Source organism: Bufo gargarizans, chromosome 2, assembly GCF_014858855.1.
Source record: "Bufo gargarizans isolate SCDJY-AF-19 chromosome 2, ASM1485885v1, whole genome shotgun sequence".
NCBI lineage: Eukaryota > Metazoa > Chordata > Amphibia > Anura > Bufonidae > Bufo > Bufo gargarizans.
This window is the reverse complement of record NC_058081.1, coordinates 261,130,315-261,274,493: the sequence shown is the minus strand read 5'-3', so window position 1 is coordinate 261,274,493 and position 144,179 is coordinate 261,130,315. Positions and strand designations below refer to the sequence as shown.

Here is a 144,179-nt window from a genome sequence, read left to right as displayed (position 1 = left end):
TGTGAAAGAGGCCTTAGATGTGCAGATAATCATGCAGATCATCACTAACAAGTGTTCATAGGAACACTAGTTAGTGTAATACTGCCGCTGAATACCCAATGAACTAGCAAACGCTTATTCATTGGACAATCAGAATCTTTCAGCAGGTTTAAAAATCGTTCTCTAGCAGTAGATTGTGTTATTTAATCACAATATGCTGCTGGCAAATTATAATTCAGTATGGGGACAAGTGATGGCATCAGCGATCATTCCTCCCCATACTGTGGAGGAGATCGCTGCATGTAATAGCAGCTGTCTCCTCCACTAATGAGCACACGATTGCTGGGAAGGAACGCTTCCTTCCTGACAATCGCCTGCTTCATCTGTGCGTTTAATACAGGGGTGCACAACCTGCGGCCCGGGGGCCACATGAGGCCCTTGATACCATTCTGTGTGGTCCCCAACCATCTGATAACAGACATGTATGTCTATGTCTTGTGGCTGCTCACATGTATCTTTTACATATTCTTACATTAGATGGGAGCCCTGGAAGTATAACCAGGCATCTATGGTATATACTGTATGTCCAATATGCCATAAATACAGTGTTTCAGTTGTTAATAGCCCTTTAAATGTTATTTTCGGCCCTTATCATTGGTTCAGTCTGGCAATGTGGCCCCCCCAACCAGAAAATGCTGTGCACCCCTGGTCTAATATAAGCTTTATGCCTAATAATTGTATTTTAATGACTGTAGATGACTTTGTAGAGATTGCTTGTCACCCACAAGGAAGAAGAAAACTGTCTCTCTAGTGCCAGCTATAGGTAGCAACCAGGGGCGTAGCTAAAGGCTCATGGGCCCTGGTGCAAGAGTTCAGCTTGGGCCCCCGTCCCTCAGTGCTTTGTGGCCAGGGGCAGGGAAGCACATAGCCTTCAGGCTGCCTGAGGCAAAAATGTAAATGCTCCCCCATTCCAAATTCTTGTTAGGTCCCTCCAGCATGCACTTTCTGTAATACCGGTAACTTCTTATGTGGCATAAGGGTCTTTGGGCCCCCTCAGGCTCCTGGGCTCGGTAGCGACTGCTACCTCTGCACCCCCTATAGCTACGCCTCTGGTAGCAACCCTGTGAGCCACTGTCAGACCCATTATAGAGCCTTGATACAGGACTAGGTATAGCAGTCAATCCTGAGACACTCATCTGTAGACGGCACTGATTCAGAATTGCAGCTCCTCGTCAGTTTAGACTAGGGCTCAGTTTTTTATCCTTCTGGAAAAGAGCTGTTTTGCATACTTTCCCCAGTGAGGATTGCCTGTAATACTCTCTATAGCAGCAAAAAAATCCAGTGATGTCTACAGATGTCTACAGAGAGGTGTCTGTTGTTTTCCTGATGTACCTAGTCATATCTAAAGTTTCCATAATGGGTTGGACAATAATTTACAGGGTAGCGACCCATAGGTGGCACTAGAGGTACAGGTTTCTTTTTTCTGTTGGTGAGGTATTTCACATACCTTTCTCAGTATTACCTGTAAGGCTACCCACACCGGCAAGGAGAATCAGCACCACAATTGTCACTGACACTAAAGGGTTAGTTTTATTTCATGTGGCTCTTTATTAAAAGACCAAAACCTGTGACTGAAGAGGCACTACAGTAAATGAAAAAGATCTGAACTATTCCATGTCATTGTGGATTACCCACGCTATACACTGTGTGCTAATATTGCATTTCCTTCTTCTTGAGAATGAGTGAGTGAGTTTCAAAGGCAATGATGGTAACATGACTCATCTTATACTCTGTTTACTGGAGAATAGACATTTTATTGTGTTCTTTCATATTTCAGGTTCATTTCTACTTGCTTACGTTATGCATGTTTCATTCTCTGCAATTAGAATAATGACAAGAGGAATTTGCCCTAAAAAGATATACTTGGTATATATACACAAGGTATATATGTATACATGATGCTTGTTTAAAGGGGTTGTCAAGGATAAAATATTTTTATGTAATTTAATTATATATTTGGTCCGACACCTTGCACCCGCACTGACCAGCTCCAACTGCATTTTCTGGAACTAAACTGTGTATGGAGCCAGAACAGCACAGCTCCGTACACTGTGTAGTGGCTGCTCTTGGGTACTGCAGCTGATCTTCCTAATCAAGCGAATAAGAGCTGAGCATCAGTACTGGAGACTGATACTGCTAACAGCTGATTTGGGAGGGTGCCAAGTGTTAGACCCCAACCAATCTCATATTGATGACTTTAATCTCCTAAAAGTCGCATTAAAATTGGAAAAAAAAAACTCCCAAAATGGCACTTTTCTATTGTAGATTTTTAATGCGTGTCTGTAGTAAATCTTAAGGATCAATAATATTTCCCCCCTTTGTGTTCTAGCAGTCATAACTTTTAAATTTCTTCTTTCTAAATTTTTTTTTTTTTAGCGGGACTAGTTGTAGGTTTTTTAGAAACCATTTTGGGGTATATATAGTGTATTAAATAACTTTTATTATTTTATTTTTAGGGGTAAGATAAAAAAAGCATACATTTTTACATTATTTTGTGGAATTTATTTACAGCGTTCACTGTGTGGCAAAAATTGCATAATTTTATTATGTAGTAGTATGATAATGATGCCACATTTCTATACATTTTTACTATTTTTCCTTTCCTCCTGCAACCTGTCACCTCTGCAACTGCTCTCTCATTCTTGTCCAGACTGAAGGGGAGGGGGGAGCTGCTTTAGCTGCTTATATCTCTGGTTTGGTACCATCTAGAGATCTGTATTGTTTGAAAGCTGACATTCCAAGATTTCAAACAATGCCAGAATGACATCAATATCTTCAGTACATGGGACGAAATCATTGTTAGAAATCGGGATACAGTGAATGGAGCTAAAAGTGAAAGTAAAAGCAGGTCTTACCTGCGATTATTCCCGACTCGATTTCTAACAGTGATATCTCCTCTGTTGCTTGGAATAATGCCAGCTTTCAAACAAGACCAGTTCCATATCACCAGCTAAAGCAGCCCTTCCCCCTCCACTTTCTGCCAGAGCTCAGCTCGGGCAGAACAGTTAGGTACTTTTCCCACAGCCCGAGCTGGACTCGGGCAAAACAGTTAGGTGGTCAATGATAATTCAGGAATGTGCTCCATAGTCCATTGGCTTTAGCTAAAGGTAGAAACACAGACGTAAACATTCATTCTTGGAATAATAATCTTTGGTACATCTACATGTAGGTGTATATTGGATTTTTGCATCTAAGACTGGCCAAACACATTAAATAGCTGACATCTAAGTCTTGTATATTAGATTCAAATTAGATAGCCGACAGCTATCTTACCCGACCTCACCATTCATATGCAAGCTTGGCTCAGTATGCATGTGTTCTTGCAGGGGAAAGAGAAGAAAGCCACTGCTGGACTCCTCAGCTTATCTCATCAGAAGAAAAGCAGATCAGGCATTACAGTTCAGCGGCAACATATATTTAATCCTGGCCGTGTGTTTAGTCTTTAGTTTTTTTGTCTTTTATAGCTGGAAACTGACACACTTTCACAGAAAAGTTGTCCCATAGAAAGCATAAGAAAGGTTAGATGGCTGGAGGAGCTTTTACACTAGTATCTAGGGGGAGGGAGGGTGGTCATTCAAATATGGGGCTAGATCAAGAGTGGGATATAGGAGGGAACAGTGGGTATTTAGTGGGGCTGGGGTTAGTGAGTAAAGTAGGGATGTGACTATAAATTAGTGTACACCCAAGCAAAACACAGCTGTTAATAACATCAAATGTCTGCTTGCGAATGTTAAGAGTCTGGCAAATAGAATGGATGAACTGGACATTTCAATCAAAGACATGGATTATGATGTAGTTGACATAACAGAGAGCAGGCTGGCCGAAAACCATGACCGGGTAACAAATGTGGAGGTTGTGCTGCAGTTAGAACAGTCAGGATAAAAGAAGAGGAGGGGTTTGTCTGTTTGTAAAACTTAAGGGGCCACTAAACCCAGAATCCAAACAAAGAAAAAAGAACAATCAACCAAACCTAACATCATCTCCACATATGTCTCTATTATTTGCTCTTGTTTTATCAGATATCACAATTGCAGACCATGAAAAATAAACTCCAAAAGCAGTGCATTGTTCTCTCAGGCTGCAGCCATGTCTTCTTCCCCTTCTGATGCTAGCCAAAAAGTTTAGGGGGAGGGTCTGGATTTAGCCTGTAAAATTTTTTACTACACAGTGAGCATGCCCATTTTCTTGGAAGGAATCTGCTACTAATAGTACAAAATAGATTTGGTAACAGCACCAGCCATAGTACCAGCTGTAGAATATACACAGTACCACTCATACAACATTCAGCTGAATAGCTAGTCTACTGCTTGGTGGCATGTGGAATTATGTTGGAGATCAAGCTACACTTATAGTATATACTCATGGCTGTTCTAATATATCTATATAGATATAGTGTATACTGAATGTATGTACCAAGAATAGCCTCCATTACATCTCTGCAGAGGTTGTTACCCAGATTTCCCAGACTACTGAGTTCCAAATAGGCTAGTTATGTAGTGATAAATTCCTTTATACAGCTATACCAATTTGACGTGTATTAGGGCAGCATGATATATTTTATAAAACCAATTATTCCTCTGTCACCACCCCGCAGAGACTCTTACCCAGCTTTCCCAGACTTTATAATGATAGATCAGCCTGTTTATGATTTGGTAAATCCTTAGTATTGTAGAATACCTAGCTGGATTGGCTAGCTGTGGGCTTGGAAAAGCTAAGTAAGAATCCCAGTGACAAATCCTCTGTGCTGTAGCATAGCTCGACAGTAGGGATGAGGAAATCGACTTTGGAGGAAACATCTGAAGTCGCTTTGCATAATACTTTGTTTGAATACTGTACGGAGCAAGCACTCCGTACAGTACTAGAATGTATCACCTGTATCTCTCCTTCTTAGATTCTGTTGTAATAGGGTCAGTGACACAGTACTGGATAATGGCTGATGTGGTACCAATATTTAGGAAAGGTAAAAAGGTGGAACTATGGAACTACTAACAGGTAAAGTTTGACGTCTGTGGTATGTAAAATATTTGAAGGTATGAGCTGCAAAAGTATATACACTGTAGCCGTGAATAAACGAATAACTGACAATCAGCTTGGATTCATGGAAAACAGGTCGTGCCTTGGGCTGAAGCTACAAATGCAAGGACTAGGGGACAATATTTGCAGAGAACTGGTTCAAAAACAGAACAGAAAACAAAGTCGTTGTAAACGGTACTGTACATACTGAAAATGGGCTAAAGTCAGCAGCGAAGTACCACAAGGCTCAATTCTTTTTAATCTCTGTATCAATGGAATTGAGAGTGAAGTGTCAGTTTTTGCTGATCACACAAAATTTATGTAGGATACTTAAAGGGGTTGTCTCACTTCAGAAAATGGCATTTATCATGTAGATACAGTTAATACAAGGCACGAGCAGTGTATCATGTGATGGGAAAATGAATCCAGCCAGCAAAGGAGGCAATATGGACAATCACAACACATTAGTAAGTGGCTTGAATTAATGTTGTCTTATAAATCACAGAAAAAATGCACCAAACGGATATGCCACTGACTATACTGGCTAGTCATAAATGCAGATATTAAAAGCTGAGACTTTTGCCAATATATACCTGTCAGGAAGATATCGGAGCCCAACATGCACCACGTCACGGCTCTCAGCATGGCAAGGGGTCCTACCACTAAGCTACCTATGGTGTGAACAAGATCTGAAGGTGATGTAATCCAGCTCACAGCCAGGCTTCCACACAACCGCCTAGCAGGACAACTAGTGCAATGTGAACACAGCCAGACTGTAAGCCACACCCATATCAGACCATGTAATGGAGGCTACCAGGTGCAAAGAGTGTTTGAATGCCAGGTAAAGGCACATACACTACATGTAAAACAAGACAAAAACACAGAAATAGTGGCAAATCTGGGGGAGCTGCTCAACCCCTAACACTGTAGCGTGTTTTTCATTGGGGGAGCAGCCCCACCGCATGTGGACCGCAGCAAACGACTATCCCCAGCAAAAAAATGCATACGGTGGAGGATGTCGGCGCGGTCCACATGCACCACAAAGGCATCCTACACAAAACGGAGCATTGTGCGGATGAAGATATAATCATATAAATCACAGAAAAAATGCACCAAACGGATATGCCACTGACTATACTGGCTAGTCATAAATGCAGATATTAAAAGCTGAGACTGTGGCCCGCGCCGACATCCTCCACCGTATGCATTTTTTGCTGGGGATGGTCGTTTGCTGCAGTCCACATGCGGTGGGACTGCTCCCCCAATGAAAAACACGCTACAGTGTTAGGGGTTGAGCAGCTCCCCTAGATTTTCCACTATATTTCTGTGTTTGTGTCTTGAATTAATGTTGTCTACATGATAATTGCCATTTGCTGAAGTGAGACAACCCCTTTAACACCCAGTTTGATTGTCAAATATTACATAGAGACCTAGATAAGATAGCAGCATGGGTAAAAACATGGCAGACGAGTTTTAATGTTGATAAATGTAAAGTAATACCAGTGGCGTACCAAAGGAGAGGGGGGGGGGGGGGCGGTCAGCCCCAGGTGCCGACTCTCAGGGGGGTGCCAGAAGCAGTGAGCGCTCCCATCGCTCCTCCCCTCCTTCAGGCCTATAGCGCACAGAATGGTGAAGCAGGAAGACTTTCCCTCTTCACACAAATCATGCTGCCAGCCTGTGTAGGCGGAGCCTGCAGCCCGGAAATCTGCATAAGCCCCACCCACACACTGCTGCAGAAAAATCTGTGCAGCGAAGAAGAGGTATGTGAGCTTTTGGAACGGGACAAGGTGAGTAGTTACTGTTTTGTTTTTGTTTTTTAATACAGAGGGGGCACAGAGGGCTTTATTACTATGGAGGGGGCACAGAGGACTTTATTACTATAGAGGGGGCACAGTGGGCATTACTACTATGGAGGGGGCACAGAGGGCATTACTAATGTGAAGGGGGCACAATGGGCATTTCTACTATGGAGGGGGCACAGAGCCAGAGGGCATTACTACAATGAAGGAGGCACAGTGGGCATTATTACTGTGAAGGGGCGAAATGGGGATTTCTACTATGGAGGGGGCACAGAGGGCATTACTAGCACAGTGGGCATTACTACTATTAAGGGGGCACAATGGGCATTATTACTGTGAAGGGGGCACAATGGCATTATTACTATGAAGGGGGCACAATGGGGATTATTACTGTGAAGGGGGCACAAAGAGGATAATTACAACATGTGAAAGGAGCACAGAGAGGGCATAACGACTGAGTGTGGCACAATGTGGGCATGACTACTGTGAGAGGGCACAATGTGGGCATAACTACAGTGAGGGGGCACACATCTGTACAAAACTACTGTGAAGGCTGTACAATGAGGGCAATACTACTGTGAGGGGGTACAATTTTTTTTAAAGTATTGGGGAGGGGGGTGACAGAGAAAGGAATAAAACTGGGGTCAATAAAACAAGAAATGGACTTAGATATTCTGGGTAGAAGTAAACTAAGCAGCAGTATTCAATGTCAGGCAGCAGCTGCAGAAGCAAATAGGATTTTGGGATGTATAAAAACAGAAACAAAAACCCAGATTCAGTTTTGGGCTCCATATACAGGGTGGGCCATTTACATGGATACACCTTAATAAAATTGGAATGGTTAGTGATATTAACTTCCTGTTTGTGGCACATTAGTATATGTGAGGGGGGAAACTTTTCAAGATGGGTGGTGACCATGACGGCCATTTTAAAGTCGGCCATTTTGAATCCAACTTTTGTTTTTTCAATATGAAGAGGGTCATGTGACACATCAAACCTATTGGGAATTTCACAAGAAAAACAATGGTGTGCTTGGTTTTAACGTAACTTTATTCTTTCATGAGTTATTTACAAGTTTCTGACCACTTATAAAATGTGTTCAATGTGCTGCCCATTGTGTTGGATTGTCAATGCAGCCCTCTTCTCCCACTCTTCACACACTGATAGCAACACCGCAGGAAAAAATGCTAGCACAGGCTTCAAGTATCCGTAGTTTCAGGTGCTGCACATCTCGTATCTTCACAGCATATGCTGTGCAGCACCTGAAACATACTACAGTATGCAAAAAAATAATAATAATATATATATAAAACCTCACCACAAGCAGCAGGAACTTTGCGCTCTCAGAGTCTTGATGTGACAGGTGCTGCTGCCTTCTAGTGCGGAGCAAGTGTTCCCAGCCATGCCTGTGGTGAGGTACGTTTTTTTTTTTATGGCACCATAGTGCGGGGGAGGGGGCGAAGGCACGATGTGTGGCTGCACCCTGGGAGGTGATCTCATTTATAAGTACATGTGTGTTCACTACAAAGAACTAGCACAGGATGTATTCATTCCAAGAACTTTGCAAGGGGGCAGGGGATATTCATTACGTGTGGTGAAAAGGCGGTTTAGTCATCAATCCAGGTACGGATTCTTTACAGTTACAGCAGTCAAACTATGGAATGCACAACCCGAAGAGGCAGTAATGGCAGATATTCTGTCCGCATTTAAAAAGGGGCTAGATGCTTATCTAATAGCAAACTGCTATGGTCACACCCTTATGCAGGACAGCAAGCAAAATACCAAAACTACTTTATGTATGTCTCTGTTAGGATTTACTTATCTTTACAGAGATACCAAGAAGATAAAGTATTTTGCCTGCTTTGGATGACGTATAAGTGATATACATTAACCCTTTCATGGCTTGACTGCTTTGTGACCAGAACAAATCATTACCTTTTGGAATGATGCAGATGAATAATTTTCTTTATCTGTCTATGTATATTTTTTCAGTTACTAAGTAGAATAAAGGGGTTGTCCATGTAATTATTATTATTTTTTATTTTTTTTTATCTGCCTGAAGTAGATAAAAGCACTTAGGCCCCTTTCACAAGGGTGAGTATTCCGCGCGGGTGCAATGCGAAAATAATAGCATTCTGAATACAAAATGCAAAGTAAAATAGTGATGGAGGGGTTAAAAATTAAAAAAAATTTACTCACTGAGTCCACTTGATCGCGTAGTTGTGGATCTCTGTCTTCTTCTGTAATGTTGAGCTGCCGGCTAAGGACCTGTGGTGACGTCACATCACATGATCCAATCACATGGTCCCTCACCATGGTGATGAACCATGTGATTGGACCACGTGATGAGCACAGTGACGTCATCAAAGGTCCAATTTCTGTGCACAGCAAAGAAGAAGACAGAAGAGAAGCCAGGCTGCGCGATCAAGTGGATTCGATCAAGTAGATTAAGGTGAGTTAAATTTTTTTTTTTTTTTTTTAACCCCTCCAGCCTTATTGTACTAAGCATTTTGTATTAAGAATGGAATTATTTTCCCTTATAACCCTGTTATAAGGGAAAATAATACAATCTACAGCACACCTAACCCAAACCCGAACTTCTGTGAAGAAGTTCGGGTTTGGGTACCAAACATGACGATTTTTCTCACGCACATGCAAAACGCATTACAATGTTTTGCACTTGCGCGGAAAAATTGCGCATTTTCCCGCAACGCACCCGCATCTTATTCGGGCAAAAAACATGACGCCCCGTGTGAAAGAGGACTTAGGGTATGACTACATGATATGACTACATGATGATGGGCAGCACGGTGGCTCAGTGGTTAGCACTGGTGCCTTACAGCTCTGGAGCCTTAGGTTCATATCCAACCAAGGAGAACATCTGCATGGAGTTTGTATGTTCTCCCCGTGTTTGTGTGGGTTTCCTCCCACACTCCAAAGACATACTGATTGGGGACAGCATGATGCTAACATCTGTAAAGCTCTGCGGAATATAGTAGCGCTATATGAGTCCATAAAATAAATAAATACATTTTGTAATTATAGTCTATGATGTTGCACTGTGACATGCTGTAACTACAACATGACAGTTGCACAAAAATCCAACTTGGATGGATTTTTGTGTGGCTGTTGTGTCACAGTTGCAGCATGTCACATGCCACAGACTATCATTACAAAAAATGTGCGACATTACTGCAAATGTTGTGTAGCCCTAGCCTCACACTCACTCTCCTAGGACCCTATGATCCAACGCCGTGGCTCCTCTTCTCAAGCAGCCTGTGACATATTACTGTGGCTGTAGCAGAGATGTCCCATATACTGCTGCAGCCAATCACTGGTATCAGCAGTGTATGGCATGTGATCACAGAGGTCAGTGATTGGCAATAACCATGTACAGGACATCACTGCTGCAGAGAAAACACTATGTCACCGGTTGCTCGGGGAGAGGAGCTGCAGCTCTGGAACAGAGGGGCTAGGAAGGTGAATGTATGTGCTGTGGGGTTTCGCTCTGGTAGACAGAATTAGCGGGCGCAGTATAGAGGCAACAACAAGTTCTTTGGATCAAATAGTTCAGTGTTTTATTCACACTTTAGGCAAGTAACAAAACAAGCAATCATAATCAAACAGAAAGTCACCTTGCGGTGTTGGTGGTAATTTACACTATGCAGCAATTCTACCTCAAAGAGTCCTGACCTTGACCATAGCAGCACCAACCTGTTTTTGCGCCAAACAGGTAGCAAGCCTTCATCCAGACACAAGGCTCCCAGATCCCAAAACAGACATGGCTTCTGAGCCTAGGTGGCTATTTAAGGACAGACAGGTGCTGCCAAAACCCGGTCGGCACTTAAAATCCGGTCCGGTATTTGACCTCACCTGGTTGTAAATCAGCTCAGCAGCACATGCTGGAGGAAAATACCTGTTTTCCCAGATCCCAGACAAAACCTCTGTGTCACATAACCCCCCTTCCCATTTATTCAACCCTGAGAGGGTGAACACACGCCAGACAGTGTACCCAGGGCATCTGTGTAACCGGCCTGCCTTGTGTTCCACTGAAAACGTAAAGTTTTGTAGGGAGAGAAACCATCGGGTGACCTGGGCATTTCTGTCCTTGGCCTGGCTCATCCACTTGAGAGGGAAGTGGTCAGTCACCAGGCAGAATTATCTCCCCAATAAATAATAGCGGAGAGATTCTAGTGCCCACTTGATAGCCAGGCACTCTCTCTCCAATATACTATACCGGGTCTCGGCTGGGCTGAGCTTACGGCTGAGGAAGACAATGGGATGCTCCTCCCCATTGACTTCCTGAGACAGTAAAGCACTGAGGTCTACGTCAGAGGCATCGGTCTGTACTATAAACTCCCTTTCGAAGTCAGGCGTCACCAAAACTGGGGACCCGCACAGGACCGACTTCAAAGCGGAGAAAGCCTCTTCCGCCTGATCATCCCAGCGAACCATCATTGACTTGTGTCCCTTCAAGAGTCCTGTCAAGGGCGTGGCTAGAGTAGCAAAGTGGGGAACAAACCTCATATAATAGCCCACCATTCCCAGGAATTACTTTATTTGCCAAGTGGTGACAGGTCAGGCCAATTCCGTATCGCCTCTATTTTGTTCACTTGGGGTTTGATGACTCTGCGCCGAATGACATACCCCAGGTACTTAGTCTGTTCTAACCCTATCGCATATTTTTTGGGGGTTAGCGGTTAAGCCAGCATTCCGAAGGGAGTCCACTACAGCCTGCACTTTGGGTAGGTGACTTTCCCAGTCGGTACTGTAGATGACAATATCGTCCAGGTAAACTGAAGTGTACCAACGATGTGGATGAAACACAATGTCCATTAGTCACTGAAAAGTGGTGGGGGCGCCATCCAGACCAAAGGGTAAGACGTTATATTGATACAGCCCCTCAGGCGTGATGATGGCAGTTTTCTCTTTGGCAGCTTCTGTTAAGGGCACCTGCCAGTATCCTTTCGTGAGGTCCAAAACAGAAAAATACCGGGCTTCTCCTAACCTCTCGATGAGCTCATCCACCCGGGGTATGGGATACGCATAAAATTTGGAAACCTTGTTAAGATTTTGAAAGTCGTTACAGAACCGCAACGTCCCGTCCGGCTTGGGTATCAATACTTTAGGACTGGCCCACTCACTTTTTGACTCCTCAATGACGTCTAGCTGCAAAATTAGCTGCACCTCCTCCGATATGGCTTGCCGCCGAGCCTCGGATACCCGGTATGATTTTAATCTGACTTTTGCCTGAGGCTCAATGACAATGTCATGTTGGAATATGAAAGTGCGTCCAGGGAGGTCCGAGAACACATCTGTGTTCCAACTAACAAACTCCCTGGCCTCCTGAGTCTGTTTAGAGAAGAGGCTGTCAGCAATTTTTACTGCGGCAGCTGCCTCTCTTGCATCAGACAGAGGGGCCGGTACCTCTTCTCCTAGAAAACCCATGCGCGGGCTGTCTTCTGTACAGGTTTCCCTATCTTTCCACGGTTTGAGTAAATTCACATGGTAAACCTGCTTCGGCTTTCGCCGCCCTGGCTGGTGTACCTTGTAGTTTACATCTCCAATTTTCTCGAGTACCTCGTAGGGCCCCTGCCACCTAGCCAGGAACTTACCGTCCACAGTCGGCCCCAGAACCAAAATCCGATCACCTGGGTTAAAGATCCGGACCCGAGCCTACCGATTATATACTCGGGGCTTGCTGTGCTGCCTCTATATGCTCCCTAACAAGAGGCAACACTGTCTCTATCCGATCTTGCATCTGGGTAACGTACTCAATGACACTTTTATGTGGAGTGGGTTGTTGTTCCAACGCCTCTTTGGCCACGTACAAGAGACCGCGAGGGTGTCTGCCATATAGCAGTTCGAAGGGGAAGAACCCAGTAGAGGCCCTGGTTACCTTTTGCACTGCGAACATGAGATAGGGCAGAAGGAGGTTCCAGTCCATCCCATCTTTATCCACCACCCTTTTCAACATATTTTTTTATGTTTCGTTAAACCTTTCTACCAGACCGTCCGTTTGTGGATGGTAAACGGACGTCCGTAGCTGTTTTATGTGCAGAAACCTGAGTTTTCTGCACCCCCAAGTGACCCCTGAGAATGTGTTGGTGGGCTAGATCCGACACAAGCTTGCGATACGCCTTTGGGGACCACCAACTGTTCAATAGGCTCACCCCGTAGTTGGGTTACCTGATACAACATATCCTGATGAACCACAAAATGGGGAAACACTGACTCTGCCCCAGGTTGTTGTGGTTCACCATCTGCTATTAACACATTTTCCCAGGTGCGGGATAGGGTTGGGTCCCGATGTTGGGCGGTACCAAAATTATCCCCGGAGACATTGAGGTCTCCCAATTCAGGACCCAGCGGCAAGTCCACATCTCCCACCATCACACTTAGCAGGGTTGTCTCCCCCTCTTCCACTGAAGTGGCGGTCACCCCTACCGCTGGCCCTTTGGTCTCAGGTTCCCAGGGTTCTGGTCTCCCCCTGAGCCGGGCCACTCTGCTAGGGTTGCCCCAGTCTAATGGGTATCAGTCACTCCCATAGCAGGCCACAGTGCTGGGAAGCCCAGGAAGTATCTCCCTATTATGAGTTCATAATGTAGATTTGTGGTGACAGCCACCTCGTGGGTCCATCTACCGGCCACCATAATTAAAGACACCAGAGCGGTTGGGTAGTCTTTTAAGTCTCCGTGGATGCACATCACCCCGACTTTCCGGCCAGTATACTCAGGGTACTGCACCAGGGTAGCCCTTACTAGGGTCACCAGACTCCCTGAGTCCAGCAGAGCCTCCGCTGCAGTGTCTCCCACTTCTTTCTGGCACAAATGATCTAGAGACTCTGGGGTACCTGTTGCACACAGCCTCCTGGCATATAGCGACTGACGGTAGCCATAGTTAGTGTCCATGGGCTCAACCCGATGGGGACAGTCAGCCCTTACATGGCCAGGCTCCTGACACTGCCAGCAGACTACCGGAGCCAGGTCTGCCGTGGGTACATCCCGGGCGGGTTTTATCGGCTCAAATCTCCAGGCCTGGGGTGGAGATAGCCGGGGTTTGCCAACCCCCCTCCTGACAGAACCCTCCTTTAGATTCATGGTAGCTTCATAGCGTTCCACCACGTCCACCATCTCAAGGGCATTGCCAGGAGACACTTGACCGATCCAGTGCTGGGAAGGGTATGGTAAAGCCCTCCAGAACATATCAGCTAACAGACGATCCAGCATAGCAGTGGGACTCAGCACGTCAGGCTGTAGCCATTTTTGCAAGAGATGAAGTAAGTTATAATACTGGGGTCTTGCAGGCTCAGCCGGGTTGAACCCCCACTGATGCACCTTCTGGGCCCGGACCAACACATTCACCCCCAGTCTTGCCAGAATCTCACTTTTGACTTTCTGGTAGTCGGACGCTTGATTGTCCTGCAAGTCGAAATACACCCGCTGGGAATCGGATGCAAGGAACGGAGCGACGACCTTAGCCCACTGGTCACAGGGTAGCTTTTCCCTGATAGCCACTTTCTCGTACATCGCCAGGTATGTTTCAATGTCGTCTGTGGGGGTCATCTTAGGAATCGCGGCACAGACTACTTTTCGGGCATCGTGGACGCTCGGGGTTGCTCCTGCTGTCTGCAAAGCCATCACGTGTTGTAGCAGCATCTGGTTAGTCTCCTGCTGCTGCTTATTAGCCACGCGTTACTGCAAGTTTGTCTCTCGCTGCTGCACATTAGCCTCCATGAGGGTTCACACTGGTTGTAATACAGCTGGTTTAATGTACGATATACAACCGTGCCTGAAAAATGCAGGAACCAAAAATATCGGCATTCATGCCAGCCTCACTGCTCCTGCCCGCATTCTCCAAAAATTGTGTGATTTCGCTCTGGTAGACAAGATTAGCAAACGCAGTATAGAGGCAACAACAAGTTCTTTAGATCAAACAATTCAGTGTTTTATTCACACTTTAGGCAAGTGACAAAACAAGCAGTCATATTCAAACAAAAAGTCACCTTGCGGCGTTGGTGGTAATTCACACCATGCGGCAGTTCTGCCTCAAAGAGTCCTTGACCGTAGCAGCACCAACCTGTTTTCACAACAAACAGGTAGCAAGCCCTCATCCAGACACAAGGCTCTTAAAACACAGAGACCTGGCTTCTGAGCCCAGCTGCCTATTGAAGGACAGTCAGGTGCTGCCAAAACCCGGATCTGCACTTCCGGATCCGGCCCAGTATTTGACCTCACCTGGCTGTAAATCAGCCCAGCAGCACATGCTGGGGGGAAATACCTGTTTTCCCAGACCAAACCTCTCACTGTGACACAGTAATTTTATTATTTTATCAGGCCCCAGGCACTTTCCAGAAATAAAACAATAACGTGAACAACCCATTTTAGCTTTCTTTGGAACAAATATCTTACTTTTTTTTGTAAGCCTTATTTAGATAAATGGACAGCAATAGAGGAGGGAATCTAGTTGCCCTTACTTGTCTGCAGTTGACTTGACTGTAGACCAATGTTGATTACCATTTGATGTTTAATTGTAGAACATTTTCCTGTGCACCCTGTCATCAACTAGTTCAGCACAATCATACAATGAGAGTTCCATGACAGCATACAACTCCTAGCATGCTCTATTCACACCTGAGAAAGTACCATCATTAGCCAAGCAAGTGTGCATGCTGGGAGCTGTAGTTTCATAACAGTTGGAGTGCCAGAGGTTGATAACCCCTGCCTTATGGTGCTTAGGGTGTGTCCACTAGTCACTGGCCCCTCGGTGAGGAGTAGTGGTTTTGTTATGTAGGCTAGTGGATCACACCACAGCAACCTGCTTCAGTGCTTGTAAGTACTATTCTGTAATCAACATTTGACATGAAGTAGATGTAGCAGAATATTTATTTGTTCTGTGAATTTTAAGTAAATATCCTATACACAGGTGCATCACAATAAATTAGAATATCATCAAAAAGTTAACTTGAGGAAGACTGCTGACTTGACAGTTGTCCAGAAGACAGTCGTTGACACCCTCCACAAGGGGGGGTAAGCCACAAAAGGTAATTTCTAAAAGAAGTTGGCTGTTCGGAGAGTGCTGTATCCATATTAATGGTAAGTTGAAAGAAAGGAAAACGTGTGGTAGAAAAAGGTGCACACTCCGCAGGGATAACCACAGCCTTTAAAGCAGGCATCCTCAAACTGCGGCCCTCCAGCTGTTGCAAAACTACAACTCCCAGCATGCCCGAACAGCCTACAGGTATCAGCCTACAGCAGGGCATTGTGGGAGTTGTAGTTTTACAACAGCTGGAGGGCCGCAGTTTGAGGATGCCTGCTTTAAAGGAATGTCAAGAAAAGGCCATTAAATAAATTTGGGAAAATTCACAAGGAGTGGACTGTGGCTGGAGTCAGTGCTTCAAGAGCCACCACACACAGATGTAGTCACAGGACATGGGCTACAAATGTCACATTCCTTTTGTCAAGCCACTCATGACCCAGAGACAATGTCAGAAGAGTCTTATCAAGTCCAAAGTCAGCACTGCTGTCTGCCAGGAAATTTTTAACAAGCCTTATGGAGATGCTGATTTCATTTTCCAGCAGGACTTGGCACCGGCCCACACTGCCAAAAGTACCAATACCTGGTTTAATAACCACAGTATTACTGTGCTTGATTGGCCAGCAAACTTGCCTGACCTAAATCCCATAGAGAATCTATGGGGTATTATCAAGAGGAAGATGAGAGACACCAGACCCAACAATGCAGACGAGATGAAGGCTGCTATCAAAGCATCCTGGGCTTCCATAACACCTCAGCAGTGCCACAGGCTGATCGCCTCCATACCACGCCGTACTGATGCAGTAATTCATGGAAATGGAGCCCCGACCAAGTACCGAGTGCATATACTGTACATACTTTTCAGTAAGCCAACATTTCCGTATTAAAAAATATATTTTTTTAATTGGTCTTATAAAATATTCTAATTTTCTGAGATACAGACTTTTGGGTTTTCATTAGCCATAATCATCAACATTACAAGAAATAAATGTGTGAAATAGATCACTCTGCGTGTAATGAATTCATATATGAGACTCACTTTTTGAATTAAGTTACTGAAATAAATAAACTTTTCGATGATAATCTAACTTATTGAGATGCACCTGTATTGGTGAGAACAGATACCAAGCCAAGAATATACCTCTTCTTCTTCAAGTGTCTGATCCTGAAGTGAAGCTGGTGGCTTCCAAGACAATGATGTGCGGTCAAATCTTCATCTCCAGCTGCTGATTGATCACCCCACTCAGTACTGCAATGGCCGTGGACGCAGGTAATGTTTTTTTTGTGGACACATTGATGTATGCAAACTAAACAGAAAGCACCTTAAAAAGGTTGGCCCCTCTATTGTATATAATATAAATGTGCCTCAGCACTCTGATCAACTTACAAATATGCTGTAATAAGCTCATCAGCATTGTCGCCCCCTCCCCCACTGAGCCAAATCTTTTGGAATCATTTCTTACACAACCCTCCAATCATATTTGACCTCACGTATAAACACCAGTGGAGATTTGGACATGTTGCTTGTAGAAATCAGATTGCTGCTTGTGGTTAAGACCCTCTATGGTGTCAAGTTGAAATTTCATGGTTGGGTTTAGGTAACACATTAGGGGACATTTACTAAGCATGTTGCACTAGAATTATGGTGTAAAATGCGCCAAAAAGAACCGCGTTTTGATTTGTGCCAAATATATCAACAGTTTTCTTCAGAATTTTCACTATAAAGAATGCATCATGCCAGAAATGAATTATAAATGTCAAAGGGCCTCATTTATCATCCTCTTATCGGCACAAATTGTTATGGACAATTAAGCCAAACTTTGTGGCGGTGGTTTGTGTAAAAATTCCCATTTATGGCAGAAAGATGCGACTTTTTGCCAAAAAGTCACATTTATGAAAAGAAAACATTGTGGGAACAAGTGACAGGTAAGTAATAAAACGCGTTTATTTTTATTTAATAGAAATGCGCTAAACAGCAGTGTTCTGTCAGTAAACTGACATCTAACAAAAACTAAAACACCCTAAGGGCTCGTTCACACCGTCCATGGGGCAGCCGCATGGGGATCGTGGACCCATTCACTTGAATGGGGTCCGCGATCCCTCCGTTCCGCAAAAAGATAGAGCATGTTCTATCTTTTTGCGGTGCGGAGGCATGGAACGGAACCCCAGGAAGCACTCCGTAGTGTTCCGTATCTCCGGATTTGCGGACCCATCAAAGTGAATGGGTCCGCATCCGTGATGCGGAATTCACACGGAACGGCGCCCGTGTATTGCGGATCCGCAAATGCCGTCCGCAATACGGCAATGGGCAGCACATGTTCGTGTGATTGATCTGAAGCTGACCCTCTTTATTTAGAAATGTCTTCAGCAGTAGCTGAGAGTTGAATATTTCTGCAACAGACAGGAGACCCCTGCTAGGGGTGAGTGCCGGTAAAAGCCCGCTGCAGTTCAGAGTCAGCCTAGCTCCTGCATGAATACGACTAAAGTTGCGCTGTAGCGCTGGAAACAATATGCAGCCCCCAGACAGTGGCGTCGCCGGGGGGGGGCATGGCCCCCCCTACATCACGCTGTGCCCCCCAACTAAAATGCCCCCCCAAGTGAGCCGCCGCAGTCGGGCACAGGGAGATGAGTGCTTCCATTGCGCTCATCTCCATAGTAATCTGCCTGTGCTGCGGCGGTGCAGGGGAGGGAGAGGCGTGTCCTTTTCCCTTCCTCTGATAGTGCCTGCACCCTATCAGAGGTCGGCGCAGGCGCCGCGATGACGTCATCGCGCCGCCTGAGCCATACAGCGCGGGACACAGACCGGAAGAGGCCTGCATCACATTGCTGACATGGAGGTAAGTATAAGGCCTCTTTCACACGGGCGTCAGTTTTTTGGCCCGGATAAGAGCCGGGTGCGTTGCGGGAAAATGCGCGATTTTTCCGCGCGAGTGCAAAACATTGTCATGCGTTGCATTCGCGTGAGAAAAATCGCGCATGTTTGGTGCCCAAACCCGAACTTCTTCACAGAAGTTCGGGCTTGGGATTGATGTTCTGAAGATTGTATTATTTTCCCTTATAACATGGTTATAAGGGAAAATAATAGCATTCTGAATACAGAATGCATAGTAAGATAGCGCTAGAGGGGTTCAATTTTTTTTTTTAACTCACCTTAGTCCACTTGATCGCGAAGCCGGCATCTCCTTGTGTCTCCTCTGCGCTGAACAGGACCTGGGGTGAGCTGCTCCATTAAATACCGGTTAAGGACCTTTGATGACGTCACTCCGGTCATCACATGGTACGTCACATGATCTTTTACCATGGTGATTCACCATGGTAAAAGACCATGTGATGACCGGAGTGACGTCATCAAAGGTCCTTAACCGGTATTTAATGCAGCAGCTCACCCCAGGTCCTGTTCACCGCAGAGGAGACACAAGGAGATGCGATCAAGTGGACTAAGGTGAGTTAATTTATTTATTTATTTTTTTAACCCCTCTAGCGCTGTTTTACTATGCATTCTGTATTCAGAATGCTATTATTTTCCCTTATAACCATGTTATAAGGGAAAATAATAATGATCGGGTCTCCATCCCGATCGTCTCCTAGCAACCGTGCGTGAAAATCGCACCGCATCCGTACTTGCTTGCGGATGCTATGCGATTTTCACGCTTCCCATTCACTTCTATGGGGCCTGCGTCGCGTGAAAATCGGACAATATAGAGCATGCTGCGATTTTCACTCAACGCACAAGTGATGCGTGAAAATCACCACTCATGTGCACAGCCCCATAGAAATGAATGGGTCAGGATTTAGTGCGGGTGCAATACGTTCACCGCACGCATCGCACTCGCACAGAAAACTCGCCCGTGTGAAAGGGGCCTAAGTGTTTTTTTTTTTTTTTTTACAATAGCTTTACAGGCACATTAGGGGGGCTCTTGTTACTGGCACATTGGGGGGCTTATTACTGGCACATTGGGGGGGCTTATTACTGGCACATAATGGGGGGCTTATTACTGGCACATAATGGGGGGCTTATTACTGGCACATGATGGGGGGCTTATTACTGGCACATGATGGGGGGCTTATTACTGGCACATGATGGGGGGCTTATTACTGGCACATGATGGGGGGCTTATTACTGGCACATGATGGGGGGCTTATTACTGGCACATGATGGGGGGCTTATTACTGGCACATGATGGGGGGCTTATTACTGGCACATGATGGGGGGGCTTATTACTGGCACATGATGGGGGGCTTATTACTGGCACATGATGGGGGGCTTATTACTGGCACATGATGGGGGGCTTATTATGGGCACATGATGGGGGCTTATTACAATACTGGCACATGATGGGGGGCTTATTACTGGCACATGATGTGGGGGCTTATTACTGGCACATGATGGGGGGCTCTTGTTACTGGAACATGATGGGGGCTGGGCTCTTATTACTGGCACATTGGGGGGCTCTTGTTACTGGCACGTGATGGGGGCTCTTGTTACTGGCACGTGATGGGGCACTTATTACTGGCACTTGATGGGGGGCACTTATTACTGGCACGTTATTGAGGGCACTTATTACTGGCACGTTATTGGTGGGCACTATAGGGCATCTACTGAGGCCACAAAGAAGGGGTATTTTATATGGGGGGCTCTGTACAGTAGCATTTTATACTGGACACATGGTGGGTACTATGGGGAAGGGGGGAGAGGAGTACTATGGAGTCATCTACGGGGGGCACTAAGAAGGGGTATTTTATACTTGCAAATTATAGGGGACACTGAGGGCATCTACTGGGGCACTATATATGGGGCATTTTATACTGGCACACTATGGGAGGCACTAGGAGGAAGGGGGGAGAGGAGCACTATGGGGGCATTTACTCGGGGCACTATATAGGGGTATTTTATACTGGCACATTATGAGGGACATAAGCTCAACTGGGGGCATTACAAGGGGGTATTTTTTGCATTGTCACATTATAAGGAGAATTATTTCTACTGGGGGGGGGGGGGGGGGGGGGCGTTATGGTGGGCTTTATTACTCCCCCATGGTATGACCCCCTAGTAGCAGCACCAGCCTCTCCCTCAGTGGCGTAGGGATCGCCATAGCAACCATAGCAGTGGCTATGGGGCCCTACGCCACTGGGGGCCCGTCCGGGCCGCCTTCTGTTGATTTTTTTATTTACACACTACACCAGTGCACGTCCTGCTGAATCGCAATCGCTAACTCTAATAGTAATCGTTCGCTGCAGCTGCGCCGGCACTACTGACCTCAGTGTCAGACAGCCGTCTACTCTATAATGAGAGTCACAACTCACAGATGGGGGCGGCGTTCGGACCCAGCGGACTCGCGGACGCAGAGTGTGCAGGGCTTGACGTCACGGTCGTCAACAAGTAAAGCTGTGCTGCTGCGTGCCTGGTTCCCGCCCGAACAGACTTTGCAAACTGCTGCGCTGCGAAGTGCCACAAGTGAGTAGTGTGAGTGATAGACTAACTGAGTGCCTTCAGTGTTCTCTCTGCTCTTGGACCTGTCCTGCGTGCTGCGTCACTCTGCTAGGCTAGCTACTAGTGACTTCTTAGACTGTGTTGTGATTGTGAGCCAGCGGCTGTCTGAGCCCTCAGCCTGGCCCTGACCTCACCGGGCTGTCTTCTACAGGTGCCCACTGTCTAGGGCTAGATGGCCTAGCCCCAGCTTGGACTGTCAGGAGAGGAGGAGGACTGGAGAGTGGAGACAGGAGTGGACTCACTCAGTCGACTGTGGCATTGCAACCTCTGAACTCTGCCTGAAAAAGTAAGAATAAAAAGTTTTAAAAAAAAGTATGTACCCATATATCCCCACTACCTCGCCTTATGGCCTGCCCTGAGCCCTCCCTCCTTCTTGGTTTGCGCCCAGCCCCTCCTCAACCTGTCCCTGATATGGTTACCCCTATAACTTAGGGTATCATGGTACATTATACAGGGGTAATATAACTAAGGACCCCTGTATAATGTCCCCACTCCCCTGATGGCACTGAGTCCTCCTCAGTTATATTACCCTTGTATAATGTACCCTGATGATACCCCTTAGTTATATTACCCATAATGTCCCCTGACTGATACCCCTCAGTTATATAACTTAGGGTAATCAGGGTACATTATAAAGGGGGTAATATAACCAAGGGGTGTCAGTGTACATTATACAGGGGGTAATATAACTTATATTACCACCGTTCCACTGTATAATGCCTGATAGGCCTACTGAGTTATATTACCCTTGTATAATTATGTACCCGGATACCTCTTAGTTATATGATCTCGGCGGGGTCATATAACTAAGGGGTATCAGGGTACATTTATTATACATGGGTAATATAACTCAGGAGGCCTATCAGGCATTATACGGTGGTATTATAGCTTACATTACCCCTGTATAATGTCCCATGATAGCCCTCCTCAGTTATATTACCAATACCCTTGTATAATGTACCCTGATACCCCTCAGTTATATTACCCCTGTGTAATGTACCCTGATATCCATTAGTTATATAATATAACTAAGGGGTATCAGGGTGCATTATACAGGGGAAACATAACTGAGGAGTGCTATCCTATCAGGGACGTAATACAGGGGTAATGAAAGCTATATTACTAGGCGGCGCAGGCGAGTGACGTCAGTGAGTGAGCGCCGCCCGCCCGCACTGCCTGCTGTTACCGTTGCCGGAGCTAAGACAGAGTAAGGTATCCAAATCCAATCCAAGTAAAGAGATCAGCAATGTCAATGATTAAAGTTACTGATTAGTTTATAAATGTACTCCTGTGAGCATCGGGGAGGGGTATCTGTGGATGGCACTGGGGGGGGCCCATAAAATTATTTTTGCTATGAGGCCCATGCATTTCTAGCTACGCCCCTGCTCTCCCTGCTCTGTGACCCCTCTGCCCCTTCTCCAAATCCTTATTATGAAATTTTTCTCATTAGGATAAAACACAACATCAGCTGCACCGAGCCCCCGGCCAAAGTGGTGAAGTGGTGTCCGAGACCCCCAAGGGCCAAGCCAAGTAACTCTAAGTGTTCATGTGAAATATGTTTATGTTATACACATATAGCATACACTGTGCCTCACAATATATAGTATACCTCTATACTGTGCCCCACAATATACAGTATACCCCTACACTGTGCCACACAATGTACAGTATACCTCTACACTGTGCCACAAAATATACAGTATACCTCTATACTGTGCCACACAATATAAAGTATACCGCTACACTGTGCCACACAATGTACAGTATACCTCTACACTGTGCCACACAATATAAAGTATACCGCTACACTGTGCCACACAATATAAAGTATACCTCTATACTGTGCCCCACAATGTACAGTATATCTCCACATTATGCCACACAATGTACAGTATACCTCTACATTGTGCCACACAATGTACAGTATACCTCTACCCTGTGCCACACAATGTACAGTATACCTCTACACTGTGCCAGACAATGTACAGTATACCTCTACACTGTGCCACACAATATACAGTATACCTCTACACTGTGCCACACAATATACAGTATACCTCTACACTGTGCCAGACAATGTACAGTATACCTCTACACTGTGCCACACAATATACAGTATACCTCTACACTGTGCCACACAATATACAGTATACCTCTACACTGTGCCAGACAATGTACAGTATACCTCTACACTGTGCCACACAATATACAGTATCCCTCTACACTGTGCCACACAATATACAGTATACCTCTACACTGTGCCCCACAATGTACAGTATACCTCTACACTGTGCCAGACAATGTACAGTATACCTCTACACTGTGCCACACAATATACAGTATACCTCTACACTGTGCCACACAATATACAGTATACCTCTACACTGTGCCAGACAATGTACAGTATACCTCTACACTGTGCCACACAATATACAGTATACCTCTGTCTATACTGTGCCAGACAATATACAGTATCCCTCTACACTGTGCCACACAATATACAGTATACCTCTACACTGTGCCCCACAATGTACAGTATACCGCTACACTGTGCCACACAATATACAGTATACCTCTACGCTGTGCCACACAATATACAGTATACCGCTACACTGTGCCACACAATATACAGTATACCTCTACACTGTGCCACACAATATACAGTATACTGCTACACTGTGCCATACAATATACAGTATACCTCTACACTATGCCACACAATGTACAGTATACCTCTACCCTGTGCCACACAATATACAGTATACCTCTATACTGTGCCACACAATGTACAGTATACCTCTACACTGTGCCCCACAATGTACAGTATACCGCTACACTGTGCCACACAATATACAGTATGCCTCTACACTGTGCCACACAATATACAGTATGCCTCTACACTGTGCCAGACACTGTACAGTATGCCTCTACACTGTGCCACACAATGTACAGTATACCTCTACACTGTGCCCAACAATATACAGTATACCTCTACACTGTGCCACACAATATACAGTATACCTCTACACTGTGCCCCACAATGTACAGTATACCTCTACACTGTGCCAGACAATGTACAGTATACCTCTACACTGTGCCAGACAATGTACAGTATACCTCTACACTGTGCCACACAATATAAAGTATACCGCTACACTGTGCCACACAATATAAAGTATACCTCTATACTGTGCCCCACAATGTACAGTATATCTCCACATTATGCCACACAATGTACAGTATACCTCTACATTGTGCCACACAATGTACAGTATACCTCTACCCTGTGCCACACAATGTACAGTATACCTCTACACTGTGCCAGACAATGTACAGTATACCTCTACACTGTGCCACACAATGTACAGTATACCTCTACACTGTGCCCCACAATGTACAGTATACCTCTACACTGTGCCAGACAATGTACAGTATACCTCTACACTGTGCCAGACAATATACAGTATCCCTCTACACTGTGCCACACAATGTACAGTATACCTCTACACTGTGCCCCACAATGTACAGTATACCTCTACACTGTGCCAGACAATGTACAGTATACCTCTACACTGTGCCAGACAATATACAGTATCCCTCTACACTGTGCCACACAATATACAGTATCCCTCTACACTGTGCCACACAATATACAGTATACCTCTACACTGTGCCCCACAATGTACAGTATACCTCTACACTGTGCCAGACAATGTACAGTATACCTCTACACTGTGCCACACAATATACAGTATACCTCTACACTGTGCCACACAATATACAGTATACCTCTACACTGTGCCAGACAATGTACAGTATACCTCTACACTGTGCCACACAATATACAGTATACCTCTGTCTATACTGTGCCAGACAATATACAGTATCCCTCTACACTGTGCCACACAATATACAGTATACCTCTACACTGTGCCCCACAATGTACAGTATACCGCTACACTGTGCCACACAATATACAGTATACCTCTACGCTGTGCCACACAATATACAGTATACCGCTACACTGTGCCACACAATATACAGTATACCTCTACACTGTGCCACACAATATACAGTATACTGCTACACTGTGCCATACAATATACAGTATACCTCTACACTATGCCACACAATGTACAGTATACCTCTACCCTGTGCCACACAATATACAGTATACCTCTATACTGTGCCACACAATGTACAGTATACCTCTACACTGTGCCCCACAATGTACAGTATACCGCTACACTGTGCCACACAATATACAGTATGCCTCTACACTGTGCCACACAATATACAGTATGCCTCTACACTGTGCCAGACACTGTACAGTATGCCTCTACACTGTGCCACACAATGTACAGTATACCTCTACACTGTGCCCAACAATATACAGTATACCTCTACACTGTGCCACACAATATACAGTATACCTCTACACTGTGCCCCACAATGTACAGTATACCTCTACACTGTGCCAGACAATGTACAGTATACCTCTACACTGTGCCAGACAATGTACAGTATACCTCTACACTGTGCCACACAATGTACAGTATACCTCTACACTGTGCCCCACAATGTACAGTATACCTCTACACTGTGCCAGACAATGTACAGTATACCTCTACACTGTGCCAGACAATATACAGTATCCCTCTACACTGTGCCACACAATGTACAGTATACCTCTACACTGTGCCCCACAATGTACAGTATACCTCTACACTGTGCCAGACAATGTACAGTATACCTCTACACTGTGCCAGACAATATACAGTATCCCTCTACACTGTGCCACACAATATACAGTATCCCTCTAAACTGTGCCACACAATATACAGTATACCTCTACACTGTGCCCCACAATGTACAGTATACCTCTACACTGTGCCAGACAATGTACAGTATACCTCTACACTGTGCCACACAATATACAGTATACCTCTACACTGTGCCAGACAATGTACAGTATACCTCTACACTGTGCCACACAATATACAGTATACCTCTGTCTATACTGTGCCAGACAATATACAGTATCCCTCTACACTGTGCCACACAATATACAGTATACCTCTACACTGTGCCCCACAATGTACAGTATACCGCTACACTGTGCCACACAATGTACAGTATACCTCTACACTGTGCCACACAATATACAGTATACCTCTACACTGTGGAGTCTGTTCTATAAGCACCCTTGTTCTGTGGCGGCGGACAGAAAATAATCTGGAAGTTCCCCTCCCGAGTCCAGGCTCTGGATCCGCCACTGGTCTGGACCGCTCCCAGGAGTGTACATTTCTTCTAAACTGTAATCCGGATCTGACCTGCAGAAATCAGCGCTCGCTCGATAACAACTAACAGGCAGTACCTGTAGGCCAGGGATCAGCAACCTTCGGCACTCCAGCTGTTGTGAAACTACAACTCCCAGCATGCTCCTTCCACTTCTGTGGGAGTTCAGAGAACAGCCAAACAAGTGTGTGTGATGGGAAATGTAGTTTCACAACACCTGGAGTGCCGGAGGTTGCTGACCCCTGCTGTAGGCTGTAGCCTGGCCCTGTTACCGAAGCTAGCCGAGTGGTGTAAGGTTAAGGTACTAGTAGAGATGAGCGGCCGCTTAATCCTGATTTAAAGTTAAAGTTACTGCAGGATATGGATTACAGTTTAGAAATGTCAAATGTACACTCCTGTGAGAGGCGGGGAGGGAGATCTGTGGCTGACACTGTTATAGGGAGGGGGAAATGGGGATGACACTGTTATGGAGGGTGAAAAGGGGATGACACTGTCATGGGGTGGATCTGTGGATGTGCATAAGATGCTATATACGGTATGTGGCATCCACAGATCCCCCTTAGCAGTGTTATCCACAGATCCCCCTCCCTATAATAGTGTCATCCACAGGCAGCTAAGACATGGTGAAATCTGAGATATTTAGGGCTCTTTCACACTTGCGTTGTCCGGATCCGGCGTGTACTCCATTTGCCGGAATTACATGCCGGATCCTGAAAAACACAAGTGAACTGAAAGCATCTGAAGACGTATCAGTCTTCAAAATGCGTTCAGTGTTACTATGGCAGCCAGGACGCTATTAAAGTCCTGGTTGCCATAGTAGTAGTGGGGAGCGGGGGAGCAATATACTTACCGTCCGTGCGGCTCCCGGGGCGCTCCAGAATGACGTCAGAGCGCCCCATGCGCATGGATGAAGTGATCCATGGATTCACGTCATCCATGCGCATGGGGCGCCCTGACGTCACTCTGGAGCGCCCCGGGAGCCGCATGGACGGTAAGTATACTGCTCCCCCGCTCCCCACTACACTTTACCATGGCTGCCAGGACTTTAGCGTCCCGGCAGCCATGGTAACCATTCAGAAAAAGTTAAACGTCCGATCCGGTAATGCGCCGAAACGACGTTTAGCTTAAGGCCGGATCCGGATTAATGCCTTTCAATGGGCATTAATTCCGGATCTACTACTAATGTCCTTTTGGGACTAAATTACACCACTTTCACTGCACCTACCTACTTAACTAAGACTTAGCTTTTATTTCATATTATTAAATAATTATGGTGTAAATAACTAATGTTAAAATTCTCAGTGATCACTGGCCATTTGTCTATCCCTTTAGATTACCCTGTCAGGACCGTCATCTGACTGGGTTTGATACACACTTTCACTAGCAGGCTGCGCGCTTGCCTGTATTAGTTGTTTGTTAAGTGCAATTCATTTTATTTCTCTGTAATGGCCTAATGAACAGCTGCCATAAAATTCAGAGCCTCACGCTGCCCCCCGACATGTTTCGCCGTATCACGGCGTCTTCAGGGGTTAGGGCAGAGTGTACTCAGAGTGTGTATCAAACCCAGTCAGATGACGGTCCTGACAGGGTAATCTAAAGGGATAGACAAATGGCCAGTGATCACTGAGAATTTTAACATTAGTTATTTACACCATAATTATTTAATAATATGAAATAAAAGCTAAGTCTTAGTTAAGTAGGTAGGTGCAGTGAAAGTGGTGTAATTTAGTCCCAAAAGGACATTAGTAGTAGAAAGTGTTGATTAACACACCACATCTCTGCTCTTAAAGGGGAAGTACAGTTATTGTTAATTCCGGATCCGCCCTTGCGGCAAGTGTTCAGGGTTTTTGGAAGGAGCAAAAAACGCAGCATGCTGTGGTATTTTCTCCGGCCAAAAAACGTTCCGTTCCGGAACTGAAGACATCCTGATGCATCCTGAATGGATTTCTCTCCATTCAGAATGCATGGGGATAATCCTGATCAAGATTCTTCCGGCATAGAGCCCCGACGATGGAACTCTGTGCCGGAACAGAACAACGCAAGTGTGAAAGAGCCCTTATTTATTTTTTGAACCCCAGACAGCAGGACTTTTCTTCCCTGTTGCGGTTTTAGGTATTGGGTAAAGTATCGCAGCATTTCTAAGCGTACTTGTGTAAATATATCGTTGTTATAGCTGCCCCCCCCCCCCACCCCACTTTTGTCCTGGCCCCCAGTGTGCCCTCCCAAAATTTGAAAGCTAGAGACGCCACTGCCCCCAGCAGTAAAGGTTGCAGACCAGGCTCAGAGGAAGGCCACTGTGCAGGCCTTAGCAAGTCCCTGGTTACACTGGTGGGAGCCATGTTCTTTCCTCCTCAGACCCCATTCAGAATTAGGACTGTGGGATGTTGCACAGGATGTTTCCTTTTCACAGGTGTCACAGGAAACTGCTGAACCCCATCTGTCAGGTAAGGCGTCCACCGACCGTTGTGATCAGAAACGCTGCCCTCTGCAGGCGGAATTGGGCCGCAGTCTGGACGACCACCGACACGCGGCACGGAGAGGGTTACTGCGGGCAGCAGTCACATCAGAGGGAAGGGGAGGGGAGAGCGCCGCGGTGCACGGGTCACGTGACTGGGGACAACAAAGCTGGGCGCTGTGCACAGGGCGCACTTCCCGCACAGGACTGCGGGCAGAGAGGAGGCAGCCCACACCGAGGAGGGGGCGGCCAGTCATTCATGGTGTATGTATGCGGCTGCATGACGCGCGCTCTCTCAGGAGACCAGAGCCGCCACTGAGCTGACAACACACTGCTGCCTGACACCCCAGCCAGCTCGGGAGCCATGTCCCTGCCGCTGCCCAAGAAGGGCTTCTACCGCCAGGAGGTCAACAAGACGATGTGGGAGGTGAAGGAGCGCTACCGGGACCTGCTGCCTGTGGGCTCCGGAGCCTATGGCACTGTGTGGTGAGTGCAGAAGTCACATGGGGCTTCCTGGAAAGTTAGAGGAACTGGGGAGATTGGGGCTGCCTGCACTGTATCTTCTTAAAGGGGAGCTCCATGTTGGGCTGTGTCACTGCTGGGAGCACCACCAAGCACTGGCTTCGGATTGCAGTCAGCATGCATTAAGGCTGATGACATTGTTTTTTCCTTAAGTGCACTTGTGGCTCCATTACCCAGAATCTGACATTAGGATTTCCTCTTGGCTGTCCACCAGTTAGGCTCCTGCGGTGACTGCATAGCGTCTGTTAGGGTGGAGTTGGACTCCTTGTAAATGCAGGTAATGGTGGTTCATTTCCTTGAGCTGAGTCTGCCGGTGCCCGTCACCGTCCTGGTGCACAGGTATCAGATTTCTCAGCCTGGGGGCTGTTTATTTGCTGAACACCTGGTTGCGGGTATAGTTGGTGTTACCATGGTAGTCTGTGTCACCTTTGGCGTTCAGCCGTCAGCTAGTACAAAGTATTGGGAGGTTCTGAAGGTCCGCCAGTACAATGTGTGCCTGTATGTCATAGGGCAGTGATGGCTAACTTCCGGCGGCACTCCAGCTGTGGGGAAACTATCACTCCCAGCATGCTCCTTTCATTTCTATGGAGTTCTGAAAACAACCAAGCAAGTGTGCCTCTTGGGAGTTGTAGTTTACCACCCCTGGAGTGCCGGAGGTAAGCCATCACCGACATAGGTGGATCCTCATTGTGCAATCAGTAATGAGTTCTTGGTTAGATGCATCCTTGACTGCACCCATTACTAGATGTCCGCCCGCTATATCATCATCCGACGCGGGCATAGCTTTCTAAACATGCCATGTAATGCAGCACATGCTGTATGGAAATTATTAGAGAAGAGTCATGTAGGCGGCCCCGGACTCCTGAGAATTATTCAGGTCTGGCCTCACGGACTACAGGCCGGGCCACCCAATACAGAAACTAACCTTGAATTCTGGCAGATGTTGCTCCTGCAAGTGCACTAGGGGCGGAGCTTCACCTGTCAAGCGTGCTTTGCATTCAGCTGCTTCACAAGCATTCCCTTCTCCTTTGAGCGAGTCCTATAACGGCCATCTAGGAGCCGCTACAGCTGTCACTCAGGGGTTCAGTTTCTCAGTCCTGGATAATGAAAAGTTTCAGACACCATGCTCACTACCGTACACGATTTTTGTGGATTGGATATAGGTTTGCTGCCTGAAGTGAAAACTGAAACGTTGCCCCCCCCCCCCCCCCCAATTAAAGCGCTCATTGCCCATGGCCCTTCTGATGCCTCCCTCTTGCCCCTACCTGGTGCTGCCTGAGGCGATTGCCTCACTTGGCCTCCTTGATGGTGCCACCCATGTGCTGCCCCACAGAAAAGATGGAACGTGTCCTATTCTTCTCCATTTTGCGGACAATAATAGGACGTTTCCACAGGAGTTGGAAAAAAGAAATGGCAGCATGCGCCCTGCCGGTATCCATGTCTTGCGGGCTGAAGCAAATGGTCATGTGCATGTATGATTACCCAAATCGGCAAGGGCCTCTGCCTAGCACGGTCTTCAGTTTCCCTCCCTGCATGCAGCCATATTAGGCACACTGATGGCTCGGTCCCCCTGCCGTCACTTGTTGGTACCGGCTGTATTTAAAGGTCCCTTAAGATGAGACGACACAGCAGGTGATTGTTGGGAAGTCAGCGTTCCTTCCCGACAATCCTCAGTAGTGGACACCTTCACATTTACATGCAGCGATCTCCTCCACAGTATGGGAAGGAGCTATCACTATCGTCCCCATGCAGACTCACTGTTTAAATGGCCGCCTGATAATTGCTAACAGGCTTTCCTCCTATGAATGCTTTTTAGCGATTATCTGCCAGGTTCTCGGTCCTTGTAAAGGACCCTTTACAGCTGGTACCCTGCTCTCACTGTCGGGATTGGCATTAAGGGTTCATGCACACAACTATAGCCTGTTTTGCAGTCTGCAAATTGCAGATCCACAAAATACGGATACCGGATAACGGAACAGTACTATCCTTGTCTGTAATACGGGCAAGAATAGGACACGTTCTATATTTTTGAGGGGCCGCAGAATGGATGTTCGGATGTGTCCACTTCTTTTGCAGCTCCATTGAAGTGAAAGGGTCCGCATCCGACCCACAAAAAATGCAGATGCGGAGAAAAATAGGTTTGTGTGCATGAGCCCTAACTCCAACCCTGGCAGTTTAAGAGAAAGGGAGAGGCTGCCACCCGCAAATGTGACTGCAGGATAATGAAGGCTTTCCTTATCTAAGTCCTCATGCACACAGCCTTTGGGCGGCTGTAGCCGTATTGTGGCCTGCAAACGGCGGGTCGGAAATCCACGGCCGCCGGCCTTGTGCTCCCAGCATGGATGCGGACCCATCTACTTAAATGGGTCTGCAATTCCGGAGATGCGGAACGGAGGCACGGAATAGAACACCGGAAGCACTACGGAGTGCTTCCCTGGTGTTTGTTTCCGTGGTTCCACACTGCAAAAAAATATATAACATGTCATTTTCTTTCGTGGTGCGGACATACCACGGACCTATTCAAGTTGAATTGCAGTCCCCGATGCATGGAACGGCCGGACAACAGCCGCGTGCATGAGGCCTAAGGATGGGTGCACATCAAATTTAGGTCTCCGCTTTGAAAAAAAAATATGCAGCACACCACGTTCTTGTATCCTGCACAGTCCGGTAAAAAAAAGTGTAAGTTTTTTTTTTTTTTTTTTTTTTTTTTTTTTTTACAATGGAACTCCATGGCATCAGTTTAGCATGTTTTTGATGTGAACCCACCCTAACAATCGCCCTGATGTTTTTTTTCTCTTGGGCTACTTTCACACTTGCGGCAGTGTGGTCTGGCGAGCAGTTCCGTTGTTGGAACTGCCCGCCGGATCTGCCGATCTGCCACTGACTGAAAGCATTTGTGAGACTGCTCTCGATGCGGATCCGTCTCACAAATGCATTGCAAGGACAGCTCAGTCTCTCCACTTGTCATGCGTACAGATGGATCCGTCTTGTGTCTTTTTTCACATTTTTACCGGACTGCACAGGCCAGAAGGACGGATCCGGCACTCCCCGCATAGGAGATATTTTTTTAATAGTTTGTACTTTTCGGACACAGCTCTATGTAATATGTTTATTTATTTATTCATATATTTTATATGTAAAATTGGGAAAGGGGGGATGTAAATGTAATATTTTAGGATACTTTCACACTAGCGTTTTTCATTTCCGGCATAGAGTTCAGTCACAGGGGCTCAATACCGGAAAAGAACTGATCAGGCATATCCCCACGCATTCTGAATGGAGAGTAATACGTTCAGGATGTCTTTAGTTCAGTCTTTGACTGATCAGGCAAAAGATAAAACCGTAGCATGCTACCGTTTTATCTCCGGCAAAAAAAACTGAAGACTTGCCTGAATGCTGGATTTTTCCCTATAGGAATGTATTAGTGCCAGATCCGGCATTCAAAATACGGAATGCCGGATCCGTCCTTCCGGTCTGCGCATGCGCAGAACGTTAAAAATGTGTAAAAGATACAAAACGGATCCGGATGGCAGTGGATCCGCTGAAGTTATGAAGAGGTGCCGGTCTCTACATAACTTAGGTGGATCCTAAACCGGGCGTAGAAAATGGTAAATAAGACTGGTCTCCCAGGCCGTCCCCTTCCCTATCCACACCACACCTAATTTTTTATTCCTGGCGTGAGCGAGGAGAAGTCGCAGATTGCGGCGCAAAGGACCTCAGCACCACAATCTGCGCCAGAAATACGCCTAAGTTAGGCGTTTTTCTGTTTGATAAATGACCCCCTATGTGTTATGTAGGATGCGCCTGATTTCTGATGAGTCTTGATAAATCTTCCCCATGGTGCCCATTCTGATGAAGGACCATCTATATAGTACATTAATGTACTACTTCAAACAGATTATTGGTGCGGGTGCCAAGAGCCTACAGTATTAAAGTCCCAGACAACACCTTTGCCAAAATATTTCTTTCTGTGCATGAACATACGAGTCACAGATGCATTAGATCAGTGTTTCTCTACATTCCTAATCCAAGTACCCCTACTCAGCTTAGAATGTACTGCATCAAGATGGCGATCAAGAACCTAGGCAGTAGATAAATCCGTTCTCCAGCCCACATGCACTATGGTTTTATTTCACCATATGCTCACTTTCTGATGATGGTGAGAAGAACACACCGCTAGCTTTTATATACTGAAGCAGTTGCCGGAGATATGTCAGAAAATCAACACGTACGTACTAAAATAAGGGACACATGAAACCTTAATTATTAGCGTGCAGTTGCTTTAGTCCTAGAAGACCACCGATCTTTGGTTTTATCACATTTTCTTTCACTATTTGACTAATAAAAGGTCATATGATTGTTATATAGGTGGAAGCTTCCATTCAGTACCTCCCAAAATGTGCGCAATCTACCACTGCTGCAAAGGAGACCGCACTCAGGTAATTTTAAAGAGGAAGCGGCGCTCGCATGAGCTCAATTACCCCTTCAAACTGCTAATCAGTGTGGGTGCAGGGAGTCGAATCACTGCTGATCTGAGATTGATGACCTATATAAGCTCTCTTCTGACCACTGCATATTGGTATGGTGGATGTCGGGTCCTTAAAGATGGCGCCTGTGAGCAAGTGGGTTTTCTACTGTTTTTAACAGCAGACACCCGGAGCTAATGTCTATGATCAGCAATAACACCGCAAACATCTGACCCCTCGGATGCCATGGTTAATTGTGACCACAGCATCAAAAGTGGCATTACCTCGGAGCGCTGCGATCCCAGGGCCCAAATGGCTCCCCCACGTGGAGGGCAAGGGGGCGGTTTGTTTTCTGCAATAGCCTGGGTCTCGGAAGAAACCCATGCTAACACAGCTGAAGTTCTTATGTAGGCCTACAGGTGGCAGGCTCCATAAGTACATAGCGAATCTATTTCTCACCCGTCTCATTGGGGGACACGGGCATTGACCAGGAGGCAGACACAAAGTGTAAGATCCTCCCTTTTCAGCTATATCCCTGTAGGGACCAAGCTAATCTGTTTTAGCTTGGTGTCTGTAGGAGGCAGACCTTCCTACATTGCAGGTCTGCTGATTTACTAATTGTGTGGGTATTTTTTTTGGGGGGGGGGGGGGGGGGGTTTCTAGCGGGAAGCTTCAGGCAGTCCGGGTAAAAACTGCCTGCACTCCCACCCAGGAGATGGGAGACCAGGGGGTCACCCAAACCCCCTGCTTGTTCCCGCTTTCTAGAAGAAAAGGAGGACTAGAGGTCCCTGTAAAAACCTCTGTCTCCTGCCAGCAAGCGCATCACCATGGCCGCCCCAGCGAAAGTCCCCTCTGTTTCTGATGTAGCGTCCCTCACTAATGGGCCGCACACCAAAGGTGGTGATACGGCTGCAGCCAGGGGGGGCAGAAGACTTAGGACAACTGGGCGGAGAAGCGCTATCGGCAGTTCACATTCCAGGCGTAGACAACTGGATCGCAGACTTTCTAAACCGGGAGTGTCTCGATCCCGGCGAATGGGATCTTCACCCGCTGGTCTTTTGAGACATCTGTGACAGGTGGGGTCAGCCGGTGTGGCTCTCATGTCCTCACGCTTCAACAACAAAGTCGAAAAGACTTTGTCGCACAGTACAGGGACCCTGGCATGCGATGCACTGGTGATCCCGTGGAGTCGGTTCACGTTTCCTTACGTGTTCCTGCCTCTTCAGCTCATTCCACGGCTTCTCAGTAAGATCAGGTCCGACGGACTACCTGTCATTATCGTGGCCGCTCAGGGTGTGGCACGCATCCCTAGTCGCACTTCTCACCGACGAACCTTGGCGTCTTCCTCTTCGGGAAGACTTGCTGTCGCAGGGGCTGATCTTCCACCCGAATTTAGGGTCGCTACATTTAACGGCATGGCTGTTGAAGCCGTCGTACTTGAGGCTCGGGGTTTTTCAGATGCAGTGGTCCAGACTATGATTCATGCCAGGAAGCCGTCGTCTTCCAGAATCTACCACCGTATTTGAAGTCCTACTTTAGTTGGTGCGAGTGGAGACAGCTGTCTCCCATTCATTTTTCTTTGCCGCGACTTTTGGCTTTCCTGCAGTCGGGCATGGACTTGGGGCTGGCTCTCAGCTCCCTCAAAGGGCAAGTAGAAAAAACATGGGTGGACAGCACTCCTAAGAAAAAATGTTGCAGGTGCTCGTCTCCAAGGGAGGTGGTAAAAGGCCCCCCCAATATTAACAACTTGTAGATGTCCAGAAAATAAAAAAAATGGAGACAGCACGTCCAAAAAGGTGAGTTTTAATTCCAGATGCCATCTGGAATTAAAACTCACCTTTTTGGACGTGCTGTCTCCATTTTTTTTATTTTTTGGACATCTCAAAGGGCAAGTGTCGGCTCTCTCCATTCTTTTTCAGCAAAATTTAGCTTTGCTTTCGTCGGTTCTGACTTTTCTGCAGGGGGTGGTGCATGCTGCGCCCCTTTTCCATCCTCCGTCGGATCTTAATCTAGTGCCTAACGCTCTCTAATCTTCTCCGTTTGAGCCTTTGCAGCAGGTGTTGCTGCGCTTCCTGTCTTATAAGGTGGCTTTTTTTGGGTGCAATTACTTCTATCTGTAGAGTGTTGGAACTCACGGCTCTGTCATGTTGGTCGCCCTTCCTGATCCTCCATCAGGCTAAGGTGGTCCTTTGCCCTGTGCAGTCCTTCTTGCCGAAGGTGGTGTCGACATTCCATCTAAATGAGATTATTCTTCCTTCATTTTGTCCGGACCCGTCTCCTCCATACTCTGGATCTCGTGCATTCAGTGCGTATCTATCTGTCCCAGATGGCATCTTTCAGGTCGACGGATTCCCTGTTTGTGATTCCAGAGGGGCCGAGATGAGGTCTAGCAGTGTCAAAGACTTCCATTTCCAGATGGATTCATTTGGCTATTGTGGAAACGTACCACGTTAAGGACCGGTCCCCAGTGGGAGCCTCTTGGGTGAGGCATCATGGGGCTTTGGTCCTTCAGGTGTGCAAGACAGCGACCTGGTTTTACAAGTTGCACACCTTTTGCATCTTCTGACGCTTCTTTGGGGCGTAGAGTTTTGCAAACATTGGTTATCTGATTGGCAGGCGGGTTGTAGTTAAGCCCACCCTCAGGGACTGCTCTGGAAGGTCCCATGGTCAATGCCTGTATCCCCCAATGAGACGGATGAGAAAACAACTAGATTTTTGTACTCGCCGTAAAATCAGTTTCTCTTCTGTTCATTGGAAGACACAGCTCCCACCCAGTTTTTTTGTTTCTGGGCCTTTTCGGGCTTGTGTGGTTCTGGTTCGCACATAATGTGATTTGCTTATGTCAGGCTTCTCCTACTACTTTTGCACTAAACTGATTTAGCTTGGTCCCTGCAGGAACGGATATAGCTGAAGAGGGAGGAGCTTACACTTTGTGTACGCCTCCTAGCTGCAACATCTATACCCATGGTCAATGCCTGTGTCCCTCAATAAACGGAAGAGAAACTGATTTTATGGTGAGTACAAAAATCTAGTTTTGCCATACATTGCAATAGTATTGCAATGTAAGGCAGAAGCGATCTGAAGATCGCATGCTCAGGTCCCCAAGGGAGGTTGGATTTTTAAGCTACGTTTAAAGACCCCCCCTAAGGCTACCTTTTACACATGGTTTTTCCACGTGGATTCCTGTGCATAAAAACTGTAACGTAACACAGTACAGCAAAGTGTTTAGACTAATCCCATGTATGCACACTTGGCTTTTTCACTCCCTGTGGAAATTGACCCGCCGTGTGGAATTAGAAATCCACAGCATGTCAATTGTGTGAATTTCACCTTTTTCATTGCAAGGGTGAGACCTATGGCAAAACTGCATCCAATCCACAGCAAAAACCACAAGTATTGCACGTGGTTTTTGGTGGGAAACGCACATAAATATGTGCAGATCTTCTGCATGTTTACCCGGGTGCAGGTAGCCTAAAGCTTTAGTACATGGCTACATCGCAGCTCCTTGGAAGTTTATACAGTTACATAGCTGTAGTTTCCCTCTTCCCCTGTACAGCACTGAACTGATGTCTGGGATTAGAGGAGGTTGCAGCAGCCTTACCACGGATCAGTCTCGTAGCTTTGTGGGCAGGATTCTCTCCTCCTAAACCGTTCTCACGTTTCTGGTACTTTCTAGTTTTTACTGTGTGTATGTGTTATATATCTAAACCCCCCTCTGTATTTCATAGGCACAGTTTTCTAGAAGTTTGTGTTGTGCTTCTAAGCCATGACATATCTTCGCGATATGCCAATTTTCTGTAACATGTGAACCATCCATGGGCCTTATTCACACGTCTATGTCCATGCTAACATCAGTGACAAGATGATCAGTGAGTCATCCTTGATGTCTAAATCTAAAGTGTTCCCTCTGGACAGATAAGGCTAGGTTTACCTGCACACTTCTTTCTGCCTTGGTATAGAAACAGAAATGCATGCAGGCTTATTTTGACCTATTTTATTTTGGCCAGAATCTGCAATGGCAGCTCCTACCAGAACCTCTGCTGCAGAAGTGAACTTGGCCTACAAGGCGCTGCAGAAGTGAACTTGGCCTACAAGGCACTGCTCAGGTGGACAAGGGAGTGAAGTACTGTGGCTAACAGTATGGACAGTGGCCAGAGATTCCAAGTCTCCTTTAGAGGGAAAACATAATCTGGATAGAAAATTAGGATCTGATGCAGGCAACATGGTTCTGGCACATGTCCCAGGGTCTGGCTTGATTTGAGTCCATTCCAGTTAGAAGGGGTGTTGTGGGAGACTGTGAAAGGAGTGGTCTTTGCTGTCTTGGGACTGGACTGTTAAGCTGGCCATGGATGTTAGATGGTCCAGACAAACATTTGATGTGTATGTGGCCTCTCGACTATCCCCAGTGGCAGATGTTGGAGGAGATGAGGTTTGGGTAGTGGTACAGTCCTGATCAAAAGTTTAAGACCACTTGAAAAAGGGCAAAAAATCATATTTAGCCTGGCTGGATCTTAACAAGGTTCCAAGTAGAGCTTCAACATGCAACAAGAAGAAATGGGAGTGAGACAAAAAAAAATTTGAGCATTTCATTTTATGAAAACAACGAATAAACTGAATCAAAAGTTTAGGACCACACCTCCCAAAAAAACTAAACCAGAAATCCAACTTCCAAACATGAACTCAGTAATGAGTAGCTCCGCTGTTATTGTTTATCACTTAAAAAATGTGTTTCGGCATGCTTGATGCATGCGTTTCCATGACGTGAGTGGGAACATTTTCTCCATTTCTCCATTTTTGTAAACTTCCTTTTGCCATCCATCCCCAAAGGTTCTCAATTGGCTTTAGATCAGGGGAACACCCAGGATGGGCCAAAAGAAGGATGGTATTCTCCTGGAAAAAGTCCCTTGTCCTGCGGGCATTGTGTACTGTAGCGTTGTCCTGTTGAAAAACCCAGTCGTTACCACACAGACGAGGGCCCTCAGTCATGAGGAATGCTCTCTGCAACATCTGGACATAGCCAGCGGCCCTTTGATGCCCCTGCACTTCCTGAAGCTCCATTGTTCCACTGAAGGAAAAAGTACCCCAGACCATTATGGCGCCCCCTCCACTGTGGCACGTAGAAAACATCTCGGGTGGGATCTGCTTGTCATGCCAGTAACGTTGGTAACGAGCAGTTCTGTGGCGTTCAAGGAGACGAGGTCTTTGAAGACGTTTTTTTTTTGTTTTTGAAGCCCTTCAGTCTCAGATGCCGTCTGATGGTTATGGGGCTGCAGTCAGCACTAGTAAGGGCCTTTGTTTGGGTCGAGAATCATCCAGTGTCTTGACGGACAGCCGATCCTCCGGCTCAGTGCTGATGAAATTTTTTGGGGTCTTCTTGACTTTTTTGTTCCATAACCCTCATCACCATATAATAAATTCCAAATGACTGTCTTACTGCTTCCCACCTCAGCAGCGATGGCGCGCTGTAAGGGACCCTGCTTATGCAGTTCAACAACCCGACCACGTTCAAAAAGGGAGAGTTTTTTTTGCCTTTGCCATCACAACGTGTGACTACCTGACAGAAAATTACATTGAATCCACATCTTTACACAGATTTGGCCTTTTAAAGGCATGTGGTCCTAAAATTTGGATCAGCTGAAAAACAGCCTGTTTCAGTTTAATCGTTATTTTCAATTGAATGCTCAAAAAATTTGTTGTCTCACACCCATTTCTTCTTGTTGCATGTTGAAGCTCTACTTGGAACCTTGTTAAGATCCAGTCATGCTAAATATGATTTTTTTGCCCTTTTTCAAGTGGTCTTAAACTTTTGATCAGGACTGTATATCACCTGCTGTCTCCTTTTGTTCTCAGGAGATAAGCCAGTGGCAATGTTTTTCTCCTCTTTTCGTTCAGATGTGCATGGAGGGGTCAGGAGAGATGGCCGACTGCCTCCATCTGGCCAGCTTTAAGGCCCTATTAGTAATTAGACTGCCCGATATTCGAGCAGAACGAGTAATGATGAAAGAGGCAACACAATGAACACGTCCATTGGTGCTTGTTTGTATCGACCTATTACACAGGCCAAAGCAAGGTGAATGTAGGAGTGATGGTTACCTCACTTATTCTTCCCTTTCTCAGTTGTATTGATTATCGGCAGTACATCACAGGAAGATCTGCCGCCTGATACTTGTGCATCTCTGTCATGAAAGCTGCAAATCAGCCGAAACAGGAGCGTTTTATGCTTGAAAGTTGGCAAGAGTTTAGGGTTCTAGCTAGTCTTTGGATCTATGCTCACAGTGGACCTCATGCATGAAAACTAGTGCGAGCAAAATGTAGTCGTTACCCATGGCCACCATCCTGGAAAGAAGAACACTTAAATTGTACTGATCACCGGATAACCTGTTTTGTGCGTACCAATGATGACTGGGGGAGATGTATAAAGGAAATATGGCTTGGTTTCCCATAGCAACCAATTAGATTCCACCTTTCATTTTCTAAAGAAGCTCTGAAAAATAAAAAGGTGGAATTAGGTTGGTTGCTATGGGCAACTAAGCCAATTTTCCTTTGCATCAGTTTTGACAAATCTGCCCCTCTTTGTGCATTAGATTTGATGTTGACATGATTTAGTTTTAATATGTAAACTAGAAGTGGTTGTATTAGTCAGATGATCGCATCTGTCCAGGAGTTGGCAACTCTGTCCCAAACAGCTCAAATTATTGGAGGTTCATCATATTGTCATGCCATACTACTCTAGGCCGCTTTCAGACGAGCGGGTGTCACACTCTGGACTCGCAGCACAGCTCCCGTACTGAACTTCCAGCACTGCCGGGGTCGCATAGCATTTTATTGATTTATGATGCTATGTAACCCTTAGGCCCCTTGCAGACGAGCGTGGCCGGATTGGGTCCGGATGCGTCCCGGGTGCATTGCTGCAAACCCGCGCGAGTAGGTACCCAATTGCAGTCAGTTTTGACTGCGATTGCGTTCTGTTGTTCAGTTTTTGCAATGCGTTTTTGCACACGCGTGATAAACTGAATGTGGTACCCAGACCCGAACCTCTTCACTGAAGTTCAGGTATGGGTTCGGTGTTGTGTAGATGTAATTATTTTCCCTTATAACATGGTTGTAAGGGAAGATAATAGCATTCTTTAATACAGAATGCTTAGTACAAGGTCAATTGAGTGTTAAAAAATAATAAAAAAATTAACTCTCCTCAATCAAATTGATCGCGTAGCTGCCAGTCTCCTGGTCTTTCTTCAGGACCTGTCATAGGACCTGTGGTGACGTCACTGAGCTCATCATATGGTCCAATCACAGTGATGTACCATGTGATGTGACGTCACCACAGGTCCTTTAGCCGGCAGCTCATGATTAAAGAAGTAAGAAGAGACCGGCTGCTACGCGATCAAGAGGAGGAGGCGAGTTATCTCTTATTTATTAACCCTCAATTGACCTCCTACTACGCATTCTGTATTAAAGAATGCTATTATTTTCCTTTTATAACCATGTTATAAGGGAAAATAATACAGTGAATAGACTGTCATCTAAGCAACCATGCGTGAAAATCGCACCGCATCCGCACTCGCTTGCGGATGCTTGCAATTTTTCACGCAGCCCCATTCACTTCTATGGGGCCTGCGTTGCATGGAAAACACACAATATAGAGCATGCTGCGATTTTCACGCAATGCACAAGTGATGCGTGAAAATCCCCGCTTATGTGCACAGCCCCATAGAAATGAACGGGTCCGGATTCAGTGCAGGTGCAATGCGTTCGCGTCACGCATTGCACACGCGCGGAAAACTCGCCTGTGTGAAAAGGGCCTTAGAGTTCTGGAATGTATTGGATAACACTGATATAATGCTGTCAGTGTTATCCAATACATTCCAGAACTGTAAGGGTTACATAGCATCATAAATCAATATAATGATATGCAATGCTGGAAGTTCAGGACAGGAGCTGCACTCTGAGTCTGGAGCGTGTCACTCACTTGCCCTAAGGCTACTTTCACACTAGCGGCATGGACCTCTGACAGGCTGTTCTGTCGGGTGAACAGCCTGTCGGATCCGTCCTGCCGCTAGTGACCGTGTGCCCCTGGACTGCTGCTCCGTCCCTGTTAACTATAATGGGGGCGGAGTTCCGGCAGGTGCACGGCGAGAAGCTGCCGGAATAAAATTACGGCATGTCCGACATTTATTCTGGCAGCCTCTCGCCCTGCGCTGCCGTGCCTCCGCGGGGACGGAGGGGCAGTCCGGGGAAACACTGTCACTAGTGCCAGGACAGATCCGACAGGCTGTTAACCCGATGGAACAGCCTGCCGGAGGTCCGTGGCGCTAGTGTGAAAGTACCCTAAATTCTTTATGTAAATGAGGGCTACAGTGCACTAAGTGGTGTGGCCAGCACTGGAAAGTTGAGATGCTCCAAGAGAGCACTGAAGCCTTAATTTGCCTAAAGAATGTATTTTATTTTTCCCTTGAAAGCCACAGCCACTTTTTACAGGGCAAATAAGTGCCTAGCAGCCACGTTGGTAGGATTGATCCTGCTCTTTAAAGGGGTTGTCCAGTTTCTTCCTGAAACTGGACAACCCAGGGAATCAGCCTGCAATAAAAAAGTGATCATTACTTGTGTAAAAGATCCCAGGCCACTGCTTCCATTCTCCTGGCTGGGATCTGTTTACCTGGATGCAGCCTTGAAGATGTGACCTCTGCAGCCAATCACTGGCCTCAGCAGTGCACCGTGTGTTCTCTGGTTTCCTCCTAAAACTGGACAACCCCTTTAAGACTCAAATTAGTCATTCTGCTTTTCCAGTCTGTTGTGATTCAACAGCTTTTTTTTTTTTTTTTTTTTTTTTTTTTGTCAAAACTCCCCATTCTTTGGGGATATTTATCAAACTGGTGTAAAGTAGAACCGGTTTAGTTGCCCATAACAACCAATCAGATTCCACTGTTTATTTTGCAAAGCAGCTGTAAAAAATACTACTTTACACCAATTTGATAAATCCCCCCTTTGTTTACATTCAGCCTGATGTGCATATCCATGGTGTTGGCTTGGTCCCTGAGCTGTGTCTTGGGGACAGCACGGAAGGACAGGAATGTTTGGCACATCTGAAAACAATGGAGTGTGAAGAACTGTACTGCGAACTAGCTGGTCATTTCTGGAGCCATTACTGTGTAAAATATAAGCGATCATGCCTTCTTCTGTATGCTCCTTCTTACCATTCTATCTGCATGCCTTCTCTCTTGTTACCAGGCTGGCACAGCGACGATTGAGAAATACTAGGATGCATATTACGCATGACTTGCAGGTGTTCTGGAAGTAACAGGAGCATATGCGGGACTTACTACCAGATGGCTTGCCTAGCATGAACCTCTCATCTATTCACTGATTGCCTTTTAATGGCAGCCATACTCAGGGCTTATGTTTCTAAATGATATGGAGAAGCAACAGGGATTTCAGAGATGAATCGCATAGTAAAAGGTCACATTGTTGAAAAACAAAACAAAAAATGTCAGTGTAGCCTGGAGTTGGTGCCCCTGCCAAATAATGGCAGGTAGCCTTGGATAATCACCATTGTGCTATGAGGTAGTTTCACTTACATTATTATTTTATGGTGGTCTTGGAAGTAAAGTCAGACATTGCTATATGAAGAGCAGCGTGGCACCTGTCCTGAGTTTTTTTTTTTTTTTTTTTTCCTTGGGCTTTGTTCACACTCGTTAAAGACCTTTCACCGATCTTTGGTTTGGTTCCAATGTACCACTTGGAACCGAAATTGAGTTCGGTAAAAGGTTCTTAACAGTAGAAATTAATTTCACAAAGTAATAACTTCGGCTCATAGGAGCCAATACATTCTAATACTGTACGGGTCGCTCGCTCTGTACAGTATTCTAACGAACAATGTTTTATGCGAATCGACTTCAGGTGTTTCAATCACGCATCATATAGTACATGGCAATACCTTTCCAACAAAGCTAGAACCAGCTCTGTACCTTTATATGGATCTAGAGATTTCAACATTCACTGCTTCAATTGCTGAGCTAGATTATCTTTAGCCTGGCAGCCCATGGGGTGTGTCCTTTTCGCTCCAGCTCTCTCCCTGTAACTGCCACACCTTCTAGCAGAACATATGGTTGGTGGCAGTTAAAGATTTAAGCTGCTCATGTTCGACCAGCATAGTGAAACAGACAAAAAATAATAAGATCAAACAACAAACAGATATATTTTATTGCATAGCTCACTGGCTGCACTACATTTTTAATTACATGAAATTACAAAAATATTTAGATTTCGGTGCTGATCAAAAAATGTTTGCATATATTTCTTGACACAACCCCCTTTAACCAACTGTTCTGCCCAAGAGAAGTGGCAGGTGGGGCGGGGGGCTGCTATAGCTGCTGATGTCTCTGGAATGGTAGCAGCTAGAAGCATGGGCCTGGTCTGGTTTGAAAGCTTATCCAGAGCAAAAGTATTGCCCACGGCGCACGAAGCCAACCATGGTTTAGATGATAGTAGTAAGTTGAGGTCTTTATTGCAGAAATGCCTATAGTATATCTGCAATAAAGACCTCAACTTACTACTATCCTCTGAACCGTGGTTGGTTTCTTGCGCCGTCTAGAAATTCCTTTGCTCTGGATAAGCTTGCATCTTCTTGCGGATTTTGGGCATCTCCAATAAGAAGACCCTCATCCGTGGCTGCAGACCTACCAACCGGGATTCGGGAATAGATCCTGACTAGCTCTTTCTCGAGTTGTGCCTACAGGTAGCACAACCTTTTTAAGGTGAGCCTTGTACTGGAACCAATATTTACCTGTTACATACGGTATTACCCTGTGGTGCGCCTTTTTGTTTAAACAGCACAAACAAAGCCTGTGGTTTGAAAGCTGGCATTTCATACAAGACCAAAGTGACAGCACTAGCCCAAGATAAACAGGAGATATCACTGTTAGAAATCAAATCGGGATTAACCATGGGTAAAACTTGCTTTTACTTTCACTTTCAGCTGCATTTACTGCATCCCTATTTCTATCAGTGATATCTTCCCTGTACTGAACATATTGCTGTCATTCTGGTATTGTCTGAAAACTGTTACCAAACCAGATATATGAGCAGATAAATTAGTTCCAGGCAGCATTCACATCCTCCTGCTAGTCCCTGAGTGCGGGTGTAATCTCTCGACTGCGCCGTGCAGTTTAGTAATTGGCGCATTTGTAGTGCAGGAAGGACGCTCGCCAGCTGCTGACTTCCTTACTGCACTGAATACATCACAGTACTCCCGGAAGAAGACACCAGCTGGCGTAGCTCTGCAGAGTGTGTCTTCTGGGTGTACTGTGATGTATTCAGCGCAGTAAGGAAGTCAGCAGCCTGTGCCCGTTTCAGCTGCGGCGCCACCTTAGAATTTGACACTCCCTACGCTAAGCCTCTAGTGGGCGCTCCAGAATGTGCACTCAGTGTAAGGCTTCTACTCAGTGCTCATATATATTTTAGCGTATGCCCTGTAAGGCCTCATGCACACGACAGTGTTTTTTCACTGTCAGTGATTTGGCTTCAGTGGTCAGTGTCCGATTTTGCTTCAGTTGTGTTTCCTTGTGTCTTCCTTTTTTTTTTTTATTTTGTCTACGGGGGGAAAAAAAGGAAGGTTAATGAAAAGTGTAATTTTTATTGCACCACGGTCTTGTAGGAAAAAAGGGACGCGGACACGAATGACATACCAGTTGTGCATGCGTTTTTTTTTTTTGACAGACCCATTGACTTGAATGGGTCCATCCTCCGTTTTCCACTGACAAGAATAGGACAGGTTATTTTTTTTGACGGACTGGAATCACAGATCACGGACCCGGAGAAAAAAAAACGGAGGACTATCATTTTTTTTTTTCACAGCTCCATAGAAATAAATGGGACCTCCGCTAAACTGTGAAAAATGAAACTGACATGGATGCACACAACGGTTGTGTGCATGAGGCCCTAATGTGTAAGGCTAGTTTCACACTAGCGGCAGGACGGATCCGACAGGCTGTTCACCATGTCGGATCCGTCCTGCGGCTATTTCGCCGTGCCCGCGGACCGCCGCTCCGTCCCCATTGACTACAATGGGGACGGGGGCGGAGCTCCGGCGCAGCACGGCGCTGCACGGAGAAAGGCCGCCGGACTAAAATTACTGCATGTCAGGCTTTTTAGTCCGGCGGCTTTCTCCGTGCAGCGCCGGAGCTCCGCCCGAGCTCCGCCCCCGTCCCCATTGTAGTCAATGGGGACGGAGCGGCGGTCCGCGGGCACGGCGAAATAGCCGCAGGACGGATCCGACATGGTGAACAGCCTGTCGGATCCGTCCTGCCGCAAGTGTGAAAGTAGCCTTAATGGTGAGATCTACTAAGGATAATGTTGCAAAATTGGGTCATAAATTGGAGTTCATGGTCTGAGCTAAATTTGAGCTATTTTTGTGGATTGGCTAAAGGGATGCATTTAAAGGGAACTTGTCGTCAGGGTTACGCTGGCTAAACCATGCGGAGCCTGAATTCCAGACTGGGTCTCTTATGACAGAAAGCTATAGTTTCATCTGAAGCATTAAGGCATTTCAGTTCCTTTCTTGTGGTGGAGGCCCAGGAGTGTGCGCTCCAGGTGCCCTCCTTGTAATATGGTAATATATATTCAGCCTAAGGCCTCGCACGACCGTGGTTTGGGTCCGTAACCGAGTTGCATTTTTTTGCGGGTCAGCTGCGGACCCATTCACTTCAATGGAGCCACAAAAGATGTAGATAGTGCACCGTTGTGCTGTCCACATTTGCAGGTCTATTCCGCGGCCCCACAAAGAAAAAGCTGAACTTGTCCTATTCTTGTCCGTGTCACAGACGAGGATAGAATTGTTCTATTCGTTCCGCATTTTGCACGATTGTGTGCATGAAGCCTAAGGGTACTTTTACACTAGTGGCAGGACGGATCCGACAGGCTGTGGACCGCCGTTCCGTCCCCATTGACTATAATGGGGACGGGGGCGGAGCTCCGGTGCAGCACAGCAGTGCGTGGTGAGAGGCTGCCGGACTAAAAAGTCAGACATGCAGTACTTTTAGTCCGGCGGCCTCTCGCCGTGCTGCGCCGGAGCTCCGCCCTCCCGTCCCCATTACAGTCAATGGGGACCGAGTGGCGGCAGGACCGATCCGACAGGGTGAACAGCCTGTCGGATCCGTCCTGCCGCTAGTGTGAAAGTAACCTTGGGCTGCTTTCGCAAGTTCCGTCTGAACTCTGTATTCCATGTGATGGCCGCATTTCCCAGACCAACTGTGGCTCATAGATCCCTATGATGTGGCTTTGGCTCACATGAACTGCAGTTGGTCCAGGAAATGCGGGCGACACACACAGACCACATATGACCCTGCGAGTGCAATCTATGACTGTGAAGAACATGTCCATTCTTTGACAATAAGGAGGGAAGGGATGCAAGTGAGCTCTTAACAAGCTCTGCTGCTAATGCCACCAGATGTAAGTAAGGCAGCTATCCTAGAAGTCAACGTTCAGCTCTTAAAATAAGCCTTGAGACATGACTTGGATATTAATTTACATCCCTTTATTCCGAGAATTCCAGAGGAGCATGTATGGCCTATAAGTCTTCTCACACCGATTTAAGGTGCTCTCTCCCTAAGGAGAGTTAGTTCCCCCCTGACTATGACAATAAGGAGAGACCTTGCAAAGGATGAGGAATTGAAGCATAAGGTATGTTAGACGTCACAACTTCTTGTATACAGATCTGCATGCTCGGCGTCTTCCCTCTATACTGTGCTTTCCTATGAGCCAGCATTTTCATGTAAAGGATTCTTAAATATTTCTATGCCTTGGAGCCTGTGAGTCCTGCTTCCCTGCCCACACAGTGATTGACAGCGCTCCCTGTATACAAACTCATACAGTCTGAGTGTGGGCGGGTGTTAAACCGGTGCCAGGTTTTAGAAAATTTGCCAAGTACACCATGATGATTGTACTATGATAATAATAAATTGTGCAGAAACGAATGTGCCTAAAGAGTTCAATTTTTGTCAAATGCTTCCAGCGGTTACGTAACCGGATTTGTAATTGCAAGTGTTTATGTTACAGCTCATCCATTGACAATAGGACGGGAACAAAAGTGGCCATCAAGAAGCTTTACCGTCCTTTTCAGTCGGAACTCTTTGCAAAACGAGCATACAGGGAGCTGAGGCTTCTGAAGCACATGCAGCATGAGAATGTAAGTATCTAATTAGCTGCCTTGGCTGTGTATTCATGTGTCATGCAAATTATACACTGACAACAAGTGTGCCAGCAGCATGTAAAGCGACTTATAATGGGAACCTATAGAGATCCTCTAACATGGACACGTGCTCACTGGTATTTGATCCCAAAGCCATGTCCTTATGTAAATATCCGGAAATGGACATACTGTATTTTCGCTTTTTAGAGGAGGAAAACCAGAATAAATCTTTTTCATCAGTCCTCAAATCGGGCCCCTAATCTCTATCAGACATAAAATAAGTAAATTAACGTCTCCTGCTTTGATCAGTGTGCTCTTCCTGGTCTTCTTCGGGACCCCCACTGAACTGTGACCTGACATCGCACAGCGTACTGATGCTATAAGCAGTCAGACCACAGCGCATCGTCCAGAAGATGATCAGTGAAGGGTGAGTACAGCCAGCACTAGCAGTGCTACACTCGCGCCTCCTCCATACTAATGAGCACTCCCATAATGAAAGTGTTCATTAGTATTCACTTTATAAGATGCACTGCTGTTTTCCGTTATAAATGCGTCTTATAAATAAAAAAAATATGCATGTATTTGGGATCATGAGCTCCAAGAGGCAATTGGTCTTCCATTTGAGAGAGATGATGATTTTTTTTTTTATGTTCGAGCAATCAATTGGTTGGTGGCAGCGTCTTCATTCTTGTCCTTCATTTTAAAATGGTAGCCTTAGGCATAGTTCACACGAACGTATGGCTTTTATAGTTTTTTGCGGTCCGTTTTTGAGTTCCGTTATGTTTCCGTTTCCTTTCCGTTTTTCCGTATGCCATGTACAGTATACAGTAATTACATAGAAAAAATTGGACTGGGCATTAAATTTTCAATAGATGGTTTAGAAAAAACTGAACTGATACGGAAGACATACGGATGCATTTCCGTATGTATTCAGTTTTTTTTTTGCGGACTCATTGACTTGAATGGAGCCACAGAACCTGATTTGCGGGCAATAATAGGACATGTTCGATCTTTGAACGGAAATACGGAAACGAAATGCATACGACTACATTCAGTTTTTTTTTTTTTTTTTTTTTGCGGAACCATTGAAATGAATGGTTCCGTATATGGAACACAAAAAAGTCCCGTACACTCGCAAAAAAAGTGTGAACTAGGCCTTACTGTAATTTGTATAGTAGATCAAATGTGTTTAGTATACAATATACTACATATCCCTGCACTAGGGAAGCTGGTAATTTTTGGTGACTTTATTTTTTTTTTTCTGCCCAGTAAATCACAAACTTACAAAACATAGTCCTTGTTGTTACTGGAACTTTTTGAATTCCCACTTTGGCAGCCATGTTTCCTCTGTATTCTTGATGTGCTCCCTCTTGCATCCTGACCCCAAATCACACTGCCCCGAGGATCCAATTCCTGAGATGCCTGGCAACTGCGCTCTGGCGGTATGTTCATTGTTCTGCTAGATATTAGTCCTCTGAAGTGAATATCTATTGCATGGATATTTTAACGATAATTAAAGACCTTGAATCTTCGCATCAGAGTTGACTGATATTTATTTTCTATAAAAAAAACTTTTTAATACATCCAGTCTCCATGGAGACACTGACTCCATGGTATGCATCATAAAAGTAACATTCTGTAGCATCCTGCAACCTTGAAATAGAATACGGCACAAAGAAGCTGAGTTCTGTACAGCAGCACTATTATTTTGTGTGAGGTCTCGTGACAATGACTTACTATTTTTTCCCCAGGCATTATGGTTGTCGTGATCTGTAGAGAAGGGTGATTGCATCCTGCTACTTTGTATCTAAAGTAGCCTAAAGTTAATTAATCTGATCTTCACAATATGCCCTAAAAATAAATGTTGTTCCTCCATACATCTGACTTTTTAGCCATGAGGAAAGGTTAAAGGACTTGTTACATGGTTGCTTATTTTAATGGTTAAGCTACCTTGCCTTTTTTTGTAAAGGTCTTACTTTCACACTAGCGTTTTTCTTTTCCGGCACAGAGTTCCGTCCTAGGGGCTCAAATCCGGAAAAGAACTGATCAGTTTTACCCTAATGCATTCTGAATAGAGAGTAATCCGTTCAGGATGCATCAGGATGTCTTCAGTTCAGTCTTTTTGACTGATCAGGCCAAAAATCCTGAACACTTTGACTGAACGCCGGATCAGTCCTTTTTCCCATTGACTTGCATTAACGCCGGATCCGGGAGCCGTGTGTTCAGTCAAACCGGATCCGGCTTTTGCATGTCAAACACGAAAAATGTGAAAAAAAAAGTTAAAGTCCATAAATGGCGGATCCGTTTTTTCCAGTGCATTTTTTCATTGGGATCAAAATCCTGATCAGGATTCAAATGTAATCCGTTTTCACACGTTTTTCCGGATCCGACGGGCAGTTCCGGTGTCGGAATTGAACGCCGGATTTAAACAACGCTAGTGTGAAAGTAGCCGGGTGTCTGTCACATCCAAAATTGGTTTCAAAATAAGAATACCTCCCTGTAGGTTAGGTGCTGGTAGCATAACCTTATCTTTCTTGTGAGAATTTGTTTCCCCAATCCTGACAAATTCTGTTTAGTTATTTTTACACCAATAATATTTTCAGTGCATTGTGGGCAGGGCTGCTCCGTTTGGTGCACAGTTACCAACTCCGCCCACAGCCTTGCCTTCCTGTTCAATTGACAGTGTCTGGGAGATTTCTGAGCTAGCAGCAATGGCGCAGCAGAAGCCAGGTGCACTGAATGCAGTGGCTCCACCCACTGTGCTCCAAAAAGCTAATCTGCATAAAAATAACATGAAGCATTTCACAGACTTTCATAAGATTTGGAAGGATTGTTTTGTGGCAATACTTGTTTTGAAACTGATTTTGGAGGAGACTGAACCTCTTTAGAGGAGCTGTCACTTCTCCTGGCATGTCAGTTTCAGTAACTGCTTGCATCCCCATGTAATAATTCTGGAGCATCTATTCTTATTCCTGCAGGAAGTTTATAAATCAATTGCCAGCAGCTACTGGGTGTTACCAGTAGTGGGTGTGTCTGACTGTACAGGGCCACACCTAGGGTAACACCCAGCTGCACCTTTTACTGCAAGCTGCTGGCAACTCGCTTATAATCTTCCAGTAGAAATAACAGGAATGGTACAATGTAGAGTCATAAGACTAGATGCTCCAGAGTTATTACATGGGAATGCAAGTACTTACTGAAACTGACATGTCAGGAGAGGCGACGGCTCCTCTTTAAGACTCTGCTGGCATAGATTTGAACTAACAATTACACTAGTTTCTGGCATATATGGCATAAAAGTGGCCACAGAAATGAAAAGTTTAAAATTATTGCGCAAATATAATGTGCCATAAATTTGTGACCTTTTGTTATGCCAAAATAGTGGTGTAAACCCTTTGATAAATTCCTCTTAGGGTCCATTCACACGTCCGCAAATGGGTCCGCATCCGTTCCGCAATTTTGCGGAACTAGTGCGTACCCATTCATTCTCTATAGGGCCAGAAAAGAAGCAGACAGCACACGGTGTGCTGTCCGCAGCCGCATTTCCGTGCCGCGGCCCCGAACTTCTGGTTCGCGGCTCCACAAAAAAAAATAGAACATGTCCTATTCTTGTCCACAATTGCGGACAAGAATAGGCAGTTCTATGAGGGGTGCAGGCCGGGTGTATTCCGGATCCGCAACACACGATGGACGTGTGAATGGACCCTTAGTGTGTGTGTGTAACCACTTGTGTTTCCTACATGGCATTTTTACCCTTTAGAGAAGATGTTGGCAAAAAAGAAATTGACCTTAAGGGCGGATTTCTAACTCCACAGCATGTCAATTATGTTTGTAGTTTTAGCCGCAGATTTCACCCTTTTCCTCTGGATCAGCTTGCAGGATAACAGGCTGAACTGGATGGACAGCTGTCTTATAAACTGTTACTATGTTACTATAAGTTGCTGATTTTAGTGTGGATATAGTGCAGGAATATACGGAAATCTGCAAGGAATTCTGTGCAGATCTTCTGCACGTTGACCTGCACCCGTGTGCAGGTAACCTATCCTATGCAAGTCATATGGGCTGGTGTGACATAACTAGTACTACCGCAGCACATAAAGATATGCAAAATGGGCAGGTCTGGCAGTACCAGTCCTTTAGTGGTTTTCTGTGTCATACTCATCGTTTATTGTACTTGTGTAACTTGGTATTGGTTAGCTATGAGAAGTTGTGCTTTTGTGCGTTTCTTTTACTTTTCCACGTACTGTTCTGGCAGCTGCAAATATGCCAACAGTAGCCTGCCCTCTGCCCATAGGGTAGCTGCCTGTGTTGAAGTCGAAGAGCAGAATGTGCCCCTAGAGAATAGAGGCCATAACATGATAATTTGCATCGGCGTACAAATCTTTCTGTATACTATTTTGTGTACATGGCACACCTCTGTACATATCACCACTTTGACAGTGAATGGATCATTGAGTGCAGTTTTGGCACCTGCGTTTAAGATGAACCTGGCACGTCGGAAGGGAGAATTTAGGCTGTGATCTGTCAAAATAGAGGCAAAAGGTGCAGCAGGCTTTCTTCCAGTGTAAAATAAGGTACACAATGATGAAAAGCTGAGGTCAGTAGGATCTGTTATGTGGTGATCCGTCATTGGTATCATTTTTTTCCTTTTTGCTTTCTTATGATGGAACTGAATTTTTTTTTTTTTATGCAACACAGACTGTGCGTCTTAGGCTAGGTTCACACGTGCAGCAGAGGTTCTAGAAAAAATACAGCTTTAGCCTACATGCACACAAACGTGGTTTGGTTCCGCATCCGAGCCTTATTCACTTAAATGGAGCCGCAAAAGATGCGGACAGCACTCTGTGTGCTGTCCGATTCCGTATGTCCGTTCCGTAGCCCCGCAAGAAAAATAGAACATGTACTATTCTTGTCCGTTTGCGGACAAGGATAGGCATTGTTACTATGGATCCGCAAAAAACAGATGCCAATACGGACGCCATCCTTTTTTTTTTTTTTTTTTTTTTGAGGGCCACAACACAAACGTTTGTGTGCATGTAGGCTTGTGCAACAGTGTAGTGAATATGATCCATCCTGGCACTTTCCGATGTGTATCCAGCATATGCCAGATCTGACAATCCCAGTTTCTATGCCGGAACAGAAAAGCAGAATTTCCCTGCATATGTGAACCTAGCCTCAGTGAGTGGACGGCAGTACCATGAATGATTGTTGTATCAAACTTGAGGTTACTCAAAAAGATGGCTTAAAGGGGTTATCTGCTTTCTTGGCCTTTTTCTGACTAATGATCTGTCCTCCGGATAGGTCATCAGCATCTGATTGCAGTGTGTCCACAGCTGTTTGACAAGGCCGTGGCGCTTGCAGTAACTCTGCAGCCTTCTCACTGCTTCCCGTAGTCCAGTGACAACATGACCATAGGTCACGTGGCCTAGACCCAGCTCATCCCAATCAGTAGACAGAACGAAGAGAAGAGGAACCGAAGATCCAAGTGCCGGATCGTGAGTTCTTCTTTAAGGCGTCTCAATGCCCTTGGTGGAAATTATTTTGAGTTGGGTGTTAGAATGGTTTATGTTTTGCTAGAGAGGTCAAGTGGATTCAGGGATTTATTCTGATTGTTGTACTTTTACAGTTTGGAAGGATCTGGTTCCTGGCTGCTCTCAACCCTGCAAGATAAGAGGTTGAACTAGATGGACTTTTGTCTTGCTTCAACCTTCCTAACCATGTTACTAAGGAATGTAACATCCGCTGTTTAATGGCAGGAAGCCCGGGGAGGGAGGTCACTGCCCAACGCTGTGTAATCGATGGCACAATTATGTCCTCACATGCCTTCCTCTACCTGCTGTTCAGTGATGGGACACGTGCCGACCTCCTCTGAGACTATTGTTTGCCTGTTATTTTTCCCTAAATCACAGATAAATGTACATAAAATCAGATAATTTACAACAGAGCCTCAGGAAGAAGTTGTCCTCTTCTGTCATGTTCTTGAAGACTGTATAGAGCTACTTCTTCTGCTCACCATAAATTTTGCATATTGTTGAAATAATGCCAACAAACAATGATATGCCTACATAAAAGATGTGATCAGTTGTTTGGTGGGCATACTTGCACTAAGTGGTGGTCTTAAATGAACATCCAGCCCTCAATAGAGCAGTCCTATCCTTGTCTGTGGTACAGTCAAGAGGTAGGACAAGTTCTATATATTTTTGCTTGGCCACAGAACAGATATGCAGATGCAGCAGCTCACAGTGTGCTGTTGACATCTTTTGCGGCCCCATTGAAGTGAAATGGGTCCTCATCTGACCAGTAAAAAATGCGGCTCGGAGTCGGACCCAAACCAGTCATGTGCATGAGGTCTTATCAACACCCCTTGATCAGGTTATTGCTTGGGGGGGGGGGGGGGGGGGGGGACCTCACCTAAGTATTACATGCTGTGTAATCAAATTATAGCTGGGCATGCTGGAGCAGTCCTCCACTTTTGCATACAGAGGGCCATCATGAGTAGGGGCCCCTCTCTGTGACATCCATATGACAATAGGACATATTGATAGGAAAGTCACCACTCCTGTTAAAAGAGGTAATTGCAGCAGTAAGGGTTCATGCACACAAACGGGTTTTCTTTCTGTGTCCGTTCCATTTTTTTTTGGGGGGGGGGGTTTTGCGAACCGTACATGGAACCATTCATTTCAATGGGTCTGTTAAAAAAAAAAAAAATTGAAGTTACTCCATGTGCATTCTGTTTCCGTATGTCCTTTCCGCAAAAGCATTGAACATGTCCTATTATTGTCAGTCATCCGTATTTTTTGTGGATCCGTGCTTTATTTCCCCCAGAAATATTCCAAAATGAGGCTAAACGCATTTATTGGCTAACTGCTTAAAGAGGACCTTTCACTAGAATAAAACATCTAAACTAAGTATACAGACATGTAGAGCGGCGCCCAGGGATCTCCCTGCACTTACTGTTATACCTGGGCGCCGCTCCATTCTCTCGTTAGAGCCTCCGGTATCTTCATAGTTGGGCTCCACCCAGGGGAACCTGCCTGCGTCTCATTCTCCCATGCTGTAGCGCTGGCCAATCGCAGCGCTCAGCTCATAGCCTGAGAGAAAAAAAAGCCTCTCGGGCTATGAGCTGAGCGCTGCGATTGGCCAGCGCTACAGCATGGTAGAATGAGACGCCGGCAGGTTCCCCTGGGTGGAGCCTAACTATGAAGATACCGGAGGCTATACCGGGAGCCCAGGTATAACAGTAAGTGCAGGGAGATCCCTGGGCGCCGCTCTCCATGTCTGTATAGTTAGTTTAGATGTTTTATTCTAGTGAAAGGTCCTCTTTAATAGCCAGCCAACAGCTTTTGGCCTGTAATGCGTGTTTAGCTACGTTTCTGTAAGACAGAGCAGATCCAGAATCTGCAGTCCCCAGCCTATGTTTCCCTATCCTTGGCTGAGGGTCTGACAGTGCCCATGGGCAATAGATCTCTCTTCAGATCCTCATGAAATTAGCGGCTTCCATTGTCCATAATTGAATGTCTGACTAGTTCTAGAAAGGAGTGAATAAAATTATAGCCTGTTACCAGAAGGAGACAGCTCAAGGATTTTTAGACTATTGCTCATAATGTATTTATTTTGTGTTCTCTATTGTGTGCGTTTGTTCTTTTTCTTAAAGTGATTCTTTCACCTCTATTTACCCTATAAAGATGCGGACATGCACGGCTAGATCGCTGCTAGCCTGTCCGCAATCGCCGTAATCTCGCAATGTGCAGTGCTGGTATATAGTGTTCCTTCCCTGTGCTGGTATCGGTCTCAGGGAAGGAACTGCGCATGTGCGAGCTCCCGCATCGCGAGATTATGGCGATCTGACTTTGTGAGTGAGCAAGGAGGAGATTCCTGGATACAGGCGGTGCTGTGCTCCTTCACAGGGTGCGTGGCTGGGCTCCAGAATGGTTAGTACGGCCCCTTGGGTTCCTTACCCGGCTGATTTACATATCTATAAAATCATTTTTTACTCAATAAAACCACTCAGATATGGGACAGGTATAATTCGGTGATCTAACCCGTGCATGTTCGCATCCCTATAGTCTAAAAAGAGGTGACAGAATCCCTTTAAGCAAAAATTTGGCTAACCATTTGTTTCTTTACCACCACGCACATAATATATACATACGGTGGCACATTTTGTCTTAATATGTTACATCTTTCCCTCATTTTGTAGTAAAACATGATTGCTGAAATAATCTTTTTTTTCACTTGTACCAATGTCTTGCAGGTTATTGGCCTACTAGATGTATTTACTCCTGACTTGTCCCTGGAGAAATTCACTGACTTGTAAGTTGTCACATTTTGTACCTGCCGATTCCTCTAGTTTTCAGTCAGTAGGGAGGAGACCCCTGCACGCTTTGTATAAACGCCCTGCATGTGAATGTGTGTGTTGCGGTGTGACGTGTTAGATTGTGTGCCTCTCTGATGTCTTACCGATGGCAGTGAAATGTCAGCATTTGCAATCCCTTTTGGCTGCATACTTAACATATTTTCAGTTAGGCCCTACAGTGATCCTCCTTTTCAGAAGCAAGTTGTGACAGGTTGTAAGATCTACTGAAACACTGGATACTGGTAAATAGTCTTGCATTTTCCAACTTCTATCATATTTGCTCCTTGACTGTGATTTGACTGTTTTATATCAAGGGGATGCTAGTTTGGTCATGAGATGTCAGCTCTGGAAACGTTTAACCTACTCAAAACGTAACTTTTATATTTATTTCTTAAAATAAGTCCCACAAAAATAATTCATAAAATTGACTGCAAAGGTAATCTGGAAAGTCATTTAAAGAGTGCGAACTGCATTAAGTAAATAGCAAATGCAACTTTTTATGCTACATTCGTAGCCACTCGCGGTTTTGATGCTGGTTGAGTCCAGGATAATGTGGTGGCTTGGCTCTCCAAATTGTCCAGGTTTTAGAACCTTTTATCAGGGGCGGCATAGAGTAAAAACTTAATTTGTTCTCCCTAATCTCCATATAAAGGAAGAGACCGCATGATGCAAGTAAGAGAATAACTGCGAGACTTCATATTCTGCCTAGTAAACAGGAAGCATATACTAATTACTAGACTGATGTGCAGACATGTCTGTAGTATATGCTACATGTAAATTGGAAGTCAGCCATACAATTAGAATGATGATTGCAGAACCCATGTAAAAACCAAGGCCGTTCGCAGAAGTTATAGGGACCCATAGCAAAATTTTGAATTCGACCCCCCCCCCCAAAAAAAAATGAATGTTTCCTAATTAGGTGTGTTTGGATCTGCTCTTTTCTGTCCCTTTTCAAAGGCTTTCTTTGTATTCTGTGACTCTGAAAATGCAACACTTGGGTTAAATGCCATACTTTTTCTATGTATTTATGCCATAGAATAGCAGTAAATACACCCAGTGAGCTTCATATCCCACTGTAAATGATAAAGCCATGGAAGCCAGGAGCCACCACTAGGGGGAGCTCATCCCTGCATAAACTCATATGTACTAAGAGCTGTAGAAATCTCTTTGCAGTGAGCTCCCCCTAGTGGTGGCTGCATCTAATTCACTTGATGTCTAAAAGCTGTGAAAGTAACTCGGGGTCTCTCCCCTTCCCTCATGGGCACTGTTGCAGTCACCTGGTCTGCCTCCATGCAAGGCACCCCACTGGTTAAAATAATGGTCTTAGTGGTAAAATAGTATGGCCAGGTTACAAGCTTTTTAAAAACACTGCTCACCACATCTGGGACTGCTTTTGGCCACATGTACACTCTGAAATGTACCCCCAACTCCACTCCTCAGGTGAAAGTGAAGTGGCTTGGCAGATCCTACACTACCACCATTTGTAGTGTACTTAGCTGTTCGTCTGATGCCAGTGATCTTAAGGCAGGCACAATTTCCATCTGCAAACAAGGACATACCTGGATGTCTGGGAGCGTCAGATTTTTTTTTTCCAGACCCAGTCATTTGAATAAATGAATTTTGGACAGAAATTGGACAAGAATAGAGCATACTGCAAGTGTTTTATCAATAACCAATAGCATAATTTACTTTAATGGGTTGTGTTCTATACAGGTGCAGTCTGGATACCACGTGGATGGTATTGTCTGAATCGGGCCTAAGGGAGTGGGAGTGCATGTGTCAGCAAATTTTAGATGTATTTAACGTGTTTTTACAATGGATTACTTTTGGGCTATTCTAATGTATTTTTTATTTTATTTTTTGCCGCTTTTTAGTAACTTTCACTTTGAAGTGAATAATTTGAGGGGTAAGGCAAAACTGTCTGGCCATGCCCATTCATGGCCACACAATCCGTCTCCAGCCAGACCGATTTGCCTTACCCATAAAGGGGTTATACCATATATTTCAGTTATTCTCTACCCTCAGGATAGGGGATAACTAACTGATCGCAGCCAGTCCAACCGCTCAAACCTTCACCAATCCCGAGAACAGGGTTCTTCCCATGGTCCCATGCTTATGGAGTGGCAGGTTGAGCATGTGCCCTGCCGCTCCATTCATTGTGTATGGGACTGCCAGAAATAGCCAAGTACAGGCAGTCCCATAGAGAATGAATGGAGCTGCAGGGTGCATAATATATACCAGTATATCATTCATAAGATGTATTCAGTCCCAGATCACAGACCTCCACCAAAAAAAAAACTTTATCCTGTCCCTGTTTATCAAAAAGGGGTTCACTGGAAATCATGATATACCTCTACCATGGGACAGTCCTGATCAGGGACAACATCTGCATGGAGTTTGTATGTTCTGGTGTTTGTGTGGGCTTCCTCCCACACTCTTAAAAATATACAAATTGACTACAATTTTTGCTCCAAAATTGCCCCTAGTGTGCATTGTGTGGTGGGTCAAGCGCCTTTATGGCAGTCACTGACTTCCCAGGTAGTTGCCCCAGCCACACAGCTATCCCTGCGCTTTAAGTGCCTGTGAGAAAAGCGCATTACAAGTGTTTGTCGGTCATTATGCCTAATGCTTTGCCTAGTGTGATTGTTTTATGACTTTTGTGAAATGGGTTGCGCCTTGTTACATTGCAGCAAGTCAATTATTCTGTAATCTGTTTGTTTCTGTCTCTACATGTTTTTTTTTCTATAGTACAAGATTATAATTTACAGAAAAGCACAGTAAATTGTACAATCAATAATTGTGTGCTTTAGGTATTGTTTACTAAAACGTAAAGGGGGTAGTCCGAGATAATAAAAAAACTTGGACAAGCCCTAAAATGGATCAAAGGGACATTGCAGTTGTGTAAAGTTATCCCCCTATCCTGTGCATAGGGGGATAACTATTTGATCAGTGGGGGTCCTACACTTGTTCCCGCAAAGCCCTCTGAATGGTGCGGCTGGTTGGGCATATGTGCAGCACCTCCATTATTTTTTGTGGGAGTTCTTGAGATAGCAGAGTGCTATACTCTTATCTCCAGAACTCCTGTAGAAATTAATGGAGCTGCTGTGCGCATGCCCAACCAGCCACTCCATTCATTTTGGCGGGTCTCCATGGGATACAGAGTTCCTGTTATCCTAATAAGGGGGTCCCAGCAGTAAGACCCCCACAAATCTAATAGTTAGGGGATAACTTTACATAACCAGAATACCCCTTTTAAAAAAAAGAACATGTTATGCTCGCCACTACTGTATCTACAGCGCTGTTCTCCCGCTCCCTCCTGTCACCAGTGCTGTTTGTAATAAAACAGTGGCAGGAGAACCAGAACAGTACCAAGAATGTCGCTGGAGAAAGGGGTGGTCAGTATAGCATAGCCCCATTTTGGGGCTTGTCTGAGGTTTCCAATTATTGCAGACAACCAATTAGTGTGTAATCAAAGGTTTTCGACAGGAGGGGAGTGATCAGCTGTATCAAGGGCAGAGAAGTTACATTTGACTTTGAAAGGTGGAGTTGGAAACCAGATTGGAGCTGGTCAACAAGGGAGTGGTATGAGAGATGTGAGGAAAGTTCTAGGTAGACATGTTTAAGGAGTTTTGATCTAAACTTGAGTAGTGTGAGCAATAGCTGGAGAAAGAAGATGGGATGAGGAATGGCTTCTTGAGGATGGGTGTGGTGATTGCAAGTTTAAAAGAAAAAGGGAAGACACCAGTGGGTAAGTGATAAGTTGAAGAGATGGGATAGGGTTTAGATAAACACAGTAGTAAAGACCCCATACGAATTAGACTATGTTCAGTCAGACACACTATTTTTATCTAATATCTGAGAGCTTCCTTAATTTCATCTCCGTAATTTTGTTCTCCTGGGGAGATATGACACTGCCAGCAGTTTCTGGCAGCAGCTTTCTCCGATGTATGTTGGTAGATGTATGTATTACTTGGGAGAGTGACAGCCACCAATTGTGTATGGGCACCTTACAGGGAATCTGTCACAAGTTTTATGGTGTTCTGACAAAAGACAACATAAACTAGTGACCGATCCCCTTAGCAAAATTCTAGGTCTCTTTCTTTAATTGTCTCAGCCATTCTACTAAAATGTTGTATTGAACATCTCCAGCGCATGCCAATGAGTCCTGAATATTCATGAGCCTCTAATTTTCCCCACCCCCTGCTGTCAATCAGTGGCAGGGGCGGAGAAATCCAGAAGCTCATGAATATCAGGACTCGTTTGCATGCACTGGAGCTTATAGAACCTAGCAGCATAAGACTGGTGACACATTTTCTTTAAAGAGGACCTTTCACTTGTAAAAACAATGTGAACTAAGTATGCTGACATGTAGAGCGGCGCCCGGGGATCTCACTGCACTTACTATTATCCCCGGGCGCCGCTCCGTTCTCCCGTTATGCCCTCCGGTACCTTTGCTCTGTAAGTTATAGTAGGCGGTGTCTGCCCTTGTCCTGTGGGCGTCTCCTTCAGTGCAGTGAGATCCCCGGGCGCCGCTCTACATGCCAGCATACTTAGTTCACATAGTTTATACAAGTGAAAGGTCCTCTTTAAGTATTGTGTATTAGAAGATGGGCTGGCACTTTAACATGGATATACTGTAAAAAAAACATATTTATTGGGGTCATTCAAAATGTAATACACATCTAAAATATCTAAAACATACGTCTAAAATAATAAACAGACTAAAAACATGTACATAGGTGTATGTACCAAGAGGGTTTCTGCTGTAGGTGCGTGATAGGGGTCGCAGAATCACTCCGTACATATCATGTACCACCACGCATACATGGTATATCTACAGTGCATCTATGTGATTTACCCATGTTAGAGTGCCAGTCCATCTTATAATATATAATACTTACCATTGAAAGGGTGATTCAATTGGACTAGAGCACCAATCCTTGGACATGGAAGAGTGAGCCATTGCCTTATTTTTAACATTCAAGTCCTCAGCTGAGAAGAGAGATGGGGGGGGGGGGGGGTACACCTGGGAACAGAGTAGGGAGATAAAGGTTTGGGGTTGTGGAACAGAGAAGATATAAGATTACTGTAGAGGTAGGTGAGTGCAGACTTAAAATGTAGAAGCTTGAATTTTCCTCTAGTTTCCATATTTCTACTGTCTGTTTTTAGAAGGATCATAATCACATGTCCATGTCTTATGTGCTATATAAATTGTATTATTCCTATAAAAACTGTGTTGTGGACGCTATGTAATGTGTCTTCCGGTCTACAGTATTCTGTCCTCTCCTGTTTCTGGTGTGCTATATTCCTGTATTTGTAATTCAAGTAATAGCTACTGCCAGTAAGAATAAAAATCTACACATTTAATTCAGACAATAAATGTGACCATGTTTCTTGCTTGACCGTGGCACAAGTGGTCTCACATAATGTCTGATTTTTGTTTTTAACAGTTATCTGGTTATGCCTTTCATGGGCACAGACTTGGGCAAGATAATGAAACACGAGAAACTGTCAGAAGATAGAATTCAGTTTCTAGTATATCAGATCTTGAGAGGTTTAAAGGTTGGTACGTTTACTCAGATTTCATAAAAGTAAAAAATACCTGTAATTTTAAGATGTGTGTCCAGATTACGGCCTTGTCTGCTTAGGGCAAGTAAATATTCAAAAGCTAGTAGCAGTAACTGATCGTATTCCAGAAGCAAGCACTGATACAAGAAATGCACTGTCTATTGATATTAATGGCAGTTCTTATCCCTGAGTACTAGGAACATTAAACTGGCATCTGGGCTGTTCATATTTAGTCTAAAAATGTACAGTCTTGTGTCAACTCCCATTAGATCAGTGTTGAAATTGGTATAAATGGCAGAGTGCTTGTTGATATCTTCTCCGCTGCTATAATCTGAGTGGAGTATATTTTCTTGCTTTGTAGATGCTTTTCTTATATTGAAAAGAACCATAAGTGATATTGCGCCATAAAGCAACATTTTATCCATAGCTGCAGTCACATCTCTTCTCATTGATTTCCAGCATCCCAAACTTCATTGTTTAATTGGGTTTGTTTCTGATCATTTTCATTCTGGATTGAAGCTGGCCATACACATTAGTTAAGTATTGGATGAACCCACCGATTTCGGTGGGGCTAACAAGTTACTATATGGAGGCCTCCAGAGTCTTCATTGACAGCAGATGTTTGAAGACGGGGCAATTGGCTTTCAACATGTCTGATCCTTTTGTTCTTGAGGACATAAACTACTGCCAAGAGAGGTCTGTAATACAGTAACTCCACTCGTCGGCTAAATGAGGCCCACGGGTATCTTGTGTGTGTGCCCAGCTTTAGTCTCTGCATTAGATAGAGCAGTAGCCTTAAAGGGGTTGTCTCACTTCAGCAAATAGCATTTGTCATGTAGTGAAAGTGAATACAAGCCACTTGCTAATGTATTGTGATTGTCCATATTGCCTCGTTTGCTGGCTGGATTAGTTTTACCATCACATTCTACATTGCTTGTTTCCATGGTTACGACTACCGTGCAATCCATCAGCGGTAGTGCTTGCACACTACAGAAAAAAGCACAAGCCTATGTGAGCTCCCATAGTCCTGGCCACCAGAGAGGCCAGCACTTTTTTTCTATAGTGTGGAAGCATGGCCACTAGTGGTGAGTGAAGTCGGCTTCGGATCCTAGATCCAAAGTCGCTTTGCAGTTTAATGCTGTACGGAGATCCATCTCCTTACAGCCTCCAACAAGGCGAAGTCTGTTATTCCCGAAGTCTCGCAAGGTACCAATCCGAACTCTGCTTTAGTTCCAATTGGTACCTTGCTCATCCCTAATGGCCACCACTGCTGGATTGTAGGGTGGTCGTAACCATGGACAATCACAATACATTAGTAAGTGGCTTGTATTAAAGGGGTTCTGGACTTTCATTTAACTGATGATCTATCCTCTGGATAGATCATCAGCTTCTGATCGGCCGGGGTCCGACACCCGGGACCCCCGCCGATCAGCTGTTTGAGAAGGCAGCGGCGCTTCAGCAGCGCCACGGCCTTCTCACTGTTTACCGCCGAGCCGCCTGCCCACTGACGTCACGACTAGTATCAACTAGCATGGGCGGGGCTAAGCTCTGCTCACTTGAATGGAGCTTAGCCGCGGCCCGGCGGTAAACAGTGAGAAAGCCGTGGCGCTGCAGGAGCTGATCGGCGGAGGTCCCGGGTGTCGGACCCCGGCCCATCAGAAGCTGATGATCTATAATTAGTTTTGTTATAAGAATACGCGATTGATCATTGGATTAATTGATAGAATACTAGATAACAAAAAATAGTTGATAGCTGCAGCCCTATTGCCCAAACATGTATAAGAATCAATATTTGGAACTGCCCAATAATTGTTCAACAGGCCATCATAACCAGCTTGTATGCCTTAGCGAAGCCATAAGGTGGCACAGTAGGTGCCTTGCCCGGCGCTAGAAATCTTGTGCAATTACTATTGGCTATGTAATGTATTCACTGTAGCATAAAGATCTATGTTTCTTTGCCAAAATTAAAGGTGGCAACAGAGTGGTGCTATGGATGGATTGTAGATAAGATGTTTGTTTTTGGCAGGAAGGAATCTAGTCCCCTAACAGTATCCCAGTCTTCCTATTTCAGAAAAGAAGACTTTTAATGGTAATTGTTGAAAAAAAGGGTAATAGGAATAGCTCACTCTTATGTGACAGGGAACAGGTGCTCTAGTCCAAATAACTGTATCACCCGTACAGAAAAGGTATTGGAAATAATTGTAAAGTATGGACTGGCACTCTGTATGTGTGGCTACAAATCTAATACACAATATATAAAGTGATCACACTAATTTAATAAATGAACAAATATCAATAAAACACTATAAAAACATCATAAAAAAATCAAACAAACGCGTTCATGCTGATACACATTGTGATAATGAGTATGTGAAAAGGGCAGGCGATATGCGCAAAAATGGCAAAGGTTCCTTATAAAGGTAAATGAAGATTCCTTCTGAGTGAGTGTATTGTTTCACTAGTCCGCATAAAGTGCATTCACTAGTGCTACTTGGCCATATACTTATAGCTTACGGCTTGTGAGCCAAAACATCCTAGATTTGGCGATTAGGTGTCCGGACCCCGTTATTGCAGATGGTGATGAGTCGGGTGCTGATTTGCACTATACTAAAAGCATGTACAGGTCTTACCTGCTTCCGGATGGATTACAGTTTAATCTTTCCTAAAATATGGCATTACATACCCGGTGTAGCGATTGCTGCTGTATGTATTCTTCCACGCTGTTCGGGCAGACGCCGGCGTGTCACGTGGTCTGTAGCAGAAGTATGACTTGTATCTCGCAGCAAGGTGTCGCGGGAACTGGTGCCGAAAATAGGATCTGAAAATTTTTACTTTATTTGGAGCGCTCCAATTATTCAAAAGTTTCTTAAGCAGGTTTTTAGATCATCCGTGTAGAGGAGGTCTCTTATTAGTCCGGTGGGAGTTCTCAGCTGTTTACGCCAGACGCGTTTCGGGGACCTCTTACCCCTTCCTCAGTCGCAACAGCTCTCCCATTTTTGAACTGACTATTTATAGACCGCCCAAAACATTTAGCTCTATTGTTGTACGTGCGGTTTTATTGCGGTTTTTCACTACTTGTGCGTTTTTTTTTTTGTTAGGTCTCATCATGATATACATCATAACAAAAAAAACGCACAAGTAGTGAAAAACCGCAATAAAACCGCACGAAAAACCACATGTACAACAATAGAGCTAAATTTCTGGATGTCAAATCCGCACCATGTTTTGGGCGGTCTATAGTCAGTTCAAAAATGGGAGAGCAGCTGCCACTGAGGAAGGGGTAAGAGGTCCCCGAAAACGCGTCTGGCGTAAACAGCTGAGAACTCCCACCAGACTAATAAGAGACCTCCTCTACACGGATGATCTAAAAACCTGCTTAAGAAACTTTTGAATAATTGGAGCGCTCCAAATAAAGTAAAAATTTTCGGATCCTATTTTCGGCACCAGTTCCCGCCACACCTTGCTGCGAGATACAAGTCATACTTCTGCTACAGACCACGTGACACGCCGGCGTCTGCCCGAACAGCGTGGAAGAATACATACAGCAGCAATCGCTACACCGGGTATGTAATGCCATATTTTAGGACAGATTAAACTGCAATCCATCCGGAAGCAGGTAAGACCTGTACATGCTTTTAGTATAGTGCAAATCGTCACCATCTGCAATAACTGGGTCCGGACACCTAATCGCAATTATACCCAAGACTACTTATTCCTATCAAGGACGTTTTGGCTCACAAGCCGTAAGCTATAAGTATATGACCAAGTAGCACTATTAAATGCACTTTATGCGGACTAGTGAAACAATACAATCACTCAGAAGGAATCTTCATTTACCTTTATAAGGAACCTTTGCAATTTTTGCGCATATCGCCTGCCCTTTTCTCATACACATTATCACAATGTGTATCAGCATGAACGCGTTTGTTTGGTTGATTTTTATTTTTTTTATGACACTATAAGTGTTTTATTGATATTTGTTCATTTATTAAATGAGTGTGATCACTTTATATATTGTGTATTAGATTTGTAGCCACACATACAGAGTGCCAGTCCATACTTTACAATTATTTTTAATGGTAATTGCACCAATTATCTAGGAATGCTGACTAGCACTGGGGAATGGGCAGATACCATCAAACCCCTAACATGCCTCCCCATACGCCCGGGCCCATCACACAGATTGTACTTACCTGGCTCCCCGGTACCCTCATCGCTTTTCATACCAGCATGGGTGACGCTAGGGAGGCTTGTTCCTGCTATTGGCTGTTCCCCACCCCCCAGTCGACAGATGTGTTGATCCGTGCGACGGGAAGATGCAGCTGCGGCCGTACCAATATTGGAAGCGATGTGGGTGCCGGGGAGCCAGGTAAGTACAAGCTGTGTGAAGGGCCTGGGCGTATGGGGAGGCAGTTTAGGGGATGACAAACCCTTTAATCTCTTGACTTTGGGGCTCTGGGGTGCCGGTGGTACAGCATTAGACATTTCACCCATGGTTTACAGAAGCAAGTCTGTAGGAAGTAGTGACCTCAATATTAGACCTTTTTAAAGGGTTAACAGCTAATCCAGCACCAGTAGCACGGCTCGCTGGAAAAAATTCCAGTAGCATTGCTTAATAGCAATATGCCTTAGGGTGCAGAATACGTAGACATCCCTGTCACCATGTGTAGATGGAACAAGAGGGAAAACCAGTTTTATTCTGGAAAAATGAAATAAGAATTGCGCAGCTAATGTTAGGGACTGGCTTTATTGCATTAGTTTAACAGTTTGTTGTGTAAGAAACTCCAGAAATAAGCTGGAGATTAACCTATCCCACACCATACACATAACGTGCAAATGAGTGCTACATGACCTGCTATCATAAACCCGAATTTGTGGGGGGGTTTTACGCCAAGCTATGATATCCCTGATAGAGGATGTGCCTAATTTATGATGAGGCACATCTTCTGGTAGTTCAAGCGCCTAGACTGAAATCTATTGTGTAGAAAAATCCCGGCAAATGCAAGGTGTTTCAAAGGCTTATGCGTTTAATCATATCATAAGGTATACACTCTCAGGATGCGTTTCGGGCCATCCCGTTTTCATCAACTAATCAGCTTTGAGCTGCTGTAGATTAAAGTCCTCTTTTATGCCAGAAAACTGGCGTAAAAGAAGAGAATATCAATGGGTCAGCTAGTCGCTCTCAGCCGTCGCCACGCAACTTCTTTTTGGGAAAGTGGTGAGGGTGACATAGAAACATCAATTGCTCCTCGATTTCAGTGCAATGGCATTTAAAAAGTCACAAACGCAAGGTTTTCAACTTTTTTTAATGATAAATTCCACCCATAGTGTTGAAAATATGATGACATTTAAAGTCACATTTTCACTATATGTCCCTTGATTGACATGTTCACTGCTGACCACGTCATGATCAAAGGGGTAACATACCTCTGATCGAGTTAAAGAAAACACAATGCAACAGCAAACATAGAATATATGAAATAATGCTACATACTCTATATAAAATGATTAGTAAAAGTTTTGATCAAAATAATTTGTGCCCATTCACTACAGCGAGGTGACCTTATTCTGGGTGGGAACCAACTGTATGATACCCCTCTCTGTGCCAACCTGCGTGCTAAAGGGGTTGTCTCACTTCAGCAAATAGAATTTATCATGTAGAGAAAGTTAATACAAATCGCTTACTAATGTATTGTTATTATCCAGATTGCCTCCTTTGCTGACTGGATTCATTTTTTCCATTACATCATACACTGCTCATTTCCATGGTCACAGACCACCCTGCAATCCATCAGTGGTGGCTGTGCTTGCACACGCATTTCCCTATTGTGTGCAAGCATGACTAGTGTATAATGTGACTGGAAAATTAATCCAGCCAGCAAAGGAGGCAATATGGACAATCGCAATACATTAGTAAGTGCCTAACAGCCTACACCAGAGAGAATTTGAGTCCTGTATTGTCTGTGCACACTTGCTAAATAAAGACTGAGAATTTGACACTTCAAAATAAGTGAGTGCTGGAGTCCAAATCTTTCTATTTTTCGTTGTACCTGTATAAGGAGGTTGAAAACCGGATGCAATTTAACCGCAGAAACAGTGAGCCGGTATCTCTACTCTACATTAGTAAGTGCCTTGTATTAACTTTCTCTACATGATAAATGACATTTGATGAAGTGAGACAGTCCCACTAATTAGAACCAGCCTCTGGAAATGATGGGTTTGTTAGCGCAACCAAAGTGGAGACAGACACACCTTCAAAAGCATATTGCAAAAACAAAAGACAAAGTTAGTCAGCACATTCTGGAGAATGAAGTGAATGCACACGTGCGTAGCAGAACATACAAAAGTAAAAGCAAACACAATGCAACAGCGCTCTGCAGGCATATAATTTATGCACTAATGCTGCCTTCACTATGTAAATGAATATCAGGTACTTGGCAAATGGATTTTGAGCTACAAAAAGAGCCCCCTACAGCTAGATCGATTTAAAAAAAAAAAAAATGCAAAGGAATGGCTGTTTGAAAATTTCCCCATTATAGAGGAGCTGTCACCTCCTGACATGTCAGTTTTAGTAACTACTTGCATTCCCCATTGTACTGTAAGGGTATTTTTAAGTGACTGACTGGTTCTCTCCTTTAATTCTGTTTAATACTCTGTAATAGTTTATAAGTTTCCCTTGTAATGAAGTGGGTTAGAGAGAGTACCCATCCCCCATTGTGCTGATAAGACCACATGCGTGATGCACACTGGAGGAGGGGCTAACAGGTTAAAACTCTGCTACCCACCTTCACTTGGGAGACTCCACCAGGCCTCCATTCTAGGTAGGATGTCAGTATGATTGCCCTATCTCTCTTGTACACCCTGGGGTGTCAGTCATGTGTTATAACAGGGTAGACTGCCAAGGGTTATAGCATGATCAACAGAGTCCACCCCATTTAGGCTAGTGAGGTTTATTTACTTTTTATTATTCTGTATGTGATTTATTTGTGTTTATCGTATCTTTAATCACTTAGTAAATATATTTATTCACGTAGCCTGCATGAGCTTTGTCATTCTCAAATCTTACTAATTCACTTTACGTTACACCCATGTTATAACAATTCTGGAGCATCATACTAATATATAAAGGAACTGACTGCAATGACTGACTTCTTTGATTGGCTGAAGAGGTTATGATGTCACCACTTGATCCAATAAATAAATAAAACTATAAACAAAAAAATATCCAACTATGAAGCAACAAGTGGAAGGAGTCTACTTCTGCTATGGGACGATTATCACTCCCCAAATGCTTGCACAGTTTACGGTTTCATGAAAAAATGAAAATTATCAACAGTTTTTTTCTAGAGACTATTGTATTTTTTGCACAATGGGCATACAGGGGACAGAGTGGTGGCATACCTAGGGTGCATTGTCTTCTAGATGTATTTTTTTTTTTATCACACAATGGGCTTTATTGCTAGTCACTTCATATATTTGTTGTGCCATTTCTATATTAGGGCTCATGAACTTATTTTTGGTCCGCATACAATCCACTTCTTTTTTTTTTTGCGGGTCTGATGCAGACCCATTCACTTCAATGGGGTCGCAAAAGATGCAGGCAGCACACCGGTGTCCTTATGTCTGGTCCGCAGCCTCGCAAAATATGTTCCGTTTTATGGACAAGGATAAGACAGTTCAATAAAGGACCGGTATCCCTGTTTTGCCAACTGCAAAAACTGCAACGGTCGTGTGCATGATCCTGAATTGCTACTAGAAGCTGAGTGAATTGCAAACAGTCTGCAATAAAGGTCCAACTGAGTGTTACCAGTTTGAGATTTGTCCCTGCACAGTCTGACACTGGTAGCACCGATTTGAATAGGGTCAAACTGTGCAGGGACACTCCCACAACTGGTAACATTCATAAACTTATAGTGGAATTAATAGAGTACTGGCACAACGTAAAAAGATTTTCCAGTATTACATGGGGAATGCAAGTAGTTGCTAAAACAGACCGGTCAGGAGAGGTACCGGGTCCCCTTTAACATGCACATCTTGACACCTATATTGATACATATGGGTTGTGCAAAGTTTGTTATTCCCCATCCACAGGAACATCCTGATGGTGCGACAGGTCCACACGGTAGCCGCACTAAGAATGGACCTGTAGATTCTTGGTGGTCTTGAAAACCTTGGCCTCATGAACTGGGGCATTTTTAATGGGAAGCTGTTTCAGCAGAGATTTGGCTCTGTTTTTAGTGCCGAATCAGCGCTGAAACTTGTTCCCAAAATCCTTCTTGTGAACATACCCTTAATGTCTTTTTACATGTTAGGGGTCATTAAAAGGTATGAATGGAATTTTTATTTTAATGTTTAACATAGGGCTTATTTTTACAGTTACATACACGTAGGCTTTCCTGTGTGTTTCTACATGCAAATGAACCTGAGATGTGTCCTGTGTGTGAGATGAGCCCAGCACCGCCCCGCATCCTCAGAATCTCCTCCTTGCTCCCCGACGACAGAAAGCTAGAGCGCCGTAATCTCGCGATGCGCGAGCTAGCGCATGTGCAGTTCCTGCCCTGAGGCTGATGCCAGCACAGGTAAGGAACACTAATGACACTGTGCATGCGCTAACTTGCGCATCGCGAGATTACGGCGCTCTAGCTTTCTGACGTCGGGGAGCAAGGAGGCGATTCTGAGGGGGCGGTGCTGGGCTCCTGCACGCTTGACTCATCTCAGGTTAATTTGCATATGTATCAAATTAGTTGTTTTTTTTTACACAATAAAAACACAGAGGGCTATGGGGACTGGGTATTGTGGATGTGCTAGCGGCCATCTAGCAACCCATGTCCTCAGCTCTATACACAAAATCCAGGTGACAGGTTCCCTTTAAGTTCTTTCTTACATACAAGTTCTGCTGTGATAAATGTTATAGTTGCACCCGTGCTGTGTCCCGCAAACACTTGAATGGGTCAGAAATCTGCAAGATACAGAGCGGAAGCACTACAGAGCACTGCTGTGGGATTTCGAGCTGTGCTTCCGCAGCGTATTTTTTGCGGTGTGGACTGAATGTTGTGGATCGCTGACCCATTATTTGCGGTCCACAACACAGGCACGGGGCCCACACGTTCGTGTGCATGAGCCCTAAGGATACATCTTGTCCCAAAGAATGGATTGTTACTGGAGCCTTGTGTTTCTGGCTACAGAGAAATTGGGATGTGAAATTTTGGAACGATCACTGACATATATTTGTTGGCTGATCCAACCAAACATCAGTGTGAAATAGACCATAGGTGGCCATACACATGCGATGTTGCTCGTACTCCTTGCTCCCACATAAACATACCTGAGCGGCTGAGTGTGCATGTTTGCTTTAATGAGTAGTGGGGAGTAAGATGGTGGGAGCTTATCTCCCACAGGAACAAAGGATCAGGCATGTTGAAATCCATCATGCCTCCTTCCTTCCCTTTTTCCTCCAGCATCTGCTAGGGACAGTCAGGGGGCCCCCAATACTCATTAGATTGTCAATCCCATTGAAAGTGGCAGATTCAGCCAACTTTCTTCTAATGTGCAGAACATCTATTTCGCTGGTAGCATCCACGAAAACTGATCCAATCTGCTGAAGCACCTTTTCTGAGAAATCTGCATTGTGCCAATGCTCTGTTATTCCTCCTGGAAATGTGTGACTAAACTGACGGCTGGATATCACCATTCCTGTTGTCCACAGGGTGTATCCGTGCACGTTCACAATCGGTGCAGTATTGGGTAAAACCACATGTATAGGAGCACTCATGTGCCTGGGAAAATGTTCTGCTGATCATGGGGGTTCTTTATACTCCAGTAGGGTCTGTGCAGAGCTATACCAGTACTGTACAGGGAAGCTGAACCTAAGGAGGAGTCCGTACGTAGACTTGATGCAATGCTCTGACACGTAGTCCGGTTGTGGATTTGGTGGCATTGGCTCGTGTGCAGTATAATCATTGTGGTGGTGTTCTGTAAGCTTTCCTTCATGCATGTCAGAACTGAAGTGAACCTTCTCATGTAATAAGCATGCCTTTCCTTGCTTCCACCCCCTGCTTTAGGAAGTAGTAGGAATCTGGAAGCCGAGGACAAAATGATTCAAACTGCCTGGAAGCTTGTTACCTAGGAAACTTTTCTAAAGCCGTCTTCCTGAAGTGAACCCGCCAGTATGTGTCATAATACATGCCATAAGTGACAAGGCCTGTCAGACAGCACATCACGCTGCAGTCCAATTACAGTTCATCAGTTCTGATGAAACCTGTGTTACTTTCTCATAGATGTTATCGTTGCGGGGCTAAACTCCAGAAATCATTATTTTTCATTGGGGGAGGGGGGACAAATCTGGGTGCAGTCAGGGGCTCCGAGCTACAGTTCAGTCAATAGCAACTGCAACGTATTACAGCCCCTGTATGGGGCATTTTGGTGTCCGCCTCCTGTGCGTAATGGTGACTGATCGGAGGCAAACTAATGCATTCTGAGCGGATCCTTTTCCATTCAGGAAAAAACTGGTCTGTTTTGGGCCGCTTGTGAGAGCCCTGAATGGATCTCAGAAACGCAAAGCCAAAACGCCAGTGTGAAAGTAGCCTTAAAGGGAACCTGTCATCAACTTTATGCTAAACGCACTGATGGCAGCATAAAATAGTGACAGAAATGCTGATCTCAGCGGGGTGTCACTCATGAGCTAAAAGTAGTTGCTGAGAACCAGCATCATAATCATTGAAGCCCAGGCCTGGAAAAGAGTCCCATCTGCCTGAGAAGAGTCCTGGTCATTAATAATCTCCTGCTCTCCCGCCCGTCTGCTGATGATTGGCAGTTCTCTCCTAGAGAGAAAGGGAGAAGACTGTCAGTCATCAGTAGGTGGGTATGGAGGGCTGGAATTCATGAATAACCAGGACTCTTCTCAGGTGGCCGTGACTCTTCTCCAGGCCCAGTCTGCAATGATTGTGATGTTGGTTCTCGGCAACCACTTACTTTTTACTTATAAATGACAGACCGCTGAAATCAGCTCGCCTGTCTCTACTTTATTCTGCCGTTAGTATGGACAGCATTAAGTTGATGACAGGTTCCCTTTTAACAAGCACAGCGCCATCCATTGGTATTGCCGTCCAGGGGCATTCATTTGCATGGGATGCACATATGGCATTTGACTGATGTACGTGATGTCACTGGCCTGAGCACCACAGCCTCTTCAAACAAATGATTGATGAGTGTGCCGGAAATGTACATAGAAACATAGAATATGTCGGCAGATAAGAACCATTTGGCCCATCTAGTCTGCCCAATATACTAAATACTATGAATAGCCCCCGGCCCTATCTTATATGAAGGATAGCCTTATGCCTATCCCATGCGTGCTTAAACTCCTTCACTGTATTTGCAGCTACCACTTCTGCAGGAAGGCTATTCCATGCATCCACTACTCTCTCAGTAAAGTAATACTTCCTGATATTACTTTTAAAAGTAATATGTCCTCTTGTAGCAGTTTTTCTTCTTTTAAGTATTCTCTCCTCTTTTACCTAGTTGATTCCCTTTATGTATTTAAAACTATCTATCATATCCCCTCTGTCTCGTCTTTCTTCCAAGCTATACATGTTAAGGTCCTTTTAATCTTTTCTGGTAACAGATATTGATGACCTATCCTAAGGATTAGTTCATCAATATTTGACTCCTGGAAAAACCCTTTAAGTACCTACACAGAGAACTGAAAAAATGTAATTCTTCTGGAACACGACTGCTGGGTTTTGGTTGTAACTCTTGATTTAAATTTGCCTCTTGTCAAGGTTCCCTGCGCAGTATTTTTGCTGTGTTAAAGGGAGAAACTGTAATGTCATAGATTTTGAAACACATTCCAAGTAATTTTGTACTTGAAAGTCTATAAGACCTTCTGTATGATTTTTTTTTTTTTATTTTTTCTCTGCGGATGTTACTATTTTGTGGTACAGCTCCTATGCAGAGCTCTGCTCGGTTACATACTGTAGACAGACATCTTGCAGTCAGCTATTACTTCACATTACTGCGCATTAGTCATTACATTGAATTGTGTACAGGACCCTTTACACTGGCCGATTATCGGGAATTTATGTTCGTATGAACACTTGTTCCCAACAACTGGCCCATGTAAAAGTGCGGTCAGTCATCGGCTGAATGAGCAAACACCAAAATCATCATTTCTGGACAGCAGATCCCTCTGTGAAAACTGGGATCTGCTGCCCAGAAACGATAGATCTATGTGAGGACAAGGTATTGCAGCATCCTTAAAGGGGTTGTCACTTCAGCAAATGGCATTTATTATGTACAGGAAGTTACTACAAGGCACTTACTAATGTAATGTGATTATCCATATTGCCTCCTTTGCTGGCTGGATTCATTTTCCCATCACATCATACACTGCTCGTTTTACATGGTTATGACTAGGGATGAGCGAACTTCTGTTTCAAGTTCGGCTTACAAGATTCGGGTTCGTTGCCTCTAAGAATTCTGTTGTGGATTTGGCTACCATGGACCATAACTTATGGTCCGTGGTAGCAGAATCCATAACGGGATTCTTCGGTAACCCGAACCTTGTACGCTGAACTTGAAACAAAAGTTTGCTCATCCCTAGTTACAACCACCCTGCAATCCATTAGCGGTGGAGGTGCTTGCCCACTATATGCAGAGAGGCCGGGACCGTGGGAGCTCACATAGGCTGGTGCTTTTTTTCTATAGTGTGCAAACACGGCCACCACTGATGGATTGCAGGGTGGTCATAACCATGGAAATTAACAGTATATAATGTGATGGAAAAACGAATCCAGCCAGCAAAGGAAGCAATATGGACAATCACAATAAGATAGTCAGTATCTGGTATTAACTTCCACTACATGATAAATACCATTTGCTGAAGTGAGACAACGCCTTTAACTTGCTATATTGTGTTTGCCGCAAATCACCACCGTCTGTCAGCATTGCCTGGCGACAAAGTATTGGGTTACCACAAAAGCACTTCAATTGAAATTCCCGGCAGCCTTGCAGGCTGTTCTCTCCGCACCAATTGGTATCTGGGGAATTTCTAGATATGACAGATGCTAAAGTAATAGAAGCATATCCCTGATAGCCACCTGCACTTCTGGATACCAGAAACCCAGTATTAAGTATTGATTGTTTTTTTTGTTTTTTTTTTCTTTCTTGTATAAAAATGTGTTTCTATGAGACCACCAGGTTCCTGCAGTTTACTGGGAGGGTCTTCTACTACTATTCTAGCTAAATATGTTATGTATCCAGGTAGGGCTATAATTACAGCTAAACGATACAGATTTTTTAAAATACCATCGATATGATTATTATTTTTTTTATGGAGTGCTGTATCAGCACAGCATCTGTGCGTCTCTTGAGTCTCTGCCGCATGCGCCATTCATCCTGGAACGGGAGGCAAAGACTCGAGACCCCCGTACATGTTGTGCTTATGCTGTGCTCCAGATCAGAGTGGGATACCAGCACTGACTGTAACGACCACCATTGCAGTTAACTCCATAGATGCTGCCATGGCATCTAGGCAGTTCCACAGAGGCTCCCTATAGGCATTACCCCAGCCCTGGAACAGAATCGTAGGACACTGCCATGACTGTATGGGTATTGGGCTGTGTTGCAAGCTTTATTGCGGTGGTATACAAGGTGCTGTATGCTACTGCATTATAAAAGTCATGTATGCTATATATATAACCAGCAATAAATAAATAAAAATTTCAGTTTTAATAAAAAGTGATTTTATGTTGTAAAAGTTGTAAAAAAAAAAAGCGGTATAATAAAGATAACATGTTACTTTACAAAGCAAAAAATAATGGCATTGTTCTTATCCTACCTCCCCCCAAAAATTGTTAATCAGTTAGTCCCATGTACTCCAAAATGGTACCAATAAAACGACACCTTGTCCTGCAAAAAATAAGCCCATATATGGCCACATCGGTGGAAAGGTTAATAGGTTTTGATCCTTGAAATTCGACAACATGCATAGTTTTTGCATGAGAAGTGCTATTATTGTGCAAAAGTAAAAAAAAAATAAAGCAAATAAAACTATACATATTTGGTTGCCTTAATCGTACTGACCTATACAATAAAATGTACATACTAATTATGTTGCACCTTGAGCTACAAAAGTGCAAAAAACAATATTGGAATAGCTTTATTCCCATTACCGCTCATTAATAAAAAGAATAAAAGCTAATAAGTTATATGTATACCAAAATGGTGTCCCTAAAATCTACAGTACAACAGCAAAAAGTTATCAACAGAAAACGATATAAAACTGTAGAGAAAAATCAGTAGTTGTCCTTAAATTAAAAATAGAGATTCATTTTTTTTTGGCAAAATCTGCCAGCCGTATATCCAGCCAATTACTACTGCAACTTCTGTCGTGTTCTCTTTTCCTTTTGTAAGGTGTGAACTACATTCCCTACTTCTGTTGTGGCTTGTTTGAGATGGACTTGCTTTCAGTCTTGTGTTGACTTGTTTCACCTAACTAGGAAATTAGAAGCGATTCATAAGCATGCTATTAACCTGCTTCATTTTTTATATTATCCTTGTTAGATACCAGATGTCAGGGGTGGACTGGGAGCTTAAAGTGGCCCTGAAAAAAACCTAAAAAAACTAAGTGGCCCCATTATCTAGGCATGTCCAAATTAACAGAAGGCGGGGCAACACAAGTAGATGGGGTAAACAATACCATGGTGCAAAATACCATCCCAGCAGAACCAAATACCACAGTGTAGCAAACTCTCCTGCCCTCTGTGGTGGCCATCAATAGCTGCCATCTTCTGTCCTCCTCCTCTAGTTGTCTATGGAATAGAGGGGGTTAGGTGCTGAGGTGCTGGCCACAGCAGTTGCATTCAGTAGGGCATGTGCGGTCGCTGGCCGGGTACCTGAGTACTGAGAGCTCATCATGTACCTGGTCAGTGGCAGAGAGCAGGATTTAGGTGGCCCCCTGGGGGCATCAGCCCACCGGAAAATTTCCCTGTAGGGTCTATGGCCAATCCACTCCGCTGTATGTAGGTAGAACTTGGTGTTACTAAAAATAAAATCATTTCAAGCGATAACATATATATTTCTATGAAGATGATACTAATCAATGTAGTCACTTATAAAATAAATGGTCATGTAATGCATTGGGTTTTGTGGGACAACTACTGCATTGTACAAAATTCTGATATCTTTTGTGCAGTGTTTCTGAACTCTCATAGTAAGCCACTACTGAAGCTTCTAGCACCAGTGACAGTAAGTGAGCCATAAAGCACTGTTTACTTGTAATCCCTGTGTACACATGTCCTGCCTGACCTTAAGGGAACATGCACACCGCAGTGTAGTTTATGTGGAATTTCATGCTGATTTCTCAGAGTTTCCACCCCAAAATCTGCATGTGTTACTTGGGGATTTCAAAGCAAAATTTCCCCAGATCTGCACTGAAAACCTGCACAAACAATTGACATGCTGCAGATTTAAAAAAAAAAAAATCCATGCAGTAAAAAATGCAAGATTTTGAGAACTTTTCTGCTACTGTTATGCTGCAGATTTTCTGCACGAAATTCCACATAGAAAAATTGCGTGTAATCTGCACGGTGTGCATGTCGCCTAATACCTAAAACTGCTATTCTGCACATTGTATTTTATAAATGCTACAAGGTGTGCGTGAGGTGTCTTTGACTTGTACAGCATACATTGCCTGCATACTTTTTTAGTTATACATTGTTCAGTAACCTGAAAGACTGTTTATAAAGGGATGGATACAGTCCAACAGGAAGCGCTGAGTGAAGGCGCATTTACACGTACCAACTAAGCAGGCAGAGATCAGGAAGGAACCGTTCCCTTCCCGATAATTGGCTGCTCGTCAGGGAAGGTGAGAGTGGCATTTACATGTAGCAATCACCTCCACTGTATGAGGATGAGGGATGGCTACTGAAATCGCCCTTGTGCATGCTCATTGTTTCTGGGCGGCAGATTACTGTTCACACAGTGCCCAGAAATGATTTCATGTGCTACATAAACAATGAATTGCCCTGATGGGTTCAGGTGATCGGCAGCACATTTACAGTAAGATTATCTGGAACAAGCATTCGTTCCCTATATCAACCCACTAATTGCACCATGTAAATCCACCTTAGAGGTTTGGGGTTCTATATTTTACTATATTGATGACCTATCCTCAGGATAGGTCATAAATATCAGATCAGCGGGGGCCCAACTGCCGACACTCTCACCAATCAGCTGTTACAGCCCTTGTAGTTCCAGACTTCTTTCCTTTAAGATTTATAGAGGCCACTGTGCTCTTGGAAACCTTCAGTGCAGCAGAAAAGTTATGGTGGTGGCCGTGTTTATACTGTGGGGGTGTTTATCAGAGTCTGGGACAGGGAGACTGGTCAGGGTTAAGGGGAAGTTGAATGGAGCAAAGTACAGAGATTTTCTTAATGGATATCTGAATCTGAGTGCTCCGGACCTTAGACTCGGCAGAAGCTTCACCTTCCAACAAGACAATGACCCTAAGCACACAGCCAAGGCAACACAAGAGTGGTTTAGGGACAACTCTGTGAATGGCCCAGCCAGAGCCCTGACTTGAACCCAATAGAACATCTCAGGAGAAACCTAAAAATGTCTGTCCACCGATGGTGCCCTTTCAACCTGACAGAGCAGGTGTGCAAGCTTTTTGGCATCATACCCCAAAAGACTGGAGACTATAATCCCAAAGGTGCTTCAACTAAGGCTTTATTCACACGTCTGTGGTTGATATGACGCCGTGCGCTTTGTGCTGCCGCAGTACAGTAATACACTCGTATGATCTATATGAGTGTATTACTGTAGTGCAGCGGCGGCACAAAGCGCACAGTGTCATAGCGACCAATGACGCCGTGCACTCCTGCACTAAGCAGGATGCCAGTCCGGTATCTCACGGACGTGTGAATGAAGCCTAAGTCCTGAGTAAATGATCTGAATACTTGTGTCAGTGCAAGATTTTAGTTTTTTATTTTTCTTAAATTAGTAAAGATTTCTAACATTCTGTTTCCACTTTGTTATTATGTGGCACTGGGTGTAGAATGCTGCGGGAAAATGGGATTTATTTATTTTTTTAGCACAAGGCCGCAACATAGCAAAATGTGAACAGGTCTGAAGACTTTCTGAATGCATAATAAATAAAGCGCTTAAAGGAGTTCTCAAATTTTTTGAAGTTGATGCCTTTTCCTTAGGCTAGGACGGTAATCGATATTAAATGGTTGGGCACCCAGCACCCCCACTGATCAGAGCACAACACTCCAGTGAGCACCGCGGCATCTTCCTAGGCCAAGTGACTTCCCGTTCATCGGTCACATGGCCTGGGCGCAGCTCAGCCTTATTGAAGTGAATGGAGCTGAGCTGCGATACCAAGCACAGCCGCTATACAATGTAGAGCACTGTGGTCGGTGAGCTGAGTGGAGGCTGTGGTGCTAACAGGAGCACCACGGTCTCCTCAAAAAGCTGATCGGTGGCGATATTGGGAGTCAGACCCCAGGAGAGCTGATATTGATGACCTATCCTGAAGAGAGGCCGTTAATATTAAAGGAAACCTGTCATCAACTTTATGCTGACCTCACTGAGGGCCAAATAAAATAGTGACAGAAATGCTGATTTCAGCGGTGTGTCACTCATGAGCTAAGAGTAAGTGGTTGCTGAGAACCATCATCATAATCATTGCAGCCCAGGCCTGGAAAAGAGTCAAACCTACCTGAGAAGAGTCCTGGTTATTCATAATCTCCTGCTATCCCACCCATCTGCTGATGATTGGCAGTTCTCTCCTAGAGAGAAAGAGAGATGCCTGTCAGTCATCAGTAGGTGGGCGAGCTGGAATTCATAAATAACCAGGACTCTTCTCAGGTGGCCGTGACTCTTTTCCAGGCCCAGTCTGCAATGGTTATGATGGTTCTCGGCAACCACTTACTTTTAACTTATAAATGACAGACCGCTGAAATCAACTCACCTGTCTCTACTTTATTCTGCCGTTAGTATGGACGCCATAAAGTTGACGACCGGTTCCCTTTAAGCATATACCAAATCACATAGAAAAGTGTCACTATAGGTTTCTTTAAAAAGCTCTAAAACAAGTCTCAAAATGAGTGGAAATTGTAAGGCGAAGTGCAGACATGTGAAATGCTGGAAAATATATTTAGTTGTTTAAGCTTCTATTTGACTGGAAATTAACATGAGGAGGATTTATAAGGGTACTTTCACACTGGCGTTTTTCTTTTCCGGCATAGAGTTCCGTCCTGGGGGCTCAATACCGGAAAAGAACTGATCAGTTTTATCACCATGCATTCAGAATGGAGAGCAATCCGTTCTGGATGTCTCAGTTCCGTCTTTTTGACTGATCAGGATGGAGATAATACCGCAGCATGCTACGGTTTTATCTCCGGCCAAAAAACAGAACACTTGCCTGAATGCCAGCAATTTTCCCATAGGAATGTATTGCGCAGACCGAAAAAAGGGTGAAATAAATAAATGCCGGATCTGTTTTTCTGGATGACACCGGAGAGACGGATCCTACATTTCAGTGTATTTGTAAGTCTGACAAATGCCATCAGTTTGCATATGTTCTGACGGATCTGGCAGGCAGTTTCAGCGACGTTACTGCCTGCCGGATCACTGCCGCAAGTGTGAAAGTAGCCTAACTTGTGCACAGCAATTTAGGGTGGTAGGTTAGTCTTTGTCTGGTAGCTACGTACTTGCATATGTTGTAAGTGTCTAATAAGCAAATTGATAATCTTTAATATTCTTTCTTTGCAGTACATCCATTCGGCTGGTATAATACACAGGGTTAGTATAAACTTCTGATCTCTTGTACATTAGATGGCGGTATTATTCTAAGATTTTAAATTGGTATAATTCCTTTTGAAGAACTGCTTCGTATTCTGTATTTTTTTTCTCTTGGTTCAGGTCTTAGCAGGTCCAGCTGCTGTCTTCCTTTACTATCCCCCGTGGTTGTGAAACATACCAAAAATAAACTGGACTTAATTCCCTGTTACAGTCCCAGTTTCTACTAGCACTTTGAGTTCTCCACAAGGCTCCTCGCTGGAAGACTTTTAATTGTATGTTTTCTGTCATCCTGCCTGTGTGTATATAACAGTTCATCCTGTCATTATGTTTTGCATTGGTGTTTTCAAAATGACATTCATTAAAATAATGCTATTGTTGTAAAATGTAAAAAAAGGAAGAAATCTTTGAGATGTGCCGTAACTCCATTACATTATCTGCAGTATGCCTTATTTACAGGGACTCTGTCACCAGTTTTGTGGGACAGTGCTCCCTTCACAACCCCACGCCACTATAGATGACTGTTCTCTGGGCTACAGATAGTCAGGATAGGTCATCAATATCAGATTGTTGGGGGTCAGACTGCTGATCAGCTGTTATAGAGCGCTGTGCATACACTCTGCAGTGACCATGCTGAGCTCTGTCTATAGGAGCTGTGCTTCCTCTCAGTACGCGGTCTCCTACCAGTGCTGTGGCAGCCCGAAAGCGATTGGTATCTAATATCGAGGACCTATGTGGAAGATGTGTTATCATTATCTATAGAGAGGCCCTTTTACTGCAGTGCCACTAACATGCATCCATATACCGATCATCCTGGTGTTTATCGCTGGGGCAGATGGTTTTATACTGATAGACTAGGGTAGGCACCCTCAAACTGTGGCCCTCCAGCTGTTGTAAAACTACAACTCCCACAATGCCCTGCTGTAGGCGGGTACCTGTAGGCTGTTCGGGCATGCTGGGAGTTGTAGTTTTGCATCAGCTGGAGGGCCGCAGTTTGAGGATGCCTGGACTAGGACCTAAGTCCTCCCCAGTATTGGTGAGCGTTGTCATGCCGAACAAATGCTTATGCTTCCTAAATGCACAGGCAGTAATATTCTGATGTAGGAATCTTTGTCATTTTTTAGTTTTTATTCTGCTCTCCTGAATGTCTGTCTGTTTTTAGCACTTGTACTCATGAATACATAAATTCTTGAGCATCTTTTCTCATAATTATGATGTGATGTTCCCCTGTAATTCCTGCTGTAAATTTAGATCTGGGTGTTACCATTTGGAGGGTATGTCACCGCATAGTCCAAACCTGTACAATCATTGCTGAATATAGGGAAGATGTCCGCATACCATTAATCCCGTTAATTCAGGCAAGGCGGATATGCACCAATTATGTTTGGACTTGTGCTGAGACCTTTTTTTTTTTTCAGGTAAAGCAAATGCACATCCTAAACTAAAAAAAATATGATCCCATTAAGTGAGATGCCCAAATTATGTTGGAAGAACCGATCAAAAGACAATACATTCAAACAGTGTATATGTCTTACATTGCATTCCCTCTCAGGTGGTATCCAGGTGACCGGGAACAGGAACGGTATATTGCGGACTTGTATGAATAGATAGAGTACTAAACATGTCGGGGATAGTTTAAGATGAAGGGGGAAAAAAGTCAAGATAATGTACCAGCTGCTACCTCGTAGTTCACAGCAGCAGAATTTCTGTAAAAAGCTAATAAATAATAACCCTTATGTCTCTGCTTATCTTCATTAGTAATTAGCTACTCACAAGTGGAGCTGTAGTTTAACATGACTTGTGACCCGGCATCCTCATCGTCACTGGTGCCAGGACATCCACTGATATGTCCTGGTGCCATTGGCTGTCCTACTGGGTAGTTGTCTCCACCGATCTGATAGGTCAACCCCTGGGGTCTTGAGTATTCCATTTATAACTACACACCTGCACAGTAACCTCTTGTATTTTCAAAATTCATATCCAGGCTAGTTTGGTTTTATAGAACATTTCTTATTGTACAATTCCATTTGTGTTTCTACCTCAGGATCTAAAGCCTGGAAATCTAGCTGTGAATGAAGACTGTGAACTGAAGGTAGGTAAAATAGGTTCCAGTACTCTGTCTGTTACATCATATACATCCTCCATATATATTTGCAACCTGCCTGTGTTATTTACTGAAGGTTTATCGTAAATCATTGTATTCTCTGTTTAGAGAGACCTGGAATTAGAAATGGGTATATGAAAACCCAAGATTGCATGTGGCTACAGAAATGAAGGCAACTGAAGTCAATGAAGCATACAACTACAGCTTGGGCTACTTTCACACCTGTGTTCGGTGCGGATCCGCACCAATAATGCAAACGCTTGTATCCATTCCTAACTGATCCGTTTGCATTATTCATAAAAATAAAATAAAAAGTTTAAGTCAAAACGGATCCGTCTTGACTTGCATTGAAAGTCATTGGGGGACAGATCCGTTTTCAATTGCACCATATTGTCAGTGAAAACTGATCCGTCCCCATTGACTTACATTGTAAGTCAGGACGAATCTATTTGGCTCCGCATCGTCAGGCGGACACAAACGCTGCAAGCTGCGTTTTTGGTGACCGCCTCAAAAGCGCAACGGAGACCAAACGCAGCCAAATTGATGCATTCTGAACGGATCCTTATCCATTCGGAATGCATTGAGGCTGAACTGATCCGTTTTGGGCCGCATGTGAGTTCCCTGAAACGGATCTCACAAGCTGACCCAAAAACGCCAGTGTGAAAGTAGACTTATTTGGTTTGCAATTATGCTGATTCAGGTTTTATTTGACTTGCGGCAATATTCATATCTTATAACGTTTCGGCACACAGGCCTTCTTCAGATACTGTACATGATAAAATATACAGACATTTTTAAGATATATCCAATAAATAATGACCATAAGTCAGTATAAATGATATTGTATGGAGGTACATATTAAAAGCATAACAAAACTTGATATCAAGGATGTAGTCAGATATGATCAGGTGTATCAGATTCTACATAGATGTCACATCACAGAAATGTGTATATAACAGGTGAAGTCAGCAACTGGAGAGGCAATTGTGAGGACCGAACTGGAGGTTTGCAGGGTATAGTATTCTCATAGGTAGGCTGGGGAAAAAACTGACCATATCTGGTGATAGTCAAGACTTGGTAACATAAACTCATCATCTAATATAACAAGTAGGTAGGCTAAGATACTGGCACATGAAAACAGCGATTGCTTATATAAAGACCCATTGAACTTACCTATGCCGCAGGATTGGAAGAAGGAGAATTGGTAGCAGGAAGGCAGACTCAGAAGGAGACTGTGTAATCCACACGAGTGAACTGGTGAGGCGTCTGTCATGTCATAAAGTTTTGTTATGCTGTTAATATATACCTCCATACAGTATCATTTGTACTGACTCATGGTCATTATGCATTGGATATATCTTAAAAATGTCTCTCTATTTTATCATGTACCGTATCTGAAGAAGGCCTGCGTGCCGAAATGTTATACAATATTAATATTGTAAAGGGGGCAACTCTATGTATGTTTGGGAGTTGCTCATGATACAGTTCCCTAATCTATCAGTAAAAGCAGTGTTTAAAGGGACACTGTCAGGCCTTCTGAGCATAATTAGCTCTTTATATGCCCCCCCAGGTCTTATAAGTTCCCAATTCATACAAGTATTATCCCTGTGCGCATTGTAAAACGTGAAAAATCATCTTTATAATCACCTCTCCTTTCTGCCCAAGGGGCGTTCTTTGTGCCGCATTTGCCCAGCCCGCGCCCCAACTGCCGGATACTTAGACACGCCCATCTCATTAGTATTCACTTCGCTGGGCGGTATTTAACGGTCACTGACATTCGTAGATCCCGCGCATGCCCCCCCCCCGATTTGGCACGCTGTATTATAATGAGCAGTAGACTCTCAGTGGGGAGGAGACGCAGTCCGCTCTGATTGGATCGTGCTCACAGCCAGGGAAAAGGAGACTCCCACAGCAGAAGACTGCGTCTCCTCCCCATTGCGAATTTAATGCTCATTAATATGATAATACAGCGCGCCAAATCATTGGGGGCCACGGGAGGAGGGGGCGGGGCTTTAAAAACAAAACAAAAAACACCCATTGCATCAGTGGGGGCCGCCCTACAAGGTAATACCATAATTAGCCTATGTCAAAACTGATGAAAGGTCCTCTTTAAAATCTGGTTTTATTAGAAACAAATTCACTATTGTTCCATTTGAAGTCTCTAAGGGTACTTTCACACTAGCGGCAGTGGAGTCCAGCAGGCTGTTCTGGCGGGTGAACAGCCTGTCGAATCCGTCCTGCCGCTAGTTCACGTGTGCCCCCGGACTGCCGCTCCGTCCCATTGACTATAAAGTACGACATGCAGTACTTTTAGTCCGGCTACCTCTCGCCGTGCTGCTGCCGGAACTCCGCCCCCATTATAGTCAATGGGGAAGGAGCGGCAGTCCGAGGGCACACGTGAACTAGCAGCAGGACTGATCCGACAGGCTGTTCACCCGCTGAAACAGCCTGCTGGACTCCCTTGCCGCTAGTGTGAAACTAGCCTTAGATTAATTTATAATGTATACTATATTGTCCTTTAATTATTGTAAGCATTATAAGCCATGTCTAACTAGAAGGCTAGAAAAAAACTGTACATTTTGTGTTGTACAGCATTTTATACAGATTTATAAAAAACCTACTATATATAGAAATGGGTTCTCACTAAATGGTGTGTATCAGAAGAGCACTGGGGAGGTTATGCAGTACATGAAAAATTCTAGCTAGCACTGAATTACCGTATTTTTTGCTCTATAAGACACGCCTAGGTATTAGAGGAGGAGAATAAGAAAAAATATATTTTTCATTAGACCTCAGATCAGAACCCCAATGTTGATAAGACCCCAATAAGACCTCTGATCACAGCTCCAATGTGAATGACCCCGTAGACCTCAGATTAGAGCCCCGATATGAATAACAACCCGCCCCTATTCAGACCTATGATCAGACCCCCCCCCCCCCCCCAAATGTGAATGGCCCCCAGACCTTAGTACAGACCTCCTTGCTCAGCGCAATTGGAAAAAATAAAATAAAAATCCACTTGCCTCTCCTGCTCCAGACACCGCCTCCCCCGCTCCCAGGATCCAGCTCCATCTTTTTCTTGCCCCATGCTCTGCTGTGACCAGACGCGCACAGTGTGAGGTCAGAGTACTGACGTCCTGATGCTGTGCTGAGATCCAGGAAACGGTGAGTTCGGAGCCTGGGGAACGCTGCATTCACCACTTCCTGGTCCTCCAGTACTAATGAGCACATCCATAGTGGAAGCGCTTATTAGTATTCATCCCATAAGACGCGCTGCCATTTTCTCCACATTTTTTGGGGGGAAAGTGCGTCTTATGGGGTGAAAATACGGTATATTGATTGCTAAGAATAAATTACATGTGCTATCTCTCTGTTCTCTTAACACTGTTTAGTTTTATTTATCCCACGCAGTACATTTGGATGATTTCCTGATGAATTATCACTCGCATATGTTCACAGATCCTGGATTTTGGACTGGCAAGGCACACAGACAGTGAAATGACAGGTTATGTGGTGACCAGATGGTACCGAGCTCCGGAGGTGATTCTCAATTGGATGCACTATACACAGACAGGTAAGGAGTTTTGGCTGCCCTGAATATAGAATTGATAATGTTACAAGGAAAACAAAATTCTTGTTTTGCATACATTAGAATGACATTAAATGTGTAATTATTCAGTAGTATACCAAAAACTGAAAAGCTTAATTGTCTGTGGGTCCATCCCTTCCTATACACGTCTTCAGTTCTTACTGCGAAGCAGGCAGGGTGTGTAAACCAGCATGTGGTGGGTCTCATCATGAGGTATTGAGGTCAATCTGTAGATCACAAAATGAAAGCACAGGAAGTATTAGGCCAGCGTACTTGTTTAGCTGTATTCTTTTTCTATGAAATATTATTTTCCAATACTCTGGAGACTATTGGAATAGGCTCCTAACTATTCAGTGATACCAATCGATGTATTACTAACAGCCTTACAGGGTCTACATTCTGAGAAGGCAATGGGGAGATGAATCAAAATGTGGCAGATTTCTATGGCAGACTGCGCCAAAAGAAATGGTGTACACGCCTTGCAACACATTTATTAAGCGTTTTAAACCAGTTTCGGACACTTCGACTTGTCTGACAACAGGCCATGGATAAGGCTACTTTCACATTTGAGGCACAGCTTTCCAGCAGACTGTTTTTGCATATAATGCCAGGAATTGGACAGACAAAAACTGTTGCGTGCAGCGTTTCTTCTCTGGCTCGATCCCAGCAAAATTAACAGGTATTGGCCAGATCTCCAGCAGACCCAATTATAGTAAATAGGGTCGGCAGGCATTCTGTTAGCATCCGGCAATGCCTGAATCGGGAGAACTCTTGCAGGCTGTTCTCTGATGGGACAGTCTGCTGGAGAGCTGTGCCGTAAATGTGAAAGTCCCCTTGTGGGACTAGAAAATGGTTAAAAGAAAAGGTAAATAAAGTTTTAATAAATAAGTAAAAAAAAAAAAAGTTTTTCTTTCGGGGGAAAAAAAAATATTTCAATGGAAAAATTGCAAAAATCAAATCCCCACCACATTTCTGGTATTGCCGCGTCCATAATGACTTCCACCATACAATTAAATATGGATAGTGTCCTTGTTGCTGAACAAGATTCACAATGATTATTCTGTATGTCCATTCCACAAAAAGAATGTGTCTCTAAAATGCAGACTACAGACGCATTGAAGTCAATGGGTCCACAAAAAAAAAATATATATATATATATATATATATATATATATATATATATATATATATATATATATATATATATATATATATATATATATATATATATATATATATATATTTTTTTTAATAAAAAAAAAAAAGAAAACGTATGGCAGCACCAATTTACACCAAAGAGAAAAAGAGGGTGCTAGGTCCAGGGAATTCACTGCTTACCCTTGTATGTAGACGTGTGTATATGTGTATATATATATTAATAATAATATTGGCATCACATAGATTGTATCCATATTTTACAGATGCACTTTTTGTGGATTGCAAAATGGACACAGTGGTGTGCATGAGGCCTTATCCGGGTGGATGTAAGCTGGCTGTCTGGTGCCACCTATTGGATGGCTACCTTTTATAGGTCAACCATTTCAAACAGGCTTTGGAACAGTGACTTGAGATATAAGCCAGAACAGAAATCTTTCTCATAAGAAAAAGGCACTTATTTGCAGACATCTGTTTCAGGGGGTTTCTCCCACATCTGTGCAGTGTAATGTTTCCCCAGTCCAATAATTTTAATTGGAACTGTGTAATGTTTCTTTTCTCATGTGGTGGTGCTGCCAGGTACCTCACCTCCACACACTCCATCCGATTGCTGTAGGACACCCTGTGAGTAGCTTACCTTTGTGGAACCCTTAAAGCGCAAAAAAGAAAAATATTGTCCAACCCCCTTTTTTTTTTTTTTTTTTTTTATATTATATTCTGTATTCTGGCATTTGGACTTTTTTTTTTCTTCTCATTAATGTACCCTAACAACTTCCCATGGAAATGGGAAGAAATTACCACAAGCAACAATGTTATATGAAGGAGGTTATGGAGGTGCAAAATACTAATGTCCACTAGCATGCTTATAGTCCATGGAGGAGTGATTAGTACTGTAACTGTACTCGTGTACAGCTTCTGGCCTCAGTCACTAATGTCTCTTCTATATTAGACATACAGTTTTGCCTAAATCCTCCTCGTATTTTATTTTTTGTAGTTTGTGTCACCTGAATAAGGCTGCGTTCACATCTGTGTTTCGGAGATCCGGATGCCTAATGAGGAGCAAAAGGTGGCTGTTGGCCTGGCAAAAAAAAAACGTATGCAATGTATTTTGTTTGTCCGAAACCTGGCATTCATGCTGGATCACCACCGGACCTCAATGCAGTCACTGGGGATCCGGCGGTGAAGTAGATCTGGCAGGCTTGATCTGTGCCAGATCCCAGAACGGATATGTGAACGAAGCCTTAGTAAAACTAGAGTCCAGAATCCTTCTATTAAAAGTCTGATAAAAGTACTTCTTGTAACATTCAGTAAATATATGATGCATTTGGAATGTAAGACCTTGTAAACTGCTAGTTAATTAGTCTATTGTGGGTAATTTTCTTTTGTACCATAGAAAAAAATGTGCGCTGCTCCTCTTATGACACAGCGTACTTCAGTCAACCCTCTGACACCACTAAACTCAGAAGCACATTAAATACTGGCAATTACGCTACCTTTGTCACAATTGTGTACTTCAGAGCAGAAGTTTGTACTGGGGAAATAATAATTGCTGTGTAGAATGATAATTAACATAAATCCCAGCGTGTTTGAGGAATAAAGACAATACAAGGGCATAGCGACAACGCATTACAGTCTTTGCTGCTGGATTTTAATAAGGTGGAAAAATTATGTAAGTCAACAAAGCTCCATAAACTGTGGGGCTGAAGTGACTATAGATATGGGTTGAGATACGAAGGATGAAGTATGACTTGGGCTATTATATAACCTTGACACTATAAGCAGCAGGTGGCCTACCACTTAAAAGCAAGCTTCCCGTATGTAATAGGAGTTGCCACATAAATGTGCGTCAGAGTGGGGTTTCTGGTTTCCTGCAGTGAACTGTACAATGTCTATTGCAGCAGTAACCGTGTTCTGTGCACTCTGCACAACTCCAGCAGCAGGTACATTATTGCCTCCATTATACGGAGAAACACAATACCGCCGTCATTTGGGAACAAGCATACAAACACTTCTAATTTCACTCCCACAAGAAGAGGTTTTATTACATTGAAATGCAGTAAAGCACTGCTTTATCTTCTGCACTGAAATGAAGCCCATGAAGCCAGAGCCCCTTGTTGCGCAGGTTAAAACCAGCAGGCGCGCAATACAATAGTAAATGCTGTCGAGCTGATTAAATTACTATTACAGATGTAAAGTTTAGGGCTACAAATGTTGTTCTAAGAGTTTGAAAGCAAATGCCTCTCGTATAAAGGTTTAGCTCATTCAGTCCATTTGGAAAGCTTTCAACTCCCTGTAACTGTGTAAAGTTTAGTACTAACTGATAATTGTATGTGCGCCACATTGCCTAGCAATAAGCAAACACATAATTCATGTACAACTCTGAGACCTAGTGGGGCCCCCACTCATGTAATAGGACAGCATGACCACTACCAGTAGCTGGCGGGAGCTGTAAGGAGGAGAATCTAGCTCCCGGGTAGTTGCTGTACTCGGGAGAGTAGGGCGAGCGGTGTGCTGTGCCCAGAACACCAGCGATCATAGAAGTGGTGGACAACTACAGCCTGGACCTCCAGTGCAGTACAAAGTGACAGCGCAGCACATAATGTATTGATGTGTGTGATGTATGTAGTGTAGTGAATGCACAGCAGGATATTCTAGTCAAGTTTTAAAGTACAGGGAAGATCCACTATGTTGGACTGGACTGGACTTGGCTATAATTGTCTGCTGTTAGTTAGATCAGTCATGGTTCCCCCACATACATCCCCACCTCTTAGGCCCCATTCACGCCACCACTATTTGCTTCTGTTATTCTGCTCTGTTGCATGAGGAGAACAACAAAAATAATGGAAGTGCTGGATCGGGCATATAAGGCTGGGTTTTTGTCATATGTTTAAAAAATAAATAAAAAAAAAGTATGTTAACAGATGCCTCAGACATGCCATACTGTGGTATCTATCACCATAGAGTTTCATTAAATATATATATTTTTTTAACAATGGAACTCTATGGTGACGGATGCCACAGTATTGGGGAGGGGGGGGGGGAAGACACAGAACTGTGGGTATATCTGCTGCCACTAGGAGGCGACCCTAGGCTAAATAGTGTTAGCTCCTCCTGCCGGCTATATCCCCTCCAGCCTGGAGAGAGCAGATCAGTTTTTAGCTTGGTGTCGTAGGAGGCAGGGTCAATTCTGCTGTTTTATTTGCTTTTTCTTTTCTTTTTTCTCTACAAGGGGAACAGGGTCGCCTAGCCGCGATTACTAATTTAGGCCACTCCTTATGGCCCCCCTTTACCCTCTTTGGACTTAAACCTTGTGCTCGGTGCCCTCCAATCGTCTCCCTTTTGAGCCTCTCTACGCGGTTTCACTTTATTTTCTTTCCTGGAAAGTGGCCTTCCTTGTGGCGATCACCTCCATCAGACGTGTTTCGTAACTGGCGGCGCTCTCCTGTAGGGAGCCCCTTTTTTTTTTTTTTTTTTTTTTTTTTTTGCACCAAGATAAGGCGGTCCTATGGCCTCCTTTCTGCCGAAGGTAGTCTCTGCCTTCCATGTCAACGAAGACATTGTTCTCTCCTCCATCTGTCTCTTGCCTTCACATCCTCTGAAATGGGCTCTCCACCATCTAGACGTGGTTAGTGCCCTGCGGATTTACTTACCTGCTTCGGGAGAGTTTTGCCATACTGACTCTGTTCGTTATTCCTTGCAAGGGTCTGCCAGCCTCCAAGGTGAAGATTGCCAGGCGGATTCGCTTGGCAATTGCCGAGGCGTATTGCTCCTGGGGCAAGGCACCGCCCCTTCCTATTACGGCTCACTCGACCAGGGTGGTGGGCTCTTCTTGGGCCAGCTTCCACCAGGCTTCTCCTTTGCAGCTGTGTAAGGCAGCAACCTGGTCTTGCACACGTTCACAAAGTTCTACCAGGTGCATACCTTTGCATTGGTGGACGCTGCTCTGGGTTGCAAAGTCTTGCGGGCTGCGGTGTCTTAAGCTCCCGCGACTGACTTCCATGGGCGTGTTTTTTCTCCCCTCCCTGTGGACTGCTTCGGCATGTCCCACAGTCCTGTGTCTCCAAATGATACGTGCGAGAAAACAAGATTCTGGACTCTCCTGTAAAATCACTTTTTCTCGCTGAGTTCATTGGGGGACACAGCTCCCACCCATTGTTTCTTCTCTAATTTTGCCGCAGGTGAAGGCAGTTGGTTGGCTGGTAGGGTCCTCAGTTCTGGTTTTGGACCGCTGGTTATTGTTCTGTTTTTTTCATTCCTGTTTTCTTTTACTCCTACTGCTTGTGCACAAACATATGCTCTCTCCAGGATGGAGGTAGTGTATAGCCAGCAGGAGAAGCTAACACTTTTTAGCCTAGTGTCGCCTCCTAGTGGCAGCAGCAGCTATAACTACGGTCCTGTGTGTGTGTGTGTCCCCCACCCCCTCCTTCCCCCATACTGTGACATCTTTCACTCAGCAAGAGAGATTTTACAGAAGAGTCCGAAAAAATCTAGTTGTTTTTTTTTTTTTTTTTTTTTACCAGAAGCAAAAGTCCTGCATGCAAGGCTTTTTTGTCCGGTCTTTTTGACAGAATCTGCAACAGAGGCTCTAAATGCAGCCTCCAACGCAGCTATGTAGTGTAGGCCTATGTATTTGAATTATTGCAACGTTTGCACTCCCCCTTGGCTAAAAATACTCCTCCAAAATGATGAGAGGAGTTTTTTACTCTTCCAGAAAAAGTGTAGCGCTACCTCTGACCATCATACTGTGACTGTACAGTGGTAGGTGCCAGTTCTACACGTATTCTGAAGACTCTTTTTAAGTGATTGTTACATTAAAATCCAGTGACTTACTGTCTGTGTTCTCCAATGGGAATCTTTAATTTTCCCCATCTTTTCCATCTGGCCCAGACCACCACAACTTGTAACTGCATATTTTGTAATGGAAACATTTTTGACTCCTCAGCTTTCCAGTGTATACCGTGCCTTTCCCAAACTTACACAAGCCGTCCAGCCTACTGACTCCTCAATTCTGTGCCCAAATAACCTGCACTCTGAAAGTCTTTGCAAAAAAAAAAAAAACACACCAAAGAAACACCAACATTTCAGTCCCTCTATGGAACCATTCTCAAGTCTTTGGAATGGTTCAGTTGCGGGGAGGCTCTTCATGTGGCACTCCAGCTGTTGTAAAACTACAACTCCTACCATGTCCTGCTGTAGGCTGTCTGGGCACGCTGGGAGTTGTAGTTTTGCAACAGCTGGAGGGCCGCAGGTTGGGCATCCGTGGGCTAAAACAAATGCCTCCACTGGCCCCCCTGCACTCCCACTAGCTATTCCTTTGGTACAACTATGTGCTGGGCAACCGAAATTACTGGAATTATATTAAGTGAAGATCATCTTATAGGAAAATGCAGAATTATCATGCCTTTATTATTATTTTATTATACTAGGTAAATGTAGTACAGCAATGTACTCAAAGTACTAAGTATTACAGAATTTTTTACAGCCCATATATTTATACTTTTTGCAGCCCATATATTTTCCAGTGTGAAAACCATCAAAAAGGTGGCTACTAATGGATCGGTTATTATGTCTGTAGTCCTTCATGGTCACAAGAATGTGCCACTTAGAATGGGCTTCGGATTCATTTGGCTTATTAACCCTTTTATAAAGGGGTTGTCCGCTTTTTCTATGTTGGAATCATAGGAATTGATAATGACGACATGTCCTCGGAATAGGTCATCAATATAAGATCGTGGGGGCCCAGCTTCCGGCACCCCTGCTGATCAGCGGTATGAAGAGAATGCAGAACTCACTATTTACCTGCTTGTGAGCAGGTGTATTTGCAGCTGTGCCGTCTCATTTACTTCGGTGGGACTGCTACTACCTGGCATGAATACCCTGTTATTTAACCATTGTTGAGTAAAAGTAGTGATTCACTTTAGACACCTGTTATACAGAATTGCACTTTATTGTGTAAATGTAATTGATCTATTTGAGAAGTTTTGAAAATTGCCCTTTTTATATTTTTTTTTTACTAACAATGAAAGATGTATTTTACTGATGTGGTTCTGGACTATGGCGCTAAATATTTCATTTTGTTTCAGTGGACATCTGGTCTGTTGGCTGTATCATGGCAGAGATGTACACTGGGCGCCCACTTTTCAAGGGTAATGACCGTATCCTTTTTCTACAGAGAATAAATTCTTATTCCACCATCAGGTAATCTATTGATCATTGTTCGGGATCATTTTGGCTGCCAAAATGGAATCGCTTGCTCCTTGTCACCTGGGGAAACTAGAAAAACATTTGTGTCCACTAGAGGGAGCAAATGGCATCTAAATTTATATGGCTCCCATTGACATGTGACGGTAATCAAGTATAGTAAAATAGTAGATCCACAATATTTAGTCTTTTTCTTCTTCTGAGGTAAGAAGGGAACTTATCCGATGGAGTCTGTCAGCAGTTTTGACAGCCATGGGCAGCTTGTTAAACATACATTTACAGATCCTTTTATTAGCAGGAGCACTGTCAAAAAAACCTTTTTATTCCAGCATATGCCCTGGACACTGTCCCTCACTCTGGAGTGGTCTCTCCACTAAGGCCTTGTTCACACATCAGTTATTGTGAGCCAAAACCAGGTGCAGGTCAAAAACAAAACCGTTGCAGATCTTTTCATTATACTTATCAATGTGTAGCCTCCACTCCTGGCTGTGGTCAAATAACTGATAACTTGCAAAAATGGTCAGCACAGGAAAGGGGTCACTCCAATGGAAATGTAGCAAAAAATCCCAGCAGACGCTCTTTGTCTTCAAAAAATCTCTTTCTTTATTACATCAATGTAGATGCATATTGAGGGCGCGAATCATGAGCTGATGAAGGCTGAACGGGCCGATGCGCGTCCTCAATATGTATCTGCATTGAGGTAATGAAGAAAAATGTTTTGAAGACAAAGGGCGTCGACTGGGATTTTTTTGCTACATGATCAATTGACTGACATGTGAACAAGGCCTAAGCTGCACAACTCCTCCCCTCCGCTCTTGGCGCCTGCTTGCACACAGAGCATTGTGTGGGAGGTAAAGAGATTTCAAATTGAGCGACCGCTTGCGAGAGCATCTCTTGCTGGAATAAAGTTCTTTTTCACAATGCTTTGGCCAGTAAAAGCATGCATGAAGGTATATTTAACCAGCTGTCCACAGCCCTACCTAGCACTGTCAAAACTGCTGACTCCCTTTAAATCTTTAAATTGATGCAGCTATTTACATTGATGGGTGTGGCGACAAGTCTTAATAAGGAATTTATTTAGCATCCCCAAAGAACATGGGTAAAGATAAATTATATAGTGATGTAGAGATTTGATTTTATAGTTGACTTTTGGTTACATCAGAATAAGCCGATCGTGTGAAAGTGCCTAGATTATAGATTTGTGCAATACTGAAATGGATTTCAGCCCACTAAACTCATCATTACTAATAGATCAGTAAGGAGTAGATAAAAGACGTATATTTCTAACACATGGCGTGACAAGCCTGCTCAGTAAATATAAATGGGGACATTTTATCATTTTTGGTCTCTCGATTTGGTTATAAGTCTGTAATTGGATTTCGTTCATGTGCCAAACTTATGATTTGAGGCACAGCAATGGTCATTTTTGCGCAGGCAAAAAGGTGGTTTATGACGCAAATTGATGTTGTGTGCGCTACGGCTGGGGGAGGCTGACGTAGCGATTCGACATTTTTATTAAATGTTCCCTCACAAATTTTATTATACCTTATTGAAACGTGCGTCGCAGGTTCCAGGCTGAAGAGCTGGAGAGACAAAACCTGTCATCAAGAGGTTGGTGCACATTACTGTACCAGCTCTCTACTTAGTGCACGATATAATATGCCCACATGATTGCACAGGATGTGGCGTTTGAGTGTGCCATTAGCAGCCTATGGTGTACACAGCTGGTAACTGCCTGTGTACTACTTAATTGACTAAGTTAGAGTGTATGTTGCTTTTAAACAAGGCAAAGAACTTGCTCTTTGGAAACATCATTAAAAAAAATCTCTTGCAGCTAAAAATAAATGTACTTTCCCTTTTTTTGCAAGTTCTTCCGCATCACTTAGGGAATCAATGTTCTTGTAAGAGAAGCTGTAATTAGTATTTACATATTATGTGCCGCATGCAGAAAAGAAGCAATCCTTGCCTGTGGTGGAATGCCACAGTAGAGACTACATTTGGGACTTTGCCGTATTAAAGGATAAAATATCTGTATAAGTTGACACTGACATACTTATTCATCCTCTAAAATATGTCCGGCATTTCCCATCATGCCTGGGGCTTGCTTTATAGGTTACTGATCTTACAAGGTCGCTTATCTGTCTGTTTATGGCCATTGCTTTTAATCCTTTATTTTCTATATTATTATTTTTTTTCCCTGGGTTTATGCTTCATTTTTTAAGTCTGATATGGGATATGAAGCATTTTGCAGTGCTGTGACCATAGACGTGTAATAGAGAAACCATTTTTGAAGCGTTATGACTTTAAACACGTACTTTAGATCTGGATCAGCTGACTGAAATCATGAAAATTACAGGGACACCAACTCAGGATTTTGTGCAGAAACTTCAAAGCCCTGATGTAAGTAAATCCTTGTATAAAGTGTCATACATCACACCTGTATTGCTAGTTATCAATGCACTTTCTAGGTGATAGAATGGCCATGGCACTGACAACAGTTGAAAGATGTTAAAGGGGTTGTCACACTAGGATATGTCCCCATTGTCTGATAGGTGTGGGACCCACATCTATCTTTAGAAAGAACAGGGCCCGCAAAGTGAATGGAGGGTGCACTGTGCATGCGTGGCTGCCATCTAGTCATTCCAATGGCGGCGGCTATTTTCTGCAGTCTCATAGGAATGATTGGAGGGCAGGTGCCTCCTCATTCACTTTGCAAGCTCCACCTCAGGGACCCGCACCTATCAGACATTGGGGGCATATCGCAGTCATGTGCCCCCAATGCCTGAGGTGAGACAACCCCTTTAATGACCATTATGACTTAAAGGGCATCTGTTGGCTGATCAACCCTATTAAACTAGGCATATTGTCTGGTAGAGTTGATCATGTTGAGTAAAACGGTACCTTACTTATGTCTCTAGGTAGCAGCATTCCAAAGATAAGAGCACCAAAGGGCCGGCCAGATGGCTTGGAGCATTGCTATCCTAACTCCCATCTCTTTTGTGCCGTTCCTCCTCCCCTGTAATTGACTGACAGGTCTAGACATCTTATCTAGCCCTGTATTCTCGTGCCTGACCTGAGTCCGCTCGGGGTCTAGGTGGTTGAGCAGCGTATCTGATGGTGCTTATCAGCATAATGTCGAGTCACTCAGCTGACTTGGCACTTGCACAGTTGATCTGATGAGCTCTTGAAATGGCATCAGATGCATTGTGCAACTGTCCAGTCACTGAGCTGGCTCGGCCGAGCGCACATAGCTGATGATTTGCATATGGATTACAAGCAAAATGAAGCAATGCTTCACTGTGTGACATGTATCATCACAGTCGGCCGAGCTAGCCCTTCAAGCCTTTGTGTCTAGTTTAACTGTGTATGTCCTGGTGACTTATTCACTTTTAAAATCATACATTTAATTTTTTTGTGTTTATAGGCAAAAAACTATATCAAGAGTCTCCCAAAAGTGCAAAAGAAAGACTTTGGATTATTGCTGCGATATGCAAACCCTCTAGGTAATGTTAGATTAAGGTTAATTTAATATAGGTCATGGCAAATGCAAGTAATCCATACTTTGGTTTCCAGAAACTGCAGTTTGTTACAATCAACAATTTTTTTATTTATTTTTTTCCACATGAATAATTTAGTGTATTTATTATAATTATTGTCATTAATTAGATTTATTTAGTCATACAGAGGGGTCCATGGGCATTGTAAAACAGAAATAGACGTCTGTCAATGAAAATCATATTATTCGCCCTCGTTCTCTTCCAGTCTGTAGTCCAAAGGTAGTGAAAAGTTTCTTAGTGGTTCACAAGCTCTGTACCAATCAGCCAGACAGAAAGTAATAGATTAGGTCTGAAGCTTTTGTTTTCTCGTGCATGGCATTGGGGGACACAGCACCATGGGTATATGTCCAACTACCACTAGGAGGCACTAGACACAAAAAGTGTTGGCTCCTCCCAGGTGGGCTATACCCTCTCCACAGGCACGAGGCTAGTTTCAGTCTAGTGTCCGTAGGAGGCAGACCTGTCCTGCTTTTTTTGCAGGTTCTGCTGTTCTTTTTTTTTTTTTTGTTTGTTTGTTTTTCTCTCTTCCGCAGGTCTCGGTGTTTCCCACCGTTATACCTGCTGCAGGCTGGTGGCTTGCCGGCATTCCCACGGTTCCCGTGCGGAGTCTGCCGAAGGGGTGACCCTGCTGCGCCCGAAGACATCGGATGGTGAGTATACTTCCCTGTCCCTGTGTCCCTGCCCCAGGGTTAGGTTCCCTCCTGTGGCCAGGGGGATGGGATCCACCTTAGCTGGAGGTCCTGGGAAGCCTCTTCTCCTAGCCAACCCCCCTCCCCTTTTTTTTCTATGGTGGGGGGTTATATTCTTGTTTCCCCTCCCTCCTCTTCCCCCATGGTTGTTTTTTTTTTCTCCTCCCTGGACACAGTGTCTTCCCTGGCCTTTCCCGCTACTTTAGTCCCCGGCTTCTGCCGGGACTAGGCCTCATCTTCTATGGCCCGTTCCCGGCTCCCAGGTGCTCCGTTTGCCCTGGTCCGCATATCCCTCCCCCCCCCCCCCCCCCCCCCCCTATTTTTATGGTTCCGGAGGGCCCTCTGTCAGCTTTTGGGCCTGCTAGGCCGCGATCTTCCCGGCCCCTCCTCCTTGCTTCCCGGGCTTTCCTGAGCCCTGCCCGGCCCTCGGGAGGGGCTATCTCCTCCACCCTTTCCTGGGCTACCTTGGTTTTTTCTGTTGGAGGGGGTGGCTAACCCCTCCCCTCAAGCTTCATGTCTCCGGCAGCCCTACTGACCACCTCTTTCTGGGGAACAAGCTGCTGCAGCACCTCTTTGGGGGAACAGGGCGTCCGGGTCAGGATAGACAGCCTCTGCTGGCTGCTTTATGAGCATCTCCTCTCCTCGGATCGCCACGTGTTTTCACGTGCTTCCGCTGTCTACAATGGCTGCCATGCGGTTAGCCTGTCCCTGCTTGTGTGCAGTACCTCTTCCCTGATCCCAACGTTTTCCCTGAACAATCCTTTTGTGTAGGTTCCCCATGATTGGGTCCCTCCGTGTCAATGCCATGGGAACCTTGTCCGACTCTCCCTGGCGGTGTCGCTGGACCGCTACCTACCCAAATTGCGGCCACCTCTGCCCTCCCAGGGTCCTCCCTGCAGATGGGGCACGCTCAGTTAGGGGTACCTGTCCCGGGTTCGGCAAGGGGTAGCTCACAGTACACCCTCGGGTGGTCTCAACGGGGTCCCACCCCTCCTCGGCATCCTCGGATCTTCCCCAGGACAGGCCCGAGGCTGGTGACGAATCCTTCCTGTCACCCCATCCGTTGCCTCCCGGGACACCTCTGCACCGATTCCTCGGAACAGAGCATCAGGCGGTCTTCCTCCATACAGAAGCCCTCTGGGAGGTCAAGACTAACGTGCACAGAGGAACCTCTCCTACCCAGGTTTGGTATCCCCTCTAGTGGATTTTCGGATGGTGCTCCCCTGACTGCTCAGGTATTCAACCACACAGGTAAGGCAGCCGTCCCAGTGTTTAGCATACTGAGTCACTTACGCAGTGTCTGACACGTACGCTTTCTCCTTAACAGGGGGGTACCTGCACCACTGCCATAGGCTGTCCCTGACAAGCCTTCCTGGTTCCCCTGTACCAGGGGCTATGCTCTACACATTTGAGTGTGTTTCCACGGGGTCCCCTTCCTGGTGCTGGTGTTCGCCACTCTACCTCATTACAGGGGGTTCCTGTTCTGGGCAAGCGGTTAGCTCGGCAACCGCCTCCTGTAGGTTGGTGAGTTAAGAGCAATTGTATCTTCTGTTTCCAGCCGCCTTGCCCCTTTTCATAGGTAGAGTACCTACACCTACTCCAGATGCTGAAGCCATTACTCCTGGCTGGCTCTATGGTGTTCCATACAGCACTATTTCTCCCTTCCGGGCGAGATATACAGGCCGCTTCAATTGCCGTAGCAATTGCACCTGTCTGTTCCCAGCCACTTTGCTCCCTTCATAGGTAGAGTACCTACGCCATCTCCGATGCTGTAGCCGATACCCCTGGCGGGCTCTATTGTGTTCCATGCAGCAACATTTCTCCCTAGGGGCGTGATATAGAGGCCACTTTCAATTGCCGTAGAATTGCCCCTGTCCTGTTCAGTTACACCTGTCTGTTCCCTGCCACCTTGATCCCTTAACAGGTAGAGTACCTGCACCGTCTCCGGATGCTGTAGCCATTCCTCCTGTCTGGCTTTATGGTGTACCATGTGGCATTTTCTCTCCCTTACTGGACGAGATATTGAGGCCTCCTCCAATTGCCGTGGCCATTGCACCTACCTAGTCATAGTGTGCACCAAACAGCCATCTTACTCCCTTCATAGGTAGAGTTCCTGAACCGTCTCTGCCTCTGCAGCCGTTACACCTGTCTGGCTTCTATGGTGTACTGTGCGGCCCTGTTTTTGTTGCCATTGCACCTACCTGATTGTAGTGTGCATCTGTCTTGTTCTTTGTGGTACCGTGCAGCCCTATGGGTTCCATTGTTAACGCGGTCGCTGTTGCACCTCTCTGATTCTAGGGTGCACCATGTGGCCACATTGCTTCGATCTTAAATGTAGTTCCTCTAAAACAGCCGTATTTCTACTTTACAGGTTGAGTACCTGTACCCTCCAAATGCTGTTGCATTCCCTGATGCTGTGGCTATGTTTACACTCTCCTTAGACTGCAACATGCAGCCACTTTACCTATGTCTTAGGCGTGTGTTTGTAGTGCCCCAAGTGCTGGGCCCTATGGTGCAGTCTGTGGCCCAGACAGTTTCTGTATTACTGGGTGTTTTCTGCCCCCGGGTTCTAATCTGTGCTGCGGATGTTGGTTCCATCCGTTTGATTCTTCCGTACGTCTGCCACTCCGTTACTGTCGTGCTCATTGGTCTCCTTGTACCTCTCAAGGCACTGTCTGCACCAGGCCACCTTCGTTCAGCATGTGCATGGTTGCCATATCTGGTAGGGGTGGGCCAGCCCAACCCCCACCTTATCGGTCTAATGCTACTTCTGGTAGCTCCAGTATATGACTGATCTGTCTGATCCGGCGGGTGGTCCTCATTCAGCCACGCTCCCTACTCCATGGCCAGGTGGTTGTTGGCCTTTGTGCTAGAGTTTCTCTTGCCATCTCTTTAAGGTACTACGGTATGCCGTGCTCCGCGTTACCCCATGTTATAGGGGAGTACTCGTGGTGTTTCCTATTGCTGATCGGCCCATTCCTGGTGAAGTACAGGGATCTCCACTGGATCTTCTACCTTGTTTGGACACGTACTCCTTGGTATCTCCATGGTAAAATGAACTGTGTTCCTGTAAGGCCCCTTTCACACGAGCGAGAATTCCGCGTGGGTGCAATGCGTGATGCGAATGCATTGCGCCTGCACGGAATCCGGATCCATTGATTTAAATAGGTCTGTGTACATGAGTGGTGGTTTTCAAGCATCACTTTTGCGTTGCGTGAAATTCGCAGCATGTTTTATATTTTGCGATTTTTCACGCAGCGCTGGCCCCATAGAAGTGAATGGGGATGCATGAAAATCGCATTGCATCCGCAAGCAAGTGATTGCTAAGAAATGTTGTTTGTAAACATTCAGTTTCTATCACGCGCGTGAAAAACAGTAAATCACATTGCACCCGCGCGATAAAAACTGAATGTGATCGCAAACAAAACTGAATAGCTTTGTTTGCAAAATCGCGCAGTTTTCACTGAACGCATCCGGACACGCTCGTCTACAAGGGGCCTAAGGAGAGTCCAGTCTATTGAACTGAACTGATAACAAGACGGTTCTCGTCTTGATACAAGTCATGTTCTTTGTCTGTTCGATGTATGCCGGCCACAAAATATTCTAATTCACCTGTTTTCCCCGTAGCTGTCAGTCTCCTGGAAAAGATGCTGGTGCTGGATGCAGAAAAAAGAATAACGGCCACAGATGCTCTATGTCATCCTTACTTTGAGCAGTTCCATGATTCTGACGATGAGATGGAAGCAGATCCCTATGACGATTCATGTGATAATGTAGATCTCCCTGTTGATGAATGGAAGTGTAAGTGATGACCTTGTTTTTATTCAAATTCTAGTTTATTCATTTTAGCTTGCATTGTTCTTGGAATTAGTGAAAGTCTCTAAATGCCAAAAGAGAAATTCTGGAGCGTCATAAAGGCATTGGTCTGTGGTGCAGTCTACCTTTACTTTACAAGTACTAAGTACAGCCCATCAATGACTACAGCACTAGAATTAAGGGGTTAAAGTGCTTGGCCACAGTGATGTGGCCACAAGCAGCGTGTCACTGCTGAAGCCAGTGATTGACTGGAGCCATGCAAGTGACCATGGCCATGCACTGACAGGTGTAAACAGAGCAGGAACCGGAAGATGGAGGCAGCGGGGGCAGTGCAGAGGACCAGAGCTGAGTGGAGCAGGTAATTATGAATTTTCGATTTCAGAGGCCATGCTGCAGGAACTTGTTAAAAATCCTTTTTACCAGAAAAGTGGCGACATTTCCTTCCATCCTGCCTCCTATTTATAAATCGGCCTTTTCCCTCACTGCAGAGGCCGGCGCTCACTGGTTATCCTCCTGCCCCCAGTAATAGGGGCCCTGCAGTAACCAGTAAGCACTTTACCTTGCTAGTGGGGAAGGCGCCTATTGGTTAACGCTTGAATGACCAGGCCCAAAAAGGCCTTAAAGGGATTCTGTCACCCCCCCCCCTAAGCCAAAAAACGATTTTAAAGCAGCCATGAAGCACAGCTTACCTGGATTAGGCTGTGCTCTTTTATCTTGCAATCCGTCCAGCAGTTACTGCAAAAAACGACTTTGATTGATATGTAAATGTGTCCTGAAGGTGCCCAGAGGGGCGTTTTCTTCTTCTTAGAGAGCCCAGTACCGCCCCTCTTTCAGTGCCCAGCCCGCCTTCCTTGTACTGTCCGCCGCCCCCAGCCTGCCACAGCCTCTCCTCCCTCTCCTCCCCCTCCCTCACGCCGAACGAACTCTCGCACAGGCGCAGTACCCACTGAGGGCTGCGCCTGTGCGATCAGCAGGAGACTGAGGGCAGCAGCTTCATCCTCGTCACTGGGCATGCGCCGAGCCCAGTGACGTCCGATGCTCGCTCTTCCCTCAGTCAGCTCTGGGGGCCGCAGGTTGTGCACCCCTGCTCTAGCAGGATCAGGTCAGGTCCTGGCTGTCAGTGACAGTGGGAACCCAGAGGACATAAGTGCTGTTGGACCCAGCGGTAACATGATTGCTGGGGTGTCTCGAGGACTCTGTGTCCCCCAGAGGTCTTTTAATGACCTCTTGGGGGACATATTGTGTGCCAAAAATAAATGGGTAATAAGTAATATTGGGGGGGGGGGGGGGAGTAAAAATAAAATACAAATAAAATAAATAATTTACATCCACACCATCCAAAACTGCTGCCCTGTTCACGCAAAACTATACATATTATATATCAAAACGATCAACAAAAAATAGGGAACCCATTGCAATAATTGGTGTCAGTTTGTATATTTAAAAAATAAGCTAAACATTACTTTAAAAAAAAAATGCAACTTCAAAAAGGGAAAAACATTATAAAAAAAACAAATAAAAAGTACTAGGTGCCACATAAAAATTAAAAGAAAAAAAAAGTTATGAACGCTAAATCACGAAAAAGTGGCTCATTTAGGCCCGGTCATGAAAGGGTTAAAAACAAATTAATTGACAATATTAAATATAAATTTTGCCATTTTTTTATACCAGTCTCTCCTTTTGAGTAGTGGGCGTAGTTATCCTACCGTACAGAGGATTTTAACCACCTCCCGTCTGCCCATTGACTATAAACGTCCAGGAGGTGGATCTCTATTTCTGACAGCACGTTTTAAAACGTCCTGCAGCTTTCCCCCCTGTGCTCTGCCCCTGTACATAGAAACTCTGTGACTAAGCTCCCTCCTGACAGCCAAGAACATGGAGCTTTACCCTGAGACTTTTTTTGCTGGTCTCCGGGCTTTTGATCGCTCTGACAAGCAGTCAGAGCGATCACAAATGCATCTACCATCTCCCTCTTATTACTGCCAGTCAGAGAGGGAGATCGGTATTTAAATTAGGCTTCGCGATCGTAATTCTTAACTGTAAGCCCTGGAGACCGATCAGCATGGTCTCCAGGGCATGTGAGCGCTGTAATTTCCAGTTACAGCGCTCTGAAATGCTTGCACCGTCTCCCTCTCTGTAGCGCTGGCAGGAGAGGGAGATCGGTACATTCATACTCCAGCAGCGATCCCCCAGCAGCTGTTTACACTGGAGACAAATCATCAGCATTGTCTCCAGAGCATGTGTTGTGAGCGCTGTAATCTACAGTTACAGCGCTCAGAAAGGCTTGTACTATCTCCCTCTCATTAGTGCTGGCAGGAGAGGGAGATCGGAACATTTACACTCACCCAGCAGCTGTTTTCACTCCAATCAGCACGATCTCCAGGACATGTGACTGTCTGAGCCGGGTGAGTGCAGGAGCTGTCAGGTCTCCAGAGACCTCGATCAGCCCTGCAATGAGGCTGTACAGCAAAGTATACTGCTGTACAGCCTCTCTGGGGGGTGCATTTCTCCTGTAACTGGGGCTACTATGTCAGCCCCTGGTACAGGAGAAATCAACAGTGAAAAGAAAAAAAAAAGTGAAGTTAAATGTCCCCCCAGAGGTCTTGTATGACCTTATGGGGGACGCAAAGTGTAAAATAAAAAAAATATAAATAAAATGTAAAAAAAAAAATTCCCCAAGTAAGGAATAAAAAAATAGAAAAAATAAAATAGACATATTTGGTATTGCCGCGTCAGTGACAGTCGGCTCTATAAATATTGGACTGGGTCAATTATGTGATATAAACACCATAAAAAATAAAAATAAATAACTGTCAAAAAAAGCCATTTTTGTCACCTTACATCACAAAGTGCAACACCAAGTGATCAAAAAGGCGTATGTCCCACAAAATGGTACCAATAAAACAGTCACCTCATCCCGCAAAAAATGAGCCCCTACATAAGAAAATCTCTCAAAAAATATAGCTCTTAGAACATGGAGACACTAAAACATCATTTTTTTGGTTTCGAAAATGCTATTATTGTGTTAAAGTGAAATAAATAAAAAAATGTATACATATTAGATATTGCCGCGTCCGTAAAAACCAGCTCTATAAAAAGATCACATGAACTAAACCCTCGGGTGAACACCGTAAAAATAAAAAAATAAAAACTGTGTCAAAACAAGCAATTTTTGTCACCTTACATCACAAAAAGTGCAACACCAAGTGATCAAAAAAGGCGTATGTCCCACAAAATGGTACCACTAAAACAGTCGCCTCATCCCGCAAAAAATAAGCCCCTACATAAGAAAATCTCTCAAAAAATAAAAAAAACTATAGCTCTCAGAACATGGACACATTAAAACATAATTTTTTTGTTTCAAAAAGGCTATTATTGGGTAAAACTTTAATAAATAAGAAAAAGTATACATATTAGGTATCGCCACGTCCATAACAATCTGCTCTATAAAAATGTCACTTGACTGAACCCCTCAAGTGAACGCTGTAAAAATAAATAAATAAAAACTGTGCTAAAACAACAAATTGTTTGGTCACCTTGCCCCATAAAGTGTTATAATTAATGATAAAAAAATCATATGTACCCAAAAATAGTACCAATAAAACTGGCACCTTATTACCTAGTTTCCAAAATGGGGTCACTTTTTGGGAGTTTCTACTGTAAGGGTGCATCAAGGGGGCTTCAAATGGGACATGGCATCTAAAAGCCATGTGGAGTTCCTTTTCTTCTGCGCCCTGCCGTGTGCTCATACAGCAGTTTGACCACATGTGGGGTGTTTCTGTAAACCGCAGAATCTAGGTAATAAATATTGAGTTTTGTTTGGCTGTTAACCATCGATGTGTTAAAGAAGAAATTGGATTAAAATGGAAAATATTCCAAAAAAGTGAAATTTAAAAATTTGATCTCCATTTTCCTTTAATTCTTGTGGAACGCCTAAAGGGTTAACAAAGTTTGTAAAATCGGTTTTAAGTAACTTAAAGGGTGTAGTTTCTACAATGGGGTCATTTATGGGGGTATCCACTATGTAGGCCCCACAAAGTGACTTCAGACCTGAACTGGTCCTTAAAAAGTGGGTTTTGGCAATTTTCTTAAAAATGTGAAGAATTGCTTCTAAACTTCTAAGCCTTCTAACGTCCTAAAAAAATAAAATGACATTTCCAAAATGATGCCAACATAAAGTAGACATATGGGGAATGTTAAGTAATAAATATTTTATGAGGTATCACTTTCTGTTTAAAAAGCAGAGGAATTGAAATTTAGAAAATTGCTAATTTTTCAAAATTTTGGGTAAATTTGGGATTTTTTCATAAATAAAGGTGAAATATATTGACTCAAATTTATGACCATCATGAAGTACAATGTGTCACGAGAAAACAATCTCTGAATGACTTGGATAAATAAAGGCGTTCCAAAGCTATTACCACATAAAGTGAGATAGGTCAGTTTTGCAGAATTAGGCCTGGTCAGGAAGGGGGCAAATGGCCCAGATGGGAAGTGGTTAAAGTGGTAAACCTCAGGGATACCTTAGATTCTAGATATATAATGGTGATGCAGAAGCCTAGATGAAATTCAGTACTGTTTTGAGGTGGGTTTGTGACCGATTCCTTTTCCTCTCCTTAGGTCTTACTCACAAAGAAGTGACAACATTCCTTCCACCAGTGGCCGAGTCCAAGGAAACATCTGTATAGTTGGCTGTAAGGCTCCAAAAGAAAAATAGGATATAAATTATGAGACATGAACTCTGAAACTGGATAACTGGATATATATGTGTTTTCAGTCATCTGTGTCATTGTTTTCATTCCAGTTGGGGATATATAGTGCCTTTTTGTATTTCTTTTAAGTGGGGATTTTTGTCTTGCCTATTTGTCTGCAGAGTGTACTGTATCAACGAGAAGTATTGTGAATATACTGGTAGCATGGAGTCAACTCTGCGGGCCTCCTGTGCTTCTAAGCAAAGTGCTCTGTCTCTGTAGCAGTGAGATATTGCTGGTGTACTGTAGATTTGGGCAAGCCCTGTCACATTCCAATACACTCTGCAGTATTATTATGAATAATAAACATTTTAATTAAAGTGCATGAATTTTGTCTACTGGACAGATTTCTCCTATTAATTGCAATGGGCAGCGTGTAGTCCTATTAGCAGAAGGAAGCATGCCCACGTGGTTAAAAATACACACACAAACGTTTCCTGAAACTCTGCCATGGTGAGATAATCCCCGTTAGGCTGTCCTTTTAAATAGATAATCAGAATGTGTTTAATTTCCCTCGTCCCACTTGACACACCCCGTGGAGCTCCCGTCTTTCACTGTGCGCCGCGCTACACACATGGCAGCAGGTGCAGGGGAGTAATCCAAGGTCAGTACAGTAATCATTTAATCACCAGAGAACTAGCATAGCGCACTTCCAAAAAAACAAATTATTGCTCTGTTCCTCCCTCTGAGAACATTTGAACAGGGGATTATTAAATGAAAGCGGCATAATGACTAAGCCGGCTATTTATGGAAAAAGAATGGATGGCATTATTTGGAATTGGTGCTGCGGAATTATAATGCTGTGCGTGTTATCAAGTCGAGCCGTGTACTACTGATCTCTGCTCTAATAGCGTGTCATTTCAGTGGCCGCTGAGCACATCTTATACCTTTAATTTGTTTTAGATTCTCTGTATTTAACAAGGAACTGCAATGATATGTTCTTTTTGGGGGAGATATGTTTCCAATGTTGGCACATTTCATTTCAGGAGAAGTTAAAGAGAAAAAATGCTGAAGCCAGTGAGTCGTCATTTCCTACTAAAATGGTATTGCCGCCTCATTGACAAGATAACAGGCTGCTGTAAACAGCGTCTGCACTCTGGTGAAATCGAAAATCCTTATAATATAACAACGGTCTTGTTTTTGAAAAAATATCACATAAAAAGAATTGCTGATGGTGTTTGAGATGACATTTCAGCAGCTGCACAGCTTATATAAAAACGGTGGCTCATGCATAGTGGTAGCCATTAGATTTTAAGCTTGAAGGTTATCAACACCTTTTTGGGGAATGTTTTTAAATGCATGCATTGTTTGCTCCAAATCATTAAAAATCATTTTTGCAATTTTTAGTTTTTATTAAAAAGAAATTTGCTGTAGTGGTCTTCTGCAGCCTCCATGTCTTCCCAAACATTGCAGGCTGCTCGGTCCCATTCAGTGTGAATCAGTCCGATGAGGGCTGAATGCTCAGTCTTTAGCCCATATCTCTGTTCTCATGAACACTCATCTAAACTGACAAAGAGGATGTTGGCTTTGAGTGTTCAGGAGAGAAGAAAGAGGGTAAGCACTCCAAGCTGATATTGAGTAAAAAAAGAAATGTGCTTTTTTTTCTTTTCAGAAGACAAATCAATTTGTATTTTAACACTGTGCTTTGGAAAGTGTGCTTGCATTAAAAGATACAGAAAGCCAACCCCTTGTAGACCATGATAATTGTTATAATACGTTTGGTACTTTAAAAAAAACTAATAATCAAGCGTCTTAACAATGAATTGTGTTGATCTGGAGTTTTCTGCCCAAAAGTTAGTTTGCTAGTTACTTGTCTGCATAGAGTGTGGCACTCTGCTAACTTTAGAGAAGTGTAATTTGACGGCTTGATCGGGTTTTAATTACAGGTTCTTTTCAATTGTTCTAGTAATAACAGCCTTTTATTTGTTTGTTAGAGGGACTATTTTAGACTCATTGTGAAGAACAGTGTTCAGGGAGGTCTCGGCTACACTGACTTTTTGTAGTGCGCCTGATTGACAGCATTTAACTGAGTGCATACATTTGGACTGTAGTTGTAGTTCCATAGTTTAAAACCACTCCGTCACGCTACAAAGAGTGTAGCCTAAGTCCCCAACATACCCCAGAAGTGTTTCCTTAAGCCTCATGCACACGTCCGTGGAACACGGACCGTGTGATACCGGCCTGGATTTCTTCTGAGTGCAGGAGCACACAGTCATTGGTTGCTAAGACGCCTTGCGCTTCCTGCTGCTGCAGTACAGTAATGCACTGGTATAGATCATACCAATGTATTACTGTACTGCAGTGGCAGCAGGGAGCGCACAGCGTCATAGCAACCAATGACTGTGTGCTCCTGCACTCAGAAGAAATCCAGGCCGGTATCACACGGTCCATGTTCCACGGACATGTGCATGAGGCTTTAGAAAAACACTTGATGGATGTCCAGGGGGAAGGTTTTCTGATTCAGATCGCAATATAACACAGGTCCTTAAAGAAAATGCAAAAGATTTTAAAGAAAAGTTACTTTCTAACAAGCCTCTCAAGACAGGCTTTTGTTACATGCTGATGAAAGTAGTATTGAATAAAGTTTTCCTCTAAAACAGCTGTGCAATTTCCTTAAAGGGGTTGTCTTACTTTGGCATTTATCATGTAGAGAAAGTTAATACAAGGCACTTGCTAATGTCCATATTGCCTCCTTTGCTGGCTTGCTTCATATTTTTTTTTACATTTACATCATTGATACGAGCACGGTGTAATGAATGTAATCAGCAGTTTCTGTGCTTGCACACTATAGAAAAAAAGCCCCACCACCTCTGGTGGCTAGGACCACGTATATGTATACATGTGCAGCAGCTGGCGTAATGGCCACTTTGTATCTATGCTGCAGCACTGGCCGTATCCCCTGGAACTAGCCATATTCCTGGAAGAAAGCCATTTTGCATACTCTTTCATGGAGCATTGCTTATAAGACTCCATACACAAGCTGGTTCTCCTCCGTGAAAACCAGTATCCCTGTCCCCCACAGACGAGCTCTCCACTGACCTCGAACAAGCAGTAGTTTATTTCCAGGATGTCAATCCAAACAGGCAAGGTTTGAAGGACCACAGTACTATAGGCAGTGTCTTCAAAAACAACCACTTACATATTCCACCCAGTTATTTGTGTGCTCCATAAATAAGACCTCACAGGTGAGATGATTTCCAAGCGCAACATTTTTGTTATATAAAATAATAATTGGAGCTAATCTGTTAACCAGCAGAGACCAGTGTTTGCACGTGGCACAAGCAAATCTCAATGCTCTTATTTGTTCTTCACATCACCTAGAAGCTGAACTTTTGGGAAAAGCCATTGGAGCATCCAACACTGGCCCAGGTTTACTGCAATTTTGGACAGGGTGAACATGTAGACAAGGAGTCTTTAAATGCACCAAAATTATAACAATGGCTCAGGTTGTAGTAAAAATCTTGGGCAGCTATAAATTGCTAGTCTAAAAGACCGTTTTCTTCTTTCTTTCCGATTTTTTTTATTTTATGTTTTATTTCATTTCAGCCCCACTTTCAACTAAGTCACATACCCCTTGTCGAGCTTGGCATAAAACCTTTTGAGCCAAAATCCGCCAGAATTTAGACAAAATTGATGCCGCGTCAATAGTGAATGTGGCCCATCGTATCTTTGTGCTGCCGTTTTACCCTTTATTGATGATTTTGGTCTAGTATATCATTCATCTATTTTTAGGTTATCATATTTGGCTTACACAATTGCAGCATTGTTATATAAGAAAGGTAATGAATGTTTTGGTTTTTTACATTTTATTTTCTATTGAATTTGACTTGAAAGCAGCCCTGGGAGTATTGTAATTGTGCACTTTTCAGCTTCATCTTTTAAGAATCGGTGTTCATAACTGAGATTATGAGTTTTGAACTGGATTCTTCTAATAATCCTGCATATTACACAGCGTACTCCATGAACAGACTTATGGGGTAGGAGTCAATTATATTAGTGGAAATGAATACCGTAGTCTCTATAATACCTCTTACTGTATAGTGAAACCTGTATCACATTGTATATGAATGGAAAGACTTATGACCAAAAAATGTATTTAATAAAATTCAAACTGTGAAATGTTTGGCAGGAATTTGAAACTAGTGTATGGTTGTGGCTACACACAGATTAGACAAAAACACAGAAATATAGTGGCAAATCTGGGGGAGCTGCTCAACCCCTAACACTGTAGCGTGTTTTTCATTGGGGGAGCAGCCCCACCGCATGTGGACCGCAGCAAACGACTATCCCCAGCAAAAAATATTTTGCATACGGTGGAGGATGTCGGCGCGGTCCACATGCACCACAAAGGCATCCTACACAAAACGGAGCATTGTGCGGATGAAAATACAATCATAAATCACAGAAAAAATGCACCACACGGATATGCCACTGACTATACTGGCTAGTCATAAATGCAGATATTAAAAGCTGAGACTTTTGCCAATATATTCCTGTCAGGAAGATATCGGAGCCCACATGCACCACGTCACGGTTCTCAGCATGGCAAGGGGTCCTACCACTACGCTACCTATGGTGTGAACAAGGTCTGAGGGTGATGTAATCCAGCTCACAGCCAGGCTTCCACACAACCGCCCAGCAGGACAACTAGTGCAATGTGAACAAAGCCAGACTGTAAGCCACACCCATATCAGACTATGTAATGGAGGCTACCAGGTGCAAAGAGTGTTTGAATGCCAGGTGAAGGCACATACACTACATATAAAACAAGACAAAAACACAGAAATATAGTGGCAAATCTGGGGGAGCTGCTCAACCCCTAACACTGTAGCGTGTTTTTCATTGGGGGAGCAGCCCCACCGCATGTGGACCGCAGCAAACGACTATCCCCAGCAAAAAATATTTTGCATACGGTGGAGGATGTCGGCGCGGTCCACATGCACCACAAAGGCATCCTACACAAAACGGAGCATTGTGCGGATGAAAATACAATCATAAATCACAGAAAAAATGCACCACACGGATATGCCACTGACTATACTGGCTAGTCATAAATGCAGATATTAAAAGCTGAGACTTTTGCCAATATATTCCTGTCAGGAAGATATCGGAGCCCACATGCACCACGTCACGGTTCTCAGCATGGCAAGGGGTCCTACCACTACGCTACCTATGGTGTGAACAAGGTCTGAGGGTGATGTAATCCAGCTCACAGCCAGGCTTCCACACAACCGCCTAGCAGGACAACTAGTGCAATGTGAACAAAGCCAGACTGTAAGCCACACCCATATCAGACCATGTGATGGAGGCTACCAGGTGCAAAGAGTGTTTGAATGCCAGGTGAAGGCACATACACTACATATAAAACAAGACAAAAACACAGAAATATAGTGGCAAATCTGGGGGAGCTGCTCAACCCCTAACACTGTAGCGTGTTTTTCATTGGGGGAGCAGCCCCACCGCATGTGGACCGCAGCAAACGACTATCCCCAGCAAAAAATATTTTGCATACGGTGGAGGATGTCGGCGCGGTCCACATGCACCACAAAGGCATCCTACACAAAACGGAGCATTGTGCGGATGAAAATACAATCATAAATCACAGAAAAAATGCACCACACGGATATGCCACTGACTATACTGGCTAGTCATAAATGCAGATATTAAAAGCTGAGACTTTTGCCAATATATTCCTGTCAGGAAGATATCGGAGCCCACATGCACCACGTCACGGTTCTCAGCATGGCAAGGGGTCCTACCACTACGCTACCTATGGTGTGAACAAGGTCTGAGGGTGATGTAATCCAGCTCACAGCCAGGCTTCCACACAACCGCCCAGCAGGACAACTAGTGCAATGTGAACAAAGCCAGACTGTAAGCCACACCCATATCAGACTATGTAATGGAGGCTACCAGGTGCAAAGAGTGTTTGAATGCCAGGTGAAGGCACATACACTACATATAAAACAAGACAAAAACACAGAAATATAGTGGCAAATCTGGGGGAGCTGCTCAACCCCTAACACTGTAGCGTGTTTTTCATTGGGGGAGCAGCCCCACCGCATGTGGACCGCAGCAAACGACTATCCCCAGCAAAAAATATTTTGCATACGGTGGAGGATGTCGGCGCGGTCCACATGCACCACAAAGGCATCCTACACAAAACGGAGCATTGTGCGGATGAAAATACAATCATAAATCACAGAAAAAATGCACCACACGGATATGCCACTGACTATACTGGCTAGTCATAAATGCAGATATTAAAAGCTGAGACTTTTGCCAATATATTCCTGTCAGGAAGATATCGGAGCCCACATGCACCACGTCACGGTTCTCAGCATGGCAAGGGGTCCTACCACTACGCTACCTATGGTGTGAACAAGGTCTGAGGGTGATGTAATCCAGCTCACAGCCAGGCTTCCACACAACCGCCCAGCAGGACAACTAGTGCAATGTGAACAAAGCCAGACTGTAAGCCACACCCATATCAGACTATGTAATGGAGGCTACCAGGTGCAAAGAGTGTTTGAATGCCAGGTGAAGGCACATACACTACATATAAAACAAGACAAAAACACAGAAATATAGTGGCAAATCTGGGGGAGCTGCTCAACCCCTAACACTGTAGCGTGTTTTTCATTGGGGGAGCAGCCCCACCGCATGTGGACCGCAGCAAACGACTATCCCCAGCAAAAAATATTTTGCATACGGTGGAGGATGTCGGCGCGGTCCACATGCACCACAAAGGCATCCTACACAAAACGGAGCATTGTGCGGATGAAAATACAATCATAAATCACAGAAAAAATGCACCACACGGATATGCCACTGACTATACTGGCTAGTCATAAATGCAGATATTAAAAGCTGAGACTTTTGCCAATATATTCCTGTCAGGAAGATATCGGAGCCCACATGCACCACGTCACGGTTCTCAGCATGGCAAGGGGTCCTACCACTACGCTACCTATGGTGTGAACAAGGTCTGAGGGTGATGTAATCCAGCTCACAGCCAGGCTTCCACACAACCGCCCAGCAGGACAACTAGTGCAATGTGAACAAAGCCAGACTGTAAGCCACACCCATATCAGACTATGTAATGGAGGCTACCAGGTGCAAAGAGTGTTTGAATGCCAGGTGAAGGCACATACACTACATATAAAACAAGACAAAAACACAGAAATATAGTGGCAAATCTGGGGGAGCTGCTCAACCCCTAACACTGTAGCGTGTTTTTCATTGGGGGAGCAGCCCCACCGCATGTGGACCGCAGCAAACGACTATCCCCAGCAAAAAATATTTTGCATACGGTGGAGGATGTCGGCGCGGTCCACATGCACCACAAAGGCATCCTACACAAAACGGAGCATTGTGCGGATGAAAATACAATCATAAATCACAGAAAAAATGCACCACACGGATATGCCACTGACTATACTGGCTAGTCATAAATGCAGATATTAAAAGCTGAGACTTTTGCCAATATATTCCTGTCAGGAAGATATCGGAGCCCACATGCACCACGTCACGGTTCTCAGCATGGCAAGGGGTCCTACCACTACGCTACCTATGGTGTGAACAAGGTCTGAGGGTGATGTAATCCAGCTCACAGCCAGGCTTCCACACAACCGCCCAGCAGGACAACTAGTGCAATGTGAACAAAGCCAGACTGTAAGCCACACCCATATCAGACTATGTAATGGAGGCTACCAGGTGCAAAGAGTGTTTGAATGCCAGGTGAAGGCACATACACTACATATAAAACAAGACAAAAACACAGAAATATAGTGGCAAATCTGGGGGAGCTGCTCAACCCCTAACACTGTAGCGTGTTTTTCATTGGGGGAGCAGCCCCACCGCATGTGGACCGCAGCAAACGACTATCCCCAGCAAAAAATATTTTGCATACGGTGGAGGATGTCGGCGCGGTCCACATGCACCACAAAGGCATCCTACACAAAACGGAGCATTGTGCGGATGAAAATACAATCATAAATCACAGAAAAAATGCACCACACGGATATGCCACTGACTATACTGGCTAGTCATAAATGCAGATATTAAAAGCTGAGACTTTTGCCAATATATTCCTGTCAGGAAGATATCGGAGCCCACATGCACCACGTCACGGTTCTCAGCATGGCAAGGGGTCCTACCACTACGCTACCTATGGTGTGAACAAGGTCTGAGGGTGATGTAATCCAGCTCACAGCCAGGCTTCCACACAACCGCCCAGCAGGACAACTAGTGCAATGTGAACAAAGCCAGACTGTAAGCCACACCCATATCAGACTATGTAATGGAGGCTACCAGGTGCAAAGAGTGTTTGAATGCCAGGTGAAGGCACATACACTACATATAAAACAAGACAAAAACACAGAAATATAGTGGCAAATCTGGGGGAGCTGCTCAACCCCTAACACTGTAGCTCCGTTTTGTGTAGGATGCCTTTGTGGTGCATGTGGACCGCGCCGACATCCTCCACCGTATGCAAAATATTTTTTGCTGGGGATAGTCGTTTGCTGCGGTCCACATGCGGTGGGGCTGCTCCCCCAATGAAAAACACGCTACAGTGTTAGGGGTTGAGCAGCTCCCCCAGATTTGCCACTATATTTCTGTGTTTTTGTCTTGTTTTATATGTAGTGTATGTGCCTTCACCTGGCATTCAAACACTCTTTGCACCTGGTAGCCTCCATTACATAGTCTGATATGGGTGTGGCTTACAGTCTGGCTTTGTTCACATTGCACTAGTTGTCCTGCTGGGCGGTTGTGTGGAAGCCTGGCTGTGAGCTGGATTACATCACCCTCAGACCTTGTTCACACCATAGGTAGCGTAGTGGTAGGACCCCTTGCCATGCTGAGAACCGTGACGTGGTGCATGTGGGCTCCGATATCTTCCTGACAGGAATATATTGGCAAAAGTCTCAGCTTTTAATATCTGCATTTATGACTAGCCAGTATAGTCAGTGGCATATCCGTGTGGTGCATTTTTTCTGTGATTTACACACAGATTAGGCCACGTTCACATCTGCACTAGTTATTTACACTGTTCTTAGTTGAAGCAGAATGGAAATTGCAGGTTTGGCACATAACTGGAACCAACACAGCCACACATACCTGACTGACTATTATGGGCTCCGTTGGGTTTCTGTTCGGATGTCTGCCTTTTATCAGAAGAAAGTCCTGCATGTAGTTTTTTTTTTTTTTTTTGTCTGCTCTTGTTGGTGGAATCTGCTACCGAGGTCCTGAATGGAGCCGCCAACACACATTTCAACCTGTGCTTAAAGGGAGTCTGTCATCAGCATTTCATGTTTTTAACCCTTCCCATAGCTTTCTAGCATGCTTACAGTTAATAAAAACATTACCATTAGCATCAATCCTGGACTTATAAAACCATCAAAACATCTTTGAAGTCCAGGATTGATGCTAATGGTAATGTTTTTATTAACTGTAAGCATGCTAGAAAGCTATGGGAAGGGTGAAAAATGTGAAATGCTGATGACAGACTCTAATACTAACTAAAATTAACATACTTAAAATGATGGGTCTTTAGTGATATTGCAGACAGACCATACAAGCGCCATAGACATGACATGCATGTAAAATTAATAGGGTTTGGTATTATTTGGCTTTATTTACAATTAAAAAGAAAATGATTTATAAATATATAATTTTGAATATGGATTGCTCACACAATATCAAACTTGCATGTTTAAGTCCAAGTGTTGTCCCTTCAGTCTAATACTGCCGCTGGCATCCATCTTCTCTATAATAAAATTTGTAGGTGGAAAAACAGGAGTGGTACAAAAAAATACCCAAGAATTGTTATTTCATGGACAAGTATTTACTGAAATAGACATCATGTGATGACATGGTATCTAAGGCTTCCTATATAATACAAGTGTTGATGTCCAAGCGCCATATAGATTTTGCTGTGTGTAAAAGCCCTTCATGGTAAAGCAAAGTGTCATTCAGATCAATGAAGCAGGGCTTTTAAAGCTGATTAGATGACTCGCTGACCTCTCTGATGGTGCCACTACTGAGATGTACAACATGTTGTAAGTTCTTCTGACCATTAGCGCAATCATTTGATGGGAACATCCGGCAATCTGTAACTGGTTTTGTGCACGTCCTGGAAATGCTCCAGCAACTTTTAAAAACCAGTTTCTTTGTCAAATACCTGGACGCTGTGTCTGCCTTGTATATACATGTATTCGTCTTGTTAGGAAGAAGAGAATTTCCAATTCAAAGTCTGCAAGAGCCTTTTTCTCAGTGCCCCTCTGGTCTAAGAATAAGCACTCCGCAGGATGAGGGTTGACATTAACTGTCTTTTTTCTGTTTCTTTTTTTCCTTTGCATCTCACAAGATGGCTCTGGAATAGTTTTATTATTTTTTATTCCTGTATCTGTCTTTTTCTGAAATTTGCATTCTTGTGATTCCAGACAATGCTTGTCAACAGCTTTTTCTTTTTCTTTTCACTACTTAACAATTATTCCAGAATTGAATGGCTTGCTATTAAATAAGGTCTTTATTTGTAAGGAGCAGTACAATTGTAGAAATATCATCCACACACTATGTAAAAAATAAAAATCTTGCAGCATAAACTGCCTTTTCAATCTAGTGTCAGTTTATCCTGCATTCGCAGTGCAGTTTTTTTTTTTTAAACAATGCAATTGGCGAAACCAGCCCATTCTGGGTCGTCTTTTTAGTGGCAGATTTGAGAGAAAAATCGAAATTTAGCAGTGGATGTACCTGAACCCCTTTTCATTGGTTACATTTTCCTATAAAGTAGTGCTGATCCTGTCACTGGTATAACATGTACTGTATTTTCTCTCTAGCTATAACAAAAATAGATTTTTACTATTTGTCGCTAATGTCTGTCTGGAAGTGAGGTAATCCCTATTGCTTAAGTTGAATGGAACACTTGGAAATGACAGCCTTATTTTCTGATGCTGTTTCAGTGTTGGAAAGCCTCTTATTGCAGCCACCCTGTTGACAGAACCATGGGATAGTAACAAACCAGAGACTGACACTTTCAAGATGTATTATTTATTTTTTTCTTCAATGTTTGTCTCATGTTTGCAGAAAAGGTGAATTCCATTTTTGTACTACTTGGAGCCATATAACTGGCATAAAAGTAATATGGCATTGCACAGCAAGAACAGTGGGCCACCCCTGATGATATCTACAAGTCTGTCCACATGTGACTGATCTCCTGTGGATTAGCCATCATGGATCTTCATGCAACAAATATGCAACGTTGTTTATAGAGATCAAAGTGAATGCGACTTTAAAAAACCTCATCCACACGCTGCGTTAAAAAAAAAAAAATGCACTTGCAGTGCAGGTTTGAAATGTGCAGCATGTGAACTTAAGCTGTGGCTCTCTAACGCAGATTTCACGGTTTGCAATGGATAGGTTAAAATCCACATCTAAAAACTCTGGGGCTCATTCATGAACTGATATACGGCACTTTTTTGGCGTATATCAGACGCAGATTTTGTCACGCCATTTTGCAGCAAAATCCATGACTCTTCAGTACTCGCGCCACTTTTCTGACAGATTGAGAAAAGGGATGTGGCGAGGGCACTCGCAGTGTGTGTTAGAGAGAGCACCCTTCCTGAACTCTGGAGAACTGCTGGGGTCGCGTAGCATTATATTGATTTATGATGCTATGTAACCATTACATTTCTGGAATGTATTGGATAACACTGACCTAATGCTGTCTGTGTTGTACAATACATTCCAGGACTGTAAGGGTTCCGTAGTATCATAAATCAATATAATGCTATGCAATCCGGGCAGGACGGGTGCTGTTGCATACTCGTGCTGCGAGTCCGGAGCATGACACTTGCTCGTCTAAAATGGGCCTAAATCTACAAGTCTGTCGCATGGCCTTCTGGAGGAAGCGCTAAAGTTATGTAGAGGCCTGCGGTATCCACTTTGGCGCTTCCTCCAGCAGCACTGACAGACTTAACCCCTTAAGGACCAGGCTCATTTTCACCTTCAGGACCAGGCCATTTTTTGCAAACCTGACCAGTGTCACTTTTAAGTGCTCATAACTTTAAAACGCTTCGACTTACCCAGGCCGTTCTGAGATTTAGTTTTTTCGTCACATATTGTACTTCATGACACTGCTAAAATTGGGTCAAAAAAGTTAATTTTTTTGCATAAAAAAATACATTTTTTACCAAAAATTTTGAAAAATTAGCAAATTTCAAAGTTTCAGTTTCTCTACTTCTGTAATACATAGTAATACCCCCAAAAATTGTGATGACTTTACATTCCCCATATGTCTACTTCATGTTTGTAGCATTTTGGGAATGATATTTTATTTTTTGGGGATGTTACAAGGCTTAGAAGTTAGAAGCAAATTTTGAAATTTTTGAGAAATCTTCAAAATCCCACTTTTTATGGACCAGTTCAGGTTTGAAGTCATATTGTGAGGCTTAGATAATAGAAACCTCCCAAAAATGACCCCATTCTAGAAACTACACCCCTCAAGGTATTCAAAACTGTTTTTTCAAACTTTATTAACCCTTTAGGTCTTCCACAAGAGTTGATGGCAGATGGAGAAACAATTTTGAAATTTCTATTTTTTGGAAAATTTTCCAATATAATCAATTTTTTCCAGGAGTAAAACAAGGGTTAACTGCCAAACAACACTCAAAATGGGTTGCCCTGATTCTGTAGTTTGCAGAAACACCCCATATGTGGTCGTAAACTACTGTTTGGCCGAATGGTAGCACATAGAAGGAGGGGAACACCATATGGGTTTTGGAAGGCAGATTTTGCAGGACTGGTTTTGTTTATACCATGTCCCATTTGAAGCCCCCTGTTGCACCCCTAGAATAGAAATTTCAAAAAAGTGACTCCATCTAAGAAAGTACACCCCTCAAGGTATTCAAAACTGGGTTTACAAACTTTGTTAACCCTTTAGGTGTTCCACAAGAGTTAATGGCAGATGGAGAAACAATTTTGAAATTTCTATTTTTTGGAAAATTTTCCAATATAATCAATTTTTTCCAGGAGTAAAACAAGGGTTAACTGCCAAACAACACTCAAAATGGGTTGCCCTGATTCTGTAGTTTGCAAAAACACCCCAAATGTGGTTGTAAACTACTGTTTGGCTAAACGGCAGGACATGGAAGAAGGGGAACGCCATACGGTTTTTGGAAGGCAGATTTTGCTGGACTGGTTTATTTACACCATGTACCCTTTCAAGCCCCCTGATGCCCCCCTAGAGTAGAAACTCCATAAAAGTGACCCCATCTAGGAAACTACGGGATAAGGTGGTTGTTGTTTTGGGACAATTTTTGGGGTAAATTAGATTTTTGGTTGCTCTATATTACTATTTTTTGAGGCAATGTAACAAAAAAATGTAATTCTAAAATTGTTTCTACATTCGCTATTTCGTTTTGTGGAACACCTAAAGGGTTAACATAGTTTGTAAAGTAACTTTTGAATACCTTGAGGGGTGTAGTTTCTTAGATGGGGTCACTTTTTTGGAGTTTCTAGTCTAGGCTACATCAGGGGGGGCTTCTAATGGGACATGGTGTAAAAAAAATAAAAACTGTCCATCAAAATCTGCCTTCCAGAAACCGTATGGAGTTCCCTTCGTTCTATGCCCTGCCGTGCGGCTATATAGCCATTTACGACCACATATGGGGTGTTTCTGCAAACTACAGAATTGGGGCAATAAATGTTTAGTTTTGTTTGGCTGTTAACCCTTGCTTTATTACCGGCAAAATGGATTTAAATTTAAATTTTGCCCAAAAATAGGTGTTTTGGCACCGTTTTTATTTGATATTTTTAACACCGTTCATCCGAGGCGTTTGGTAAAAAGTTATTTTTATAGCGACGACTTTTACGCACGCGACGATGCCCAATATGTATGGCTCTCAGACTTTGGAGACACTAAGCAGGCATCCTAAAACTGCGGCCCTCCAGATGTTGTAAAACTACAATTCCCACCATGCCCTGATGATGGCTGTAGGTTGTCTGGGCATGCTGGGAGTTATAGTTTTACAACATCTGGAGGGCCGCAGTTTGAGGATGCCTGCACTAAAACTAATATTTTTTGGGGAAAGAAAAATTGTTTTCGTGTCTCCAAAGTCTGAGAGCCATAGTGTTTTATGTTCTCTAGTGAACTGTTGGGGATTATAAAAATTTAGTACTCCATGGAAGTGTGATACTCCCTGAAGCAATCGATAATGCAGAGGCCCGGATGATCGGGGCACGTGTCACATTGAGTTGTGGTGTCCTTCCGTATCCCCCTCTTGTGACACACTCTGCACTTTTTTTGGGTTCGTCCCTTCTTTCCAGTATGGGGGACCACACCTGGAAAGTGTTGGCCAGGGACGATCCGGGTGCCTCCAGTTCCCGAGGTACTCCGGCCTGCTCTTTCCCGGTCCGAAAAGATCAGGTCCTTGAGGACTGCCTCATAGAATTGGAGGAATGTCCCTGTGCTGCCAGCGCTTCGGGATAGTACAAAAGAATTGTACATGGCAACCTGCACCAAGTAGACCGCAACTTTTTTGTACCATGCCCGGGTTTTGCGCATGGCGTTATATGGCGTGAGGACTTGATCAGAGAGATCAACTCCTCCCATATACCGATTGTAGTCGACGATACAATCGGGCTTGAGGACCGTTGCCGCGGTACCTCGCACAGGGACTGGGGTGGTGCTGTTACCGTGGATTGTGGACAGCATAAGGACATCCCTCTTGTCCTTATACCTGACCAGCAACAGGTTTCCACTGGTAAGTGCACGGGTCTCACCCCTGGGGATAGGTACCTGGAGGGGGTAGGCAGGGAGGCCGCGTTGATTTTTCCGCACGGTCCCACAAGCGAACGTGGATCTGGCGGCAAGGGACCTGAACAAGGGAATGCTGGTATAAAAGTTATCCACGTACAAGTGGTAACCCTTATCCAGCAGTGGGTACATAAGGTCCCACACGAGTTTCCCGCTAACACCCAGAGTGGGGGGACATTCTGGGGGTTGAATACGGGAATCTCGCCCCTCGTACACACGAAATTTGTAAGTGTACCCTGAGGTACTCTCACAAATTTTGTATAGCTTCACGCCATACCTCGCCCGCTTTGTGGGAATGTATTGGCGGAAACTGAGTCTCCCCTTGAACGCAACGAGAGACTCATCAACCGCGACCTCCCTTCCAGGTACGTAGGCCTGCTGAAATGATACAGCCGGTCATAGGCAGGATCACCTCGGGGTGGACATGCTGCATTATCGGAATAATGCAGACATTTCCGGATGGCCTCAAACCGGTGACGTATCATGACCATACTGTACAGTGGGGTCTGGTACAGGACGTCCCCACTCCAGTATTGCCTGACACTGGGTTTTTGGACTAGACCCATATGCAGCACGAGGCCCCAAAATGTCCTCATCTCGGCTGCACTGACCGGCGTCCAGCCACCGGGTCTAGCCAAAACTGAGCCTGGGTTTTGAGCGACGAACTGTTGGGCGTACAGATTCGTCTGCTCCACCATCAAATTCACCAGTGGGTTACTGGAAAAAAAACTAAAAAAGTCTATTTCAGTAAACCCCACTGTGGGAATCTGGATTCCAGGATTGCCAGCGAAATCCGGAATCTCGGGCTCAAAGTCCACTGGGGGACACCAGCTAAGTTCATCGGCAGGGGGCTCCGGTGAACTTATTTGGTGGGCCGGGAAACCAGTACGAACCCCAGGGCGGCTCGTACTAGGGTGGGCCACAGGATCCCTAGCATGTGTGGCCCCTGGCTCCGCCTGGCGGCGTCTCCGCTGCCTTGGTGGCTCATCGTCATCCGATGATGATGAGGAGGATGCGGATGACAAAAGGAACGTGGGGTCATCCTCATCCTCACTGGGGCTCTCAGAGTCGGAGGCAATCTGGGCATATGCCTCCTCGGCCGAGAACACCCGGCGGGCCATGGGTGTGTGTGTGTGTGTGTGCGTGCGTGCGTGCGTGCGTGTGTATGTGCGTGCGTGTAAACCTTTATTCTATGTGCGTGTGTGTGGGGGCACGGGTGTTCACGTACTAAAAAGTCCAGGCAAAAAAAATGGGCAAGTGTTAGGAAAAAAAAAAAAAAAAAAGTTCAAACTTGCTGATCAGCGGGCGGTGGGGCGGGCGATGCGCTAACAGTGGACGGACGCTAAAAAGTGCCGGCCAGTCAGCGCACGCAGAAAAAAAAATGTGGTGGGGGAAGGGTCTGGTGGTGGGGGGGATGCGGGGGGGGGGGGGGCAAGTGGCAGGGGGGGTCTGGGGTCTGAAAGTTGAAACAAAAAAGTTTGGAATAAATGTGCTTTTTTTTTTTTTTTTTCTTTCTAACTTTTCCCTTCTATCCCTGCCTAAAGGTGCCTCTCCCTCACTGACCCTAACCTACCTGGGTGGTGATGGATGCCGATTTAGGGGGACACAGGAGCTGGTGCTGGACGATGCTGCACGGTCAGGGTGCTGGACAGGAAGAGGAGGGGAGAGAGGAGCGCAGGAAGTTTGAATCTCGCGCCTCTCTCCCCTGCACCAATCAGCACCCTGGACAGCGGCGTTCAGCACCAGGGCCAGCACCGCCTCCTCAAATCCTCGGACTGCGATTGGTGGTGTAAAATTACGCCACCGATCGCAGTCTTTTTCCGGTTCATCGGGTCACAGGACACCCGAATGGACCGGAAACGCAGAAAACCGCAGGTCTGAATTGACCTGCGGTTTTCTGCGATCGCCGATACGGGGGGGTCCAATGACTCCCCCCTGCGTTGTTACGGGATGCCGGCTGAATGATTTCAGCCGAAATCCCGTTTCGATTAACCCCCGCGGCGCCGGAATTCAGATTTTAAGTCAGGATGTACCGGTACGTCCTCGGTCCTTAAGGACTCGGGAAATAGGGCGTACCGGTACGTCCTCGGTCCTTAAGGGGTTAAGAATGGCATTTTGGTCAGTGATTTCAGTGGGCGATAGTGAGCCAAAACCAGGATTGGAGCCTCCACAGACATAAGGGAAAGATCTGCACCTGTTCTGTGTTTAGAGTCACTCCTGGTTTTGGCTCAAAATCCCTGATGGAAATCACTGACATGTGAATGAGGCTTTACATGTGGACATACCCTAAAGCAGTGATGGCTAACCTTGGCCACTCCAGCTGTGGTAAAACTACAACTCCCAAGATGCCCCCTTGCTTGGCTGCTCTCAGAGCTCTATAGAAATAAATGGAGCATGCTGGGAGTCGTAGTTTCACCACAGCTGGAGTGCCAAGGTTAGCCATCACTGCCCTAGAGGGTGGGAAATGCATGTCAAAATGCTTAACATGCAAAATGGGACATTTTTACTGGAATTAATACATCAAACCAAACTTATGTTTGAAGAAAACCTAAAGGGGTTTTAAATAAAAAGTAACTAGCTGTAAATGTGATAAAATAACAAAAGAAGCAATACTCGCCAGTTTCTTCCTTGCTGCTTACCTCGTGTTCTCTGGTCCTCCTCGTTTGTTTTCCTGACTACAGTTCCATGCACACCCTGTCACCACTACAGCCAGTCATCATCTTGAGCAGTGAGGTGCTGTATATGTGTGTGCATGGCCATCGCCACTGCAGCCAGGAATATTTTATCGCATTTACAGCTGCTGCCTGAGTTTTTACACTCGATAAACTATTTAAGGTGGGTTCAGTTTTTGTGCACATTTGCATTTTAATGATAAAAACTACAGGGAAAACAGTGGTTCACACATTTAGAAATCCTTAACCCCTTAGTGACCACCCATACGCCTTAGGCTGGGCCGCTGCTTTTTTTTTTTTACGGCGGCCCAGTCTAAGCGCTGCACGTGTCCCCGACTCTCACAGTCCGGACTGGCATGAATTCCGATCCGGGTTGTTGAACACTTTACATGCCGCGAGCCTAAAGTGCTGACGGAGGGAGCGGACTCCCATTAGCACCCCACAAATGCGATCGCGGGGTGCCGATGTGTGTGAAGGCTGAGAAGGCTCTGAAGTAGGCCCCAGACCAGCCTTCAGAAATTTCCAGCAGGCTGCGCCTCTCTGGCGCAGCCTGCTGGTCAATGTTAGAATAGCATTGCCATTAAAATACAATGCACTATAGGGATAATGCATTACATTTTAAAAGCAATCAAAATACTGTCATAGTCCCCTTGTGGGACTATTAAGTGGTAAAAAAACAAACAAAAAAACATTTATTAAATAAAAAAATCCCATTAAAAAAAATGAAGCTTTTTTTCCATTGAAAATATACTTTTCAATGAAAAAAATAGCAAAAAAAAAATCTCTCCCATATGTTTTGTATTGCCGCATGTGTAACAACCCGGACTACATAAATATCACATAAATTATCCCCTACGGTGAACGCCATAAAAAAAAAAAAGACAGAATTACCAATTTAGTCTTAGTTGCCACCGAAAAAACTTAATAAAAAAAAGATCAAAAAGTGCCATTTACTCCAATATGATACCAATGAAAAATACAAGTCGTCCCGCAAAACTTAAGCCCTTACACAACTGCATAGAAAGAAAAATAAAAAAGTTATGGCTCTTAGACGCGGGAATGCAAAAACATTTTTTCCTTTTAAAAAAGGAGTTTTATTGCAAAAAAGTTGTAAAACGTAAAAAAAAAAACTATATGTATTTGGTATCACTGTAATCGTACTGACCCAGTGAATAAAGATATCTTATTTATACCAAAAAATTAAAGCCGTAAAATTAATTTAGAACATAAAAATGCAGTGGCAGTATTGCTGTTTTTCCCATCTCTCTCCCAGAAAGAGTTAATAAAAGTTAATCAGAATGTTATGTGTACCCCAAAATGGCACTATTAAAAACTACAACTTGTCCCGCAAAAAACAAGCCCTCCTAAAGCTATAAAGACGGTAAAATAAAAAAAGTTATAGCTCTTGGAACGTGACGATGAAAAAAGGAAGAAAAATGCTTGGTCAGTAAGGCCCAAAACAGGCTGGTCACTAAGGGGTTAAAATAGCATCATGTATAGATATATGTATTGTGTATATATAAAAAAATATTTTTGGGGCAAACTGCATTATGAAAATCAAGGAACACACCAGACAGGTCATAGATAAAGTTTTGGAAAAGTGACAAGCAGGGTTAGGGTATTAAAAAAAAATATATAAAAATATCCCAAGCTCTGAACATCTCATGGAGAACTTTTCAAACCATTATCCGAAAATGGAAGAAGTATGGCACAACTGCATACCTACCAAGACATGGGCGTCCACCTAAACTGACAGCCCAGGCAAGGAGATCAAAAAGTGGAGAGGCAGGCATGAGGCCCATGGTCACTCTGGAGGAGCTGCAGAGATCAAGAGCTCAGGTGGGAGAATCTGTCCACAGGACAACTATTAGTCGTGTACTCCACAAATCTGGCCTTTTATGGAAGAAACCAAACTCTCTCATTATGGCAACCACTGTACCACCAATGCTAATGCCCAGTATTTAGCCATTGCTGGATTGAACACAGACCTGAACTTGGCACTATACACTCACCTAAAGAATTATTAGGAACACCTGTTCTATTTCTCATTAATGCGATTTATCTAGTCAACCAATTACATGGCAGTTGCTTCAATGCATGTAGGGTTGTGGTCCTGGTCAAGACAATCTCCTGAACTCCAAACTGAATGTCAGAATGGGAAAGAAAGGTGGGCTACAACAGCAGAAGACCCCACCGGGTACCATTCATCTCCACTACAAATAGGAAAAAGAGGCTACAATTTGCACAAGCTCACCAAAATTGGACTGTTGAAGACTGGAAAAATGTTGCCTGGTCTGATGAGTCTTGATTTCTGTTGAGACATTCAAATGGTAGAGTCCGAATTTGGCGTAAACAGAATGAGAACATGTATCCATCGTGCCTTGTTACCACTGTGCAAGCTGGTGGTGTAATGGTGTGGGGGATGTTTTCTGGGCACACTCTAGGCCCCTTAGTGCCAATTGGCCATCATTTAAATGCCACGGGCTACCTGAGTATTGTTTCTGACCATGTCCATCCCTTCATCCTCTGATGGCTACTTCCAGCAGGATAATGCACCATGTCACAAAGCTCGAATCATTTCAAATTGGTTTCTTGAACATGACAATGAGTTCACTGTACTAAAATGGCCCCCACAGTTACCAGATCTCAACCCAATAGAGCATCTTTGGGATGTGGTAGAACGGGAGCTTTGTACCCTGGATGTGCATCCCTCAAATCTCCATTAACTGCAAGATGCTATCCTATCAATATGGGCCAACATTTCTAAAGAATGCTATCAGCACCTTGTTGAATCAATGCCACGTAGAATTAAGGCAGTTCTGAAGGCAAAAGGGGGTCCAACACAGTATTAGTATGGTGATCCTAATAATTCTTTAGGTGAGTGTATATTAAGGGAAGTATCTGGCACGCAAGTATACATCCAGTCATCTTCCTATGCACAATATATTATTTTTTTGGTCATCATCTGGTATATGCACATACTTTACATCTAGTTCATATATGTGTCTGATGACAGGCAGTGGCCCTGCTGTTTTTTGGCTACGATATGATAAACTATGATTGAATCATGGGCATTTACTGAGTGAAGTAAAACCACACATATGTCCTCTCCTTTTATTATTATTTTAAGGTGATTAATGTTAAAGGGGTTGGCCACTTTCTGGTTATTGTTGACCGATGTGTATATAAGATAATTATATGACACTTACTAATATATGTTGAAATTCTTCACCATTTTCTGTATTTTATAAGGTACACAATGTCTTTTGTGCTGTCCATAGACATCTTGTCTATAAAATGGCTGTTGATGGAGGGTCATGAGACCAGGCAAATTACCTCCATGTGATGTCTCCTCCATCCGAACACACTGCACTAAACAGAACAAGTGCAAATGGTGGGGAGGGTATCTGAATGGAGGAGACATCACACGGAGGTGATTTGCCTGGTTACATGACCCTCCGTCAGCAGCCATTTTATGGACAAGACCTCTCTGTAGACAGTACAATAGACTTTGTGTACCTTATGAATTATAGAAAATGGTGCATAATTTCAACAAAGGCTATATTAGTAAGTGTCATATAATTATCTTATATAAACTTTGGTCAACAATAACCAGAAAGTGGCCAACCCCTTTAATGTATGTAGTCCCCTGATGACTTGATACCTTTAAACGGATCAAGGAAACGTGTCGGGACAACGGTTACGATCTGAGACATAAAATATATGCTCTATTTTTTTGATGGTAGTCAGAAGACTCTGACACCATTGGATGTATAGGTATATACTAAATATGTGAGAGATTACCATTTACTTTTTTTTTTTTTTTCTGATATGTATCTGGACCACTGACTGACATTTGACACTGGACAGTAGTTGCAGTAGTGGTATCTATCCCTTGTCAGGGCTATACAGGCTGATTAGGAGGTTCCTAACATGGGACCGCCCCTATCAGGGCGGCCATTCCGTTTTGTAGGCAGAGACATCAGTCTATAGGGCAGGGTTCAGGGTCAGTCATCTCTATTCCTCAGTATACCCAGCCTAAAATTTTATTGGTACTTTTTGGAGTATTTTTAATTAATACCATTAAAGGTTATGTTTTACACTGGTGAATAATAACTACACTAGTGATTGACTTGGACCTCTGATTTCCTTATTGATCAGAACTGTGATTTAGTCTTTATGGAAGAGTGGCAGGAAGAAGCCATTTTTGAAAGCAAGCCATAAGAAGTCCCATTTGAAGTTTGCCACAAACCATGTAGGCGATATAGCAAATGTGAAAGAAGGTGCTCTGGTCAGATAAAACCAAGGTTGAACCTTTTGGCCTAAATGAAAATGGCTATGTGTGGCCAAAAACTAACTGCACATCACCCTGAACACACCATCTCCACCGTGAAACATGGTGGTGGCAGCATCATGCTGTGAGGATGCTTTTCTTCAGCAGGGACAGAGAAGCCGGTGAGAGTTGATGGGAAGATGTTTGAAATCTCTTTTTATTAGACAAACAAGGATCATAATGCAATAAAGCAATCCAAAGTTGAGTGAGTCACATCGTTATGGAATCAAGGCATACATCAGCGAGGGCATAGCCCAACAATACACGTAAACACAAGGTGACCACTCATCTGAGACCAATCAGTCTCATTAGACAAATGATCTTACAGAAACAAAAATGTAGTACAAAACAAGTGAACAGAGCTAACGGCTCTAACACTGTCACCTCATACGATAAATTACAATCCGCATAGTGTTTGAGAATGAAAGTATAGCTTATTATATCAACTAAATCTTCAGACATGTCAGTTCTGGTCAAGACCAATTGGTGAGGGAGTTAAACAAGTGTGTTGGGAGGAGGCAAAAGGGGGGGGGGGTCTCAAAAGTGTGGTCAGAATGAACATCACGCCTTTCATAGGTTAAATAGTACCGGGTTGCAATGAGTTCAAGTATTCCGCTCTATATTGCAGCCAAGGCTGCCAGATCTGTAGAAAGTGGTCTCTGTTATGGTATGTCCACCAAATCGGTTCCTCCATTTTGTATAACTGGTGGAACTTATCTCTCCACATATCCAGGGTCGGGGGGTCTACTGACCTCCATTTTATAGGGATCAGAAGTTTAGCAGCCATCATCAACATGGTCAGGTTATGTAACCCAGGGCGAAAAACTGGGGTAGGTAACCAGAGTAATTCCTGAGAGCTTCAAGGAAATGCCACAAATCATATTTATAGTATGCTCGACTTCTGCCCAAAAATTATGGATGCCTGAACACGACCACCAAATATGGGAAATGGAGCCAGTGGCAATGTTACATCGCCAGCACAAGTCTGTGGGGAGCAACCCGATTTTATATAGAAATTCAGGTGTCCTATACCATCTGAACACTACCTTAACGGAGTTTTCTTGTATTTTTATACATTTAGAAAAGCCGTGTGAACACTTTTGGATCCATTTCCTATCGGCTTCGTTTAAAGTGAGTTGCAGTTCCTTCTCCCAGTCAGCTACCCATGGCGGAGGCTTGGAGTCCCTGGCATTGAGGATTTGTCTGTAGATGAGAGTGGTGCATTTATGAGGCAAACGTGGGAGTAAAATAAAAAATTTCCAACCACGTTGGGTCTGCTAAAGGGACGAGCTTGGAGGACTTGAACTGTCTACACATGGACTCAAAATCATTCCTCTGAATAAAGTTTTTCCCCAGGTCCACATCACCTGAAAGGGTGTTGAAGAAATCAACCGTAGCTTCAAGTCTCCCCAAATCCCCTATTCTATGGTTTGACAGTGAAAGCCATATATCAGAGGGATATTTGATTTGGGGGCACAAAAGAGTGGGTAATACTGAGATAGGAGCCAGGGGGGAATCTTACTTTGCCCTGAATTAAGTTCCTTTGATTTATGGCAGGCGTGCAACATTCCTCTGGTGAGTACACTGTCAATTTTGGTCTCTCCCCCGGAACTCCCAGGTAGCCATATTCTATGAAACGAGTCTTTGCCCAAGAGGGCCAGTTCCAGGTCGATATGCATATATTGAGATTCACATCTAGCCAGAGAAAACCATCTTTCTAGGTTAATGGCTTGTATATAGGTTGGAAGGTCCGGGAGAGAGATGCCACCTTGTTTTTTCCTGCGAGAGAGCAAGCGGAAGGACATTCTAGGGCGACCACCATTCCAGAGGTATTTACTCATAATTGATTGAACTTTATTTATGTAGTTGCCAGGAATTAATATGGGAAGGGCTCTAAGGGTGTACATAAGCAATGGGAGAATATAGGTGGTCAGGACATTTTTGCTACCTAGCCAGGTGAGAAACGGCGAGGAGCTTCTTGAGAGTATGGAAGTCACTTTTGAGAGTAAAGGAGGAAAAATTGAGCTTAAATAGTATTTTGGGGTCCATCGGGATCATGACACCCAGATATTTGATTGCCTGTGGGGGCCACTTAAATGGGGTGAGGGTCTTAACTCTGCTACGCAGGGCAGGTGATAAAGAGATACCCAGGGCTTCCGACTTATCAAAGTTTATCTTAAAGTTCGAGAGTTGACCAAAAGATTCCAATATCTGCATAACCTCTGGCAAAGCCTCCTCAGGGTTAGACATAAAAAGCAGAAGGTCGTCCGCGAAGGCCGCCATCTTGTGGTTAAACTTTCCCAGGTTCACACCCTTGATCACAGGGGATTGGCGGAATTTTAATAACAACGTCTCTAGGATGAGAACAAACAGGGTAGGGGATTCACCATCACTCTTGCAGAAGGTGCCGAGTACAAAGTAAAGATGGCTCTAATAAAATCTTCAGGAAAGCCAAAAGCATTTAAGGCTCTTTCCATATAGCTCCAACTGACCCTATCGAACGCCTTCTCAGCATTCGTGCCTAGCAGCACCGGGGGGACTTGGTTTTGATAGCGTGCGCAATGACGTGTACTACTCTACTGATATTGTGTCTACCCTCTCTACCCGCCACAAAGCCTACCTGTTCTTCACCCACAAGCCCAGGAAGCAACTTTGAAATTCTGTTGTTAAGCAGCTTGGCCCACCATTTCAGATCGGTGTTTAGCAATGAAATTGGCCTATAGTTGCCACAAGCTTCTCTATCCTTTCCTTCTTTATGGATAATTGTTATGTGTGCCTCCTGGGCCTGTGGGGTCAGAGAGCCACCCTTCAGAAGGGAATTACAAACATCTACAAAGTGGGGTATGAGAGTCTCTCTAAACCGTTTGTAATAATAGATGGGGAACCCATCGGGCCCCGGACTCTTACCCGAAGGAATAGAGAAAAGGACTTGGTCTACTTCTTCCATCGTAAAGGGAGGGAGCAAACCACTTATGTCGTTTGCAGAAATTTTCGGGATGGCAATAGATCTTAGGAATTCTGTAATATGTCTATCTAACTGCTGACCTCTGAGGGGTGCCGGAAGGTTATACAGAGTTGAATAAAAGGTGCAAAACTCTCGAGCTATCGCGGGAGTGTTGATGAGTCGGGAGCCCGCGGCTGATTTAATCGCTGAAATAAAGGATCTGTTCCTTTGACCTTTTAAAAGGTTAGAGACTAATTTGGAGCCCCTATTTCCATGTAGATATTGTTTGAAGCGCAGCGTCTTCAGTGCTCTAGCTGCTTGCACATTCAGCATATCCGTGACCTCGTGTCTTAATCGTTTATGAGAGTCCAAGACCTCAACCGATCTCGCCTTTTTGTGCAAAATTTCAAGCGTAGAGATCTGTTGAAGGAGGGAGCCTAATTGTTTCTGTCTATTTCTCTTAACTCTAGAGCCCAGGCTAATGAGCTCCCCTCTGACTACTACCTTATGAGCTTCCCATAGGGTCGTCCCATTAGTTAATCCTCTAGTTCTATCTCCTTCTTGTGTGACTCGTCTTCCAGGAGTGACTCATTTAATCTCCAGACACAGGATCTCGGAGGGATGTCATGCAATCTCATCTTCACACTCACCGGCGCATGATCGGAGATAACTATGTTCCCAATGTTGGCCTCCGAAACCGAGGGAAACAATTGGTTAGTTATAAAAAGATAATCAAGGCATTGATATGTATCATGCGTCCGCGAGTCGAAGGTGTAATCCTTATCTTCTGGATGTAGGATGCGCCAAACATCCGAGATCCTGAGTTCCGTGAGTGTGAGAAGAAGCCTTCTCATTTGCTTTTTAGAGGGGGGGGACGGCCTACAGAGGTTGAGTCCTTAGAAGAGTCAAGAGTAAGATTGAGGTCTCCGCCTAGAACAAGGTAACCTTCTCTAAAGGTCATTAGAATTCTAAGAGTGCGAAGCAGCCATGTGAATTGGCCACTATTCGGGGCGTATAAGTTGACTAAAGTGAACGTGGAGTTCGCTACCCTACCTTTTAAGAATAAATAGCGGCCCTCCGGGTCTATCAGTTTGGACACTAAAGTGAACGGGAAATTTTGCCCTACACCTATTGAAACTCCTCTAGCTGCCGAGGAATATGCAGCATGATACCAAACAGGGAAGTTTTTGCTGATTACATTAGGGATGTGTAGGTGTCTGAAATGGGTCTCTTGTAAAAGAACCAAGTCAGCCCTTTCTCTGCGAAGCAAATGGTGGATTTGACTCCTCTTTTGCGGTGTGTTCATGCCATTTACATTAAATGACACAATCTTTAGATCAGACATGGTGACAGTTTGTGGATCTGCTCTGAAAACTAGCCAGGAGGTGACACAGGATAACATAAAAACCAAAAATACATAGAAAGAAATATAAACAGTGTACACTGTAGAAAGTCATCTCGCAGTGTCTATCTAAGAGGTTAAAGAAATTTCAGTGGGGGCGGAATAGTGTGGACGTAAACACGAGGCCCCTAAATAAAAGAGTGTTCTACAATTCCATCAGGCATTGACGCTTTTACTCCAATCACACCTGGATGGGGCAAATTTTTAAGCAGCAGCCAGTATGTAAATGAGTAAAAGGTATTGTATAGTGAGAAGAGGTGAAGGTATGAAAAGAGAAGGAAAAAAGGCATACGGGAAATAAAGGGAGGGAGGGGAGAGGGGAAAGGCAAATGGAAAGCAAATAAGGAGAGATGGGTAAGGGTCTAGACAGTAGAGAAAATAAATGCCAAAAGCCAAAAGCCAGGCGGCTAGTGTAAACAACAAAGATCTAGAAGAAGGTAACCCCATAGTAAGGCGCTGGGTTAGATGAGCAGAATAGAACCTGAGTCCTGCCAGATGACGGTGCGGTCGTAGGATCTCAATGATGCTGGATCTCAGAGTTTCTATTCATATCGAAGATTGTTTCCTCATCTTCGGGTGGAGGTATTTCAAAAGGCTCTTTTTTTCTTCTGTGCCAGACGCCATTCCTCCGGGTTAGGGCAGGAAGGTCCAGAGATGGGTTACAGGGGAGCCAAGACGGGATGTCCAGGGCCTCGATTCCTAAAGCCTCCCACACAGGCGGTAAGTCCTCCAGTGTTCTCACTGTGAATTGCTTCCCTCCGATTGAGGTAAATAAGCCGAATGGAAAGAGCCATCTGGCCGGCAGCTTCTTATCCCTCAGTAACGAGGTTAGCGGGCGCAGGTTCCTTCGTTTGGCTAATGTACTAGCCGCCAGATCCTGAAATAAAAGAACCTTATGACCGTCTAGGGTGGCGTCTCCTTTTTCTCTGGCCGCTCTCAAGACGGCCGCTGTGTCCAAAAAGTTCATCAGGGCACATACCACGTCCCTAAGCAGATCTCCCGCAGCAGGTTTGGGCCTAAGAGCTCTGTGGGCCCTTTCAATAGTAATGGCGGCAGCCTGTTCCTCGCCGACTAAGGAGGCAAATAGGCGGCGAACTTTGTCTATCAGGTCTTCAGCCTGTATTGATTCGGGAATACCCCGCAGCCGGACATTTTTCCTCCGGCCTCTGTTTTCCTGGTCCTCCAGGTTGAAGAAGGCTGTATTAATCATTTTAGACATGGCTGATAAGTGACAATGAACCCCCTTCTCATGCTGGAGAAGGAGATCGTGACTGTAGTCCAGGCGTTCAACCCTATGGCCTAGCTGTAGAAACTCGGTCTTGATATCTGAGAGTTCTTTCATGACCGGTGAGAGGGCCTGGGCCAGGGACTGCTGCAGAAAGCCGTGGGTGAGAGGGAGGGAATCAACCTCACCTCCAATGTAGGTTTCAGCGTCTGAGCTGTCTGCCTCTGAGTCGGCTCCTTCTCTCTCTGAGTTGATTCGCGCCTCCCACGCCATCTTGCCTCCCTCAGGGTGCGAGGAAGATCTCCTGTTGAGGTATTTTGTCAGGTCCCCCTGCGTCTTTTTTGTCTTCAGGGTGTTCCCTGATGCACCTTCTTTATCTCTAGAGGTTTTCCCCATGTTGGATCTATGTCCACTCGATTTAAAAGCTAATGAAGGTGGGATAGTGGTGAGGAGCTCCGGCAGACACGTCCTACACCATGACTTGCTGGCGCTAAATATAGGGCAATCCTGGAAGAAAATATGTTATAGAGTCTGCAAATGACTTGAGACTGCATTGAGGTTCACCTTCCAGAAGGACAACGACCCTAAACATACAGCCAGAGCTACAATGGAATGGTTTAGATCAAAGCATATTCATGTGTTAGAATGGCCCAGTCACAGTCCAGACCTAAATCCCATTGAGAATCTATGGCAGGACTTGAAAATTGCTGTTCACAGACGCTCTACATCAGGTTTGACTGAGCTTAAGCTTTTTTGCAAAAAAGAATGGGCAAAACTTTCAGCCTCTATATGTGCAAAGTGACATACCCCAAAAGACTTGTAGCAAAATGTGGTCCTAAAAAATATTTTTTAAGGCACTTTATGAATACTTTTTCAAGGCACTGTAGAGAATCAAACATGCAATAAAAGCAAGTAGAAATGAAACCTGAAATATGAGGATGAGTCATGTTACCATCATTACCTTACTCATTGTCAAGAAGAAAGAACTGTAATATTAGCACACAGTGTATAGAATGGGTAATCCCAAATGACATGGAATATTTGCCTCTCCAGTCACAGGTTTTGGTCTTTTATTAAAGAGCCACATGAAATAAAACTAACCCTTTAGTGTCAGTGACAGAGGAAGAGTAAGACCAGACACCTGTTACTAAGACCTCATGAGAGGACCTGGCAAGAATGAATATGACTGATATTAGATTGTAAGCTTTTGTGTTATCAATAAATGTTCATGCTGTATAGCTACAGTGTCTAATGTCATTTTTATATATAGGTTTTTCTTTCAGCCATGTGACACATATGCAATCACTCTGCAGTACTCATGGAGATAATATTATGGAAGGAGATCCTACTTCCTGCAATGCCCCTATACCTGTGCAGATTTGTCACCCATGCCCTACACATGTGTGTGGTGCCCTCTGCAGATTAAACTGTTGAGTTCATAACTGCCAATATATTCATTAGATGAACAATAAAGTTTAAATTTTTTTAAAGCAGAGAATATACAAAAATTAGTGACAATGAATCCCCGTAAGTCAATGCAGAAAAATAACAATGCTACATTTGCCCTGCAGCAGCTGTTGTAGCAGTTGATCGAGGGGGGTTAGAGAATTAGTGAAGCCAGACTTGTGTCAATCTGCCAATCACTGCTGGATTCCAGTTGTCTTCAGTTGGGTACTGCCACACGGAAGTGCCTGGGGAAGATTCAAAGTGTATACTGTAGCAGCAATGTGAATTAGGTTTAAAAAAATCTCATCCACATGCTGTGGAAATTTCTACAACAGTATCCACCCAAAACTATACCTGTGGTGTGGATCTGCACATGGGCGGAATGGGAACTTAAAGTGGCCCTAATGTTGTAGGTGGGTCCAAGTCTACAGAAGGTTGGGCAACACAAGTAAATGGGGCCAATACATGTTGGCAAGATTCAGCAATACCACAGTGCAGCAGAATATACCATCCCACAAAACCATATTCAGCAGAAAATACCTCCACAGAAGCTTGTCTCTCTGTGGTGGCCATCAATAGCTGCCATGTTCTGTCATCGTCCTCCACTAACGGTGTCTAATTAAGATATAGAGCAGGGGGCTTAACAGGTGAGATACAGCCACAGCACCAAGCCAACCCGACTTTTAGCATGCTGCGTGGACTTACTCTAAGGCCCCTTGCAGACGAGCGTGTCTGGATTAGGTCCGGATGCGTTGCGGATGCGTTCAGTGAAAATTGAGCGATTTCACAAGCAAGTTTATTAGTTTTTTTTTTGCGATCGCGTTCAGTTGTTTATTAGTTTTTATCGCGCTGGTGCAATGCGGAATGATGCATTTTTTACACACGTGATAAATAACTGAATGTTTACAAACACCATCACTTAGCAACCATATGTGAAAATCGCATCGCATCCGCACTTCTCGCGCAGCCCCATTCACTTCTATGGGGCCAGCGTTGCGTGAAAAACGCAGAATATAGAACATGCTGCGATTTTCACGCAACGCACAAGTGATGTGTGAAAACCAACGCTCAGGTGCACAGCCCCATTGAAATGAATGGGTCCGGATTCAGTGCGGGTGCAATGCGTTCACCTCACGCATTGCACCCGCGTGGAAATCTCGCGTGTTTGAAAGGGGCCTAATAATGACCCCTACAGTGCCCCCAGTAGTATGTAACCAGCCAGTCGCAGTCAGGAGGGCTCTGTTGGCCCTGTGGGCATTGGCCCACTGGGAAAATTCCCTCTAGGGTCTATGGCCAGTCTGCCCGTGGTTGCTAAGAGTGCTCTGTACCTACAGCTTTCATTGACTCTGCAGCTTTTTGAGCATGTGGTGAAAAATAGAGTAGATGAAAGATGAAGGGGGGGGCGGCTCTGAGCTGCGCATCTGCCCCTTCGTTAAAAGTTTAGTTACCCTTTAACTGTGTTCAAGGACCTTCATATAAAAGGTTTCATGATAAAGATACAAAACTAAATCTAGATAATTTATGTTCTAGATCTGAAGCAAAGATAACAAGAAAATCAGTGTTGTCTTAAAGGGGTTGTCCACTCCATTACAAGTGGTGGCCTATCCTCAGGAGAAGCCATGAGTATCTAATTGTTGGGGTCTGGCACCCCACAGATCAGCTGTTCTGCAGTAACATGGGTGCAGGGGCCAGAGCTGGGTACCGAAGCTCTACTCTCATGCACTTCAATAGGAGCAGAGCTGCAGTTACTGGCTCCGTTCACTAAACAATGGACGGAGCCGTCTACTTCTGGCACCTAGGATACTGCAGAACAGCTGATGTCTGGGGTCTCAGACCCTGCCAATGACATCACATGTAAAGGAGTGGACAACCCCTTTAATGTTATGGCAGGATTGTCACTTGCATCACAGGAAGGCTTGCTTCTGTTGCTAGTAAGCACTGGAATTTTAGCTTTTATCCAGCGTGTACTTGCTTTTAAAGCCTGCTGTGCAGGTTAGTAACTTTACTGGGTAAACGCTGCGTTATTTCATTGTGTCCATATGCTCAGGGATAATACATCAACTGCATGGCACAAAAATAAACTCTTCATTACTGAACTGATCTGTGGGATTTTCAAATACTGACACAAACAATGCCATCATAGGAGCCACTCCATAATTACAGGTTCACCTTCCAAACATCAGGAAATTGTATATGAATAACTCATCTTCTATCATCTAAATACAGGGAAACCTCTCCAAAAGACCACCCCTTTGAGAAAACCTAATTTCTTGTGCCATCTTTTAAAGGGTTGGCCAAAATAATTAAAAATCTCTGACACGCCCTTGAATGCTGTAAAATAATAAAAGTTGTATTTCTTTGCTTCTTTGCTGACTGCCGTGGTGATGTGCTGGTATACAATCAATCTTTCGTGGTATATCGCTGAGGACAGTGATTGGCTGCAGCAGTGACATGCTGTATACCTGCACGTCACCACTGAACAGACAGTGAGACAAGGAGGAAAGTACACCATCCTTTTTTTTTACATTTACAAGCATTCAGGGGCATGTCCGAGATTTTTAATTATTTCAGACCCCTTTTAAATCCCACCATATTACGCAAACTGTCTGTCTTCATTATGAAGACCATTCCCTGGAAGACCACTTTTCAGTGCAATTTTGCATGGTCATCTAAAGGCCTTTTGCATTGGAGCAATTATTGGAAACAAGGGTTTATTCTAACACTCATTACCAATAATTGCCCTGTGTCAATGTGCCACTGATTACCCGATGAATGCAATTTTTATGTGTCACATAAAATGATATATCGACACCACTTTGCCCTGTGCAAACAGGAATGTGCTGCCTGCGCTAAACGAAACTGTATGGGATCGCTCCTCCCTATACAGAGGAGATGACTGGTGCATGCAAATACAGCTATCACCTCAGCTCAATGATTAGACAGTTGTCAGGAACGTTTGGTCCATTTCTGATACTTGCCTATGCATTGGCCTCTTTAAAAAGTATATAGTGTGGCCCCAGCAGCAGGATCTGCATGGTGTGTACAGGCATCCTTAAAGAGGACCTCTCACCAAAAAAACACAGTGCAATCTAACAGAATCATGTTATAGAAGCTGAGAAAATTTATATATATTTTTGTTGGAAAAGATTCAGTTTAAGCCTGTAATTTATACATTTATATCTCTGCTTTTTACTCCTCCTGTGAACAGCTATCGCAGGGCTGGCCAACCTGAGGCTCTCCAGCTGTTGCAAAACTACAACTCCCAGCATGCCCAGTCTGCCTACAGCAAGGGTATGGTGGGAACTGTAGTTTTACAACATCTGGAGAGCCGCAGGTTGGCCAGCCCTGAGCTATCGGTACAGGCAGGAGGGGCTATCAGTGACTGACAGCAGTGGGTATATAAGTGTGTATACAGAGATAGCTGTCAGTCACTGATTACTCCTCCCTCCTGTACCGATAGCTCTTCACAGGGCTGCAGATATAAATGTAAAAAATACAAGTTATATTGAATTTTTTCCCATAAAACTGTATATCAATCTGCACAGCTCCTCCTGCTCTATAACTTGGTACTTTCAGATTGAATTGCATTTTTTTGGTGACAGGTCCTTTTTAAAGAGGTTCTCTGTAGTTCTGCAGTTATCTGCAAGATAATGATTAGAACAAATTGTTAATAAAAGTTTGGAACTCTAGCAGTGAAATTTCTTGGCTGTGCCTTAAGTTAGGGTGGCTTTAAGATGCTTTAATAATGTGCATGATTCCACAGTTTTGGACTAATTTAGGCAACTTTCACACTGGCGTTTCTGGGTCCATTTGTGAGATCCGTTTCAGGGATCTCACAAGCGGTCCAAAATGGATCAGTTTAGCCCCAATGCATTCTGAATGGATAAGGGTCCGCTCAGAATGCATCAGTTTGCCTCTGTTCAGCCTCCATTCCGCTCTGGAGGCGAGCAAGCAGCGTTTTGGTGTCCGCCTGACGAAACTGAGTCAAACGGATCCGTCCTGACTTACAATGTAAGTCAACAGGGACGGATCCGTTTTCACTGACACAATATGGTGCAATTGAAAACGGATCCGCCTCCCATTGACTTTCAGTGTAAGTTTTTTGTTCATGGTAATGCAAACTGATCTGTTCTGAACGGATACAAGCGTTTGCATTATAGGTGCGGATCCGTCTGTGCAGATACCAGACGGATCCGCACCTAACGCAGGTGTGAAGGTAGCCTTAGATTTAGTCGTCTCTATTTGCAGTGGCTTGTAGATGACCACTTTACATCAGTCAAAACCCTAATTGCCATCATCAGGAATGCTAAAAATCCAGACTGTAGGATCAGCAAATCTCTGAGTGCAAATGCAAAAGATTTAAGGTCTTGCAATTTAAAGGATTGCCTTACAAAACAGTTTTCTTCATGGCCCTGCAACTACAATTTCATCTTCATCACAATATTGAATAACGTCTCTGTGTAAAGACGTGTTGCACGCTTACTTTGCGATGATGAAGTATAGTCAAACAAGCAGCCAGATTGTGCATACCTCCTAATCATCCCAGATCTGGTGGGTCAGTCCTGGATTTCGGCGCTGTCCCAGGAGAGCGGTGGTCTGTCTCAATTTCAACTGTATCGGCATTCTCAGGACACATACAGTTGAATACAATGGTGAAGCAGGTCCGTGCAGGAGAGAGCACAGGCTGGGGATGATATACTCCATTCATTAGGAAAATGGGGCTAGGCGAGGATTACATTATTTTATTTAAACTACTATTGTGAGGGGGTACTTAGGTGGCATAACTACTATGAAGGGACATTAAGGGGGAATAAGTATTGTGTGAGTGTAACTTCACAGTACTTAGGCTGGTTATTCGCATGTAGCAGGGAAGTCCAGTAGAGAACAGCCTGCCGGAGTTCTCCAGATCTGGCATTGCCGGATACTACCGCCTTCCTGCCGGACCCCATTTACTATAATGGGGTCTGGCAGCGGTCCAGCCACTATGTATGTTGTGAGTCAGCACGCAGTTTTTTGTCTGCCAGGTGTGAAAGAAGCCTTATGCTCGCTTAGTGCCCCAAGCGGGAATAACTATTGTGTGGGGACACAAAGGGCACTGGGCAGGGTTGGTTGTGTATAGATAGGCATTGGGAAGAGGTGTGGCTTAGTGTAAAAAATGCTGCCACGGCACACTAGGCTGCCAATATTGTCCCTAATTGGGCTTTTCAAAAGTTGAAAGGTATGGGTGTGGGAATTCAGTATCCTGACTCCATTTCAGGGCGCACACGCAAACCTATGAAACAACTTTCACAAACCTGTATGAGTCACAAGTTGTATTAAATATGCACATTAAATTGCAAACAATTGTATCACGGTCATTAAGGCAGGGGCGTAGCTATAGGGGGTGCAGAGGTAGCAGTCGCTACCGGGCCCAGGAGCCTGAGGGGGCACAAAGACCCTTGTGCTGCATAAGAAGATACACAAAGCACTGAGGGACGGGGGCCCAAGCCTAACTCTTGCACCAGGGCCCATGAGCCTTTAGCTACGCCCCTGCATTAAGGGGTTATTTTACAGGCCACTCTCATACCATGCTCCTTTCCATGTCATTTCCACTACAGCCTAGCTCCCCCCTGCAGTCCTTGGCACCTTTGGTAACTACTTTGATGCCCTCAAGCCCTTCAACAGTGGCAGCCATTACCTGGAAGCTGTCCAATCTGCATGGACAACATGTATAGTGGAAGCTGAAACTACCAGTACCACTTATGTTGTAATAGGGGAATGAGGGGAAAAAACTGTGCCCAAATCTGTGAAGCAGCAGCTACAGCCAAGTAATGGTGGTCGCTGGTTTAGGAGACATGACAGGTTCTCTTTCAGGATTTTGCAAGTAGAAATGATAGCGTCTACTGAGTTTTAAGGGAATAGTACCTGGGGCACATTTGTAAAGTATAGTTGTGTTTCTGTTAATGGTAATATTGTTTTAGTTTAACCTCTACTGGGGCGAAAGGTACCAGCATCTAACATTTTACTTTACTAAATATATGTATAAAATGTCATTGAGGATAAGCGAGCTCGTGGTGCAGCCAGGGTATTCTTCTGTGTCAGGAGTCATCTGCTTATCTCTACTCTGTCCGACTGGAAAAAGTCACTATAGATTGGATGAATCAGATTGTATACCCAATGTCCATTCATATTCACACTGCTAAGAACAGACCTGTACAAATAGCTGGAATCGATGAAATTTGGAAGCAAAGACGGAGGTCATTACTGAATAAATCATGAATAAACAATCTTCTGCAAAACCTGTTAAGCAAAAATCATTTGATCCAATTTTCAGCATAGATAATACTGGCAACTGTCATATTTGCATTTTACTGGGAGAAATAGATAAACAAGTAGACTTTGCCGCACTAAGTAGGTCACCTAAAAATAAACCTGAAGCTTAAGACATTTATAGGCAGCTACGAGGGAAAATTAACTACTTCACTGCTAGTTTAAATGCAGATATTTGGTTTTCCACTAACGGTCCGTTTACATGGACCGATGTTGCAGGCAATTTATTGAGAACGAACCTTTCAGTCCGCACTTGCTTACCATTATCCTTTTCACCCTGGTGCCCCAACAGTGTTATTCTGCTGCTACCCCCAATACTGTGCCCGCTGTGTTCTCCAATGCCCCCAAATACTATACTGCAGGAATAATAGTGTGGCGGTCATAGTGTTGAGTGCCCTGGATGTTTTGGCCTAGTGACACCCCTGCCATCTGCAATGCCTTGATAGCTGCCCTGGTCTTTATGGATCCAATAGTCTAAGGTGCACATTGTAACAACACAAAACAGTCACTTGATACAAATCAGGAGAAAACTTTTCACACGTCCGCGAAATATCTTGCACCTCGACCAGTCTTGGAGATCCACAGGCTATAGTCCAGAATATAATAATGCACAAGTGCATTCAAAGTATACAATAAATATATCTCATATTTTTCACTCTATAAGGGGGCAGTCACACGACCGTAAGTGTTTTGCAGTCCGCAAATTGCGGATCCACAAAACACGGATACCGGCCATGTGCGTTCCGCATTTTGTAGACAAGAATAGGACATGCTCCATTGAAATTAATTGGTCCGCACCATTCCGCAAAGTTGCGGAATGGATGCGGATCCATTTATACGGTCATGTGAATGCACCTAGGTTTTAGAGTAGAAAAATAATGGAAAAAATATATATTTGGCCACAATCCACAAGAAAAGTCAGTGGGGTCCGCAATCCGGCCGTTCCACAAAAAGATAGGACATGTTCTATCTTTTTGCGGAACGGAAGTACGGGACGAAACACCACGGAAGCACTCCGTAGTGCTTCCGTAGGGTTCCGTTCCGCACCTTTCCGTATCTCCGGATTTGCGGACCCATTCAAGTGAATGGGTCCGCATCCGTGATGCGGAATGCCTACAGAACTGCACCCGTGTATTGCGGATCCGCAAATGCGGTCCGCAATACGACAACGTGGCGCACACGCCAGTGTGAAAGAGGCCTAACTCTCCTGCTCTGGACGGCGCCACCACTCGGGAGATCCAGCGCACTCTTCCTTCTGCGCTGCACTAACCTCACAAAGCATTAGGTCATAGTGCGTGCTTACGAGCACAACGTCCTGACGCTATACACAGTCAGGACACAACGCAGTGACCGGAGAAGACCAGGGAGCGCTGAGTAATAACAGCTCTAGGAGCGCTACACTCACTGCTCCCCACACCCACTGTGTACTAATGAGCGCTTCCAGAATGCAAGCTCACATTAGCCATTTTCCCCAACTTTTAAGAGAAAAATAGTGCCCTATGTTTTTCACCAGTAAAACACCTAGCATGTGTTACTTGCGGATTTTGACTTTGCACGGAAAAGATTTCAAAATCCACACCGCAGGTCAATTTCCAAATGAAAAATTTCGGTGCTGTGCAGATGAGAGTATACAGATCTCATCTACTTAGCTGGTACTGTATTATGCTCTAGATTTTCCACATGTGTAATACGCACTTTGTGCATGCGGCCTTTCCATTCACTGCAGAAGTGTACATGAAGTGTGCAGCATTTGTACAGCCGAGTGCATTAGAATTTGAAATGCACACCCTATGGCCTCATGCACACGACAGTTGTTTTTATCGGTCCGCAAAATGGGGTTCTGTTGTTCCGTGATCCGTTTCCGTTTTTGTTTCCATGTGTTTTCCTTTATTTTTGGAGGACCACCAGACATAAAGGAAAGTAAAAAAAAGTCTAAGACAGGTTTGCCATGCAAATGATAAGAAAAAAACGGGCACGGACGCGGATGACAATCTTGTGTGCCTTGAATGGGGCCGCGAACCGTTTTCCGCAAAAATAATAGGACAGGTTATATTTTTTTACGGACTGGAACCACGGATCACGGACGCGGATGGCAAACGGTGCATTAGCCGAGTTTTCAACGGACCCATTGAAAAT

General features: G+C 44.3%; 1 protein-coding gene and 1 long non-coding RNA gene across 2 annotated transcripts; both read left to right on the top strand.

The window, feature by feature from the left end:
- The first annotated feature begins 17,052 nt into the window (after positions 1-17,052).
- Positions 17,053-22,888, top strand: LOC122925552. The gene is made up of 3 exons (XR_006387634.1): positions 17,053-17,157; positions 21,530-21,664; positions 22,829-22,888. It is a non-coding gene; the product is annotated as an uncharacterized LOC122925552 (long non-coding RNA).
- A 6,372-nt stretch (positions 22,889-29,260) lies between these two features.
- Positions 29,261-108,267, top strand: MAPK12 (mitogen-activated protein kinase 12). Its single transcript, XM_044280253.1, has 12 exons — positions 29,261-29,617; positions 48,172-48,301; positions 56,559-56,617; positions 62,111-62,222; positions 81,006-81,035; positions 83,077-83,124; positions 86,596-86,710; positions 93,964-94,035; positions 96,402-96,481; positions 97,506-97,584; positions 101,955-102,128; positions 106,764-108,267. The coding sequence occupies exons 1-12, from the start codon at positions 29,496-29,498 to the stop codon at positions 106,829-106,831; spliced, it is 1,089 nt and encodes a 362-aa protein (XP_044136188.1). The 5' UTR covers positions 29,261-29,495; the 3' UTR covers positions 106,832-108,267.
- The last annotated feature ends 35,912 nt before the right edge of the window (positions 108,268-144,179 follow it).

Bases quoted from the DNA above. Each gene is read 5' to 3' on its own strand.
- MAPK12 (XM_044280253.1), top strand. From the start codon at position 29,496: ATGTCCCTGCCGCTGCCCAAGAAGGGCTTCTACCGCCAGGAGGTCAAC. The intron at 96,482-97,505 runs GTAAGTAAATCC...TTGTGTTTATAG, and splicing joins AGAAACTTCAAAGCCCTGAT to GCAAAAAACTATATCAAGAG. The intron at 102,129-106,763 runs GTAAGTGATGAC...TCCTCTCCTTAG, and splicing joins CCCTGTTGATGAATGGAAGT to GTCTTACTCACAAAGAAGTG.